Source organism: Melospiza melodia, chromosome 1 (assembly GCF_035770615.1).
Source record: "Melospiza melodia melodia isolate bMelMel2 chromosome 1, bMelMel2.pri, whole genome shotgun sequence".
NCBI lineage: Eukaryota > Metazoa > Chordata > Aves > Passeriformes > Passerellidae > Melospiza > Melospiza melodia.
In genome coordinates, this window is record NC_086194.1 from 44872617 (window position 1) to 45013678 (window position 141062).

At 44.4% G+C, this 141062-nt stretch overlaps 5 protein-coding genes, 1 long non-coding RNA gene and 2 other non-coding genes across 10 annotated transcripts; 4 read left to right on the plus strand and 4 right to left on the minus strand.

Annotated features, from left to right (window-relative positions):
• Positions 1-625: 625 nt before the first annotated feature.
• On the minus strand, positions 626-12595 carry LOC134418219 (CX3C chemokine receptor 1-like). 2 transcript variants are annotated; one of them, XM_063156231.1, is made up of 4 exons: positions 12330-12595; positions 11021-11092; positions 7168-7256; positions 626-2251 (listed from the first exon to the last, which is right to left on the minus strand). In XM_063156231.1, exon 4 carries the CDS (start codon positions 2235-2237, stop codon positions 1176-1178), a length of 1062 nt encoding a protein of 353 aa, XP_063012301.1. In that variant the 5' UTR covers positions 2238-2251; positions 7168-7256; positions 11021-11092; positions 12330-12595; the 3' UTR covers positions 626-1175. The 2 variants fall into 2 exon arrangements, with proteins under 2 accessions (XP_063012301.1, XP_063012291.1); XM_063156221.1 differs by lacking the exon at positions 7168-7256 and having other exon boundaries at positions 12330-12590.
• Positions 12596-20888: 8293 nt separating this feature from the next.
• On the minus strand, positions 20889-24302 carry LOC134418215 (C-C chemokine receptor type 8-like). The gene is made up of 3 exons (XM_063156205.1): positions 24223-24302; positions 24068-24136; positions 20889-23194 (listed from the first exon to the last, which is right to left on the minus strand). Exons 2-3 carry the CDS (start codon positions 24119-24121, stop codon positions 22115-22117), a joined length of 1134 nt encoding a protein of 377 aa, XP_063012275.1. The 5' UTR covers positions 24122-24136; positions 24223-24302; the 3' UTR covers positions 20889-22114.
• Positions 24303-27817: 3515 nt separating this feature from the next.
• SLC25A38 (solute carrier family 25 member 38) lies at positions 27818-37473 on the plus strand. Of its 2 annotated transcripts, none has more exons than XM_063156244.1 (7): positions 27818-27970; positions 29905-30026; positions 30624-30708; positions 31214-31393; positions 31830-31998; positions 32718-32884; positions 33753-37473. In XM_063156244.1, exons 1-7 carry the CDS (start codon positions 27896-27898, stop codon positions 33873-33875), a joined length of 921 nt encoding a protein of 306 aa, XP_063012314.1. In that variant the 5' UTR covers positions 27818-27895; the 3' UTR covers positions 33876-37473. The 2 variants fall into 2 exon arrangements, with proteins under 2 accessions (XP_063012314.1, XP_063012323.1); XM_063156253.1 differs by lacking the exon at positions 27818-27970 and adding an exon at positions 28827-28896.
• LOC134418235 (uncharacterized) lies at positions 30592-38320 on the minus strand. The gene is made up of 2 exons (XR_010027747.1): positions 38139-38320; positions 30592-30732 (listed from the first exon to the last, which is right to left on the minus strand). It is a non-coding gene; the product is annotated as an uncharacterized LOC134418235 (long non-coding RNA).
• Positions 38321-41661: 3341 nt separating this feature from the next.
• Positions 41662-46264, plus strand: RPSA (ribosomal protein SA). The gene is made up of 7 exons (XM_063156274.1): positions 41662-41731; positions 41982-42149; positions 43044-43162; positions 44397-44642; positions 45495-45623; positions 45863-46031; positions 46125-46264. Exons 1-7 carry the CDS (start codon positions 41662-41664, stop codon positions 46217-46219), a joined length of 996 nt encoding a protein of 331 aa, XP_063012344.1. The 3' UTR covers positions 46220-46264.
• On the plus strand, positions 43748-43905 carry LOC134431157 (small nucleolar RNA SNORA62/SNORA6 family). The gene has a single exon (XR_010030948.1). It is a non-coding gene; the product is annotated as a small nucleolar RNA SNORA62/SNORA6 family (small nucleolar RNA).
• On the plus strand, positions 44794-44952 carry LOC134431166 (small nucleolar RNA SNORA62/SNORA6 family). Its single transcript, XR_010030949.1, has one exon. It is a non-coding gene; the product is annotated as a small nucleolar RNA SNORA62/SNORA6 family (small nucleolar RNA).
• Positions 46265-59852: 13588 nt separating the features above from the next.
• On the minus strand, positions 59853-90859 carry TMC2 (transmembrane channel like 2). Its single transcript, XM_063176949.1, has 20 exons — positions 90814-90859; positions 90453-90500; positions 88149-88500; positions 87252-87404; positions 84934-85024; positions 83939-84020; positions 83544-83650; positions 81624-81722; positions 78225-78367; positions 76657-76804; positions 76034-76222; positions 74383-74562; positions 73423-73575; positions 71944-72072; positions 69688-69755; positions 68993-69232; positions 67294-67419; positions 62715-62793; positions 61467-61587; positions 59853-60360 (listed from the first exon to the last, which is right to left on the minus strand). Exons 1-20 carry the CDS (start codon positions 90857-90859, stop codon positions 60107-60109), a joined length of 2808 nt encoding a protein of 935 aa, XP_063033019.1. The 3' UTR covers positions 59853-60106.
• Positions 90860-141062: the final 50203 nt, after the last annotated feature.

Here is a 141062-nt window from a genome sequence, read left to right on the forward strand (position 1 = left end):
AGGGATGCCCAGGTAAAGGATTCCATTCTCTGATGGACATTTTGCATCCCCAGTGCATTGTTACTGCAGGATGTTTGGAGGCTGTGCAGTGCGCATGGGAAATGTGTCCTCTGGGATGCATTAAGTCTGGGTACAACTGCAGTTTTCCCTGGGGGAATCAGCTGTGGTGGGAGAGGCCCCAAATCCTGAGGAAGGTTATGGTAAGGAGAATGGGCAAGTGATTATTTTGTCCCCAGAGCCATTGTCTGTGATAGTGTAGACATGGCTGGTGTTTACAACATGTGGCAAGCAGGGCATGGGTGAGAGGCAGGGACTTTCTGTGCTCAGTTTGATTGTGCTGTATTTGGACCAAGCACAGGGATATCCAAACCCACACTTCTAGCTCCCATTGTTCCAGAGGCTGCTGATGTCCACTGGTCAGAGCCCCTGGGGATGTGCTCTGTGAAGGGCTCCACTGAGCGCTGGCGTTTGGCTGAGGCCAAGCCAAAATGGAAATCAGGAGATACACCCACTGGCACATCTCTAGTCCTAAAGGATGGATTAGAGATCCTTGCTCTGATTATTGCATGCTATAAACACAGAGTGAACAGGTGACACTGAACACATGTTCAGAAATAATGCCTCCTTTCTTTAAAACAGTGTGATTTTATTACAAACGAAAGCACAGTTAAAACATTTGTTGCAATCAATAACCACGAAATCACTTCCTTATGGATACATAGCATCAAAAATACACCCCTTTACTATCAAAAATATTCCCCTCTCCAAAAACTTAGTCACCTTTCATTAAAAAGACTTCTCTTCCCTTATAAAAAATGAGTTTAGGTCTATGTACATCAGTATCACATGCAGATACACTGACACATGCACAAGTTCCAGTGGTGGAACTGTTCAAAAGGTTCCCTACTCTCTTCCTTTTCTAGGCACAGAGAGCTCCTTTTGTTTCTACTTTCCCTCTTCCTTGCTTTTGATTCCATTCCATGTCCAACACTGACATATTGTATTGCTTTTGTTTTTAAAATCTTTGCTGTTTTAGTATATTTAATGGTTAACTAGAGGCATGTCAGTAATTCAGGGAAGCCTTTAAGGCTCTTCAGATGGGTAAATGGAACCCCTCAGTGGCTGCTATCCCTGCAGAAGACACGTATTGATACATTTCTCCTTCTGAGACCCTTTTAGACGAAGACAGAGCCGTCCTGGTCACTGGTGTTCTGGGTTATGTTGCTGTTCACCACACTTTCGGCATAACTAAGTGAATGAGAGACCTGGTAGTGACTGCAGGGCCCACAGAAACACATGAATGGACAGTACTTCAAGCAGACATGATAAAGGTATTTCCTGAATTTTTCCCCAGCAAATGCATAGATAAAAGGATTGAGACAACAGTGACTGAATGCAATGGTTTCAGCCAGGTGCATTGCATAGTCCAATGACTTAATTTGGTTGCAATCTGTGAATAACTCATAGTGATTTAAAGTATCTAGAAAAATCAGTACATTGTAGGGAGACCAAAACAGAAAAAAAACCACCACCACAATCAATATCAGTTTTATGGCTCGGGCTTTTTTCTGATTTTTGCAGGACAGAAGAGTTTTGATGATCCCACAGTAGCAATAGAATATGATACAGACTGGGATGAGAAAGCCAATGGTGTTCAGCTCCATATTGCAGAACACTGGCCAGATGTTTTCCAGCTTCTCTGGGTAGACAGCAATGCAGTAATTTTCTATGAGCTGGGAGAACACAAACTGTGGCACCGACACTAGCACTGCTATTGCCCACACTCCACAGCTTACCAGAAGGCCATGTCTTACTGTCCTGGATCTCAGAGAGTAAGTTGCCCTGACAATGGCCAAGTACCTGTCAATGCTGATAGCAGTGATAAAGAACATTCCCCCAAAGAAACCAATGTAATACAGTGAGGAAACAGCAGTACATGCAACGGTCCCAAGAGTCCATCCACGGACTGTGTTGGACGCCCAGAACGGGAGGGAGATCACAAAGAGAAGGTCAGAGATGGCCAAGTTCAGGAGATAGATGTCAGTGATGCTTTTTTTATTGCCTTTCACAATGGCAAAAACCACCATTAGATTCCCCGTGAGGCCAAGAGCAAACACGATGATGTAAAATAGTGGCAGAAATATTTTCCCAAACTCTTGGATGTCAGTTTTATTGCAGAAGAAAGCATCTTCATCGTAAATGTATTCAGTTGTGACTTGTGAGTAGGCTTCTGTCATGCTGAATTTGCTGGCTAGAGGCAAAATGGAAAGAGTAAAGAAAATAACATTAGAGTGATCTTATATGTGCTGTGGTAAATACTGAAAGACTGCACCAAGCATACTTTGGGATTTTGTCACTATTTATTTTAGTGAGGGTTGTATTACTGTGGAGCTGATGGTAGTTATGTTATGACAAAAGCCCAGACTCTGCTGTTACATGTACTTCACTGAAAATTAACTCTTTAGAATAATAAAAAAATTAATGAGATTTTCAAGGGCTGTCACATAAGCCCCTACTTATTGAAGTGCAGCAGGAGCTGAGCTGAGATCTGGCTGAGCTGTGCATATGATGCATGGCATCACCACGAGCAAGGCAGGTGCTGTTGGTCTGTGGGCAGTGCTTGGCAGGAAACGATAGTTCACAAGTAGATGTTGAGCAGATTCAGTGCCTATAAACACCCCAACAGACCCATCTTCCGCTCTCACCAACCCTGGGCTGGAAGGGTACAAGGCACCCTTTGGTTTGGCCAGGCCTGAGCTGATGCTTGCTGATAAGGGAGGAGCGAGTCTTTACTGAGACATTGCTGGCAGCAAGCCTGTCTTTGATGAGGCTTTTCTAAAAATCATCCTATGATCAAAATAAGAGAAAATATATTGACCCTTTTCCTCAAGTAACAAAGCATCTCATGACTGCTCCTGCTCTGGCTGTGAGGCTGCAGCCAGGAATTCACCTTGGCTGAATCCAAAGAGACTGTGGGGCGCAGGTGTGTGACCTCAGTGGTCTGCACACCCAAAAACAGAGCACCTGTCATTTCATCTGCTCTCCTTTAGAATGTGGTGTTCAAGTCCCTGCAAAGATTTCTGTTTGCAAGGAATCAAAAATCCTCTAGGAGTGCAGATGTTGCTGTATTTGGTCTGCTCTCTGGTTGGGTAAAGAGCTTGGAAGTATCCATTACTTGGTCTCACTGTAGGAGATGAAAGAAAGTGAGTGTGATACACTGTCCAGAAGCCCAGGGAGGTGATTACATGGCCAAACCAGCCTGTTAAAGCTGAGACTGAAAGAAAAGGTCAGTGATAACCAAACTGCAACTAACAACTACCCCTTGGCCACATCTTCTCACAGGAACCCCCCGCTGCCTGTACAGAAGGGACTCAGTTCAGTCACCACAGGCCGCCTATGTTTACATCTCCTGTTAGTGGGAGATGTAATCAGTACAGCCAACAAAGAGCAGTGCATATTCATCCAATGCAGGTCAGGCCAAATCTGCTTCAAGACAAGACAGACTGCTTTCCAGACCGCTGACCACACTGATGAAACTTCTTTTCCTGGATATAAGGTGAGCATGGACACACTGCTCAGTAGTGGGTGCTGATGGTGCATAGCTACTCTGACTCCTGACACTTACAGCTAAGTGATTGGAATCCACATTTCAGCAACAGCAATCGTTTTTATAACTTCTGTTTCAAATAAGCCATTCAAAATTGAACTTGAAATAAAGATGTCCTCAGGTGTGAGACAGTTTTCTATGACATGGTGGTAACTACAACAATCTTCCCCATGAGTAGCTACTGTGACCATACTAACATTTTCCCCTAATGCCTCATTGCCAGAGCATCGTTTGTGGTGTTGGCTGTGAAGTTCTGGCCTCTTATTTTGTAGCAATATCTTAAAGAGTGTATTTTTTTGTCTAATTCAGGCTCTCAATTTTAAAACATTTTTAACCTGAATGTTCAAACCTGAATGTCTGCCTAGAGACTCTAAAAACATCTTTGTGGTTCGCATACAGGAAAAATGGGCTAGAAAAGGCTGTCTCAGCACCGGGCATGGGTGCAGAATGGGGAGAGCTGTTTGCAGCAGGCAGGCACGCCCATGGGCACAGTGGCTCTTGCAGTGTGTATCCACTTGAACTGGCAGCTGAGTCTGCGTTCAGGGTCTGTCCGGTCCCTGCCTGTCAGCCCAGGGATAACAGTGGCTTCAATTCTCCAGCCTCTGGAGAGGGGTATCTGGCACCAGCACGGGTAAAGGAATACAGGGATTACAGTGGCTTCAATTCTCCAGCCTCTGGAGAGGAGGTATCTGGCACCAGCACAGGAAAAGGGATACAAGCTGGAAAAGCTTAGGTGCTGGGGCAGAAGCTGACAGCAATTGCAAAAAAGATATTTATTTTCTACTGGTGACATAAATAAAGAGTTGCCATCTCTTTATCTGCCCTGTTGAGTGATACACATATGAGCAGGAGATATCCCATATAATCTCAATAACCCATCATTTTCTGCTATCCCATCCTGATTTCTTTCTTTCTTAGATTAAATGTATGCAGAAAAAGCAGCAGGGTACCAAATCTCCTGTGCTGAATATGTGTCACTGTCAGCCCTCCCAGCTTCCTTGCCACTGAGCTGTTCCTGCACCCATCTGTGCACCCAGAGCCCACGCCTTTCTCTGTGGGCTCATGTGCTCCACAGCTGGTTCTGCACTCAAGCAGCGGTGGCTGAGGGCTGCACAAGGGACTGACTGGGGCAGGAGCACATGGCCCACAAGAAGGGTTTGGTCAGCCTCAACAAGAGATGTCTCAAGAGGGATTTAGGGAGAAGGTGTAAAGGTGAAGCAGAAACTTTCATGGGGGAATAAATAGCAATAGCCATGGGATATCATTACTTAATGTATTGAAAATAAATTTTTGCCATGATGGTGGTCAAACACCAGGAGGGGGCTCCAGAGAGGTTGTGAGATCTAATCCCTGGAAGTACTTGAAACTCAGCTGGCCCTGCTCTGTGCATGGGTTTGGACGAGAGACCTCCAGAAGTCCTGTCCTATCCCTGTGATTCTGCGGCAATGCCAGACAGAGATCGTGCTGTTTCTGCAAACTGCTCCAGCTTCTTCTCTGCCAAGTCAGCTCCTGTTTCAGACATGTCATTCCTGATATGACAACCAGAGGTCTCATCAGACAAAGAGGAAAAAACTGATCAACGCCTGCTTGTATCCCCTTAACACCTTTGCTAATTATGCTGTCATCCAGAGAGAGCTGTTTGGTGATGCTTGCCCTGACTGTCTGTGCAGTGTGAAATCCCTGCTCTGGAGAGAGGAAATGCACATTGCTTTACTCTCCTCTCTAAGAACCTTGAGCTATGCTAGTTTTTAACATGCTTGCTCCCTTAATTGAGAAAGGAAGCTTGTCTGAAGAGTTTCCATATGTGTCTGTAGAATTCATTGTGCTCTGTTGGACACAGGATATCACACAAAGAAGGAAATGCAGCTCCCACCAGGGGCTAGCCCTCAGGTCTGGCAGAATTCTGCACAGACTTCTAAACTGGACATTGCCTGGAGAGAGAATTGATTGTGGGAATGGCCACCTTCTTCACTGGAGAACATTTACACAGATGTACAGGAGAAACTCCGGGCCTCAGTGAAGTAAACAGAAACATTGCTTGTGCTGGGATATTTCCTGAAATACCTTTTCAGTCAAGTAATCTCCTCTAGCTTACTGATGAGGATCATTAATTTCTACAGTAACAAATTATTTCCTTTACCCTTGGTTGGGTGCTTGTGGGGTCTGTGGTACCTACAGCAATGGAAAGGTAAGACTGTGTATTGCATGTCCAGAGGCAAGCAAGGACTGCACTTACTAAAATGACATTGGTGTTTGAATCTGCTGGCAGTCTGTGGCTTATTCACTCTCTGTCTCCTGGACTTCACTTATCAGCAGTCACTCATATCCTTCCACCACCACTCATGCTGCACAGGCAATGCTACCAGCACTGTTTGAGTATTTAGCTCCTCTGATACCACTTTGCTCAGTTTCAACTGTTGATACTCAGTGAATGGGCTGCAAATTTCAAAGGGCTCCCAGAACCCAGCCCATGCCAGATAGGGATAATGTGTTGAAATTATATTGCACCTTAAAGAGAGAAACTTAGATCTGACCACCCTCCATCCTTTCCTGTCACATATTCTCTGTCAGCCTCCCAAAGTCCACTGCAGCACACGCTGCAGGTTTCTTACCATCAGCTTCAACACAATTTTCTCTTTTATGCTTACAATAAATGTTCACCTTCAGAGTGAACTGAAGAGTGTAGAGGACACAGGAGGACTGCAATGCCTTGAGGTTTCTCCATGAGATATTTTCCCTTGCTGACTACAGGAAATAGTAGATTCACTTCTGCTTCTCATGGAACTGCTCAACCACTTTTCTCTCTCTCCGGATTTCCCCATCAATTTTACACCCCACTCTTCACAAACACTTCTGCTCCTAATCATGTTTGTAGCTACCTCAAAGACCAAAGTCTGCAAGACCAGGACCCCTGGTTTCTCAACCCAACCACCATGTGCACCCCATGAAATACAGAGGGAAGTGAAATTGCGAGAGGTCTGCAAACTCCTCTACGGAACAGAAGTTGCATTTCAATCTTCAAGCTACACTGGCACCAGGCTGGGTGACATAAGAGCAAATCCTGTTTATATGTCTAGATATCAGATATATCAGATTCTTTCCAGGTATCACCCCTGGCACTTTAGCCAAGTACCATGTTACAGGATTTACTGCCAAAAAGAGGGAGATCAACAAGCAGTTTGCCTCCCTCTCATGCTGCTCCTACCAAAAATTAAAAGAAGTGAAAACAATGACCAAATCCAGACCTCTGCTAGAGGGTCACGCTTCAGGTTTGCACAATATACTAATAAAAGTATTTCAGCCTCAGAAAGATTTTGACACCTTAGTCAGCATTTCTGAGTGATGCTTACATGCTTTTCTTATGCTAGAAAAAATATGTTTTCAATGCACCCGGAATAACCTGATGAGTCAGCTGGCCCTGGAAAGCTGTAGGCTTTGTGAGAAACCCTGTGAAACCCTACAGGTGTGTGAGTATCCCTTTTTCACCCTTAGATCTGAGCTGCCATCACCCCACCCAAATATAAATGCTCTTGCTTTTTTGCATTTGCAACTACACCCACCTGCTTCTTACAAGCTAGTGATTCTCAGCAAGAACACAGGGATGACCTCAGGCACCTCCAAATGAAATGTTGAAGCTATGGTGGCACTTCTAACACACAAAAGAAAAGAGATTAAAGTAAATAACCAGAACTGGGTGAGAACTAGGAGGAGATAGCACTCTGGGTAAAACTTAAACACCCTGGCAAGCAGCTACCACAGAAATTAGACTGCCACAGACAGCCCTACCCATGGTTTAGATAATACACCACCCCAAACGTAGGTGTTAGGGTTAATACATTAACCAGAGATGGGGCATGGTTTCTAGTCCTACACCCTGCTAGTTCCTGTAATACACTTAGTTTATTTTTCAGGTCAGGGTGGTTCCATTCATAGGCAATGGCCTGTGGAGCTGGTTGGGATCATGTTAGATAGCCAGGGTCAAAAGCAAGCCCATCCCACCAAATGCAGTTACTTTAAATCTTAAGTTTCATTCAGTCCTGAAGTGGGGAGATGTTTCCCTATTCCACCTCTACATGCAGACCTTTGAAAGTGGGAAGCAAGGTCAGAGGGCTGATCTAACCTAACCCTTAACTCAGGCAAAATGAATTTAAACTGGTAAGGGGCAGAGTGCAGCTAAAGTCAATCTGTGTGGCTTTGTAGAAGAGGATTTTTAGTTTGGGCATTTGATGGGATTGCAAGGATGAAAAAGGGAGCTGTGTGGGCGAATTGGAGCTCTGACTTGCACTGCATGCTTATTTGGTAACACGTCTCCAGCCCAAAGAAAGACCAACAAAGCATTGCAATGGGATTTGGAGCAGTTAGATATCAGATCTCAAAAGACAGACATCCGTGGAAGAAGCCTTGCTGAACTGGGAATATTGCTTGCAAAACGTCTGTGGAAATGACAAGTTGAAAGCCAAAAACTCTTTGGTGTTTTCATCATTGTTCTGAAAGCACATTGGCAATGAGAGCTGGCAGGGGCACGTGATAGAAGGGTTACAGGACTAGAGAGTGATTCAGACAATCTGAATAATCTGGGGCTTCCTGGATGATTCACATTGGCCCTAATGGAGCCAAATGTAACCAAAGTAACATGCTTGGGAGTTAAACAACACGGGCCATGTCTCAACAGTGGGGGCATATCTCTGAAAGGAAACTAGACTGCAAGAAAAGCTGATGCAACCCTCAGGTGTTAAAAGGGTTTTCAGGTGGGAAAGAACAAAAGAGGGATGACTTTACCATAGCAGAGCTTGATACAGGGGATGCAGGCATAAATTGGTAACACCTGATATCACTTTTGTTTATGTTAATAATCTTGCTAATTATTTGAGTGAGATTAGATTAGCTATCATTTACAGTGATGCAGGGAAATTCAAATCAGAAAAATGCAAGACAGGAATAAGATGAACATTTTTAATAGTGAAAGGCTAATGACTGGAACAGACTTCAGGTGGGAAAAGGACATCTCTGCATGGCTGAGGGTCTTCACTTGGAGAGAAGGTATCGGTCTGGGAAATGGGTTTAGGCCAGACATAGTGGAGAAGCTGAGTAGGAGGGTGCTGGATTAAATCCTACAGCCCTTGGCAGGCAGGGAGGCAGATCAGGTTGGGGCACAATTCTCTGAACAGCCATGACTCTCTTCTGGTAATAAATGACTGGAAAAGCTAGACCCTTTGAGCTCTGCCCAGCACCAGCTAGGTCAAATATTAAATGGGACGTGAGCCCTGGAAGGAAGAGGGTCCTCTGAAAACCACGGAGCAGCTGCTGCTGTGGGGTTAGCAGTGAGGCTATCGTGATAGCTGTGGAAAGAAAGCAGCACAGTTTGGAGAGGTTATTATCAAATAACCACCCTGGTGAAACCTGTGTATTTTCCCACCTAACCAGTTATTTTTTCATTCCTCCCCAGCTTCTGAGTGAGTGTGGAGTAATGCCACATGCTTGCTGTCCCTCCAGTTCTTCCTTAATGACTTCAGGATGAGGAAATGTCTTTCTTTGGTTTCTTCTTTCTTCTATTATTTACTCTCAGATCAACTGGACTATTTCTGTGGCCCATCAGAATTCTGCAAACCTAATAATTGCTTTTCAATTTGGTAATTAATTTAATTTATGGGGGCTTCCCCCAGTAATTTGAGGATGAGTTTTTTAAAAGCAAGTAGTTCTCTGGGATGCTTTGTTATTGAATTTTCCAATTTAAGGTGAAGTTGAAGGTGCAGAAACATGATGCTGAGGCTTTCAAAGAATTAGGCCACTAAAGTGTCAAAAGTAAATGACTCAGAAATAGAAGGCAATAAAACCACTGCTGATAAGAACATGACTGAATATTGCAAAGATCTTGGATCCCCTTACAAAAGTATTTAGGTCAAAGATATTTTAAAAATGCCAGAATCCTGATCCAATTCTACAGTTTTTACACCAATACCACAAACTAAATTAGAAGCAGACACCATTAGCTGAAAAAGGGAGGCATGTAAACCTACAAACTTAAACCATAGGTTTTTGGTGGAAAAATGTACTTGGAAAGATCAGACTTTGATCATGGATGGCAGGAGGAGATAATGCAGAGTCCAAAATCTCTAGAGTCTCTCTCACTTTTGTAATGCCTATGGCATTACAGTTTTGGAAAGTGCTTTCTCAATGATGCTCCATGCATACCTGGAGGTAGCAGCAAGTAATCAGAGCACAAGATTTATATTAGCCCATCACATCAAAATTAGGTGTATTCAAGATGTATAAAGAAAACCCAAAACCACGGACTTTCTGCTGGATGTCTCTGCCAATGTCAAGGGCTACATCACCTGTCTTTCAGAGCAACAACAGAGGTATTATTTTGAACCTTGCCCTTGCTCCCTCAGTGCCCTGGCCAGGCTGGTGGCCTCACTCAGGTTGTTTGTGCTGCCCCCACAGCAAAGCAGGCACAGGGCACTGAACCCAGGTGTCCTGGGCACATCCTGCCCCCAGAAACATCCCCCCACTCGCTGTTTTTTTGCCCCACCAGGCAGACTGGCTGTGTGCCAGCTGGAAGGGACAGCTTCACCACAGCAGCGTGAGGTTTGCAGGGCCAAGTTAAGCCCTGATAAAGCCCTGCCAGCTCACCCCTGTGGTTGCTGGTGTATTTATAGAGGGAGCCGAAGCTTTCAGTGGTTTCATCTCGGCTCTGGGCGGACAAAGCCCCTCTGAGGCTGCCAGGGTGGATATGCAGGAGCCTTGGTGCCTGCACACTTAATGGAGCAGGCAATAGTTTCATGTTTCAGGGCATGAGAAAGTCTCTTGAGCACATGAAGCTGTTTCAGAAATGACTCCATGCATTTAGGAAAGATGATGTGACAGTGCGACTCAGACTCCCGTGTCTCCCCTGCATGTTAAAATTGAGGTTCAAAAATCACTGAAATGGTTCTGAAATTTGCATCCATGTCTCTCAGGGTGGTCTTGATCCTATGCCCAGAAGCAAGGGACCTCTGCAGAGCTTCTGCAGCCTGAGATGGTTTCCTGGCAGTGCCCTGCTGCCAGGGATCAGCCAGGGGATAGGAAATTCGGTAAATAGTGATATTGCTGTAGAGCAGTGCTTATTTTGGTCCTCACAGAGGCTGGGGAGCACTTTAGCTCAGCTGCTGGGGAAGCAGTGGCAGAGCTGAGGGAGCAGCTGCCCTCCCAAGAGCTGCCTCCAGGGAACTGCGTGGCTGGGGGTGTCATCTGACAGTGGTGACTGAATGGTGACTGCCAGGACCAGGATTTTCTTGGAAAACTTATTTCACAGTAATTTCATCTAACCTGTAAGTTCCCCTAATTGCCTTTTCTGCTTGCACAGTTGCTCAGGCACTCTGTATCTATTTTTTCAAATATATAGCTGAACTTTTTCCCAGTGTTTTCTCTTACCTGCTCTTCCTCAGTAATTCTTTTCCCCAGGCTTTCTCTTCTGAAGAAGCATTCAAATTTCTTTCGTATTTTCTGTTGAAGGGACAGCAAAAACAGGTGATTATTTGTAGCTATGCGCACTGTTTGTAATTGTTTATGGTTACTGTTGGTTCTGTCCTCTCGCTGCCTTTATTGTGGCATCTATTTGCTTCCGGCCCCCACCCCTTTTGTGCCAAATTTCAAATTGCCTCAGCATCCCTGAGAAAGCAGAGAAGGCTCTTCAGCAGTTGGAGATCTTTTAAATCACCTTCTCCAACATTTCTGAGAGCAGACCACATTAAACCTTCTTGATTATGTATGGCTGAGATTTATGTTCTGGAGTTGCCAGCTGCTTCCTGTGAATATCAAGTTTTCTATGAGACTTAGTCTCAATTTATTATGTGCTGTCTTTTGTCAAATTTTAGCCTTTTTTTCTCCCTTTTGGACTTTTTCTGTACTGCTGAAGCCCTTTTGATTCATTGCAGTTGCCTTCTTTTATCCTGTCATCCAGTTCCCTGCCTCTGGCTGCACACAGGGCTTGCCCCAGCAGACCAGATTTTGGAAACCACTGCTGTGGATCTGTGTTTATATCTCACAAGTACTCAGTGGGTTGCCACCACTGTGGCATTACTCAAATGTCTCACCCAAACCGGCAGACATCTTCATGTAACATCTTTCCTGTGGAAAGCTGAGTCACAGGAAAATCAAGTATGCCATACAGAAAGGTAGGGGTTTAAAATGTCTTTAATTTCCATTGCTCTCTTGCTGGTCTGTCTGTATCAGGTGCTTTCTATTGACTACCAGATTTTCTCCTTTGGGCTGTCCTTCAGTATCAGTGATGTTTTGGATGTTGGTTCACTGACTAAAACTAGAAGCAAGCAATGCTGGTGAGTTGTGCAATCTCTGCAGACATCAAAGAAAAAACTTCTAATGAAGTAGAAGGGCTGTATCTTCTCGCTCTGTCCTTCTAGGTTAATGTTGCACACTAGTCATATATCAGCATTTACTAACCTTGAGGATTTCTACCCAGGGTGAATATTCCTCGTACCACAAGATGCCACAAATAATTAGTGACTGAGTAAAATTTATCTGCCCTGGTTCACTTTGTTAACAGAAGTGCTTCCCTTTTTACTTCCACAGTTTGTAAACAGTACCCACACCATCTTTACCCAAATTAAATATCATTTCGGTTCCAAGCACTAAGCAGTGAAGAATTTCCTTAAGTTCATGAGACACCATTTTGTCTCGTTTTGCTCTGTCAAATTATAGGGGAAATATAATTGTCTCTTACCTTAATTCATGGCTGCATTGAAAACCAATGTTTTCTTCCAGATGAGCCTGTTTGGATTTAAATGTATGTTTCCTCTTCTCTAATGCTCATGCCTATATGAACGTGTTGGCTTCCTGGGCAGAGCTTCGGGGCTGAGCTGAGAAAGCACTGATGTGCTGTGGTCCTGCTGGCTTCTTGTGAAATCACCAAGTCGGATGCAGCCACTCAGAGGGACAGAAGTGCTTACAGGGGACAGGATTTGCACAGAGACAGAAGTGGCCTGAGGTGCCACGACAGCATGTGATAGCTGTCACTCCCTTAGTTTCCCCCATTCTGTGCAGAATGAGACATTTTTCACTCAGACACAGAACAGTGTGTAGAAATACAAGTTTGGTACAATAGCAGGGTCCTTGAGCTGTGGGGATGCAGGATGCAGCACAGAGGAGCACGGGTATGGCGTGGTAGAAGATGGGGCACAGGCTGCCACTGGCACTACACACCTCACAGATGGTCAGGTAAAAAAATGCAGATCTGGAGATGGTAAAATGGTGGGTTGTGTATAGACCAGTGAAGAGAGAAGAAGGTACAGAAGCATGTTAAAAAAACATAGAAAAATGATCCAAAAGAGATCCAGGAAAAAAAAAAAAAAAGGGAAATCAGGGTGAGCATTGCACTCATCCCAGGGAAGGACTGGAGGTGCTCACAGCTCTCTCTGACACCTCACTTCACCACAACCACCAGCCTTAGGACTCAAAGGAGCAGGGATAAGGGTGAGCATAATGCCAGGAAAATGGATAGAAACTATGTGTGTGCAAAAAATTGAAGCTGCAGTAATGTTCTTCTGCAACCAGCAAATTTAAACTGATAGCAATTGGAGCCTTGAGAATGCCATTGCACTCACAATAAATTCTTGGCTCTACCTATGATACATTGTGCCCCTCCTTTGCCTGTAAACAAGGTTTTAAGCTTATTCTGTCTCTGCAGCCCAGTGGAGTCAGAAGGTTTAAAATACTGGGATGTTCAAAATTCAAGGACCCTTCTTGGCCCCTGACCTGAGCACCCTGCTCAGGGTTGCACCATGAGTGCAGCACAATTTGGGTGCTGTGAAGCACATTGTCAGGCACCCCTGGACACAAAAGCAGCTCCTCTGGGGTGGAGCAGGGCAGGAGGATGTGCAGTGGGTGTGTTATGGGAAACAGACACTGCATGCAGCTGGCTGCTGCACCAATACCAAGGCCCTCCAGGACACAAGGAATGCAGTCCTGGAAACACCCCCAGGTACTGCCCCTGCCTCAAAAGTCAAGGGAGATTAAAATGCCTTCTCCCAAAAGGCAGAGTTGTGCTGTCTTCAGGCAGGCTGACCTTGGTGGGATTTTGTGGGTGGAGAGTATCTTCCAGGTTGCCTGAGCTGTTGCTTGTGGATTGATTAGCAAGTTACCAGGCAAACATCTTCATGTAAGTTCAGTTCTGGTATTTCTGCCACATTTTGTGCTTTTTACTGTATTATGCTTTATCTAGCAAATATTACATCCCCAACATAGCAATGTAGTTAAGGTCAAACCTTGATGGGCCTCCAATATCAGCCAAAATATGCAAGTGATATCAGCCAGGTGAGCCAGAACAAGCACCTGTGGAAATAATCAGGGAACTAACTCCTGGACAGGTCTTAGCCAGGGACAGCAAAGATACACTGTTGGAAAGAATGTTTAAAGGGTAGGGAATTATAAAGGGCCAGAGCAGTGAATTTTCAAAACTCACATTTTTCTCTGACAAGTGCCAGCAGACCACTTTAAAAACAGAGGTAAAGCACTCAAAGCACTCTGCACTGTTTTCAGGACAACATCAAAAGGCTGGTTTCTCCCCACATCCTGAAAGCAGGATCTATGACTACCCAAGTTTAACTTTCGGAAAGATCATTTCTGGTAGATGGTACTAAGAAAATGTTCTCATTGTGTGAGAATCATGAGATTCAGAAAGTTGAATGAAGCTTTCCTCAATGCCAGTGATAGTCTAATACTATCAGAGCAGCACTGCTGTGTCTGTAGAAGTGCTGTTGTTTAGAGGACACCCAAATCTAAATTTGTCTCACATGTCCTCATGGGATGAAGAAGGGCTGTGTCCCTCCATGCCCCACCTCCCTCAGCCTTGTAAAGAAGGCACAGATAGACCAGCAGGAGCTTCCCCAGTGGGGACCTGCACATGCCAAGCTGGTTTGCTGCTGAGCTGTAAAACATGGGCAGAACCCAGAGAGACACAGCCACCCTCACCTTGGTGGGCGCCTGTTGGGTTGGGTCCCCAGGACGAGGTGAGAGATGAGGAATTGACTTCATGATCTCAGAAGGCTGATTCATTATTCTATTCTATTCTATTCTATTCTATTCTATTCTATTCTATTCTATTCTATTCTATTCTATTCTTCTAAAACTATACTAAATAAAGAGAAAGGATACATCAGAAGGCTAGACAAGAATGAATAATAAAGGCCCGTGACTGACCAGAGAGTCTGACACAGCTGGACTGGGATTGGTAATTAAGTAAAAAAAAACAATTCCCATGAGGGGTAAACAATTCTTCAAATCACATTCCAGAGCAGCAAAACATGGAGAAGCTGCGGCTCCTCATCTTCCCAGGAGAAGTAATCCTGGTGAAGGGATTTTTCAGGAACTGTCATGGTGACAGGCACCCACTCCTAGGTCACCAATACTCAGCACAGTACCTCTGGTGTAGCTTTTTGCAGGCAAAACCCAAAAAGAAGGGGGGTCAGGACTTCCCATATGTAACAGCAGGAGAGGCTGACCCCAGGCATTGCTTACTTCCAGGTAGAAAGAACCTCCTAGCAACAGGGTTCTCTTGAAGGTGGTCATCAACCTCTTCCTCCTGTGTGCCCAGAATTTAACTGGAACCAAGCACAGAGCAGGCTATTATCCTCAAAAGGAAATGAAGTTTGCCAAATTTTACCCACACAGGTTTTATCTGGAGACTTCAATTAAAGAGAAACCAAGTCAAGCTGACTCACAGAGATCCTCAGCAGGCATCCCTGGGAGACACAAAAGGCATTCTGCTGTATTCTGCTATGAGTGATAAACCTAGATAAGAGTGCTACTCATTATTATGGTGTGCACTTGTAGTGCAGCATAGAGAGATGTGAAACCAATACCACCTGAAAGGCAACTGCCACATCAACCATATATCTGCTCTCCATATTCAGCCTCTGTTCACTCATATTGAGGACAGCTCAGGAATAAAAAATTCTGAGGAAGCTGCTGAAAAGATTTTCATTCAGATACATACACTATAGATGAAAACATCTTTTGTTTCTCCAAGCTAAAACAAAAAAGACATTTTTTGTCTTACATACATACAAGGCATCCCTTGTAACCAGAGAGACTTTTCCTGGGAAGGGCCAGGTGCAGTGTGCTGCTTTCCCAGCTGGGAGGCACACAATGATTTTACAGGAAGAAATCAAAAGTAAAGGAGGTATGTGCAGGGACCCTGTGGATAAAGAGGGGCAAACACACTGTTCTTTTTATTCCACATCCCTCTGAGTGGCCTTCCAAATTTGAAAACTCATTTCTTGAATATCTGGGGAGACCAGAGGTACTTCAACACCACTGGCATCTCCTCCTGCTCTGTGCCAGGCTGCCAGGTCAGCTTGGGGAGGCAGGGTTTTGCACAGTATCACTGGCAAGTTCAAGCTTTGTGGACTAAAGCACTCGGTAAAGAATTGTCTAGTTTGAAGGATCAAAATGCTGCTCTCCCCATCACACTCTGCTTTTGCTGCCATGGAGGAAAGCCTGATGGTGGTGATTTTCTACGAAAAGAGGCTCTCTTGGTTCTCAAGAGTTCCACTGGAGTCCCCTTTGCGGGCCAATGGAGAACAGTAGTGGCCTGGGGGTGCCTGCACCATCCTCCCAGGACGGAGCCCCTGAGTCCCACAGGAGCTCTGGGGTGCAGAGCTGCCCTGCATGGCACAGCAGCATGACACACACCATAGCCGTGACTGCACTGACCCCTGCTGGGCATCTTTTCTCTTATCATTTCTCCGAAACTCTCATCTTTTCTGTCAGCTGGGTACAGGCACTTGTGGAACTGCGCCCCTGCCACATCGGCGTCCTGTTCCTCCCATGCTGTCCGGCAGCTGTTGGTGCAGATGTGAGCACCAGCCGCTCACACACAGACACACCCAAAAATCACAGAAACCATTTCTGTGCCTCACTTTTGAGACGAAACCCAGCAGATAGAGCCTCATCCCTTCATGGCATTGTTCTGCAGACATGCAAGAAGACAACTGAGCTCTGGTGGGAGCAACTGGTGGGAGCTGCATTTATTCTACATTAAAAAGGTGGAGATGCAGAAATTATCCAGACTGAGGAAGAGAGAAGTCATGTCTAGAGATGAAAAGGTTTCATCCTGAGGGCTGCTGAAGGGAAGAGTGACAGAAAGCTGAATGTTTGCACAGTTTCCACAAGCAGAAGGAGTGTGGCTCAAACAGATATCAAAAATTAAGAGAAACATTTGTTCCCAAGTTAGAAATGTCACAGAAGGGATAGGGACAACGAAACAGTTTAGTGCTTAGGCTCACTCATGCCTTGGTGACCCCATTGTGCTCCTGAGCTCCAGCTGTCACACAGATAAGGTGCTGTCCTGCCCTGGAGAGGTGGCAGAGGCTCAGAAAGGTCTCCTGCAGGTGTCCTCCTCCCCTGGGATATGTGATGTGCCTGTGAGTTGCTCGGACCCCCCTCTTTCAGGGTGTATCTGAGTTACACTGATCACTCACAGTGCATTGTGAGGCTGCCCTGCTCGTGAGGTCAGCTCCAACAAAGATGGCCCAAGAAAGATGGGAAGAAGCCTTTGGCTGGGCAACCACATCCCTTCCCTCCCAGGCTCATCCAGGCAGGAGGAATGGCTGCAGAGCCACACTCCAACAGCAAGCTGCTGTTCAAGATGCTGAATAAAGAACTGCCTTTCCTCCCTCCTTCCCTCACCCCCTCCCCTCTCTCTCCCTTGTGCTGCTTATGAGAGGTGAAGCTGTTGGGTACATTTGCACCAGCACCACCCCTGTCTCTGCAGCTGAGCACACTTCAGGGAAGGGTGGTGCTGGGGACACCGAGATGTGCAGAGATGGTGGTGCAAGATGTGCATGGGTACAGAGACAGATGCAGACACAGGGAGAGAGGAGATTGGAAATGCTGCCTGCCTTGCAGTGAGCATGGACAAAGAGCCAAGGAAACCACCCAGCATTGCTCTTTGCTCTCAGCCCAGCTGAATACCTGAGCATTAGGGAACAAGACTTGTTTCCTCTACTCCTTGTTGTATAGGAAAGGCAGCAGGTTTGCAAACATTTCTTGCTACACCGATCTCTTTACCTTGCTGCGGGCTGCAGTCAAGGTTGGTGCTGACTCAAACACCAAGGGCAATCAATATTTTTGCAATGTCCTGGCAGGCTGTGTTAGGCCAGGGCTCTGTCCTTCCTTCCTTCCTTCTGTCCATCCTCACATTCTGCACGCACATTCCCACCTTCTCTGAACTCAGGCATGCGGAGGATCACAGAGACTGCATATCCTCCAAGGGTGCCAGGTGAAGAAAGGGATGAATGTCTTGGCAATGCAGACCTGCATGCACATTCATTAATGTTAGTGGGAAATCTGCCTGGATATCAGAGCATGGGGAGGGAGAGCTGTTTGCTGGGGTGACAGAGCTGGCACTGCTTTGCCTGGTGGTACTTTTCTCTTTCATAGAGCTCATCCAACGTGGTAAGCCTGACCCAGCTGCTGACGCCAGCATTGCACTGGCTACTGGAAAGCACAGCAGAGCCGCAGGGACACCCGGAGGCCCGGAGAGCTATGAGGGGTCAGAATGAGGCCCCAGCAGACACACACGTCAGCAGAGGCTGGAGGAACCCAAATCAGTGCTACTCTGAGGTGGGGATTTCTGTGACCTGTTTCCGTGCATTTTGGCATTTCAGCCAAGTCAGCAGAAACACAGATTTACCTAGAGCAGAAGCGCACTGCTCACAAGTCGTGCGTCAAAACTGACGCACTACAGGAGCAGCTTTGCTTTGTCCAGTATTACTTGCTGCCTTTTAAGGGACATTAAGGTATGTTAACCAAATATAAATATCAGCCCACACATTACAGTTAAACCTGATATTTTCAGACTGAAGTTATAATTACCTTTCAACTCCCCAAACTATTTTTATATCTGGACAGAATAGCTAAAGTCATGGGGTTTTTTCTTCTGTCATGAGGCACCTTTCTGGACCAGCAATTTCCATGCTGCTTCATAATTGGTACACATATAGTTGTATATATAAAAAGCTTTTCAAGAGGCTGAAAATAAAACAGGATTCTCCTGGATATGACACAATTAACTTTGGGAGTCAGGCTTGGGCATTTTCATGTATGCTAATGTAGAGGCCCATCCCTGCACAGGAGCATCCTTCAGCCAAGAGAAGAGTGGGACACAAATACCCTTCAGTAACCTTTCTTTTTCTCCTCCCTAAAGTTTTGCCTGGTTCTGACCTCCAGCTGTAGCTGCATGTTACCACAACAGAAAGAGGCAGAGTTGGGCTGCTGGCTGGCAGGGCAGCACCAAGTCAGTCCCATCCTCATCCCCAAACTGCATGCACTGGCCTGAACAAGTGGCCTGAAGGCCAGAGATTCTGGCAAGGATTTAATAAGTTTGTCTCCATGTTGCCTTGGGAAGGGGGCTTCAGCATAATGCCAGAAAAGGCCAGATATGGACTAGTTTCTTATTTCAGGATATTTTACTGTTTTGGGACAACAGACTATGATTATCTGTGCTAAAGTGGCAGTCCTGCAGCTCAGAGCTGAGATGAGGAACAATCAGCTAGGTCCCACTTGACACTATTTTCTGAGGGATCTAGCAACATCATAAGCTGGCATGTCCTCCCTCATACATCCCACTTTTGCTGCTGTGGTTGAACAGCATGGTCCTTAAACATGCCCATACAACTGCTGCACATGCTTGCAGTGTGGGAAGTGATGAGCACCCCGGTGCCACTGCAGTGTTCCAGCCTGTCAAGGCCTTTCCATCTAGAGCATCATGAGTGGCATCAGACAAAGTCTCCATCTTTCTAAGAGACCCTCTGTAGGAGGGACCCTCTGGTGCAAGTAACACTAGTAAATCAAAAGAAAACAAGTATGCACTTTAGGTTGAAGCTTGAATGTGGGTAACAGTTACTCTGGTCTCTGTTTTAAGATGATGTGCAGAAGCCAAAACATGATTACATCTGACTGTTTCACGTGCCAACATCATTCCAAATCCTCTTTAACCTGCATTATCTCAACAGAAAGAAAAAACAAGATCAGAATGTGAAGGTAAGCAGCAGATATGAGCAGGAGCCATACAACAGCTGTGGTGGAACAGCTGTGCTGGGTTCCTTTTATGCAAGTAGGTGAGCAGGCACTGGGGCTGTGCTGGATGCTTTAGCTTCAGCTTCCTGTGATCCCTGCTCTTGGGAAAACCCTAAAATTTGGAATTTTCCTCTAGCTGTCAGCTTGCACAGATACAGGAAGATGTCTTCTGCTCTCAATGCTCCCACAGGCACTGGAAGGGCAGCAGACTGCTCCAGGCTCATCCCTTCAGAAAGCAGAGGAGCTCTGTGACCCACAGGAGTGCTTCTGGCCACCCAGAGCAACACAGGGCAGCTCCTGCCAGCAAAGCACTCCCCAGATGTGGGTATCACCTTCTCCCTTTGCACAGGAAGGCAGCAGTACCAGCTTAAAGCAGTTGGGCAGTGAGGAGAAGTTGAGGTCAGGTCCAACTCAGAGCTCCTGCTATTGCTGATAAAACAGATAAAACAGAAGCCAGTTGCCTCTGGCAGAAAAACCCTTTAAGCTGCAGAAAGCATCTCTTGCTTCCTTGCTAGAAGGTGTTGTGGCAACAACAGGGCAGGATTTCCTCTAGTGAGAGCTCAAAAAGTGAAAGACTGCAAAGAAGGCTCTGCATTTTTAGGCTACCCTCATGCCACTGGGTTACAGTCCTTGTGGGGAAGCCCTGGATCACAGCCTCCCTCCAACAGCTACATAACAGCAATCAATGAAACCTCTGAGCAGAGGAAGATGTCCCCCAGCAGACATGCTCAGCAACCAGAGAAAGGCCATCATCATCTTGCCAGCTTGGGCAAATGGGTCCCAGCACCTGTCCCAAAGCACTCGCACAAGGGGTGCAGGGTGAGGCTGCTGAGGCTGCAGAAATCATTCCCATCTCTTGTGCTTCTGTGCTCTTGTGCTCCAGAGGGCTCACACTGTGAACCTGCAGGGGAGAGAGTCGGTGACACCCTCCTGCCCACCACCCTTTGGCTTTGCCCTGAGTTTTTGTGAAACCCTTTTTAGAAAACCTGAGGGTTTGCATATCCAAAAAGGCCTGGCTGGCAATAAGGCACCTGAAAGGTAGAGACTGTACTGCTGTGCCAGGCAGCAGCTGAACTGAAGAGGGGGCAGAGAAGAGGCAGCTGGAAGGACTGTCAGTTGTGTAGATCTGTCCAGGACAGAATGAAATGCAGATGGTGACACAAATAACGATGAAACAGATTCCTCAGATGTAAAGATAGTGCAATTATACTGCACACAGTGTCTTTATTATGAAACTTAAAATATGGTGCTATCTTGTAGGGACAAAGAGAAGAGAACAAAAAGCTTTAGAAAACCATTGCATTTATCTAACAGTATTTGCACATATACAAGTATATATATGGGTGTATGGGTGTGTATTTGTGTATATATACACACATGGGCAAGTACAGATATGCATGCATATGTATATAGCTCTATATATACAGATACATATAGATATATCTATATCTATACGAATGGGTAGCCATTCACATATATAAAATCAGTCATTCCAAGTAGCTGGAATGTCAACCCCAGATGCTTGCTCAAGAGCAGCGACCACACTGGCACACCAGTTACCAGTTCAAAAAGTTCAAAACTGTTCAGAAAGTCCCCTGACAGCGACATGTGACAGCTCACACCCACTATTTTTTCCACTCTTCAGCCTTTTTCCTGGTAACAATTTCTCCATCCACTCCTACAGCACTCATTCATTCCCATAGGGGCTGTTGCTTGACATTCACAGCATCATTTCTGAGCTACAGCTTCAAACCCTTCCAGCCAAGAAGCTGCAGGCCCTGGTAGAAGAGGGAATCAGGATGATCAGGATCATACCTAGATATTAATTGATATTGATTTTACGAAAACATGGACAGCATTTATTTCTTGGTTGCTTATCCAATTACTCGCTCACTAAGCTCTTCTGGGGCTGGAAGCACTGTTCAGATCTGTCAACTGGGAGCCAGGCCCTGGCATGACACCTTAAGCTTGGGCCTCATTTTCCTCCAAAGGGCAGGCTCCCACTTCTGCAGTGAGTCCCATCCCTGCTCACAAAGCCATCACACTCTGCTGAGACGAGAGAAGGAACGGCCAAGTGTCCAGGGTTTGGAAACATAAACAGTTCTTTTCAGTAATGAGTCTGAAGGGGGGATGGTATGTTTCTGAGGTACCTCTCCATGTTGCTCTGGCTGTGTGGGAGTCTGCTGGTAATTTCATGAAGCAAGCAAGGCAGGAGGTGCCTGGGGAAAGGGAGGATGATTAAAAAAAAAAAACAACAAAACCTCTAAAAAGTGAGAACACCAAAAGCAACCACAATAAAAGCAAAACCAAGCAGCTGCTTCTACTTTTCGTGTCCTAAAAGGTTGCTCAAACAGTCGATGGCTGTGGATGCACAGTTGAGGATTTCTCAATTTTAGGTCACCTGTCCAGGATGATAGTTTTGTACTTGTTCTACAAGACAGTGCCAACATAAGACAACTGTGAGGACTTTGTGTGCAGAGAGGAGTGCTTGTCCAGGCTGCGCCCACTGAAAGCCCCGCAGCCTTTGCAGTTCGACAGAAAACATGCAGATTTTTTGAAAATGTCACAGAGATGCTTTTTGAACTTCTCACCCACAAAAGCATAGATGACTGGGTTGAGGCAGCAGTGGACAAAGGAGAATGCCTCAGTCAGCTCCACGGCTAGGTCTAGCCTTTGGCTTGTCTGGCAGTCGTCGATGATGGACATGTTCCTCAGAGAGTCCAAAAACAGCACAATGTTGACAGGGGTCCAGGAGAGAAAGAACACAATGACAACAATAAAAACCAGTTTAATTGCTTTGTACTTGTTCTTGGTATGGCACTTCTGAAGGTTTTTCAAGATGCTGTGATAGGAGAAAACGAGGACAACAACAGGGATTAGCCACCCCAGGATGTTGACTAAAAAATTACTGAAAGTCTTCCAGCCATTGTGGCCATCAGGATAGTGAGGGAGGCACTTAATCTGGTTATTGTCATTCACTTCCTGGAAAAAAAGTAAGTCTGGCATTGATGCTAAAATGGCAACTGCCCAAACGACCAGACTGGTGATAAAGCCAATGGCAGTTGTCCGAATCCCTTGGACATGGAGGGAGTGGACTATGGCCAAGTACCTGTCGACGCTCATGATGGTTATGAAGAAGACATTGCTGTAGAAACCAATGAAGTAAACTGAGCTGACAATTTTACACAGTGCATTTCCAAAAGTCCACTGGCTCACAATGGAGTACTGAACCAAGAAGGGCAGGGAGAATATCAAGAGGAGGTCAGAGACAGTCAGATTCAGCAGGTACACGTCAGTCATGGTCTTGATTTTCATGGAGACTGCCAGAATCCAAACAACCAAAGCATTTCCCACGAGGCCTGCCACAAACAGTATGGAGTACAGCACTGGAAAGAAGGTAGATGCAAATGCTGGAACACCTTCAGGATTGCAGATGATGTGTAGCTCTGAGTAGTACAAGGCATATTCATAGGCTGCAGAGGAGTTAGGTGCTGGTGAGATGTAACTCATCTGTTCAAGGACAATGAAATTCATATGAGCCAAATCCCACATTAGCAGATATACCTGGCACGAGTCTGCTCACACCAAGCTACATGAGGACAAAACAGATGTGCCACAGCTGTGGTATAAGATGCAAATGAGGAATGAACACGAGTGACTGGCCATCCCCCTGTAAGACCCAGGATGAATCCTGGAGCATCACAGGGGCAGAGGAGATCAAGGAAAACACAGCTGTGGTGGTAGAGGTTACCAGCATCCTCCTGCTGGCTCCATGTGGGGCCATGGCCCATGCCTGAGTCCAGGTAGGGTACTGAGGCCAGAGACAGGGACCATCCTCAAACCAGCAACAACATGGGCATGGCCAGGAAGCTGAGAGCCCCTGATATGGCTTTTGGGGTCCTATTTCATGTTTCCTTCTGAAAGGAGAAAGAGAGCGTGGCCCAGGGAGAAACTGACATATTAACACTCATCTCCCAAAAGCTTTGTTTCCAGTTAGCTGAGTGCCAGAAATGGGATGCACCAGCAGCAGTGGCATGTCCCCTTCCTGTTCACCAGCTCCTCGCGGCTCGCCCACCCCCCAGGGCAGTACTTGTGACAGCAAACAACTAAAGAAGATGGAGAGCAGCGTCCCTGACAGGATGTCCTCCATAGGACACTCCTAGCACTACCTCTGCCCTCAAGGACAGTCTTCTTCCACAAGCACAGCGTCATCAGCTAAAGACATTTTCACCCTGTGTTTTGTTTCTTTCCAGAGAACAACAATCACAGTGATTTCTTCTGAATGCCCACTATCTCCACTGTATCCCCACAGGAAAAACTGAACCTCTAAAATGTGCTACTGGCCCCGGCTTGCAGGAGAGAGCCCGGCAGGGAGTGACTCACCAATATGTCCTCAGAGCCAATGCTGCCCAGCAGGTCTGTCAAATTCTGCTCCATAATCCAACTCTGTGTCTGAAAGAGTGCAAAAACCCTGTCTTTATATCGCGTATTTTTAAGAAGCAGGCATACCTTTGAGTATATAGGCTGGCAATATTTACCTTAGCTTATGCTGCAATGCCAAGTCGCTGGTAAGGTCCTTACTGTGGCAGTGCACAGTCCTAAAGTCGCTTTCCCTGTGTGACCACTGCTACATTAAAGATGTATAAAACCCCAAGCCAGCCTTAAGTTCAGCCTCTGTACTTAACACCCACAGAACGGAAATGTCAGCTTTATCTTCTGTATGATCACAAAGTTTTCATTTTGAGCATTTACATTCTTCAGTGGAAGAAATCTGCAATTTCCTCCACATCTTTGAAGTGCTCCTGTCTCCCACCTGCATGTCCTGCACCTGCTGTCCCTGCTCTGAAGTTCTGGTGTCTAGGAGAGAGTAAGTAGTGCTGTCTCTGCCCTGCTCCTAGGGCTTTTGGTGAAGATGGCTAAGGGGGATGGCCCAATGCTGCCAATAGCCAGCAATGGCAAAGGGCCCTATGTTTGCTTCAACATTTCATTTTTCCTTGGAAGGCACCTTCCCCCCGCACCCACCTGAGCACAGACAGGAATACCTAAGGGAAATGATCATAGAATCATAGCTATTTAGGTTGGAAAAGGCACTTAAGATCACTGAGTCCAACTGTAATCCTAACACCGCCAAGTACATTTGAACCTTTCTTCCCAGAACACGCATGCTGTAGGATGCTCTCACAGACTAACACTGAAATAAAGCCCTGAGCAGCCCTGAATTCCCACCAACCCTACCACGTACCCACTGCAACCACATCCAGACCCAACACAGCTTCCATCCCACAGCTGTCCCCAGTCTTCCCCACAACACAGGATACAGGGGAAGGAGCAGCCCTACTGAGCAACAGGGAGCATTTGAAGTGTGTGTTATCTCCTTAAATACTGCTGCTCCTCACTAGAGCTTGGTGCATTACTGAAATTCAGGCAAGTTGTGTTGCATTAACAAACAGATGGGACTCAGTTTCCTCAAGCAGAAAAAGCCAATTCTTTATTAATATAATTCATTTTACACACTTTTCACAGACCTTGTGCTCAACTCCAATTGGCTACTAGTTTTCTTGCTCAATTAATTGGTTAATAATTGGCATTTTACCTTTCCATCAAATCTCTCTATTCTTGGATTGTTGACATATTTTCTTCATTGATTCTTGTGGGACAGATCTATTGTTTATGCAGGTGCAAACTTATTTTTCTTACTAGAATAGGTTGTTGTGCTGTCTTCATTATTACGACTTTTCCTTATGGGAACTTAGAAGCTACTGCTAGCTTAACTAGAGTAGCAGGGCCTAAACCATATTTTAAAATACCTTTCTTTTATAATATTTCTACCTGTCTGCAACAAATCATATCATCATTTTGTTTGTTTTTGAACAAAGAGTACCTCACTGGGCATCAGTCCATAGCATTTCTCAACAGACCATTCCAAATGGAAATTCAAACCCTTTCTCAAACCCTTTGGATGTTCACCTTCACTCACCATCGCTCCAAAGGCAGAGGGATAAATTTCTGTGAACCAAGAAAATCTGCAACTATTGCATGTGTAGCAGTGGATGGCTTTCCTCGGCCGTGGTGGGCAGTGTGACATTAGGTCAAAGTTTTACATGTGAGCCAAGCCATGACAGCCAAGCTCTGCTGGGTATTAACTCTTACAAAATCTGAAACTAGGAATTAAAACCAGAAACACAATCTTCTGTTACAGGCAGTGTTACAGGCAGTTGCTGGCAGTGTTGAAGCTTGATCTCCACTGCCCTAATGCAGGATTAAAACGGCACTCACAACTCTCTTCGTGCTAAAGTGGAAAAGAAAACAACCAGGAATTATTCAATGTGGAAAAAGATGTGTCCACCAAACGGGATTTGGCAGTTCCGTGCCTCTCATCTTTCATCTCCTAAACAGAGATGACAGGCTATCAGAGCACAAGGACAGCGACATGAAGGGACGCGGCTCCCTCTGCTGGGCATCCCTGCAGAATTGAGGCACATCCCTGCAGAGATGTGAGAGATCAGCAGCGCTGTTTCACCTCTTCGTTCATCATGAGGCTTATTTTAAGGAAGAAAAGGCTTGCACAGCAAGGTAATAACCTGGAGACTGCTGTTGCTGCCAGGGTTTCATGCTGGATGAACTCTTTCTTGGGATGCAAGCCACTTGGCCAATATTGTTGCAGCCCATCTTGCTTCAGAAAACTACAAAAATGTCAATTGTTGCTCCACTCAAAGATATGAAGGAAGAGAATCTAGCCACACCATCCCCAGTTCCATATAGAAACATTTCAAATGCATCACTTGAGTTTGTCAGCCTTACTACAGTTAAGCTTAGTCCTCTAGACAATCTACTTACCCAATCCCGTCCAGAACAGCCAGAAACACGCCAAAAGAAATAGCCAAAGGGGCTTTTTCAAAATGACACATACATCCCAGACAGCTTCCTTATACAATCAATTGTATAACAGATTGGGTTTAAAAGGAAAAGTTTTGGTAGCAAGAGGGATGCAGGGCTGCCTGATGTGAGAAGATGCCAGAATCTGCCCCCGTGGTGGTAGTACCCTGTGGAGGATCAGTAATGGGACATCACACCATGATCAAAATGATCAAGTGAAGCTGATTTATTGCAAAAAGCAAGCTGTATTTATACTGTTCTCTATTGTTCATGCCTCAAGCTAATAAATGATTGGTTAAATCCTTCTACGCAAGCATTTTAATACTTCAGTTAATTTTAGAATTTTAGTTAGTTTTTCTTCTTCATGTGTCTCGCTGTGGTTTTCTTGCCTGCCTTTGCATCCTGAACCATCTGCTTCTGAGTGTGTTCTTCTTCTTTCGTGTCCTTCAAGGGCATTGTGACCTTACTCAGTTTCTATGAAGGCTGGATTGTGCATATGTTGCATATGCCCGTTGTCCTGCAAAAAACTCTCAACAGTAGCCAGTTCCAGCTGACACCATGACGGCCCTGCCACTGGTCAAAGCTAAGCCCATTGGTGATATTGGTAGTGCCTCTGTGATTCAGAAACACTGTGCAGCAGCAGCAGCTGTGACAGAGTGAGAATATGTGAAAGAAATGCCCTGCAGAGCCCACAGCTGGTGAAGATGGAGAGGAAGGAAGAGCTCCAGGCAGTGGAGCAGATATTCCCATGCAGCCTGTGATGATGCATGTTGTATCTGTGTTAGTGCACAGTGGAGCAAGATGTAAGGTGGGGAAAGAAGCACTAGGAGGGAAGGGGACAAGCTGATTTTTCCCATGAGTCAGCAGACAAAGTTAGTAGATGAAATGAAAGGCATTCACTCAACCAAGGAGGGAACTGCTTAACAAGAAAGGAGCTTGCCAAAGGGAAGAGGGAGTTCGTAAGGAAGTTCGTAAGCCTGTGTGCAACATTTTCTCAGAGAAGTATGTTCTCTCTTTCTCCAGGGGCTGCCACAAGGCAAAGTGAGCACAGGAGAGGAAGTAGTTTGTGCATAATGGCTACTGTTGCACACAGGGTTTTCTTTCTCAGAACACCTGGAGCATGACGTTCTGGACATGTCCTTCCTTACTTGGCCAAGGCCCAGCAAACAGGCAATTCTTAGAAAAGCACCTTCCAAAGCCGTAACTTGCTCCTCCCAGTTCCTCCAGTTTTGTTGCTGATAAGCAGTGTCTGGCTCTGCAGGCACTGTGAAGCCACAGTCTCAGGGCTGGCACAGGTCTAATACTGAAACTCTTCATTTTGGTGCTCATTCCTCAATGCTCTGGAAAGCCAGCCTTCCTCTGCTCAGGGCCCAGGATGTGGATGAGCAAGTGGAAACACTAGCAACAGGGGTAAGGATGCATCAGTGTGCATCTCAGGTTTTTGAACAACACCATGGGTATCCACAGGAAGCTGGTTTTGTGGGGATGTGGGAGGTGTGAACTGAGGGAAGACATGAAAGCTGTCATTATGAACTGACCCTTCCCACTGCCCATGTCTGACAGAGCGCGCTGGGGCTCAGTTGCTGGATACAGCACTGGAATATAGAGTACAGCTGCTGGAACTGAGTAAATTCTGGCAACCCCAGCTTCAGGCCGTTAAACTGTTGGAGGTGAGACCACAAAGTTGGAGCACCTGTTCTATGAAGACAGGCTGAGAACATTGGGGCTGATCAGATTAGAGAAGAAGAGGTTCTGTGGGGATCTCATAGCAGCCTTCCAGTATCTGGAGGGGGCCTACAGGGAAGCCAGAGAGGGACTCTTCATCGGGACTGCAATTACAGGACAGGGAGTAGCAGGTATTAATTGAAAGAGAGGAAATTTATGTTAGCTATTAGGAAGAATTTTTTGGGGTTTTCTTTGTGCGGGTGGCGAGACACTGGAACAGGTTGTCCAGAGAAGCTGTCGATGCCCCAAACACGGCAGTGTTCAAAGCCACACTGGATGGAGCAGTGTGGGCTAGCGGGAGGCGTCCCCTCCCGTAGCACAGGGGCTGGGCCGAGATGAACTTCGGAGACCATTTCAGCCCCTTTCCGGTTACGATTCTAAGTAGAACGTCCAAAGGCCGTGACAAACACGCGATGCGGGGCAAAAGCGCCGGGAAGGGAGCCGGCTCCAGGTCGCGGCAGAGGGAGGCCGCGGCGACCGAAGGGTTACGGGAGGCGCATGCGCCGGGTGGGCGGTGCTCCGGGAGGGGCTAGCTCGGGGCTGGGCCTCGCCGCTGCCCGCCGCGCTCGGGGGCTGCGGGCGGCGCTGGGATGCCGGGCCGGGAGGCGGAGGTACGGCTGCGCCGGGCCGGGCTGGGCTCGGCCGGGTCGCGTCGCTGCGCCGGGCCCTCCTCGCTCGCTCTGCCGAGGAGAGGCAGGGGGCAGCGCCCCCGTGGGAGGCGAGGGGGGCTCGCTGCACCCCCTGCGCTGCTGCGCCGTGTTCCGCGGCCTCGGGGGCACGAGGGGACGGGTCCGTGACGGTGGGTCTGGGCGGACCTCGGGGCTGCCACTGCTGGCTCGGAGCGTGCCCCACGCTGCTCCTGATCTGTCCGTGCTTTCTAGACTGTCGTGATTCGCGCAGAAACGCGTTCTTCATTAGCAAACACCGTTATATGTTTATAGTAATATAAACCCTCTCTAAAATCTTCACCCTGCAGTGGGCTCTGTGCCTCCTGGGGTATTATTTCCCGAGGAGTGCCGCTGTGGGCAGCAAAGGCAGCCTCAGCTGAGCAGGCCGTGCGGGGCTTTTGAGTACTTCTGGGTCTGGGCAGGGTTAGGGTTCGGGTTTGGGTCTGGGCAGGGTTTGGGTTTGGGTTTGGGTCTGGGCAGGGTTTGTGTCTGGCTCTGGGCAGGGTTCCCCGCCAGTGCCTCTGGCAGCGGGGGGACCGCGGTGTGGGCGTGGGAGGGAAGGGTTGCAGCTGCTGCCAGCCGAGGTGGATGGGAGTGCGGCAAAGGTACAGGTGGGTGGTGGGAAGGGGACACCTATTTCCTTTGCCGTGGCAAAGGGTAACCTAATGGCTGCTAGTAGATATGGTGTTCAGAAGACTCTTACCAACCACCGAATATCAGGGAGATTCTGGAACAATCTCTCAGAAAAAGCAGAGAACCCAAAAACCATAAATAAAACTTGATCAGTCTCAGAAAAGGTCTGGAAAAGCTTCCTGTGCCTTAAGCAGCTACCTTAGCATCTGGCATCAGCACACCTTCGTTCCTATAGCATGCGATGTATTTGCTGAAATATTTCCTCTTGTGCCATTCTTAATGAAATGGCCATTTAAAGTTCTATTCTTCCTCTTCCAGATGCATCCAGTCCTAAAGGCCTTTGTGTGTGGCTCCATCAGTGGCACTTGTTCCACACTCCTCTTCCAACCACTTGACCTGCTGAAAACGCGCCTGCAAGCTCTGCAGCCTGCTGTGGATGGGTGAGAGGAGGGGGATGTGTCTGCCTGGAGGTGCTCTGCCACAGGCTTCTGCCTTATTTGCTGGCTGGGGCTTGGAGTTCAGAGTTGTAATCTGGGAAATCAGGCTTTGTAAAAGAGGAGGTATATTTTTATATTATGGAGAAGGATTGTTATTTTGCTCCAGAAGAGCAAAAATGTCTGTGAGTGGTTATGAATGCCACTGGAATAACCTCAACATTTGTTCTCATCTGAGAGACTGGTGTTTGCTGGAGTAGCTACCATGCAGTTTCATGGGGTATCCTCTGCCTGAAAAAAAACCTGTGTGGTTGTCAGGTAATTTTTCATGCATGCAGCTTGGTGTAGTCAACCTACAATCTGCTGCTGCTAACAAAGGGAATGCGCAACTAAAACCACTAATGGTTGTTAAAAGTTGTGAGATACAGAAGGTGATGGAGAAGCCCTGGAAAGATTGACCAAGAAAAGCAGACTGAGATGAGGAAGAGCACCTTGGAGGTGCTGAGTTAATGCACAGATGAGTGAAGGAGGTGGCTGTGGAATACATCTGCCAAGGAGCAGAAGCAGGTAATTTCTTCAGTTCCTGTCTTGTCTTTATTTCAGGTCTGGTCGTGCTGGGATGGTGACGCTGCTCTTTAGGGTTGTTCGTACTGAGAGTATTCTGGGGCTCTGGAAAGGTGTCTCTCCAGTAAGTGGCTGGTTTAACTCTGACCTGTAAAAACAAGTAAATAGATAAGCTTACTGTTTATGGATAATTATGTCTGCCTGAATTTAATAGCCAACTCTTCTACAATTATGAGGGAAATGACATAATTTAGATTACATTCTATTTTAAGGAATTAATGTTGTGAGTTTCTTTGATTTGGTTATGACAGTCCTGAGCAGCTGAACATCTGAATACTTTTGCAAATGTGGTGTGGCAACTGCAAGAACTTCATTTTGGTTTGGAATATCTTGTTCCTAGAAAACTGCCATTGAGGAATGCAATAAATCCTGGCATCATTTGAATAATTTGTCTGTCAGTGGCATAAATGATTTCTACCTTATTTTCTCTCCTCAGCATGTTAGCTTTAGTGATATGTTTGTCTTCTACAAAGCTTCCTGTCAAGTTGAACAGTCTCACAAATGTTCTGTAGTATATTTTGTCTTATGTAAGCTTTTCCTTTCTTCATCTGCTTCCATTTCTCCTGAAGTCCTTTGCAAGATGTATTCCTGGGGTTGGGATTTACTTCAGCACTTTGTACGTGATGAAGCAAAGGTTTCTTGTGGACCGTTCACCCACAGCCCTGGAGTCTGTCTTCCTGGGTGCTGCTGCTCGTGCAGTTTCTGGGATTTGCATGTTGCCAGTGACTGTGGTGAAGACCCGATATGAGGTATGACTTTACAATTAGTCCCCTGTTAATGGAGTCACACACCTTCCTTGTGATGCAAAATAATTCCTTCTGCCTGGAGAAGGTTGCTGCCACTTGGGTACAGCCAGGAATGTAGTTGTGATTTCACCTCAGTTCACACATTGTGCAGGAAATGAAATTTGGGCCAGAAGATGAAATAGAATTCGCCCTAAGATTTATAAGTTTCAGTTGTATGCAATGTTTGTGTAGCATCTTCCATGTCTTACCTCTCTGAAGGATTCTTTTAAAGACTGAGTCAGGTGAGACCCGGTTTTTGCCTTGGGTTGTCGTCTGTGTTGCCATCTTGGGCATCACATTAAATTCACAATTTGTTTGGATGTTATATCCTCAGGGTGTGTGTAGGGCTCCTCAACCTGTGCCTGGCACATGGATGACTGACCTTTGTCTGCTCTTGCAGAGTGGAAGATTTGGCTATGGGAGTGTGTATGGAGCCCTGAAGAGTATCTATCAGACCGAGGGGCCTCGTGGCATGTTCAGTGGGCTCACGGCAACGCTGCTGCGGGATGCGCCCTTCTCTGGCATCTACCTGATGTTCTACACACAGACCAAAAACCTCACACCTCAGGGTGAGGCTGAGTGTTGGATGCTGGAGTGGAAAATGTTCCTCTTCTCAGATCCTGCCCTGCAGCTGACAGCCTGCATGCTCTGCTTGTTGCCCTCCACCTCGGAAGTTTAATTAGTCTCCTTTAGGGCTTTGGGTCACTCACTCACTCACTCACTCACCCACTCACCCACTCACCCACTCACTCACTCACTCACTCACTCACTCACTCACTCACTCACTCACCCACTCACCCACTCACTCACCCACTCACTCGTGCCTGTGGAGAACTGTAGACCTATAGCTGAGGTCAGTGCAGAAATGGAGGCTGGCCCTAAATTGATTGATTGTCTTCATGAAGGCTGATGCATAACTGGGTTAGTGAACAGTTGAAAGACAGGGTGCCTTAAGCACTGCTTGCTGCTTCTGCTTGTCTGCTTACCACTCAGTTTCCACTAAACTGAGCCTTCTCTGATATTGGAACTCTCTGGGGCAACTTTTGTACAATTTTTTCTTTTCTGATTTCTGTCAAATTCAGTTCCCCAGCAAGTGGGGCTTCTTAATAGTTCTAACTTTTGACTAGTAGCCACCTATCCCCTTGAAAGGTTTCTCTAGCTGCATGTATTTTAACTTCTCTTAGGTTCTGCTGTTGATCTAACCATTCAATGGCTTTCACTTTGTCACACAGCATGACTGTTCATGGCCTGAGTGGTGTCTGAGTGCCTTCCCTTTGCTCTGTTGCAGACCAGCTGGATTCAGTGTTCATGCCCTTGCTGAATTTTGGCTGTGGGATCTTGGCGGGGATTTTGGCCTCTTTGGCAACGCAGCCTGCTGATGTCATCAAAACACACATGCAGCTGTCACCCCAAAAGTACCACAGGACAAGCCAGGCCATTGCCTTTATCTACAAGGTGAGGTGAATCCCTTCTGACATGCACAACCACATCCTCAGTTTTGATCCCCTTGCTCAAAGCACAGCTTTGCTGGAGAAGTCATTGCCTTTTAAAGGAGGTGAACAAGTGTCAGTGCTTCATCTGCTCTTGCAGTTGGACAATTCAGTGTCGGCATTTTCAAGATGGTGAAGGGGATCATGCTGTGGTAGACCAAGACTACAGTGTGCAGTGTGAAATGCTGGTTTCAGATACAAACCAGCTGCAAAATAATTCTTTGCTCTTTAGGCATCAGAAGAGAAATAAATGCCCAGGTCTATATTGCAGGAATGGGGTGGAGAAGTAGTCAAAGCCCACCTTTCCCTTCCTGCTGTTAGAAGGGCAGATCTTGGCAGATTTACTCTGTTTCCATATTGAACTATATTCCTAAGCAGTAATCTCTTTATTTGTGTATGCATTTTTGTGTACCTTTTTTTCCCTCAAATCATAATGTTTCTTGCTTCAATACTTAGAAATCTCAGAATAGCTGAGAGATTTCTGTAAATACAAAGGTCTAAAACAAAGACTAGTTATTTTACTGTAGTGTCTCAAAATGATTACACTCTTGCCTTCTCTTTGTTGGACTTGACTGTGGCTTTCTCCAGATGTTGTCTCCATCTTGGTCTTTCTTTTTCCCACTCACTGCTCTTCCTGCTTTGCTGGGTAGCCCTGCAGTAGTGCAGTGCTACAGGTTCTTCCTAAACACTAAAAGCTGTTTAAACCTGGGTCTTTCAGAGACAGATCTGGGTCAGAGCTGAAATACATCCTGTGATCTTCCATGTAATAAATGATGAGAAATTTAAACTCTCTAGGCAGATTGGGATGAATTGCTGTTTATCTCCTGTTGCAGGACTTTGGGCTGGTTGGCTTTTTCCGAGGCGGTGTGCCCCGAGTTCTCAGGCGCACTCTGATGGCAGCAATGGCATGGACGGTGTATGAACAGATGATGGAAAAAATGGGCTTGAAATCCTGACTGAGCTGCACGAGAAAGGACCAGCTTCACTCCTTCTCCCGCTTGTTGTGATCAACTGGCACTGAGGAGTTCCCACTTCCACAGAGGAATAAGCCTTCCTCAGCCAGGAAGGAAGCCCTTCTGAGACAGGGGATTTGGCCTTTTGGCAAGTAGAGGAAAGGAAGGATTGGATCTTTGCATTGTTTGATCAGTGCATTCCAGAAGGACTGCATTTACAGACTGCCGTGGGAAATGGCAGGGTTTTCACAGCCTGGTAACTATGCTGAGAAGCCCCTTTTAAAAATAACTCTGTGCTCACCACCTTTATGCAATGAGACAGTATCAGAGCAAAAGTGTTTGAGGAGAAAACGGTGGCAGAACCTGCCAGCCCGTTCCTTGTGGGCGTGGCCAGAAAGGCCACAGTGATCACCACCTGATATAGATCCTCCTTCCTCATATGCTTTATTCTCACAGGGGAGCACTAGGCCCTGGTGGGAAACTGGATGTGTGTTGTGATGCTTGCATTGTGGGCATGGGTGGAAGAGAAATGAAGTGCAGAGAAAAAGCTACAAACATGGTCTCTGCCATCACTTTTGTACTGTGGTTGATCACAGAGACAGTAACTGGACCCACCTTCCTGTGTTCTGTGTTATGTTATTGAGCACCTTAACATTCTTGAAATGTCCTTCTGCCTCTACAGCAGAGTTTGCACAGTAATTAAGGAGCATAAGGCACTTTAGAATTGATTGCTACCAAAGTTCTACTTGTTCTCTGAAAAACAAAAAAAAAGCTGCTGGTCTAACTGCAGCAGAAACATTTGAGGGGTTTTGTTGGATTTTTTAATGCAGTTGTCATAGAGACTTGTTTGCTTCTTATTCTTTATTTGTTAATCCCTGATCAACACCCTCAGCATGAACTGGTCCTTAGATGTAGCTTTTAGGGCCATGGCTCATAATGCATAAATGTACAGTGGAAACAGATGTAGATACTAGCACTTCAGATTTCCCTTAAAACATTGCTGATTGCATGTGGAGTATGCTTTGGTTTGGAAAGAAAAGGTTGCTATTTCTGTAAGCTTTCTCCAAGGTTTGAGTCCTGTGGGTGCTTGGTAGTGACCTTTAATTCCCTTAGGGCTCCACACAGACCCTTCCCATTTTCCTGGCTGATCCTTTTATCAGGTAGTCCACGTTTGAGTATGCCTGAGTTTAAATACACTTTTCATCCTCTGTGCCTTCTTACTCTTTCCTGCTGTGTTACTCAGACCTCACAGTGTGTGCCAGGTGCATCCTGATCCCCCCTCCACTTGTGCCTCTGTGATGGGTTGGGTCCCTTGCAGCTCTGTTAGCATAGCCATGAAGCTGGTGTGGAAGTGTGCGTCCTGTTCTGTAGTGCCTTGCAGAAGACTTAGCTTTGGCTTTTATTTTCTTAAAGATCTAGGGATAATGCAATTCACTTTAGAACCAGAGCACCTGTCTCTAAACATGAGGATACAACACTGTAGCTGTATGAACAACCAGTGCTACCTACCTGTTGTTCATAAATTTTAAAGTGTATTTTGGACAGTCACTGCCTGCCCAGGCAACTTCCCGAGTGCAAGAACAGAGGGGATGTGGGTTGTTAAAGGTGTTCTTTACCAGATTTCAACTCCAAGAATGCTTGATGACTGATGTAAAAGTTGAGGGAAGTGTAAGAGGACAGAATGGAGGCTTGGAAAGTGCTGCCTGTTTTCAGACTCAGCCCATCTGTGAGGGGAGGCTGGTGCTCTGCAGTGCAGGAGTCTCCAAGAATGGTGGTGGAGAGTTCTGTGTGCACATCTATGGGTTAGCAACAGAGCACTGCATCAAATCAGGCATGTGGCACGTTATTTGCTAAATCCTAAATGTGAACACCTGTTCCTTTCTTTTGCTGTTCCTTCTGCCCTTAGTGACCAGAACTTGTGAGAGTGCATGAAACCCTGGTAACTGCACATCCTGCTTGTTTGCTATCCTGAGCACTACTGACTCACAGCTGGGGAACCAAGTCTGGGATTGCTGACCTGGCAGAATAAGGTGGCAATCAGATGAGTTACCTCGTTTGTCCTTTATTCCCCTGTGTATGGGATCAAGCCAGAATTGTGCTGGAGCCTGAATTTATTTATTTGGTGCTTTATAAATCTGGCATGTGAGTTGGATCTGTTGAACATCCTGGGCTGTGGCAGCCAAGGGCAGTGTGTGGGGTCACCTGCAAAGTGCTTCACACATATTTTGTTCCTGGTTTAGCAGTGCCAAAGCAATGTGCAACCTGTGCAGACAGAAACTTAAGCTCTTAAAAAATGAGGCAGGCAAGCAAAGAATGCAAGGTAATCCGGAATTAAATAAAGTCCTCACCAGAAACCTGAATTTCAGGAACACTTTGGTGGCTTTTATGTCTCTGTACTTCTGCCTGGTGAAATAACAAAAGTAGAGTTTATTTCCATGTGCTGATGTTTTAAGGTCTACTGTGGGTTTGTTTGTTTGTTTGTTTGTTTGTTTGTTTGTTTGTAATCTGGAATTGGGCCTAAAGCAGTGTTAGCTTTTACTTTGGGAAGGTTTTTCCATTCTGCTCTGGTGCTTTGTTATTGGAGTAGAGTGAAAAACTGTATGGTTTTTGGCTTGTGGATTAACCTGGGCTCCTCTGGGTTTAAGAAATAGAGAATCTAAACTGCACTGTGTTTCATCTACTATGAGTGCTGCAAATCCTAAAGCTTATCTACTTGTGAGTTGGGGAGAATGAATTCTGTGATGCAAGCTTGTTTGTTTCTCTTTGTTATTTCTTTTGTCAGGTTTCATATATGGGAGAAGGGAAAGCCTGAAGTTCTGCTTCACTCTGTTCTGAAAGATTTATCACATGGTCAGGCATAAGACTATTTTGCAGCTCTGATCCTTACTGTCCTTCACCCTTTCCCCTCTTCAAAAACATTCTGTTTCTGAAGTGATTTATTGAAGTTTCTTCTTGATAGCTAGAGCAAGTCAAGACAATCAAGTGCATGGACTTGAAGTTTAGATGCATTTCCCTTGAGGTTTAATGCTTATTCTTAACAGCAAATTGTCACTGTACAGCCTAAAGGTAAAGAAAATCAAATAAAAGATCTGGACAGAGGTATTTAATCACCTACCTCCATCATGCCAGCAGTTCAGCACTAACGGTCTTGTCAGATAATCATTTCCAAAGCCATCTTGGCTTGGATTCCAGAGACAGGGGTGTGCTCCCTCTGTGCACTTCAGGATGGCAGTGGGATCCCTCTTGGAATGACCTCTGTTGCTGGCAGTGCACTGTTCTGCATGCATTGTCTCTGCTTGCCCCTGCAGCTGTGGCTAAGAACACAGCTGGCTGGCATGTTGAGGCAGGCAGTGTTTAAGTGAGTTGTAAGGACACAAGAGAAATAGTCTGATTATTCATGCTTTAGAAACTTTATATTTCCACTTCTCCTGTGTGATGATTTGTTTGTTTTTTTTTTCTCTCAGTCTCTTAAACAGAACTGGAGCTTTGAAACATTGCACAGCTTTGAGTATTGTGAGTCTATATAGTATGTATCTATATAGAATATTTATGTGAAAAGATGTAATATATGTTTTTATTAAAAACTGGTTGCTAAAATTAAGGATATAATCTCTTCAGTGTTTCTTTTAAAGAACCCAAACAGACAAGCCCCAAACTGATTAAATGCACAAGGGATTGGAGGGATTAAGAAGGCAAAAGGAGTTTCCCAAGAGGACAGGACTGTTGCATGTGTTCAGAGCCCATAAAAGGCAAGGAATATTCTCTTTTTCTGTGGTGTATAATACGCACAGGTTGTGCTAGTACAACCTAAATCAACTTTGCTTAAATGGAAAAACCACACAGCACTGGGGAATGTTGTGTTTTACACAGCTTCCTCCGCCTGCCTGCTGTTGAATCCCTGTACTAGCTGGTGAAATACCTGCCTTCAGGACAGTGGGGTTTTAAGCTCTCCAGGGAGAAACTGGTTTTAGTCTCCTGCTGAACACGTTTCTGCTACTCATGCAGTCTGATCTCAGCAGGGGACCAGAAATTGTGCCTGGGACACAATTGTCTCCTGCAAGGGAATGCTGGATTGCTGGGATCTCCTCCTGCTGTCACAGTATGGTCCTGGGATTCAGTAGCATGCAGGTTGTGCTAAGCAAAACATTGTTGATACTGAGCTGTGCATCTTCCAGATGTGAAGATCCCAAGCTTCTTTACTTGCTTAGATAATACAGTAGATAATACATTCTCACATGGACGGTTATCTGTGTGTGACAGACCTACCAGACAGTGCTGAGATGCAGCCTTGTGCCAGCTGAGCCTAAATTCTTGTGCAGGTTCCTGGTAGCAAGTTAGGCCTGGGATAGTGCCTGCTCCTGCACACAGGGCTCCCCAGAGCTCTCCTGCTGCCTTGAAGAACCACCTCCTGTGTAGTGGATGTTGGCATCCATGCTGCTGACAGCTGCCCCAGCTGTGAGAAGAGATAGCAGATAAGATACCCAACCCTTCTGGGTGATAGAAGGTGGGGAAGACTGAAAGTTTAAAGGCACTGTGGTTGTAACAAAACATTGAGTTACAGATCTCCCTTCCTCATTAAAAATGGGCAAACATTTTGCTTGCTTTTTTAATTTCAATGAGTTTGGTGCCGCACATAACCACTGATGCCAGAATTGCACAGAAAAGATTCCTCATCCCACACAGGCATATATATATTTGTACTTTTGTAAACTCCATGTGGGTTTCTTGAATATGCTTATCTCTTCTGGCTTTGGTGCTTATTTCAAAACAGCAAGATGATTTTCCACATTGCAGTTGCTTAATTTGTAATTTTAGCATTGTAAAATGCTTTAGGAGTCTTTATCATAATGCATTAAGGAGTTTTAGTAAAAATGACAAAATTCCAATGAGAGGTTAAAATGCGACCTCTGCAAGTTTTTGTAACAGGCATTAGGCAATTCTAACTTTGTAGAACTAGAAATAAATGTGCCAAAATATGTTTTCACAAAATGTGTAAGAAGTAATAACAAAGCTTTGAAACACAAGCCAAAATGGAATTTAAAGGGAGGCACAATAACATTATGCAGTTCCACTGAAAGTGGGTTGATCTTCACAGCTCTTCTTTGCCTTCTCCAGGGGTGCTACACAATCTCTTGGGTGACACCCACTGTCACGTCTGGTGGGGAAGATACTGCCTGAAAGGCTTTGTGCCTGAGCCTCCTCCCCAGACACACAACCCCCCCCCTTCATTGCAAGGCCTGTCCTGGCAGCACAGAACGCCTCCTGTACAGCCCTGTGAGGAGCCCTCTCTCCCAGCACTGGGGCCTGGCACAGCCCCCTGCTCAGAGGCTTCTGGCCAGAGCTGCTGCTCTGCTGCAGCCTGGGCTGGCTGGGAGATGCCCTTTGTGGGGCTTTGTGACCACCCCAGGCACCTACTTGAGGTCCTCAGTGTAGCCCCCAAAGGCTGATGGTAGCTCAGTGACACTTCTCTCTGCACCTGTGGGCCCCAAGTCTCCCTGGCTCTTCAGGAGGGCCGGTGCCTCAAATCCACCTTTCCTGGCTTTGCTTGCTTTAGAGCAAGGGTGTTCCCAGGAGCTGCCAGCAGCTCTGCATGTAATTGTGTAACAGAGTTCAGTGTGAACTTTGGACAGGGGAAACCTTGGCTAAAACATGTGATAAGATAGATACACTTTCACTTGAGGGACATGTCCATTAGTAACAGATTATTTTAAACTGTCTCAGCATGCAGATAAAAAAATAAAGGCAAGCTTTCAGGTTATTTAAGAAAATAATTAGAAATACTTTACTGTCCAGCTTCATCACCACTTTTCCAAGCCATCTCATGGGCTGTGGACCTCATGGTCTACCAGAAAGGGCCCATAAGCGTAACAATAAAAAATAAATTAAGTATTAGTGATGCCAAAGGAGTCTATAACACTGACCAGTGGCACTCTTGATAACATCATACTTTCTGCAATATTCAATACTAAATTTACAATCATTATGTTCAATACATTTTTAATACAGATGGGTTTCAAGAGTGCAGAAGAGCTCTCCAGGCAAAATCCATTATCCACACCATGGCGACATCACCACCACCTCTCCTCTTCCTTCCTAAGCTAATATTCACCCTGCTCCTGTCTCCTCAGGAGAGACACAGCTTGTACACAGCCCCATCAGGTCAGCTCTCACCATCCACAGTGCACTTATGCACCCGGTGCCACAGATGTCTGTAATCTCTCAGGCAGTAACAGATCACAGTCTGGCTGAGGGCACACTAACCTGTTGCTGAGTTTCATTTTACCTACTTTGTCACCACCATGTGGCAAATGTTTGAAATACTCTCTTACAGCATATTCTACAGCTGATTTTGTGATCTCTCTAATTAACACCACCTAATAAGTACAAAGAAAAGAAGGATAGAGAGCCATTTTCCAGGAGAAAAAGAACATACATGAGATGACGTTGTAACCTGCTACTTGAGCAATTCTCCCCCAGGTTAAAATAGAAGGGGGAAAACTAAAGGAACGCTGTTGTTGGAAAGATGTGAAGATCACTATCACTTGCAGAAGGTACTGGCAATAGTATTTGCACACTCCAGAAATCTGTCCAGAAATGTATCTAGGTCCTGATGATAGCAAACATAGTAAAGTATCACTTTCTTTTTTCCCAAGAAATTTCTTTCTCAGGTCTGAAAATAGGACAAGAAAGATTAAAAAAGATGGTGAAGATTCTTAAATCTCATAATTTTCTGTGGTTTCTTAAAAGCAAACAACAAAAAAATCCCAAACCCAACAACACACACAAAAAAAGGGGCAAGTACCACAAAAATGTCTACTGCAGAACAAGGATGTGTAAGTTCAGTGTCAATTTCACCTGTTTTTACTGTCATTTCTGCAAAGGACAAGAACAGCCTTGGCTGCTCAAGCTCTCCTGCGTGGTGCCAGAGCAGTGCCCCTGCAGGGAGGGGACATTGGGTGCAGGGAAGATGCTGCAGCTCCTTAGAAGCTTCCCCCCCACAGCAGGCAATTTAGAGCCTAGATATAATCCATCAAATATTCACCAGCCCTAAGAACATATATTTCACTTTCAGCAGGAACACGGAATTGTAAAATGTTTAAAATAAATCTTTGCTTTCTGTTCCCTTCAGGACCTCAAAAACAGCCTTTATGTTGCTTGGAGCACAAGCCTCAGGATGCTGTGAAGCAGCTCCAGACTGACAGAACCACGGAATCAGTTCAGTTGGAAAGGGCCTCTGAGATCACGGAGTCCGAGCCATGAGCAAACACCAGCTTGTCAACCAGACCCTGGCACTGAGTGCTTCGTCCAGTCTTCCCTTCCACACCTCCCAGGACGGGACGGTGACTCCACCACCTCCCCGGGCGGCCCATAGCAAAGTCACTCCATCGGTGAAGAAATTCCTCCTAATGTCCAACCTAAACCTTCTGTGGTGAAACTAGAGTCCCCTCGTCCCGTCGCTGGCTGACAGGGACAAGATGCCGGTCCCACCTGGCTACACCCTCCTTCCAGGCAGCCGTAGAGAGCGGTAAGGGGTCACCCCTGAGCCTCCTTTTCTCTGGGCTAAACACCCCCAGCTCCCCCAGCCGCTCTTCACAGAACTCACACTGCAGACCCTTCACCAGCTTTTTTCCCCTTCTCTGGATCCGCAATCCCACAAATCCCACGAGCTTCGTTCAGAGCCGGTGTCGGGAAGGGGCCGGAGCGGCGGGCGCGGCCCGGGGATGCCGGGGAGGTGCCGCCGCCGCGGAGCCCCGCCCCCGAGGTGCCCCATTGGCTGCCGAGCCTATATATGGCCGTCAGTGGGGGGCGGGCTCTCTTTCGGCTTCGCGCCGCCCGGGCCTCCACACGGCGTTGTCAGCGTGAGTCGGGGCGGCCGGGCGGGAGGCGCGGGGCTAGCGGGGACGCGTTCCCCGCCCTGCGATAACACCGGGGGGGGCACTGTGCATCCCGCCGCACCGCCGGCGGCCGGGCTGAGCCGGGCCGGGCCGGGCCGCGGGGAAGGCCGAGGCCTGCCGCTTGTAGCGCGGGAGGCGGCCCAAGATGGCGGCCGGGGCGGCCGGACCTCGTGGCGCGTCCCCGCCGGGCTGAGCCGCGTCCCTGTGCCCGCAGGTTCCCTGTCGTTGCTTCCCAAGGGAAACCCCACAATGTCCGGAGGCCTCGATGTCCTGCAGATGAAGGAGGAGGATGTCCTCAAATTCCTCGCTGCCGGGACCCACCTGGGAGGTACCAACCTGGACTTCCAGATGGAGCAGTACATCTACAAAAGGAAGAGCGATGGTAAATAGGGGGCTGGGAGGCCCGGTTGGGCAGCTGGGATATTGTGGGCACAACTGGGAGGAGCAGAAAAGTCCTAGCGCTTCATCTCTTTAGCATGGTTTCTGCATGGCCTTCGCATACCAGTGTTAACTCAAAGTAGAATAAAATACTGATTTTGGAACAATTTTACTAGTTCTTGACTGTCTTGATCTTTAATCTGGTAAATCAATCACACCTGGTTTCAGTAATTTTGTTAGTTCTTCACAATATTAATAAAATGGTTTTAGTGTCTCAGTAACGATTTCTCCTGGTTTGTATTGGTCTTCAATATAAGCTGCCCTGTTTACAAGATTTAAATTCATATGAGGTCTGGGTTTTTGATAATAAATGCTGGAAGCATGTGACATTAGAACCATAAGGGGAGAATTTTCTTCAGGATAGTTTTCCATTAGCTAGAATGAGACTAGAGTGTCATTATTTCATAAAGGACATTAAGGTGATGGAGCATGTACAGAGAAGGGCAGGAAAGCTTCAGAAAATGTCATGAGGAATGAGTGAAGGAGCTATGTTTGTTTAGTCTTGAGAAGAAGCAGCTTAGGGGGGATCTCACTGCTCTCCACAACTGCCTGAAAGAAAGTGTCACCCTTTCCTGCCTGCCAGGAGTCAAAAGACTTGAGGAAATGGGCTTAAGATAAGGGAGATTCAGATTAGATAATATTAAAAAAAAATTCACCACTTGGATCGTCAGACAGTGGAATAGGTTGCCCAGTTGTGTTTGAGGGACCTGAATACGATGCTGATTCTTTAAATTTTGGAGTAACCACAGCCATATGACAGGTTTAATGGCAGAGGAGTGCTATCCTGTTTTAGGATCTTGTATTTGCTGATTCCTCTAAAGCCTTTTGTTGCTGGCAGGTATTTACATCATCAATCTGAAGAGGACCTGGGAAAAGCTGCTCCTGGCAGCTCGTGCCATTGTTGCCATTGAGAACCCAGCTGATGTGAGCGTCATTTCTTCCAGGAACACTGGACAGGTATGGACATCAGGAAGCCTGCAGTCTTGGGAGCAGGACTCCCTTGCCTTGCATGCATCACTGCCTGCCAGTGACAGCTTGGTGATAATGGGCAATAACACCAGTTTTAACTGTAGGAATGCTTTCTGTAAACATGGTTTTTGTGTTGCACTTGGCAGCTTTAAACAGATTCGTTGAAACCAACTCCCCATTTCCAGGCATTTGATAACTTGTTTTTCTTCCATGTCCTTCTTCCTGTTGGATTTCTGTCATATTAGTGGTCAGTCCCCTGGTGACCCCTTCCTCCCAGAGCTACTGTGTTTAATTGGTAGTGATTTTCTGGGGACAGTAAGCCCCTGAGATGAAAGTTGCCAAAGAAGAAATTTTCTATCATTGAGCAAGGTATAGTAGCCAGTATATTTGTAATTTTGACTCTTAAATTAGCAAAAATGTTCTGTTGTGGAAGGTGATAACGAACGTTTAAGTAGTCACTGGAATTTGAGATGAGGTTGAGTGAGGTTAGGTTGTTTGGGTACCTGCAGGTGGAGCCACAGATGTTTAGGGAGATTCAGGGCTGGATTTCTGAAGGGAAAAAGGTGGGCTTGATGTGCACACTATTAAAGCTTGATGCTGAGGTCAGTTTCTGGCCAGTGAGCTCTCAAGTGTCGGAAGTGTGCGACAGCAAAGGATGGCAGGGTTTTCGCTAACGCCAGGAGAGGGGCTCCCTCTAGGACTGGAGTTTGATAGTAGGCCCTGCCACATGCCTGACAGGTTGGAAGCTGTTGAAATTGAATGAGCACTGCCAAGTGCTGTTTCAAGGGGCAAAGCTACAATTTGTGTGTATTTATTACTGAGTTTTTGTGTGCTTCCTTGAAGTTCCTGGATAACAAAAAGATACAGAAATAATGGAAGAACACCTGCTTTGCTTTTTTTGTAAGCTTTTTGTTTAATTCACCCTTCCCTGATTTGATTATGAGAATTTGGAGTAGAGCTTGCCAATAACTTGGGGGGAAGAGAAGGCTTTTTAAAATTTTCTGACTTACTGTTTTTAAATTCAGGGTGTAGCTCTTTCCAATAATATTTTTGTCTCTTTCTGAGGTGGTGAGCCCTGATTTCACAGGAATGGAAGCAAATAGTTCTGTTACGTTTTGTGCACATTCACTGGCAGTGCCTAGGTGACTTGGCTGAAATGCCCTTTTCTGGTTTGGTTGAAATGCAGTTTTCCTGCTTCACCTTTGCTGTGTCCCTTTTGCAGCGCGCAGTCCTGAAGTTCGCTGCTGCCACTGGGGCCACTCCCATTGCCGGGCGCTTCACCCCTGGCACCTTCACAAACCAGATCCAAGCAGCTTTCCGTGAGCCGCGCCTCCTGGTGGTGACGGACCCGCGGGCGGATCACCAGCCCCTGACCGAGGCGTCCTACGTCAACATCCCCACCATCGCCCTGTGCAACACGGACTCCCCGCTGCGCTACGTGGATATCGCCATTCCCTGCAATAACAAGGTAACGCCTCCCTGCGGTGCTCCTGTCAGCTTCCTCCGTGCGCTTCCAAGATGGATGCTTTCTGCAAGGGAGGGTTGGCTCGTGTCTCACGTGTACCTTGGGGGGTGAGCTAATGAATGTCTACTGCAGGTGGGTGGGGAGGAGAAAATGAACTGCACACAGTTGGAGCTTGGAGCTGAGGCTGGTTTCTGGCCAAGGAACTCTCAAGTGTAGGACGTGTGCTATAGTAACCTGGCAGGATTTTTCGCTGACGCCATGAGGGTCTTTGTGACCCAATGAGTGGAGTTTGGTAGTCATTCTTGCCACAGATCATGAATATGAATTAAAGATAATATGAACTCATGGAGAAACTGCTCTGAGACATTACCTTGGCAGAAATCACCTGAAAGGTAAAGTCTGGGAAGATGAGAATCTATCTTAGATCTCTATTGAAGTGTCAGTCAACAAAACTAATGTAAGCCACACGTGAGTAAGCTTTGTTTACACACGTGCTTACACACGTGTGTAAGCTTTATTTTGTCAAGTTTTCAATTTTTTCATTCTTGAGTATGTGGTGAGCATTATCCCTGTCTTTTGGATGAGACTCACATGAGGGTGATGAGCAACATGAAACTCCATAACAGGAGACTTACTTGAGGCTGTGATGTAATGGCATCCTGATTTCTGCAGAGACCTGAAAATGTCGCTGGAAACTTAAAAAGCTACCTTTTTTTTAATGTTCAAGTACTTAAGTCTGGCATTGGCAAATAATGTCTTTCACCAAGCACAAGCTTGGGGTACAAATAGGTCTTCTGCTCTTTCTGGAAAGGTTTAGCTTCACAGCCAACTCATGCCTACTTTGTTGTGTTCCAGGGAGCCCACTCGGTGGGCCTGATGTGGTGGATGCTGGCTCGGGAGGTGCTGCGCATGCGTGGCACCATCTCCCGTGAGCACCCGTGGGAAGTCATGCCTGACTTGTACTTCTACAGGGATCCCGAGGAGGTAGGAATCCTCATGGCAGGGAGTGTGTCTCTCTGGGATGTTCTGCTTGTGCTCATGTCCCATTGGTCCCGTGTGTCTGCTGTGGAGGACAGGTTTTGCTAATGTAATGATGGCACTTCACACTCTGCTGTGGTGGTTGGTTAATTGTATTCCCAGTTGGTGCCTGTTTGATGCTTGATAGTAAGTGTTGTGTTGTGGGATGTGTTCCTGGGAGACTCAGGCTGGGCTCTTCGTTGCAGATTGAAAAGGAGGAGCAGGCAGCTGCTGAGAAAGCAGTCACGAAGGAGGAATTCCAGACTGAATGGACAGCCCCGGCACCTGAATTCACTGCTCCTCCTCAGCCTGAGGTTGCAGATTGGTCTGAGGGAGTGCAGGTCCCATCTGTGCCCATCCAGCAGTTCCCCACAGGTCAGTTTGGGGAGTGTCTGTGGGGAGGAGTGGGGGGTGTTGTGGGTGGAAGGAGCTGGGGAGCACTAAGTGTTGTTGTGCTTGTGATTGCAGAGGACTGGAGTGCCCAGCCTGCCACCGAGGACTGGTCAGCAGCTCCCACTGCCCAGGCTACTGAGTGGGTTGGCACTGCCACGGAATGGTCTTAACTTCAGCCCTGCTGTACTGTGAGAGAAATAAAGGCTGGTTTAGTACACAGTGTGCTGGTGCTGCGTTTGTAAAGTTGGCTGGTGACACGTGGGTAGCATGGGGCATGCCTGTTACACCCTGTTGAATGGAGCTGGGGCTTTGTCCCTGCATGCAGCAGCTCACTGGGTTGTCCCTCCTGTCTTTCTCAGTTTGTGAAGCTGGTCTCACATTCCTGCCTTCCCTGGCTCCACCCAGGTGAGGAGGCAGCCAGTGTGTGTGGTCAGGGGAGAGGACATGGTGAGGCTGGGTGAAGCAGTTTGCTTTAAGTTTTTCTTTTTTTTATAGCAGCCCGTCTGGGTCCACCCAGATGATTTTGTTACTCTACCTGGGGTTTCACAAGTTGCCAGGGTGAGGATGGTGGTTCTGGTGGGTGCTGGCCTGACTGAACAGTGTGGTGAACAGCCCTTGAGTTGGGAGCTGCTCCCCTGATGGAATCCCAGCTTTAGCATCAGTATTACCAGTTCCTTCCTCAAAAATACTGCAGTAATGTTCAGGAAAAAAACATATTAATTCATCTGCTTTAGTTCTTAAGGATTATATTGCTGTGATTATTAGCAATAATGGGAGGTAGACCAAGAAAATGGGGTTTTGCTTGTTGGAGGTGAATATTGTTCAGATTGGATCAATTTTCCTATATTGGTGTGGTTGCAGATGCTCCTTTTTGTACCTTCAGCACTGCCAATTAACCTGTAAAGAACGTTTTCTCTTGGTGCATGTGCTCATTTAATTTTATTGTAATAGTGCATATTAGCAGTAAAAAACCTAAAGCAAGTTACGCATATTACTGCACAGCATGTGTCCAAAGGAGACTGATCTTTCTTCCTCTTGTCTTTACCTACTACATGCAAGGTGACTAAAAGTTTTGTTAATAATGAACAGGTGAGCTCTTCACCATTTGTTCCTGAAAGAGAAAGAGAAGCTCTGTTTGTTCCCTGCATTCCTCAGAAGTGTGCTTGTGGCACATCCTTTGCTACTGTGCAGAATCCAGCAGGGGGAGGCTCCTTCCTGCCACCTGAGGTTTGTCACTTGTGCGTCAGGGTGTGTTGAGAGCCTGGTCATTTGGGGACTATGTACCTGCTGATTGACTCCCCAGATCTGAGATTGTCCCAAAAGATCTGTTGGCCATGAGATTTTTTTTCACTGCCCCATTAAAAATTTCCAAACTTGGAGCACAGTCTTACCCCTTGATACATTCAATCTCTGCTGTTACTGTTGCTGTTTCACCGTTGCCCCTTTTATCCGTTGTGTAACTTCTTTCCTGCGAATGTGTTCCTGTTAAGGAATATGTAGAAGTCATCAGACAGCTCCTGTGTGGGTGATGGTGCTGTTTTAAATCAATTGGTTCTGAGTAATTGCTGCTGAAATATTCCTGGCATGTTACTGCAATGTGGTTGTCTTCATTGAATTATTTCCTAAAGTATCACTTTGACTTTCGTGATTCTCATTCTTGCAACCAAGGGCTGGCAGTGGCAGGTGGATCTGCACAGCCCAGTCAGGAGACAGATCTCTGCATGTGGGTTCAGAATCACCTTGTTGGGGCAGTGGGTAGAGTAGGAGGGCTCGTTTGCCTGCAGCACTGCAGAGGGGGTCAATAGCAGCCTTTTTAGGAAAGGAGGCAGCCTTGGCTGTGACAGCAGAGCGCTCATGGCAGGAAGGCTGTGATCCTCAGCATGCCAGAAGAACAGGAGTGGAGACAACAGCAGAGATGTAGCAAAAGATCCTGTGTCTGCCAGAGCTTCCCTTGTGAATACCTGGCAGATGTAATCTACAGAGACAGTGTAGAGGAATGAGGAGGTAGGAGCAAATCCTTGAGACACTGGCTTGTTCGTTATTGCTTTTTTTTTTTTTTTTTTTGGGTAGGTGCAGTGCTGATGTTGAATAAGAACACTGAAAAAATTGTAACTGTTGATCTGGACTGATCTGATGATCTGATATGACCCAAAATGGCTTAGGCAGAGGTCTCTATATAGTGGCAATTTCTATTGAGGGTCATGGTAGTGTTTCCTTTGTATGTGACCTTATCTTTGTATTTGATTTGGGTTGATGGAACTAGGTAGAATGGGGCTGGGTGAACTCCTTAGGATAGCCTTCTTCCAGAGTTGGTCTCAGCAGGAGCTGCCTGTGGTTTGGTTTCTGAGCATGCTGTGGTTTCTGAGCATGGTAGAACCCCTCTGGACAAATGAGCTGTGCAGTCCTTGCCAATATGGTACTGTGTGATCCATGAATGTCTCATACATGCAGCCTTTCCAGTTCCCTCCCTAATTTATATGCCACCATTCACAGATGTTCCTTTTCCTCTCCAGTCACTTCTTTGCCTAAATAATCACCATCTTTTTAGTATCCATGTATTGTCAGATTACACCGAGGTTTTTCTGTTGCAGGAAGCAAAGGGTTTTATGCACAGCTGAAGAGATTCATCTCTGCTTAAATCCAGGCTGCAAAAATGTTCCACTCTTTGCATCTGTAGTCTGTTTTACTTTGTGAAACTGTGAAAATGGCTATAGGGTGTTTGATGCTGACTTTTAGGAGTATAATATATTGTCAGCCTGTTTATTCAAACCTGTGCACTGTATAAGTATATAAAGGAAACTGTGAGATGTGTGTGATGAATTCACCTCACTGCTCCTCTTAGGAGGCTTCTTCCCCAGCCAGGACTGTGAGCATGCTGCGTGCAGTTGGAGTGGATCTTGGAACAATTTTTTTTCCTTGGATTACTAGCATCTTGATGAAGATAGACTCTACATGGAGTAAAGCACATGGTAAATCTGCAAAATAAATGCAGCACTCTCCAAAGCTGTGTATCTTGTACCTTCTTAGGACAGATGAAGCCTGGCATCTTGAATATATTTTCTCCCTGGCAGAGGGAGAAAAAAAAAGGCATTCCAGATTTACATCGTTATTGCTGTAGGACCAAGGTGTTGCTGGAGCTTGTTCCCACTGCACCCTGCAGCTTCCAAAGAGACATCAACCAGCATTTCAGGCAGTTTTTTCTCTCTAGCTAGTGCTTGGCACTACCAGCTCCCAGCCCTTGCAGCCTAAAGCTTGTGAAAACCACAAGGCCTCAGAGTCAGTGAAAACCTGATCTGCATTGAGTGTATGATGGGTAAAGGTAGGACAGTGTTACAGTTGTGTGTAGCACTGGGAATGAAGAACATCACTCATCATCAGCTCTGCACAGAGGCAGACTGTGATAAACACCTTGGGCATGATGGGTACAATCTTATTATGTCACAACACTGATTTTCTCAATTTCTTGCTTTATGGGGCACTGGTTTCTGAACCTGTTTTTATTTAGTTTTTTAATACTTACGATTTTAAGAATACTCACTGCCATTTTTGTGCTGTCCAACTTTGGAAGCATGTCATTTTCATTTTTACATTGTTCATTTATACACTCGGTAGTCACTGTTGAAAAGAACTACATAATAAAGATACATTTTTGACGTCTCTATAGCTGAAAGAACATGTCCTTTCTGGGCTGCTGCTTAAACCCTCAGTTCATCAAGTGTTAATAAAGACTTTAGTTTGCCTGGTATGTCTTCTCATGTGATGGAGTCCTAAATATTTCTGTCAGTGTTTGTTTCACTGGCTACAAGATTGCTTTTATTAGTTCTGTTGAAGCATGAATAAAATAAATTCTAAAGGGATGCAGGATGCATACTTAGAAATTATGCTTTGAAACCATGCTTTGAAGGCCAGAGAAACCTGCTTTGGTAGAAAATCTCTCTCTTCATGCTAAATGCCATTGCACCACATGCAGCAGGGTTTCTGGGGTTGAGTCACAAGCTCACTCTTTGTTTTGGTACTGTCTTGCTGGTGACATTTGGGCAGGACAAGGGGTGCCACAGTGTGGAGGGATAGAATGTAAGAAAATAAAGATAGTGCAGAAGGTAGTCTCACACCTGAGGAGCTGCAGCTGCACTAATCACCAAAGATTAGGAACAGGCCTGCCCTTAATAGGCCACAGCTGTGTCCAATAAGGATGAGAGCTACAGAAGTGGGTTAGCTGCTTGAGGAGAGAGCTGGAGTTTGTTGGCTGTGCTGTGAGAGACAAGGAGCCAGTGCTGCAAGGAGATGCCCATGAGAAATCACCGAGAAGGTATGGAACTTTTGCAATAAGGTGACAACAGCACAGTGCACAGAGACAGCCTGTGCCCACTACCCTTGGTATGGGGCTTGGGTGTTAGCAGCTCAGAAGGAGAGAACAGGGTCTATTGCGTGGGCCAGAGCTGGATGCTGAGGACTGACACAACATTTTGACTGCTCAGTGGGACTGTGCACCCTCCCACCAGGTGTGTGGGTCAGTCAGGTTGAGGGTTTTGCAGAGCAGGGAGCTCAGCGTGGCAGGTGTGGCGCAGTTCAAAACTCAGAGCTGCTCTGCCACGGGGCACAGTTGTGCCAAAGACTGCGGCAAGCTTTTGCCATACGAGGGCGTGCTGGCACTGCTCCTGCCTGCGCTGCAGCTGGGAATGTTGGGATGCAGCCACACAGACGGGAAAGCTGCTGGGAAGCTCGGGTTCTCACCTGGAGTGCTGAATCAGTTAGCATTGCCCAAGGAACTGGTTCCAAAATGTTTGCCACCTTACCTGAGAGCCCAGGGGCTGCTCAGAATGAAGGAGGTGGTCTCAATGTTTGCTTTTTGGGTCTGAACCAGGTCAGGACGACGCTGCCAGTATTTTCCATCAGACACCGGCATGGTGATGGAAGCGGCTTTCCGGGAGCAGGCCAGCACCCCAACATCGCTCCCCCCGGGCAGGTGACAGGAGGATGGCGGTGGTGCCTGCACAATTGCCAAGTACGAGTGCGGGAATCCTTCCCAGTGCCCGGTAGATGGGGCTGTGTGTGCTTCCCGCGTTCCCCGCGTGGCAGGAGGGCTGGGCAGGGCGGACACCCGGGAAGGGAAGGTACAAAGCTGTCCCTCACCTGGCTTTTTGACTTCCCTGTACCAGAATGGTGCCGTCTCACCAGGACAATAGGATACATAAAAAAACCTCAAACGACCGAAACCCTACTATTTTTCTCCAAGTGTCTGAGTGTTAAACTTTTTGCCTCCATACTGAGGCAAACCTTGATCTTGACTGTAATTTCCCTAAGGGAGCAAGTGTGGGATGCCACTGGCTGTGAGTGCTCCAAGTTGAAGAAACTCCGTGTTGGAAAGCCATGTTTCTAACTCATCTTTCCTGTTTGGCTTATTGCTTCCAGCATTTTCTAGAATGGCTCATCTTCTACCTAGTACTCCCAAAGCTCCCAGGTATACAATTCACTGCACCTGTCGGCCTTGTTTATATACGAAAAAATTAAGCAGCACATGCAGAGAGGGAATCAGGTGTGAACCGTTTTCTCTCACTTGTTGTTTTGCTGTTAAAGGCTCTAATTTGAGAGGAAAGATTAAAAAAAAAAAGACACCACCACTTCCCTCTCTGCAGCACCTTTTCAGAAGGCTCCTTTAAGCCTCATTCCTGCTCCCAGCTGGGTAAGGTTTTACAAGCCCCAGGTGCCACGGGCTGAAGTGTCTCCTACCATTTTCTCACAAGGGCTGGTGTGGGGAAGGAGTGAATGTGCTGTTTGCTGGCTTTTCTTCTTGGCTTGTGAGGCAAACCCACTTTGTCTGTGTGCTGTAAGCAGGTAGGGGTTCTTCATCAGCTTTTTCAGTAGGGCTGAGAAGTCTAGCAACTTGTTTTTCTGACTTCAAGGGCTCAAGTCCTTTGAAAAGTTTTGAGACAAATTTTAAGTCATAATTCTTTTCCCTAATCCTTTCTTGGAATTCTGCTTGATTCCTATGCTGCCTGTGCTCATTTTATATTTTATTTTTGTTCTGTGAAAGCTACGTGTTTGTGTTTATTGTTTCAAAATGAGAACTGGGATTTCTCAAACCATACCTTGAATATAGAAAAAGGAACTTTATTAAAATGTCAAATCTGCAACTTGTGATTTAAAATGAGCCAAGTTATCAACTCTGCATGGTCCCCAGGTGGGATGAGTGCTCTGTGAAGCCATTCTTTTGTGGCCTGTGTTGTCTACGCTGGGATCTCAAGGACGGAGCTTGCTCTCTTAAGGTAAGTGTCAAGCTTTCTTTGAATTTTATCTTAAATCTTCTATCATTACAAGAATAGTGGATTGACCTTCCCTTCTAGCCATTCGGTAGGTACTGTTTTTCTGCTGTTAAGATAATTGCAACACAAAATACAGAGGTGAGCAGTGGGTGCCTCCCATGGGGCAGTGTGAGCCAGAGGGGAGCAGGGTGGGCACCAGGCACAGAGCAGCTGCCTCCTTGCTCTCCGAGGCTGGGTGAGCTCAGCAGCTGTGGTAGCTGCTCAGGCAGTAGTTGCTGGTACCACAGGGACCCCTGTGGCAAAAGTGTGCTTGGCACATCTTCCTGGTTAGATGAGGTTTAAGGGATGCTGTCTAGGATGCATCTGTGTGTTGTGGAGCCCCCAAAACTGCCAGAGGCTCCCTGCTCACCTGGAAGGCCAGGTGGAACAGCAGTTTCACAAATAGTTTAAATAGATGTTACTTTCAGAGGCTCTGCTTTGCCTTCTATAGTCTTTCCTCTGAAATCAAGGTCTGGTGGTGGCAGGAAAGAGGAAACCCTTTATTTTAGGTGGAGATTTGTTTTTCCTTCTGGGCATTGGGTTGGAGGAGTGCTGTGAGCAATGTGTGTCTGATCCATCCCCAACAATGGGATGGTTTTGGCTGTTTGGTGGATAACCTGTTCAAGTACAGTACTTGGCTTCAGTGGCACTGTGGTAGTGTGGCACACCCAGGTGGTGACTTGTCCTGTTCCAGCAGGACTAGTTCAGCTCCTCAGAGCCAGCTAAAGATCTTTAAAAGCTACTTACCCTGCATGTTACTGGCATAGGTGCTGAGGAGGACATAAAGTGCTGAAAGAGCATGTTCGTGACACTGGGCCTTCCCTGGAGATGGATTACAAGAGATTTCCACCACTTCTGCACAAAGGAACTGCTTTTGTCCATGGGTCAATGCTCAGGGTGGTGCTAAGGCAGATGCTTCCCCACTGTTGGTCTCTGTGGCTGTGGCACAACCCCATCCTGTGTGGGGAAAGTTGAGCAGAAACTGTGGAGAGTTCCACAGGCAGAGCTGCAGCTGCTTGTGAAGAAAACCTTGCCAGTGGCTCATTTGTTATGTTTGCAAATGTGATATCAAAATGCTTCTGCAGCCTTTTCCTCCAAAATCTGCAGGGCTTCTTGGGGAGCAGAAGCTGAGTTTGCCAGGGCCCCGTGCAAAAGCCCTGCAGCCCTGGCCACTGCAGCAGCTGCAGGTGGAGCTGGGGGACCTGCAAGCTGCAGTGGTGCTGCTGTGGTGGCAGCGAAGCTCTGCTGGTGTTCAGGCAGTGTTTGTGCTGCTTTGTCCAAGCTGCTGTAGCAAAGTGCTCTGGCTAATGAAAAGGACATGGGTTTTATTATAGTGGTTTTTTTTTTTTTTTTTCCTGTCTTCCTGGCCTTGAGCCCTCCAGGCACCTTATTAAAATAAATCTGATAATAGCCTTCATATTTGGAAGATGCTACGTATCTGCCAAGGCACTGAATTATTTACTGCTGCTGCTATCCAAAAAAACCCAGAAGTCCCATATGTGTGAAATGTTTCTTAATTAGAAGAAGGTTTGGATCTGCAGGCTTTTGTAGGAGGTAAGCCTTGGCTCCCCCAAACAACTTTGCTTTGAGGGAGAGAGAATGGAGGAAGGGGGAGAACTCAGCTGCTTGGGATGTTTCTGCTGCTGCTCTTCCCTGGAAAAATGAGTTAGTAATGCTGTTAAAATAATGTTCCACCTCCTACTAACCTGATCTGTGCCCTTGATCACTGTGGTGTTTTGTCTATCCTCAAGCAGTCCAGGTAACAGTGCTGTGCTGCTGTGGTTGTTTTCATTTTATTTTCAACTGAGCTGAAGTTATTTTTTCTCCCTCCCACATTGCCAGGAGAGGGATGACACTGGCAGCTTCTGCAAGCATTGCTGGGTTCCTAATGGAGAAGCTCTGCTGCTTTTATATCCTGCAGCTGTTTCCTTGCACAGCTTTTTCACTGCCTTGTGAAGCAGTGGCGAGTGCAGTGTGCCCTTACCCCCACGCTGGCCCTAAGGCAGGTGCAGGGCTGTTGAATTTCCTACCCTTCTGATTTCCCAGCTCTGTGAGCTGGGTTAAAGGATGGTTAAAGGTTAAATCCCACTCTTGTTGCTCGGGCATGAGCCTCCAGGGAGCACAGCTGAGATCAGCACTGGAGATTCTTGTGTCCCACTGTTGCTCTCCTGCCTGGGTCTGGTCCCCAGGAGGTGAGGAAGACTCTCATTGATTGTCCCTCTCCTCCCCTTGGCTTCTCTGCCACCTTCAAGTGACTTTTGTCTGTTGGGTCTTTCCGTGGAGTTTGATGCTGATGCACATAAAGCTTTGCTGGGAAATGGCATCTGTCTATCCACCATCCCTGGGTGCCTGTCAGCTCTCCTCCCTCCACCTGCGTGCTCGGAGCATCAGCTGCAGAGAGAAATCTCTGTGCTTCAGTGCTTTCCAGTTCTGCTGTCAATCATGGAGGAGTGGTGCAGAAAATAATATAAATTCTCAAACATTTAAAAAATCCACTCATCTTGATCTCGGGGCCTGTGTGGATACATGCACACACAGACTGTCTCCTGATACATGGGAGGTTGGTGGCCTTTGTTTGCTGAGGTCATGGAGAGCCTGGGTATTCTCTGAGTAGCACCGTGTGGTACCAATTGAAGATTTAGAGACAATGCTCACAGCTGGGTTTGGATGTTTATAGGTGCTGGAATGGGAAGGGACCCCAGGGAGTTGTGCCCTGTGACTGCAGCAGAGCCAAGCCTCCCTGCATTAGCTCAGCACAGCCCAGCATTGTGTTGGTACAGTGCATTTAAAACACAAGGCTGGGCTCTGATTCAGCACTGATGACTATGTTCTGTGAGAAATGGGCCAGGACCTAAAATCCTGGGGTGTCAGAGTCACTTTTTTCCCCAGGGGAACACTGAATCTGAGCATTTGGGAGTGATAAAGCCTTGGCTGCAGATGAAGCCAGGCTGCCACCTGCCAAAGGACAAGCTGCTGCCTCAGGGCTCAGGCAAAACCATGACAGAGAGCAGAAAAATCCCCACAGCTGTCAGGCTGGAGAGCTGATAACATTGCGTGCAACATGGATCAAAAATGGGGGGAATCACTAATTTAAAGTCTTTTGGCAAGCACTCAGTTTTGTTTTTTTTTTTTTTTTTTTTTTTTTTTTTCTTTATCCAGGACATTTTTACTTTGAAGGGATGTGATTTAGAGAGGTGGTGGGGTGAGGCTCAAAGGTCCCTGTCTGACCTGCTTCAGTGCCAGCAAAAGCACTGATTCGTGGTTGCAGGGAGTGCAGGGAGGGGTCTGAACATGCTGGGTGGGAGACCTGCTATACCCATGGCCTGCTGGGGTCAAGGCAAGGGCCCACAGGATATTCCATTAATTCTTAGTGCATCTTCACCAACACAGGAGCTGCTCTGGTGCTCCTGACACTGGCAGTGGCCCTGCCTCACTGGGCTTCTGCCGGTGCCAGTCTGTGAATGTCCTCCTTTGAGTGGGGCAGCTATTTCTAGAAATAACCTCTTGGCTTTTCTGTATTTGAAAGCAGAACTCAACCACCTGAATTTTGGAGAAATTCTGAAGTTTCTTTATTATCTGTCTCTTGCTTGTATTTCCTGAGGGTTTTGTTTGTTTTTTTTTTTTAAGGTACTGGTGCCTTTTATAAGCCAAAGATGTAAAGAAAAGAGCTAGGTCTCTACAAATGAGCACAATGCAGTATTTAAGCTCTTAATTCCTGTGAGGACACAGATACTTAAGTGTTTTTGTGGGGTTAGACCTTTAAAGCAGAATCCTTTTAGAATTTATCTCGTGTCTGACCTAACCAGAATCCTTTGCTCAGTTCCCTGAAGATGAACATTCCCAGACTGGCACTGGCAGAGCTGTGGCCCAGCCAGACAGGAGCTTGTGGGGCAGGATAAACTGATAAAATCCCAGTCTCCATCGTCAGGAATTTTCTCTGGGAAGTAGCTTTTGGCTGTCTTTCTTACCTGGATTTGTCAGAGGAAGTTTTTTAGGGTAGATCTGAGAAATTGGTGTTGGTGCCAGTGCAGTTTGTGTTCTTTGGACCTACAATGGCTCTTGTGGTGTCTAGAGCCTGTTTGTAGGTGAGAGGTTTCTTTAGCCTGGATGTGCAGCTGAAAACCCTCCTCAGCACCCTGAAAGAAACTAAAAATCCATCCCCAGAGCTCTGGTTTGTTAGCTGGTGTGAGAAAACCCTCTCCCCTGTCCATGAGCAGAGAAAGATTCCAAAGAAGAGCAGAGGTGGATGACACACAAGACCTCTGCAGCTCACATTTTCAAGCAAGGTGACAATTCTATTTCTGGAGAGGTTCAGAATGTGTGATAAATGGCTTTGTCATAGTGCAGGGTTAGCTATGGGAGACAAGGATAAAAGCTCAAGATGATCTTGACTGCTTGTTTAGGATATGTGAGGTTATCAGGAAAAGGAGTGCTGTCAGTAAAGGTGGCACCCAGAGCTTGTTTCCCTTTCTCTCCTTGGAAAGCTTCATAAAGGCCACATGAAAATACAAGTTCAAGTGTTTCAAGGTTCCCTTTTGAAAAGAGCTTACTGTCCTTCTGCAGCAAAAAGCTGATTTTTCTGTTTTGGAGAATCTGAGGTGCCTTGGTACCAAATACAAAATCAGTGTATTCTTTGCATTTTTTTCTGGCTTCGTGAGCAAACCTGCTTAATGGTGTCTACTGTTCTCTGCTCATTGAGAGTACAGAAAGCACCTTATCTTGTATACAGCTGGGCTCTTTATAATAGAAATGTCTGAATTATGTTTTCGACCCTAAAAGAGAGGGATGCACATTGTTATCCCCTTCACACCTCATGCTTAGCTATGTGTTTTGCAAAATTGCCCTTTAAATTTTTTTATTTTGCTGAGGTTCCTGTTTATTAGTAACACTGAGCAGATGCTCTGCCTGGCCATGCAAACTAAAAACTCCTGCCCATGAGATCTGCCTGTTTAAAAACAAATCTCTGATGAGAAAAATAATAAAATGATTACGCTTAGATATTTCCTTGTGTTTTTTTTTACTAAAACCTCTTGGCTGCAGCATTTGAGCTAGCGGCAGTACAAGATGTGAAAAATTTGCAATGCAGAGGGCTCTTCCAGTGATCTATGAATGCAAACTGAGAGCTGTGAGAGATGTTATTAGGAGGTTCCCAGTACTCACCACTGAGCTTTTCTCCTTTTTTTTTTTTGTTTTTGTCTTTCCCCTTGAAGTTAGACTGAGCCCTGGAGGAAGATTGGGATGGATAGTCTTTCAACAAATGTTAGGGGGTTGGAAGTCAATGCTCAGACAAGGGCTTTTTGCTGTTTCTAGCAATAGAAAAATAGGAATGAAACCAAATGCTACTGAATATTCCAGTGATTTGTGGAGTTTAACCTTCAGTTGCATGTGAATAACTGGTAAATGGACTCAAAGCTCCAAGAGATAAGTAATCATTTCAGTTAATATGAGGACTGAGGGTTGGCATTTTTACACTTTTCATGACTCCAGTGCCCTGACAGAGGATCCCACAGTGGACTGGATTGGGGCAGAGAGTTGCCACTGGCCTGCAGGAATTGTCTGACTGATGTTATCACCCTTGTATCCTGGAGCCTCTGAGCCTGCAACAGACACTGATCAATGGGTGAACCTAATGTATTATAATTAGAGATAAACAAGCCTAGAAGGAGTAATTAGCTAATGGGCAGTTGTGTGCTCCAGAGATGACACAGTGCTTCGGAATGCTCTATATTATTGCTGGCCTGATTCAGAGAGTATCCAAATCTTGTAATGGTGACTAATCTGGTCTAAGTCTGCTTCTCTGGTTTTCAAAACCTGTCTGGAGTTCTTTATGTCTTCTTGATAATGCTTCTTGTTGCCTTTATATGTGTGCAGGCATGTATGCACACATGTGCTTCCAGCCTCTTTGAGTTGGCTAGCAGGTGTGAGTGAGATCTGAAGCCACGTCCTCTCCTTTCCAAATTGTGTTTCAGTGTGAGGTGAGGAGTGGAGGAGAGTGCTCTTCCTTGATATGCGACCAGTCCCTAAGATATGCAATCAGTCTGCAGGGCAGACAGGCTGTGCCAAAATCAGGGCACTGTGTTGTTTCTGTGATGTCCTTCTGGGTTGGCAGGCTGGGAACACCTTCCCCCAGCACCTGCTGACCAGTATGGACACCTCCAAGGCCAAGGAAGGATGTCTCCTGGAAAAGGCCTTCTCTTGTTGGACTTTTCTCAAGTTCAGTGAATGGGTATCCCTGCAGAGAGCTCACCACACCTATGTTGCATCAGCAACTCTAACAGTAAAGAGGCAAGGCAAGACATTTTCTGTGGGACCCAGATCAGAGAAATGTCCTTCCAAGCCCAGGAAATAAATCCAATGATCAGCTTCTCACATGGAGGCTCCATGGGAGAATGACCAACCCTGACCACAGCGGTGTCCTGGGAACAGCCAAACTGACTTTGATGTTGGAGACTTTTGTTCAGACATGGCTTATAGAAAAAGGCCATGATCATATACAGCTGGTTAAACAGTAAAAAGCAGCTGTAAGTAGTCAGTTCTCAGCCTTTTTCCTTACCAGATAAGCAATAACACTCTGTCCTTGGTTAAGTGATGAGAAAAACATGGTGAAAAACATGGAGTCCTTGAATGTAGTCACCAGGGTATAAAAAACAAGTATTAATCTCAACAAGAAAGCCACAGGTATTAGCAACAAAGGAGGGGTTGGCATGTAATCTGTAACCAATGATGAGCTCGGTTTTTGCAATATGTATGAGCTTAATTAACACTACTATAAAAGTATGTAAGCTGGATCAATAAATCGGAGACTGATGATCATTGATCAGATGTGTAAGTCTCCCTTCACTTTCCTCACTTTGAGCTGTGCACCAGGAACAGCTGCTTCTAGAAGCAACCCATTGACTTTGCTGTATTTGAAAGAAAAATGCAATGATTTAATTTTGGGAGAAATTCTGAAGGCTCCTTTTATTTATGTCTTGCTTGCATCTCCTGGAAGTACTTATCTACTGTTATTAAATGGCAACAGGAATTTCTAAATGGTTGTAATCAGAAACTAGGCCAAGGCACTGTTGGTCTCTCAGTTGTGCTAGGTGATGTTGCTAGACTAGGAATCATATCTAGGGATTGAAATAATGGTGCAAGCTGCTGTCAACAGACTGTGAAAAGAGGAGTGGAGTGGGAACCTAGAGAAAGGGGAGGTGAGATTTGAAAGATGGAAGGTTGGAGGAGGTAGGCTATAGGAAAGCTATGACAAGGGACAAAATGCAGCTGAAAAACATTCTGTCTGGTAGGAATCCTCTACTGCTAGTAGCAGCTGCCTTGTGGCTGAGCAGGGACACTCAATTTTTTATAAGAACACTAAATTCTTCAGGCAGAGGAACAAAGAAAAAACCCACCACAAACCTCAGTTTAAATGACAGGTAAAGTCACACCACTTTTATTAATTAAAGAAGCCTTTGAAAGTACTGGCAAGCACTTGCTCCACAGAGCAAGTTGGTGGCCACAGGGTGCATCCTGTGTGAAGCATTTCAGCAATGTCACAGCTTAACTTTGTTCTGACCCCCTCCCATTTCCCTTGGGATCAAAATCAGCACAGCCCTTGGGGGTTACAACTCAGAATCACTACTAAGTGTCTAAACAAATCTGCGTTAGAGAGCGTTGGGCAGATAGAGAGCACCACGAGGGGATGTCCAGCATGCGGGAATCATTTCCTACCAAAGCTACAGCAGTTCATGCAGCGCAGGAGAAACTCTGCTGAGGTTATCGAGCAGCCCGTGGGTAGCATGGCTGCCCTCTCCCTCTGCCAGGGACCGGGCCCAGGGGGTGTCCCCACGGCCTGGGCTGGCCAGGGTAGGGTGCCCGAGCGCCCAGCGTCCGTGGCTGTGTCACAAGCACCGGCGATGGTGCGGTGAATGCTGCTCCCCTCCTGCCGGCCATGGGGCTGGCAGCCAGGCCTTCTCCTCTGCCTGGCTGCCTGGCAGGGCTGGGTCCTTTTGGAGACTCTGTTTTCTTGTCTAGAGCAAAGATTATGAATGTTATTTTCTTTGTAGCAAGCACTGCCTTTTGTCCTCTCCCCAGTGGCTGCTGTTTCTTCTCTGTGCAATAACCAGAGTGTCTGGGGGTTTGTGTTTGAGCATCTGAGTGAAGGAACCAGGAACAAGAATGTTCTCACCCACAACTCAACAGCCAGTTCATGTCTCTGCTGCCCAACCCTTCTTTTCAGCTTCTTACAGAAACACTGACAAGACACAATGATCCTACCAGCCATGCTGGCACACACCCAGGCATGGAGTGTGGTAGGTAATTCCTGATTTTAGTCTTTATTTTCAGTGCACTCAAAACACTGCCAGCACTATATCCATTTAAATGAATGCCTTGATGTGCTTTGGAGGGGATCTGACCTGGGTTGCTCAGAGCCTTCCAGTTTGTCTCAGCCCTTCAAATTCATGGGAGCTATGGTGGCACTAGTCTGCTTTTCTCACATGTACCAGGATAAAATCAAAATTTTTCAGGTGATTTTCACAAGTGAGAGCTGGAGGCTCTGACAGTCAGGAAGTGGCTGGTTGAGATTGAGCCTGGAGTATCCATTTTCTTTGAAAATGACCCAGTCCTGGTGCTAATGCCTCCTCCTGGTTTTTTCTGCCCATGCACCTCCACCACAGATCTTAGAGCACTCATTTATTTGCTCTAAGACTTAACCCAATCCTGTGAAAAGTTTCTGCCTCATTCATGATGAATTTTCCAATGAAAAGCTCAACTCAGGAAGAAAAAGTCTGACTCAGCTCACTAGCCCTGAAACAAAACTGAGTTTAAACACTATTCCCAGAATAAATTGCTGGTTTCATGAACACCATGGTTAATAGTTGGGATGTGAATCATAATTTTAGATTACAATTCCCACTGTGACGAGCCTGTGTGAGATATAATCCACTCTAAAAATGTGCCCTTCCTGAGTGTCCATTGGCAGGTGGACTTCTGCAACAGGACAAAATCTGTGCCAGTGATACTCATCCAATCCCTTGCTAAGGTGTATCCCTCCAGTTTCTCAATCCTACCGGTCACTTTGGTGGAAAAATGAGCCCTTTTGGAAGTGTTATGGGGAGATTGTTTTAATTTTTACCTTCTGCTTGTTTGGGGGGACTTTCAGTCTTAGTACTTGGTGTAAGTAAATCCTCGAGATCTTGCAGCATAGGGTTTGTACTGGCTTTGTTGTTTCTCTTGTTTTTCTCCTCTTCTCGTTGCTGCATCAATAAAAAACATTGGGTTTAGTTAAAAACTGCAGGTGTAATCCGGGAAATGGTGGCCTGGTGTCGTGTTTGTTTGGCTAAGTGTTTGTGGGTATGAATGAATCTCTTTGCCACGTTCAAGGTGCTGAATCCTGGTCTGGTGATCAGGTGTTTCCAGGAAAGAAAGTACATCCCAGGCAGGACTGGAAAACAGTGGCTCTGCTCCTGTTAGAGCAAAGCACTTGCAGATAACATGGTTTAGATCCATCAGGCTGTCTGTGTGTTTTTACAGCTACCAATCTGCCCTCTCCGGTGTATTGGTTAGTTTTAAATGTGAGCCTCTTGTGAGAGAGGGTGTCAGGGATAAATGCCAGAGGAAGAGGGTATGGCAGCACAGGGATGGGCTGTAGGGCTGGCTTTGGCATTACTTGCATACATTGTGGGCTGCAAAATATTCCCTTCTGGATAGTAGAGGGAATCTTTACTTTTGGATGGGGCTGAGTCCTGCATTGTGATCCCTTTAGCCCTGATTCCAGCCAGGTTGTGCAGTGTGAAATAGAATGCCCTAAAATGTGAGCATGCTGTAGCACAGGTTCACCTGCTGCAGTACCTGAGGGTGCCCTTTGCACCAGGACACTTCCTTTAAGCCAAGTGATTGATTCTGAGTTTGAGCATTTGAATGTAATTCGTGGAGTCCCATTTCTCACTGCTCACATCCTCACTTTTAATGCTGCACCAATCTCTGCTTTATGTGATGTTTTGCTCTATGTAGCACTGCTTCCTTGGCTTGGATTCTGTCCTGTGCCCGTGAAATGGGTTTGGTTTCCACGGGCTTGTTATTGTTCCTGGGAAATCTCAGACACCAAAGCATTGTCTGAACCTTGAGGTAGCTTACTTTTGTAGATGAAAACCACAGTTTATGGCACAGCCAATTGTAGTTCTGATGTATGAAACAGCAGACTATAGTGGGATGTGACCACTCTGCACAGCTAGACATAAAATACCATCAGAGGGGACTGAGCAAGCATAAAATATGTCATCTTCTTGTGTCACCAAAGTGAAGAGTGATTTAAAGCATATGCTGTGCTTCAGGATTTAAGTGCATGGTATTTCAAAGGTGGTTTTGCCAGATCAGTACCTACCATTTGCATTTTCTTCTTCAGCTCTGCGTTGGCGCGCTGATATGCTTTAGACACAGCATTCAGGTAATAGATGGTGAGGCTAGAAAAGAAAACATGGTGCTGTAGTGATAGGATCAGGGGAAAGAAAAAGTTTCACAAGCAAGGAACATGTAATTGTTTGCCTATGCTCTAATTCCTAATTTTCCCACCAGCTGTCTCCAAACTTCTTTTAGAAGCTCAAGGTTTAGGAAAAATTTGGGCTGCCTGTGGCAGGGTTAGCCAAGACAGGCTGAGCCCATCCAAAGCTCAGTTCTACTCAAACAGAAGAAAAATGACCAGCCTGCCCTTGTGCCTCCACCTTGGCTGGCCATGGGCTCTCTCTGCTTCCTTTGCACCAACCTTGGGGAAACCAGGCACCAGCCTTGAGATGGAACTGTGACCACATAACACAGGGACCTCAGGAAAAACTGGAAAACCAGGGAAATAGTGGTAGAATAGGGCCTTGACACCTCTCCTGAAAAGCAGTGCTCAAGGAACAGTCCCCCTTTTCCAGGACCAGCTGCATCCTCTGTCCTTGGAAGGGAGCAAGGTTGAAGCCAGGTTGGAGCAGAGCCATGGGCTTTTGTTTTGATCCTCTCTTCTCCAAAAAGGGCACACCAAAGCCAGGGGAAAACTGAGCCAAGCTGGAGGGAACTGAGAGGCCAGTGGGGATGGGAGAGGGCATGCTGGCTGCCAGCCTCTGGCACACAGGGAGGCTGTGCTTTAGAACATGCCCAGGTGTCTGGGCCTGTCTTGCCACCTCTGACACTCACCAGCCAGTAATATCTTGGTGGTAGAAAAAAGTCCTCTCCTGCTTTTGTGGAGTTATAATCATCATCTGCTCAGGGACACCAAGCCATTTCCAGGAAAAGTACCAGCCATTCAGTTCATTGCTATAGTTGGTTTGTTTTTTTTTTTTTTTTTTTGGGTTTTTTTTTTTTTTTGGGTTTTTTTTTTTTTTTTTTTTTTTTTTTTTTTTTGTTTTTTGGTTTTTTTGGGGGGGGTTTTGTTTTTTTTTTGTTTTTTGTGGGGTTTTTTTTTGGTTTTTTTTTGGTTTTTTTTTTTTTTGTTTTTTTAATAAAGCAGAAAATTCTCTTATAGAATGAAAACAAAGGTAGGGAAAGAAAAATGGTTTCCTGACAATTCATAACCTGTGTGTGATGCTCCAGCCCAGGTGCATCAAACTCAAACCAGACTCAAGGATTTCATCAGTTGATGCCCTAAGCCCAGCAAGGCACCTTGTACTGGCATGTGGGTTTCTAGGTGGAAGATCAGGAAGTGGTGCTTAGTATTGCCTTTCTTGAGGCTTTTTAGGAGGTCTGTTTAGAGGAAACACATTTGCTTCCTTTTGACTAACATTAACCCAAAACTCAGTCTTGGTGATCTAGACTCTCTGTCCTGCAAATCCTCTTGGAAATTGTTTTTCTTTTTGTTCTTCTGTAAAGGCATGATAGTTTTAGTTCTTCTATGTTATCAAGCTCATTGTCTAGAAAATACTACTTTGTAATCAGGGCTGTGAATGATGTTGATAACACACTGATATTTTCATTTTGCTAATTCTTGTTTATCGTAAGTTGACCTTTGTTTTTGTCTCAAGCTCTGCCAGTGAGGAGTTACACAAAAGAAACTGGGAGGGAGCATGGGGGGACAGGTGACCTGAACTGACCAAAGGGATACTCCACATCATAGAATGTCATGCCTGGTGTATAAATAGGGGGGAGTTACCTTTAACAGGGGCCAGTCTGGTTTTGGGAAGGGGGTCTGTCATCAGTCAGTGGTGGTGAGGAACTGTATTGTGTGTCACTTATTTTTCCCTTATTATTATCATTTACCATTATTACTATATTTTACTTTAATTTTGATTATTGAATTGTTCTTATCTCAATCTGCAAGTTTTTCTTGATTCTCCTCCTCATTCAACCAGGATTGGAGAGAGAGAGAAGAGGTTGAGCAAGTAGCTGGGTAGTGCCTAATTTCCAAGTGGGTTTAAACCATGACACCCTGGTGCCCCTTTTCTCTGATGTATTGCTTCCCCAGTTCTGGAGAGAGTGTGGGTCACTGTCCTTTTCTAGCCTGCAGAGGAATTTTAATTTTCCCCCCTTCTTGATACAGTAAAATCCTTCTGTCTTCTGCCAGGAAGCTCTGCAGGCCACAGCTTGAAATCCTACTGTCAGCCTGAGTGGGATTAGGTGATGTGCCCATGGACACAATATCTCTCATTCTTCTTTCTCTGTATTTCCATTTCCCTTGTCCTTGGGCAGTTAAAAGCAGGACAGTGAGCTTGACATCCATGTCACTCACTGGACCCCATCATTGTTTGGAACCAGGAGCTAAGAACCAAAATAAGTAGAAGATACATTTTGGATTGCACCTGGATAAAAGAGAAGTGGTTGTCATGACTAGAAAAAATTACTTAATTCAGTCCATAATAAGTGGAAAACACATTTTTTGAGAGACTGCAATCAAAATCAACAGATTGTCCATTTATGATCCACCTGTTGCTCTTTGTAGGGGCTATTTTTAGTTAGGCTGGATTGCAGGTTGCCTTGCCTGCTGCTTTGAGAGCTTCTGGCTCCATGCTCATCAGGACTAAATGAAGCTTTTGCATTTCCCTGCTTTCAGTCTCTTGGAAAACTGGATGGGGTTCATCACACAGACTAGTTCCAGCTTAACACTCTCTGCCTGTCTGCACCACAGCAGAAGTTGAAGATTTTCAGAGACAAGGCAGGAAATTGGGCACTTGACTGAAAAGGAAGAGAGAAAAGGGCCAAAGCCTTAAGAAACAACCTTGTTTGTTCACTGTGATTTTGTCTGGGATTATCACAGGCCAGGTGAGCACGTAGATAACAATCAGTGCCTCTGCAAGGCACCCAGTGCTCTCCCAATGCACCAATGCATGTGAGAGCTGCTGCCAAGGGGCCGTAGGTCTGACTGGTCCAGGCACCACGGGGGGAAGCCACTTCTTTAGGGCTGTGACTCTCCTGGGAGCTGAACAGCTGGGAATCACAAGTGTGTAATACATATAGGCCATACAGGCAGCGTATCTGGCTGGAAAATGAGGATGTTTTGGGTAAAATGGGCATAAGGCATCTCTCAGTTCTCAGAGGGGAGTCAGGGCAGAGACAAAACTGTGTCTTGAGGAGAGTTGGACTGATGGCAAAGCTGTGCTATGGGAATAGCCAGCACTGGGAAGGTGTGATAAAAAGTGTTTCTTCAACAAATAAACTGAATTTGTGCTGTTACTTTTCCCACCTGACAGTGGAGGAAAGGGCAGGAGATTGTGACTGGAAAAAAAACCACATTATTTTCAAAGGTAGTGCTCTCTCCCATCAGCTTTTTTGAGGGCTGCATCAAAGCCTCAGAAACCTGGCCTGCAGCCCTTTTGTTAAGGTGGCCCATTTGGGGTGTTCTGCAGTCCCCATTTTGTGTTTGCAGTAACACCTGCCAGTGCTGTTGTGAAGCCCCCAGGACCAGAGTTTCTAATTCAATATATGCTTGGCCGTGCTGGGGTGTGCTGTGAGACTTCGTGTCTCCTGCACAGACCTGCTCTGGTCTGTACAGGTGTAGGATCCGCCTGCAGAATGTACAGTACCTGATCATCCTTTTGGGATTAAAAAGAGCAAGTAGTTTGAGGTAGGTAGAGGGATGACATGTCACTTTCAGTTTATTTAGGATTTTTCTCAGGTTGGTTGTATAAGAAACTTTGTATGGAACTAGTATTTGATAGAATTGAATGGCATTACCTTCAGTGTAGCTATGCAGGATGAAGCATCACAGTGCCCAAGGATCAGCCCAGAGGCTCATCTCCAAAGTGTGGATACCCCAGAAAGAGTCAGAACAGGAATCTCTGTATGTATCAGGCTCCCCAGCTCTGTCCCCATCTCCCATTGATTAGCCTGAAGTGCTCAGAACTGCCTACAGAATTTGGCCACAGCCCTCCTACTCACTTTGATAGCTCTGTAAAGCCTCAAGAACAGTGCCAAAAATAGATTTTCAAATAAAAGGAGAGCTAATCCTAATACTGCTGAAGGTGCTGGGGATTTAAGTTTGATTTCAAAGCTGAAATGATCAAACGGCACTAAAACAAATACCAGATGTATTACTTGGAAAATGAAGAAGTAAAACCCCCCAAACCCAAACAAAGCTCACAACTCTGCATATTTTTGGAACATGTAATTTTTGAATGCCCTGTCTTGGCTGTGCTCTAAATACCACCAGCTGTGACAGAAATTGCTTCTCCAAAAGGCACCAGGCTGAGACTGACCATTTATTTCCTGCTGGCTACAGAAAATGTTTCATATGGAAGCTGTGACAGCTTAGATATCTACAAGGCCTCTGTCAGCAATGCATTTCAACCACAAAGTTGTGTTTAATTGCGTCAGGTAATTAAATTTTGGGAAATTGGGTTAGGCAAAGGTAAGGGGGGTAGGGAGCATGTGTCTGCTCTAATCCATGCTGTTATCTCAGCAGAACCTGTATTTAGACCTGACTAATATACCAGAATTTTTTTTCCAACCTTCTTCCCCCAAGCAAGGCATGTAATATTGCAATGAAAACTTACATCATGAGCAGAATTGCAGGTATGATCAGTCCTGGATTTGCCAAATAGCTGAAGATCTTGGCAACAAAAAGTGGAAAATCGAGCTCGATGGTCTCTTGAATGACATCATACATCCTTTTCTTTCCACTGGGAAGACAAACAGCCAGTTAAGGAGTGTAGGTATCCTCTGGAGGGACAAAATGCCCCAGTCTCATGGTGCTAAGCAGCATGTTTCACCTCTCTGTCAATGAACATCAGCTTGCTGAAGGCCACAAAGGAGTTTAAAAGGCCTTTATTTGAAATTATCTATTGGTTCATTCATTCCCTCACTCTCTCTCCTCGTTGACTCTACAATTAATCTTTGCTAGGCCAACTTGCTCCTGGAGTCAATACATTTATTTCCATGCTTGACTCCTTTATGAGTCCTGACTATTTACCCCTCTGAAATAGATAAAACCCTACAGACTGCAGTAACCACATATTTCTGAGGAATATCTTGTTAAGTTTGGCCTTTTTCATGGTAGAGATGACTTTCCATATGCAAATTCCAGCTTTCTGAAATAATGAGCCAACTTGAAGAGCTGCTAAGTAATGACAAAAATAGCAAGCTGTGATTATTGCTTAATAGGAGACTCAGTGAAAGAGTAATTTCAAATGGGATTGATAAAGCAGATGAGAGTATTCTGTATGAAAGAAGAACAAATCTGTAAAGGGCTGGATTATGTAATTGACCTTCTTCTCTCCCCAGCATCTCTGGGTCTGGGAATTCAACACCGTCAGGGTTATGCCTCCCATTTAGGCTTAGTGCTTCCTGGGAGCTTGCAGAATTCCCATCAGGAAGGTGTTGGACTCTCTATCTCAATGTTGAGAGCCAATAAAGAAAACTTGGATAAACAGCATCCCAACCTCATCAACTGCCAGGAGCTCAGGAGAGCTGAGCTTTCAGTCGAGCTGCCAAGGGTCTGAATCAGGCTGAGTGGCTTTTGAAGGGTTGATTGGGAATTGAAATAGCTCTTTCACATTGCACATTAGTCATCTCCCAATGATAGTGTGCGTGCAACAAGTTACTTGTCAGATCTTCTGACATGACTCGTTGACACCTGTCCTTGTTAGGGAACTGAGGGTATTTTGGTCTCTTGCCTTTCCCCCGAGCCTTTGAGCTTTCTGATGTCATTCTCCGTCAGCAAGCAGATAACCCAAAACATCTACAAGAACAATTTGTTCCAAGCTGGCTCCTTGCTGAGTCAGATTCAGCAAGCCCAGGAAATGGCGTTATTCAATCAAATTAGACTTTATTGGCACGTTAATCCAGTCCACTGAATGCTTTGTGCAGTGCTGATTCTGTCCTAATTAAAAGAAAAAAAAGGCCCCACAACATTTAAAAAAAAACCCAAACACCAAAGAAGAAAGGAAAAAAAGGCAGTAATTTTACAGGCTCACCCCTATCCATTTCCTGGTATTTGCCAACTAAAATCAACATGTAAAATACATCCTTTGGACTGATTTTGTTTCCTCAATGATCCAAAGAGCCTTTAGGATACTCCAGTTGGCGTTTTTGGGGTTTTTATTCTGGGACTGAGACTCCATCCCTGCTGGAATCCAGTCCTTCTAACTTCATGAAAATATGAGCATTTTGCTTTCAAAACATGAAAGCGAAAATGAAAATTTTCTTCCCGCGTACCACAGAACAAAAAAATTCTTTTTGGTGTTTTGGTAGTACCTGAAAGGTCCACAGTCAAAGGAGGGAGGCAGGGACATGATGGTGTAAGCCACAGGCAGGAGGCTGAGGAAGAGGATCAGCAGCAGCAATCCCATGTAAAAATTGTTAGACTTGGATGCTTTGAAGACTCTTGCATGAGGGACATTGCTGCTCATGACAGCCCAGCACTGAAAATACATGGAGGTTAATAAGCGCAGCACGTTTATACCCACGAGCCCTGGGGCGTAAAAGGATCCCATCCTGAAAAGGAAAAGAGAAGGACAGGAGCTGTTTTTTGACAGACTGGAAGGTTTAACCTTTTCAAGAACAGAAAAGGAGGTGTTTGTGTGCTGACAAGTTTGTTCACAAACAAAGGCTGAGCGGGCTGATAGGTGCTACCCACGTGTGCCCACAGCAGAAAAAGTCACCTGCACCCATGGGTTATGGTATGGTCCCCCTCACTGAGGGCAGCAAGGCCTCAGACTGCTCAGGGCTTGCAAAGTTTTTCAGTTTGTGACAAAAATTTCTTGGAGATGGCTTGGAAAATGTTAGGTGAATGTAACCAGAGGAGAGAGACACGCTTTTATAGTTAAGCACAGAAAGCAAATCAGAAAAAACAGAACCCAGAGGTTTATCTTGTTGGCTTGGAAGCTCTCTAACTCCACTAACAGGTCTTCTCAATAATATGAAAAATAAAATAAAAGGAAATATCTTACCAAATCATTCCCTGGTTGAAAACCAGACCCAAAACGTTGCCGCTAATGTCAAACTCTGCATAGGACGGCTGTGTGGGGAAAGAAAGGAGAGCGTGCTGTTGCTGGAGGTACCTGCTGGGTTTCTGCTGGGTGCATGATGCTTATTCAAATCTGGCAAGCAGGGCTTCCTGGGAGGGCTCCTGCTGCGTGCACACTGCCTGAATGAGCAGCACAGGGAGGGGAGAGCAGAACTGGAGCTGCTGCTGCTCCTCTCTTGGCTTCCTGAAAGCTGCCAAGATCGATGGAGGTGCTTAGAGTGCTCTGTGTTCCTCTCTCCCTGCTAATATGACACCAGCTGTGAGCATGGCACGGGACCATGTTTAAACTCCAGCTGGTGCCTGGCTATGGACTTACAGTTCCACCCTGGTAAAATATTGAATCTTGAAGCAGTGATAATTATGAGCTGGAAGGCAAATGCTATGCTGGATTATGCTCGTGTCCCTAGGTCCAAGCTGCTGAAGAGCAGAAACACAGGGAAAAGGGAGAGAAATACAAGGGAATATATGACCTGATGAGTATTGAGTGACATTTTACTCTGTGCTAGCTGATCTATTGCTCCATATAAAGCAGTATTTTAGCTATTTTAGCTATCTGATGTGGGTGCTAATGGTGGCAGGTCCAGAACAGGCTGGTCTGATCTACTGGCAGTATTTGTTGCTTTATAAATTATTATTTTGTTAGATTTGCCTATGATGAAGCTACTTCTTTATATATCTACTTTGGTGTGCACAAAACTTAGGTGATTTTTGTCAGATGAAACTTTGTGTAAAGATTTTCATGTTATGTTTTCTTGAAAAAAGCTCTTTTTTTTTAAACTGCAATGCAGGAAACAGAATTCGAAGAAATGGTAAGTGATGCTCTTATATCTTTGGAATCCTATGTAGTATGTCTGGTTTTTATGCCATTTGCATTTATTAATAGCGTCAGCAATTCATAAAGTTGAAGAGGTTTGTGCTTTATGATGAAAACTCAAGTGGAGTCTAGTCAGAGTCTTGCTTTGCTGACTGCTCATAGCTTTGGGAAGGGATGGCTGTAAACACTGGGGGTTATTTTTGTTCTTTTGATTCTGGTCCATTTCTACTTTAAATCTTCAGCTAGAAGTTAATATTGGCTTCTTTTTTGCATGAAAATAAAGACAACTTTCAGCATCTGCTGTCCTCTGCCTTGAGTATTCCTAGGTGAGAAGGCTGGGTTAAACAAGAAGCTTATTCATTATCTGCATTAGAAAAACACATAGAAAATTGTGCTGGTGTCCCTGGCTGGGTTGGGTTAGTTGGCCATCAGCAAACCATCTTTGCAGAAGCAATGGAAGTAGTTTCATGCTGCTTGGCTGCTGGGGGGACCCTCCTAGGCCACCCTGGGGAATGCCCTCTGCCTCCCTCAGAAGAAACACAGAGCTGCACAAGCAGCAAAATGCCTGTTGTGCCCTGCCTGCTCCTCCTTGACCAAAGCCCTCCGTTTTGCTCTTCTCCAAACCACTCCTGGGAGCCCTGTCACTATGACAGCTAGGCAGTGGGTACGCTGATCTGCTTGTAATCTTGCAAGGTATTTTCATCTCTGAATCCATCTGCTTTTGTTTCCTCTCCTGCGAAGCAATGGACTTCCCTCCATTATTTTGTTTGGTGTTTTGTGCAGCCCCAGTACTGACTGTTTGGTAATGCAGCCTTTATGAATAATGGAGTCCAGTGCTGTTGTGTGTTACACGCACATGAGAGGGGAAGGAAATGCTCCTTGTTCCACTGCAGCAGAAGAAACACCATGAGCAATCTGGAGCTTCTAGAGCTTCTGGAGCAGAAGCTTCCAGGAGCAATCAGGAGACACTGCTGTGAGAAAAGCAGGTTCCTGCCTGCAGGGTGGCCAATGAACAGGAAGGTCTGGGGTTTTGAAAGGGGATATAGAAGGGCCCAAGGTTTTGGGGTAATAGCAACTGAATGAACACCAGATGATTTCTTTCTTAAGTCAGCTTCATGTCTTAAAGTTCTGAGATGGGGAGGAGAACTGCATTTTTGTAGAGTTCTTACTGGGATGGAGCTGATTGATCCAGAAAAGTGATGCAGACTATGGATACCACAGTGATATGGATACTAATTATCCAGCAAAACCAGATGGCCACTGGAAGGATTCAAAACAAAGTCATTTGTAGTGTTTGACCAAATGGCCCTGAATTACTTTTGTCTTCTTGGCTATAAGATACTGACTGGGCTATAAGGTACTTACGAATCCAGCCTCTAGGTCCCAGCACCAACAGTAATTCACAAATCTGACAAAGCAAGCTCGGATGAAATCTCCCACCAGAATGGTTATGTAGGTCACCAGGATATCAGACACAGTGAGCCTCACGAACTCCTGCAATTTAAAAGAAGGAAAAAACCTATTTAACTCCTATAATTTCAGTAGCACATTCAGGACTGTATTTTTTATTAGGCTATTTGTCTTTATATGACAGTAATCTTCAGGAAAGCATGCCATGAGCAAACTCCATGCCTGTTTTCAAACTATGCAGTGCCTAAGCTTTACCTCTGTGCTTGGGAGCTACGAGCTCTGTTACAGCTTTTAGATCTGATAGCTGCTGCTGGCATTATTGACTGCTCTGCATGCTGTGGCAGCACAGAAAGTGGGAGCAGAATGCTAATGCTGCAGGAGTGCTGCTGTCAAATATACTTATGCCCTCAGTTGGTTTGATTGTGCATTGCTCTGGTATGGCTCAGCCTCCTAACTTTCATGTGGACTTCTAAGAAAATTGTTCAGTTGTAAACAAGAGCTGTGTGCAAGTGTAGAAAAAGGAGATGTGCAAGAGAAAGAAGATAAAATTGCAGGCAGAAGGAACACTCATAGGGTGTAGATAGCTAGTGGCCCAAGGATTCAAAAGGAAATATAAGAAAGGCTTTTAAAGTATGAGGGGGGAAAAACAAAGATCTGCTGAATGACAGCTCAGCTGCACCAAGGATCAGCTCCTTCTGATGAATGACAGTGGCTGGTCTTCTCCCACATGGCTGAGAACCACCTGGCTTTTGAAGATGCCTTGTGTGTGCACAGGAATCCATAGCCTTGTAGTTTGGCAAGCCCTAACTATCAGCCAGCAAACAACTCCTTTTACTGTTTAAGTTGTGCATAGTTGGCTGCAGATCTTCTTGGTGCGAGGTAAATAATGCAGGGTGGATTTGTCTGGTGAAACTCTGAGGACTTGAAGGCTGCCCTGTCTGCCTTTCAAGGGGGTTACTTTTGCCTAATTCTGCTTTCATCCCATGGCCCCCTGCTGCGTTACTGACTGGGACATGTCAGGAGCTCTCCTGAGGCATGTCCTCTGGCTGGGTTTTACACCTGCACCAAGCCCTCTCTGGAACAAGTGCCACAATAAATGGAGAAGAGAGGTTTGCTTCAAAGGCACAGTCATGATCTGAACAAGACCATGGTGCAGGTGTGGCTGCAGACTGCCTGGCCTTTTGTGCTCTTCACAGCCTGTGCCTCAGAGCTGTGCATGCCCTGGCTGCTTCCAGCTGAGGATTTCACCACCATGGCTTTAGAACCATGGCCAAAGGCTGGTATTGCCTGGGTGATGCTGTGTGAGAGTGGGGGAAAGAGCTGCTGTTTGTGAGGAACACTTCAAGCCTGGAAATGTTAAAGGCATCAGTGGGAAAAATGTAAATGGACCATCCCAAACCAACACAGAGGCTTGCTACAAAATGGATTTCTTACAATGCCGACAGTTGTCTCCCAGCAGGGTCCCCTGGGCACGTCTGCAGGGTCAAGGGGAGCTGGGGTGACAGCGCTGTCATTCCCTGCAGACGAGTTGTGGTGACCAAGCAGTGTCCAGTGAGTGATGTTTTTTACCACATCCTCTTCTGCCAGCTGCAATGAAGACACACCCACACCCCCCCAGACAAAACCATCAGAAAATAGAAAACGTGGAGGTGCTTGAAGAAATCTGAGGCATTGAGTTCCTCCCTACTCCTTAGCAGTTACCACCCTGCGTCTGTTCACAGTGGAGTGCCAGTGCTGGCAATAGCACAGAAACTCCTCTTTTGCCTGGAGCAGGGGAACAGCTGAGAGTGGGTCAAGACTCCCATGAGTTTTTGGGGAACAAGCAGCATGCTCCCTGCACGTGGAGGAGTCAGATCTCCTTCAAGACTCCTGTATGCAGATGTAGCCTTCACCCAGTCCTCCTCCTTCACATTATTCATAATTTTTCAGGGCAGAGCAAACCGCCCTGGTGATTCTAATTCTTCCCCGTTTAAAACAGAGTAATTTTTTCTGTGGATAAGTTAGACGTTTATCCTTTCCTGCAGTTATCTGCCCACAACATGCTACCAGGATAATGTTAAAGAGGGGAGGCAGGGGAAGAGGATTATAAACTGTATCCTCAGGGTCTGCAGTAATAGAAATTGCAAACAATGTCAGATGGAGAAAAAAAAATAGAATTGCCCTAACATGCTGTGATTATGGGAAGACAACAACTATGCTCTTTTCAGGTCTGTAAAGCGAAGCCAGGGACTCTGCTTGGTGAGTCTGCCTGGGGCACTGCCCAAGAGGACTGGGGACAGAGCAAGCACCCTCTGCAAAAGGAGTGATTGTCCCTGCTGGCTGTGAGGACAGAGTATGTTCACCCTCAGCTCTGGGAAATGCTATTTGACCATGGCTTTTTGGCTCAGCTCTTACTTTTTCGTTGACATCATCCATCAAGGCCAACAAAAACGTGTAGAGGTTTCCCAGGAAGAGCGCGAAGATCCGCCCCAGCTGCCACTTCAGCCCGATGCGGGGATGGTAATTTTCTAGGGCAGCGATGGTCTCAAACAGCGGAGGGCAAAACATGCCCAGCAGGGACATCACAATTTCAACCTGCCACGTGAGGAAAATGAGATAGCTGCTCGTAGTAACAACAGTGACTATCTTACTTTGGGCAGAGCAGGAGTTGCTGGCAACTGGTTGGATATTTCTGAAGGATTTATAAAGGGGAGGGAGTCAAAGCAAACTCAGCTTCTGGCTTCGCTCGGCGTGCAGGCAGCACAGTGTCAGACTTCAGGGCCGGGCTGCACGACTTGCTCTTGCAGGAGCATTTTTGCTCTTATCTCAAAGGGATGAGCTGCAAAGAATTTGCTCCCTGTCAGTCCAGACTCATGAATATTTAGGTTCCTCAAGTACCTTGCAGTATTGCTTGCATCAGCTCCAAGGTTCTTATTTTAGTTTCAGAGGAAGCGCAAGACTTGGCTTGTGTGCATAAAGATAATTAGTCAATGCTAATGTTTATTTTCCACTTTCAGCACCTTTGCTTTTGCAGAAGGCATTTACAGGCTTGAACAGAAGCACGTCAAGATCTCAGTTTTGCAGCTCAAGAAAATGTGTCCCAGTGGTATCTTTGTGCCTCTTTATCATGCCAGATACTAAGTTGTACTGTAGTCAACGAGGTCATTGGCCAGTTAAGGTTAGCTCAGGCATGACTTAAAGGCTTTAAATTTTTTTATAGCCCTTTGGGCCCATGGCCTGCATCTGTACAGGTGCAGGTGGTCTCTGACTCCTCTTTGTGCTTTTCTTTCCAGAAGAAGTAACAGTACCCAGCACTATATTTGTTCAGATCTCACATTATCACCAGGAAAACTAAGACATTAAAATTTTTTTAATAAGATTTTTTTTCTTTGGTAAAAATCTATAGTGATAAAGCATTTGGTAAGCAAGTGCTGTCTTTCTAAAGTTTTCTGAATGAATTTTAAAAATGCATGGCTTTGGATTTAATTTGGCTTTGATATATAAATACATGTTAATGTAGTAGACATTGAAATTAAACCTTTGCATAGGTTGAAATATTTTTTGCTGTATGTGAAGAGCTTAAAGATTTGAACTTCTCATTCCAGACAAGGGAAACTTTGACAGTTGACATTTTTTTGCAGGTTCTAATGTTTTATTCCCATTATTCAAGGTGAATGACAAAGATTTGATTTTAGAGTTAAGTCTGATTACAAACATTTCTAACACCCAGAGAGCTTTCTAGTACAACAGAGTTTGTGAGTGTTATGATGCAACTTGATTCTTAAGATGGTGATTGGTATTGGAAGCGCTGAAAAGCCATTGACTTTTCTAGTGATTTATTATAAGAGTATTTTCCCTTCTCTGCAGGAGTTGTTAATTTGCCCTAGGAACTTTCAGGGAGATCGATGTGCATTGCAGCTACAACAAGTACAAAGGTACTGAAGGGCACTCCTGGGCCCTGGTAGGGAATCCCCCTGCCTTGGATGCTGTCCTCAACCTGTGACAATTAATTTGCTGATGTCCAGAGGAAATTATCCCAGCAGAAAACTGGAAGCAGTTTCCTTACCTCATTTCTTTCATACCATCCAACGTTTTGCATTTTGGAAAATGTCTGGGAGCGTTTCACCACAAAATAAATGAGGTAGCCACTCCCACACAAGCAGCAAATGATGAGGACATTGGCCAAAACACGCAGGAACCTCCTCAGATGGATATTCTCATCCTTGTTGCTTTCTTGCTCATCTACAATGGACTCCTGAAAAAAACAGGAGGGGTGCATAAGAAATTGGGATGGATATCTTGCACCACCATGCATGAGGTGACATCACAAGGTTTTTCACCCCATGAAATTCAATCTTCTTCTATTCTGGCTAGATCCAACTTGGCAGTTTTGGTTAAATTCAAACTAACCTCCATAGAGGCATCCTGGTTTGACTGAATGATATCAAATGGCAAAGAGCCTGAGATATCCCAGGGGAACTACACTCATAATTAATACAAATTCTTTTAAAGGCCAAAAAAAGGGAGTTAGGGGAAGCGGGTCACAGAAGCTGGATCTGCCATGGATCAGCACCATGCCCCGTTCCTTTGGAGAGATGCTGAGTGGGTATCCAGATTTCCCCTTAAATCTCTGCCATTTTTAGGTGCTGGCAGTGTCTCCAGGAGCAGGCAGAGGACAGTTAGGTTTACCTTGAAGCTGGTGGTGATGGATGCAAACTTGTTGTCTGCTGTCTCTGGGTTGCCAATGAGGTAGTCCCAGCTGGTGAACATTTTCCAGCTGAAAATGAAGTTGTTATCATCCCCATCTGCCGTGCTCTCGTTGGCATTGCGAGCCATCCTGCGTGAGGGTGTGAGCAGGGACAAGGTCAGACAGTGCTCCACAGAGCCACCACACACCCTTCAGCTTTGCACAGCTTGGGTAAGATGGAGTGGGGCAACCATTCCTGGGGCCTGGGAGTGACTAAAATGTGCCACTGGACTTTAGGTCTAAGGAGGACTGAACTGGCAGGGCCTTCTATTAAAAATAGTGATACAGAGAAAAACTAGCATAGGTGATTGAGGAAGTTAAGGATTGCTTTGTTCAGCTGGTGCCTGAAGAAAGTCTGTTTATGGTGCTTCTGGGTCCTAGGCTGCAGTATATGGCTATGCTACCTTTAGTTAGTTCAATTTAGTCAAGACCTCCATGTCCCATCCACTACACTGCGGCACAAAGGTTTAGTGAGACTTCACTTGCTGCGCAATGCTGGAGCCAAAGAGCTTGCAGGAAGTCATGCAGGGAGGGAGAAAGGATTATTCTTGTTAATCAGCATAGGAGCAGATATGGCTTCTGCTGTTTCCTCTCTATTATTTGACCACTGAAATCCTTTTGTAAATGCCCCTAGAGTTCCTAGCACTAGTCCCTCAAGGAAGGCAAGACAACAGATGCTGCAATTTCATGGCAAATGTACAGAAATCCCCATGTCCCCCTCCAGCCAAAGGCTCAAGTAGCTCTTTCTGCTGCACAGCAATATGGCCTGTTTCAGGAAGCTGTACAAATCTGTGGGCTTATCCTTTCTTCCAAAGAAAGGAAGAACTTTTCACGGCATGTCCTTCAGGCAGATATAGAGGGGCTTATTTTTTTATTTTTAACTTTGCAGAGACCATTACAGCACTGACAAGTGCTTTGGTTGTGGGAGCCTCACTGAGGCTGGGAACAGTGCACAAGAGACACAGAAATTGTGGCCACTTTTAGACTCCACTGATTAATTTAATTTAAGGACTCAACAAACACAGTCTGGTAGCACTTGGCTCTTTTCTGCAACCCTTGCACTGTCTGTGGGACCCATGTTGTCTTTCAGGAGTGTTTATTTTGCAATGAAAGCATGCAAAAGGAACATTTGAAATTTACTGCAAGTAAAATCCTCCTTCATTTACAAAATTACCTGTTTGATGGCGCTGTTGTAATGTTGGAGGAAGGGTTAAAGAGATCTGGAGGGGAGGAGAGCAGAGAGGATGGCTGGAGTAGGAATGGCTCAGAATAGTGCACATGGGCACACGCAAGAGGCAGGGGAGTGCCCAGTGCCCTCTGCCCACCAGGGCCAGGGTGGTGGATGGGGAGGCCGAGTGCAGGAAAGCAGCAGGCACACACCCCCCTTTGCCCACATTCCCCCAGCCATCCAGCCAAGGCTGGAGCAAGTCTGGGTGCCCAGGGAGGGGAACCCAGCTGTGGGACACATCTGGGTGGATTTTGCAGAGGGGTCAGTGTCGAGTGCACTTACGATCTTATAACAACCATCAGGCTGTAGCCAAATACGCTGATCCCAACCATGAAATATGCCATTGGCAGCCTGTATTTCAACCAGCCAATTGTCCTCTGGTTGTTGTAGTAGCCATAAAAGAGCGCTGAGTATTTGATGTAGCCCTGGAGGGAAAGCAAAAGAAATCCTGTGTAAGCTGTGCAGCTTCTTCTCTGCAGGAAAGGGATTTCTAGAGAAAACTGAAGATTTAAAACAAGGAAAATCAACGTGGAAAAGTTTTTAGGGTCTCATTCTTGTCTGTTTGCTGCTCTGGCACCTTTGAAAGCCATATTCTTAAGAGTTTATCTTCCTAAGAGAGGTAAGATGAGGGAGACCATGTCAGAGGATAGTGGCTTAAAACTAAAATGTGGTTTTGATTCATCACTGTTTCATCCCTCCCAGAAAAACATTCTTATTGCTCTTTGTGGCTGCAGCCCACCTGCTTCTCTAAGCCAATAATCAAACACTCAGATCTTGTATAAAAGCAGTAGCAAAGGGCCTTCCTGCCATGATATGAAACTTTTCCTTTCAGGTAGGAGGCAGCTGATGCTCAGTGCCTTGCAGATTTAGTTCCTTTTACTGGCTGCCACCTGCAGAGCAAATATAACTAAAGAGTGAAATCAAAGCATTACTTTCCTGTGGAAAGCAGAGCTCAGGCACAATATCACCCATGTTGTCTCAAGTAATCTTTTTTTTGCTGTGCAATCTGTTGAGCATTCAACAAGCGTGCAGATCACCTAATCTGCATTAGCAATCTCTCCCTGGTTTTCTGTCATATCTCATCCAAGTTGATGTGTATCACTGCACATTGTATGTCTCTATTTTTTGCCCCTTGTCTTTCAGCTCCTAAGTTAAGTGTACTTAATCAGTCTGGCCATGATAGTTGAGCAAGCTCCCCTCTGATCAAGCCTTTGGAAAGACTTGACTTGAGGCTCTTATCAGAGCCTGAGTAATAGATCTTGTCTGGAGACATTGAAGGGTTCACATGGAAAGGGGCTTCTGGGGCTGTTTAGCCAAGCCCTCTGCTCCAGGCAGAGCCAACTGGAAAAGGAAGTGTTGTGGCTCAGGGCTATGTCCAGCTGAGCTTTAAAAATCTGCAAGGACAGAGCTCCCACAACCTTTCTGGGCCTTTCTTCCACTGATCAATCAAACTAAACTCCTCCAAAATCTCTTGACTTTTTATCCCTAGACTAATTAAAAGCTTTGGTACCCTCAGGTGCCACAGAAGCTGCATTTTTGCTCTGCACAAAGCGCTGTGCCACAGGTCCAGGACCATTCTGTGTGCTTCTACCAGGGCAGCAAGCCTGTGGCTGGCACAGCCCAGCACGGCTGCTTGGGGCTCGTAGCCTGTTACACACAGTGTCTGCTGGGGAGGAGTGGTGGAAGAGAGCCTGGTGAGCTATAATGTCCCTGGAAGGCGCTAGTGAAGTTTGCTTCTCAAGCTGTAATTCCAAACCTTTGTCTTCCTGATTCATCAGATGCCAGGGACTGAAAAATGAGTTTCTCTGCTCACATCATCCAGTATGCTCTTTAAACTCCATTTGTGAGACATGGTGTCTGGTGTGCAAGTGAGATTTATTCCTTTCCGCTCCTCCAGAAATCTGTGATGTGACCTCCTTCCTGCCAAAGCATGCATTTCCCCGGCTCCTCTCTCCTGAAAGGTATTTTTCAGGGTAACAGCATTGACTCTTCATTTATGCCTACTCTGATTTATATTTCCCCCCTGCACCTCTCCTGTGGAGCATGCTGGAATAAGCCTCTATTCATTTTCAAAGGGCAAACCTCTGCACAGGGCTTCATTTGACTTCTCCTGGCTGCAGAGGGTGTTGGTGTACTGGGCTGCCCCATGGTTGGAGGTGTTTCTTGAGCTTTAATAGCATTCCCTGATGTCAGACAGGAAGGGAATGGGTGCTGGAGGGGGACCTGTACAGCAGAGGGGTTCAGAGCACCAACTCCTCAGTGACAGCAGGGGAATGTAGATGTGTGTACCAAGCCAGAGGCAGGACACCAGCAGGTCATGGGAGTAAGCATTTCCTGGAAGCATACAGCCTCATCCAAAGACAAGTTTTCTTACTGATGGGTCTATTACTTATGGTCTCCCAGAGAAAATCAGCAGCTGCATTTAATCAGCACTCCTTCAGATTTTTTGTTTGTTTGTTTGTTTGGGGGTTTTATTTTGCTTTTTATTTTTCTGGATTAATGAGTTTAAATGCTACCTCTTGTATTTTTACAGTGCACTACTCAAATGAGTTTTTCATTCCTTACACTTCTATTAAAAATCTCCCTAATTCACCTCTGAATTCCATATTCTGACAGTGAGAGAAAGTGCAGGGAGAGGAAGAGTTGAAAGGATTCTCAGCAGATTATGGGGGTAAATGAAGGCCTGGCCCTAGCAGGTTCCTGGACACCAGTATTTGAAGCCTTATTAGTTTAAATAATCTGGTTTACAAGAAAGTAGCTTTTCTTTTTGTTTGGTTGCTTTTTGTTTGGTTGGTTTGTTTTTTTTTTCTTTTTCTTTTTCTTTTTTTTTTTTTTTTTTTTTTTTTTTTTTTTTTTTAGCTAAAGAAATTGCAAAGGGGTTTATTCCAGAAAGACTAGCATGTCGTCCCATGCTTGTAGCATGTGGGCCAGTGCTGATAAAATTTAAAAAAACATTTCCAGAAGTAACTACTTTGAAAGTCAGATCCCAAGGCACCAGTTACATCCGACAGTCTTCACCCCCTGCACATACCTTTTCTTGGGCTGTTACCTAAAAAGACTTAATCCCTTTGGCTTAAATCTTCAAAGTAACTGAGATGGGAGGTGGATTGGTATTGCAGGCAATCACCCAAAGATGGCTGGAAACTTGATATTTCCTTTGGGTACAAGTCCTAAACATTTGTTTGCACTTCAGGCTCATGTAAATATTTCAGGGGAACAGGGAGGGCAGGCCCATGGGGAGCACCCCCCTTTCCAAGCACTTTCAGCGGTCTGGCAAGGTGATCCCTGCTTGTGAAGGGGGTCTGCAGCTGAAGTCTCTGTCTCGCTGCTGGGTTTGGAGCAGCTCCAGCCTCTCACCTGTGTGCTTGCTGCTTTTCTAGTTGGCAGCAAAATGGCTTTTGTGTCTGCACACACATGATGCATGCCAGGCAGCACATTTGTATATGGAAGTGGTTCAAATCCATATGCAGGTGTCTGCTCATGGACATGCTGCTTGGGGCAGAAATCTCAGCATCTGCAAAGATTTTGTTGCAACTAAAGGCATTCCAGACTTCTTCTGCAAGAAATAGGTGCTCCACTCGTTTAGCCTTGGAACAAAATCGTCCTTGTAGCATTCGCTAACTTCAGAGGGGTTTAGGAGGAATTCAAATGATCTTTTGTGATTAACACTTAAATGCTTACCTCAAAATCCCAAAGTACTGAAAAATCCATAGCTGTTGCTTGTTCAGCCCGGGGTACAGTTTTCCTTGGCAAACTCCCATAAGGCATTCCCATCAGGACCTGGAGAACATTCATAACCATGATGCATGTATACTATAAAACACCATAGAGTTTTTAACAGTTTTTTTTTTCTTAATGAGTCTGTCTTGTTTTGGTTTTGGTTGGTTTTCCTTTCCTGTTGATTTTGATATACATTTTATTTCTTAATGCTAGAGCAGCAGTTTTTAAAAAACTGCTTGGCATTAATTTAATTTATAATTATTTAGTATCAATTATATCTATTACTATTTAGTACTATGTATATTTAATAATGTACAGTATTACATTTATTGTTTATACTTAGTATTAATTTCACACAAATAACCAGAGGACTTCCCTTTCCCTGGACATATCCATTGCACAGGAAATATTTTTTGGAGAAACTGTACCCTCAAGGAACATCTGCAGTTGAAATGTCCTTAGTTTGGCAAGGAGTTCTTTGCTTGAACTTCATGGGTCTAATGCAGTAAAGGGATTAGCTCCATCTATTTATGCAGAGCTACTCCTCTGAGAGAAGTCAAGAGCACTGGGTCAAGCTTGCAATATAATTTGTATTTTTCAGTCCTGAATTGAAAGATGTTCTCAAGGTGAGGTAAAGGGCAATTAGGTTTGGGGGGGGAAAAAGTATGACAAAAAGATGCAAACAATAGTTTTCATGGCCCAGGCTGTCCTGATGGCACCATGCAAAGCAGGTCTTGCAGCTGGAGCAGCAGTAGAAGTCCAGACAGAGAATGCTAAGGGCTATGGAAAATTATTACAAAAAATTATTTACAAGCTGACTGGTGCCAATACCAAAATATCTCATTAGCATTCATAGCCTAGAAAGGCATATCATCTATCACTTATTTTTTAGGGCTATCTAATTGCACTCAAAATAATTTATGATTAAATGTTTATTGCCCAGCTACTCTCCCGTATCGTAACAGCTCAGTAGGCAGTGAGTAACAGTGTGCACACTTCAGAGAGGAGAGCTCCTGCCATATGCAGAGTTCCTAACCAAACACATTTGTATTGTTCCGTGCTAATGGTTATGTCTCCTCATCCTGGGGGGAAACTGAGCTTTCCCTTTCCATAGTGTGAGTGAGCACATTAAGGGGAACAAAAGCATGGTCCTATGGGAGACATTCTGCAGTGCATATTTGCTCCATAAAATTCTGCATTGAACAGAACAGATGCCAGTGTCTGTGGATTGCACAGCCTTTAAATACTGCACTGAGTAATTTAGCCAGAGCTGTAATGGCTACATTAAAAAATTCTTCAATAAACGATCATATAAAGTTGGCTATGAGATCTTTTTCATTCTCCAAGAAGAGTGAGAAATAGAAAAACTAAAAATAAAACAATTGCTTGTGAATCATAGGAATTGGAAGTACAGAAAAGGGTTATTTCCCAAGCAAGCGTTAGTTGGCAGAGTGCTGGGAAGTCGTCTGTTCCTTGAGGGGCTGTGCCATGGCTGCTGCCCCATGGCCATGCCCAAAACTGAGGGCACTTAATTATTTTCAGAGCACATTCCATTTCCTGTGGCTCGTGCAGACCAGATCTTGTGCCTAGGATTGGAATGTCATGTTCTTCACTTTATTCAAAATGTAAAACTAGCCTTGAATTAGATTGATTGTTGAGCCCCTGTTTCAGCTGCTGGATGTGCAGCATCTCTGATAGCATTTGATGTCTCCTGACATCAATCCAACTTCTGCTCCTGTGTCAGTAACTCTTTGTAAATAATTGTCCTCAGGCATTTCATTTATCTAAAGTGATGCCTGTTATAAGGCATTTGTCCTGTCAATGCCATGTTTGTGTCAAGCAAAGGGCAAGATTTTCCTGAAAGGAGAATTAAGCACTTACCTCTGGAATGATAACCAGTCCAAATATTAACCCAAAAAGGACAAGATTTACTCCATACATCCAGCGCAGAAATATGAAGTAGGAAGCAACAGAGGAGCCAAAGTGACCTTAAAGCAGAAGACATTTCATGGTTAGGAGTTTAGGAGGATTAAAGTGTCCTCAGCAGCCCTTTACCCTCAGGTCCCCCATGAGAGATTCCCCATGAGCCTCCCAGGAGTCCCCACAGCTGCTGGAGAGAGCAGCACCTGGAGCTGCCAGAGGTGCGTGCTCCTTGTCTGGCACTGATGCCCAGGGCGAGTGGAGACTGTGGACCAGGAAGCTTGAACACTGTTTGCAGGAAGACAAGGCAATCTTAGAAAATGTCCCACTGCCACCACACAGCAGCTTCAACTTACTCTCCACTTCCTTTATCTTCATCTCCCAGGGTATGCACTGAGTTTTAAAATTTTCAAAGTCTCTCTTAAATTTCACCCATTTCTGAAACAAGACAACGTTGCAGTGAGCAGAGAGGTGTGAAGAGGGGGCCTGCTCTTAAGCAGGGCTCTCTAATATCAGAGTTTGGTAGCATGATTAGCTGTGGGTGTAAAGTTCAAAGCAGGAGCTCTGGTCTGGGTCTTATCTTTTGGACTATTTCAGAAACTCCCTTCAACCAAAAATCCCCCCCTCCCACTCCCAAGTGTTCACATTTATGATTTGAGTTTTAAGATTTTTAACCTTTTCAGGCTTTTGGAAAGCTGCAATTGTGCTATGGCTTGATCAGATTATATAGGGGTGGGAAATTCAGACCTCTGGATTGAAAGAATTGGTTCAGAACAAACACTACTTAAACCAACATTTAGTTTGATAAAACACTGATCTTGAATCTTTCCTCACAAGGCCAGCAGCTAAACTCCCATTGATTTCATAATCTCAGGTCTGGCTCTGTTTTGCACTTCTCAATATAATCTCCATGACAACATGCAACTTGGCTACCAACTTCAAAGCACAGCCATCATTCTCCCTGTTATCTCCTCATCGCTGGAGAAGATGAAATTTTACGGGATGAGGGGCAGGGCAAGAGTTTGGCAGGGCCTCTTTTCCCTTTAGGGGTATCTTCTCTTACATATCCAGGTTTTGGAGATTGCAACCAGAAAGCCATGGTTTTCCCTGCTCCTGTAAACCCTCCCTTGCTTCAGGAAAGGTCACAATCAGGTTCAGGTAGGTGTGAATTTCCCCCTGTTCTTTCTGCATTAGTTGTAGATTTGAAGAAGTATTTTTTTGAATGTGGGCAGGAAGTTTTATTCTGACTTCCTTGTGCCTCTTTCACCAAACAGAGGTCAATAAACCCAGAAATGTGCTGAATACACAACTGAGTACCCAAGCCTTTCTCTGACATCACCGTAGCACTTACCTTCGCCATCATCATCTTATATGCATACAACTTTTTGCCCTTTCCTTTTCCCAGTGCTCCTTCAAACTTCTCTACAAAATCTTGTGCCTCCCTAATTGGAATAAAAACAAACAGGGTATTAAAACAGCAGAGGGGTCTTTAGCTTTTCTCCCCTGCCTGCACCAGTGGGAAAAGCAACCGTGCTCATAGCAAGGTGCGGACTTGTTCTCTCTCCCCACCTGCTCTCTGCTGATCAGTTGCTGTGCCATGTAGAGCTCAGACACCCACACAGGACTGTCAGGTCCCCAAAACACTCACATTCATATAGAAATGTTTTATATTAGCTTTAAGTATTGTTAGTGCCCCAAATCTTGCTCCACACTTCTCCCTGGGTGCAAACTAAAAGCCTGCCCATTTCTCTCACTGCAGAGCTCTCTCAGCCTGTGTGCCTGTTATAATTTTTCTCTCCTGATGCATTGGTCAAGGAGAAAATAACATTGCCTATTGAAATAAACTCCAAGAGGATGCAGAGCTTCCTTTTATGAACACCTCCCAGGATAAATATGAGAGATGTGCAAACAGCCCAAGGGGATAATCTCAGTGCCAGAGGAATGAGTATATGCTAGTCAGGAGTAAAATCAAGCTGCAAAATGAAACTAGTTTTACACTAGGATATCTAAGGGAAATACAGAGTAAAATAGTCTAGGTAGATGCTGTTATGCTGAGTATGCTGAGCTTGTGAATAAAATTATATTGTATATTGGCATTGCCAATGAAAAGAGATTAAATTTCAGGAGCTGGGAGGTTTTATGCCATCCTAAGCCTGTGGGAAGATGGACTTCCACTTGGTATAAATAGTTGTCTAGGTCAGCCTGTAACCTTGGGAAAATCACCTGTGACTTCATTTGCAAATCTGAAGTGAGATTTCTAAATCTTGAACACATTGTTTTGTTCTCTTTGTGTTTTACACCCCTCATCTCTGCAATGTGGCTCATAATTTCTTCTCTCAGGGTTGAGTCCATGCAACCAAAAATATCTAATGATTGTACAGTGTGCTGAGAGCCTTTCTGGAGACCCCTGCACAAGCAGTGCAACAGTTTTGTTGAGGTTCATTAGTAGGTAGTGATGATTGCTGTAGCTCAGAAATAAGATGAAAGTATGGAAGGACATTGTCAAACATGATCCTAAGCAGAATTTTAGTCAGTATCCTACACCACAGGGGAAAAAATGCATCAGAAATAACTCTGCTTTGCTCCTTTTTTTTTTTTTTTTCTTACAGAAATTTGTAATTTTAGGGCCATAAGAATTTATTTGTTATGAGCTCAGGCTCATAGCACAGCTGTGAGGTGGAAAAGCTACTTTAACACAGCTTCCCTGTTATAGATCTTTGCCCAGATTTTCAGAAGTAATTGGCAGTGTTCATGATTCCTGATTTTATTGGAAGATGGAACAGGTCTTGGCCTTCAGAGCATAAAGGAGAGAAGCAAAGACACATGGTGACTGTCAGCTTTGATAGAACAGTCCCTGCAGCTCTGAGCAACCTCTCAGCAAACACAGAGCTGGGGCATCACCACTCCCTCTGGGGCCGTGTCATGGTTTAGCATAGCTTGGTTTTTAGTTACAAAGAAAATGTATGTGTGCTTTGCAATGCTCTTTTGAAATCTCTCCTTGTGGAAAGGGGTTTCAGAAGTTCCTTAAGCAGTAGAGCTGGGAGCTGAATCATTGCCTTGACAGGGGAATGGTTTGTTATGAGCCATGCCCTATCAACCCATGGGTTTTCATTTCTCTGGTCTGCTCTGCCCCACTGTTCCCCTTGCCCAGCACTGAGGGGTTTCTGCTGCTGCCTGAGTTGTTCCCACCTTCATCAGGGTCTGTGTGGCAGATTTCTCTTTGCTCCATAAACCTCTGAAAATAATACAGCATTTTTTCCAAGCAGCCCCATCTCAGGACTGTGCACTAACAGGGCACTGGGCTGCTCTGATTTCTGTCTGACAAATAACATGAATAAGCAAGCCAGGGTACGGAGTTTGCTTTAACAAGCAGCCTGACTGTAGTGAGTCATTTGGTTTTACATACGAGGCTAGAATGTCCTGACCGTGGGTATCAGTTGAACAGATTTGCACTTTGTCTGTTCTTTGGTTACTGAGGCTGAAAATCAGATTGCATATTTTAACTCTGGTCATTTTTAGCCAGACAGGCTGGCCAGGTTCTGCCAGTCACTTTTTCTGATACTACGGTGTTACAGCAGCAGCAAATATGTAATTTCAAGGAAAGACACAGTGCACCTCGTAACAGTCAGCAGAGAGCCCAGGAAGGGGGGTTCCCATTTTGATGGGTACCTGAGCACCGAGAGCTTCTTCACCATCCTCCAGGGCTTGTTCCTCATGGTGGAAATCAGTTTTTTCTTTTGCTCCACCTGCTCCTTCAGCATCGCAAGCTCTTCCTCTGACAGTGACTCCTCATCAGAGGAGTTGGAGGAAGCTGAAGAAGTACTGGAAGACACACAAAATAAAGGACACAGAAAACCTCACAGGGGTTAGAGGGAAGGCCTTGATTGGGGTAGGCAGACTGCTGCTGCTGGCCCTGGGGATTCCACTCTGATGTGGGCACAGTGCCTCAACATCCCCTGGCTCAGTGTGATGCCAGTGCCCATCACACTCAGAGCAGGGCTGTTTCCAGCCAGGATAGTGAGCAGCCAGTTGTGTCCCACTACAATTTACTCAATATTGTGTTTTGGGACACATATCAGCTAAAGAACATTGCCTACAGCTTCCAGGGCTACAGCTGGCTCCGGAAAAATGGTTTTCATGCCTTCATAACAAAATGGGAGAGATATGGATAGAAGACAAAGGTTGGGACAAGCAAGATTTGGAAGAGGAAGAGAATTGAAAACACAAGGGATACATTTTATCTGGAACATTTCCATAGACCAACCAAAAAGAGGTCTCCATGCCCAAATTTCTCAAGGTACCTTCTTTAGGGGTGCTTTTCTACCCCTGGCTGTAGGTACTAAGACTCCACTACATGCATAGACCTGATCCTGGCTGAGAAATTATAATAACTTGCAAACAGTTTGTTTTTGTAGCATTTTACACTGTTTTCCACTGTGTCTCTTTAAGGAGAGCTGGAACTTTTTTGCAGTCTATTGGTTTTGCCATTCTGATCCATATGCCGCTGGCATGTCAATATCGCTGCCAGTCTGAACAAGGCACCGTAGTCAGGGATTGTTTAATTACCTGTTTTTCCTGCCCTTCTTCTGTTTATTCTCCCCCTCCTTCCCTCTCTTGGTTGTTCTCTTTTCTTTGTTTTCTGATTCCTTTTGATCTTTGTTAGGAGCCGTTTTGCCCCTGTCTTTCTTCTGGCTTCCTTCCTCTCTTGCCTTTTTTGCATTTCTGTTTTTCCTTTGGTAATTTTTTCTCCTAGAAACTCTGTTTTGTTGGCTGCCATTGTCTTCCTCTTTGCTCTCATCTTCTTCTTTTTCTTCTTTTTCTTCTTTGTCTTTCTCTTGCTTTTTGCTTTGAAGTGTGCTTGCTCTGCCAGTTTCCCTAAGGCGTCGTTTGTTAGTTTTCTTGTCCTTTGCTTCATCTTCTGCAAGTGATAAAAAACAGTTACATTGGGAAATCCATGCTGGCAGAATAAAGATTCATCAGAAGAGCATGAGCAGGCAGGACACCTGATGCAAACCCTGGTAAATTCAAAGAGCAGGTGCCTGTTGATCTCAATGGGCTTTGTTTTATGCCCTGTCCAAGAACCATGTGGAATTCTGCTTGTGCAACTCCCATTTAGGACACCATGATTTAGCACATCAGTGACTTATATGTGACCATAAGAAGATTGGAAATTAGTTACAAATGCAAAAGCTGATCCATCAGGCAGCACAGACAGATATCTCCCTGACCTGTAAACACACCAGAACAAAGGAAACAGAAATTGCAGTCTGTTACACAATGTGTAGTTTGCTTGTTGATGCGATGTCCTTGAAAGATGTTTACTTTTCAAGGCTGGGAATGGAGTTCTTCTATTTATAGAGAGAAAAGGCACAGCACAGGCACTATCTGGTTTTCTTTCTCTCTCTCAGTTTTCTTTTATATTGGATGGTCTCTATTCAGAGAAGAAAAAGACCAGACAGTCTCTGAGGCACATTTCATTCTTACTGGCATTGCAAGCTAAAAACCTCCTCTTTCCAGAAGTCAGAAATGCTTCCAGCTTAAAGTATTGAAGTAGAGCATGATTTAGTTGCAGAATTTTATGGCAAGGGGGAAAAATTTTTCAAAAGTCCCCAAGTGTCTCCATCTCTTTCACTACCAAGCCTATTAAAATTAATAGTAAGTTTTCCAGAGTATTCTGGCTTCTTATTTCCCAAAATTTCTGTCTGATGAAAGTAAAGAGTTGGAGATATTGTAATAGAAGAAGGAAATTGGGATGGAATGGGATCCAGAGTGTAAAATGAGGACCCTAAAAGGTGAGAAAAATTGAAGCAAAAAAAATTTTGAGTATTTGCATTTTTGGTTTGGTGAAAAGCTAGAAATTAATGACAAGCAAATAATTTCTGGTTTTTAGTGGTAAAAAATTAGTAGGCAGTGGTTGTCACATTTGACACTGGTAATGAGAAGGAGCTTCCAATTAATTTCTTAGGAGGCATTATGCAGGTTTCAGTTACTATGTAATGGTCCATCTAAACTGAATTTTGATCAATCATATAGATCAAAGGACCACCTCTTTTTGGGAAAATGTCCATTTTGGACAGCTGATGATATAGGGGGTTTTTTATTTGCAACCTCTCAAGTATTAGGCTAATTATAAAGCATTAATTTGTAACCTTTATCTTACTGCCTCTTTTGCCTTTATGGAAAAGACAGCTATAATTTTTTTAATAAAATAACTTCCAATAGTTTGCTGTAGTATGAGAAAGTAAACTACTTTCTCATATTCTGTGAGTAATACAGACACAGTTGTGAACTGTTTTTGCAGAAACAGCTACATTTGTATCACCTATTCACTGCTGTTACGGTCTTACCTCTTTGCTCTCTCACTTGAGATATACTGTACCTGCAGAGTTAAAGGTGTTTTTAGTCCTGTCACGGGCTTTTCCTGATTTCTCTCAAAGCCACAAGTCTCCCTTCAATCCATTTTCATCATTATCTTCTTGCAGCCATGACTGATGAAGATCCCAGTGTGTTATGGTCTCAGCAAGCATTACAGGGAGGGCAAGCGGGACCTCAGTGTAGTGCAAAGCAGCCCCAGCCCTGCACAGGGTGGTGCTTTACTGCAGTGCCTGATTTACTAGGGGCTGACTCCCAGGGGATGTGGGCTCTGACAGCCTCCGACTCTGGGAACATGGATAAAACAGGACTGACTGCTTAAGAATGGTGATTTACATATCACTGTTATAAGTCAAACCTCAAGGGAAAAATCTGCTTGCTTGCAAGAAACTCATGAAAGAGTTTGTGTCGTAGAGTAAGTCATAAGTCAGAGAGAAAAAGAAAAGGTATCACCTCTTGTATTTCAAACAGGACCACATTTGTTAATCTCTACATTACCTTCACTGTCTGTGTCAGTTTCCACTTCTCCATCAAACTCTATTCCGGCTGCAAAACAAAGAACGAGGAGTAATTGCATTTGTTGCTGGAATTTACACGTGTGATGCTTGACACAGCTGACCCTTAAGTTCCAGCTGAGCTTGGCAGAATATCTCTCACTGATTATACATTATATTCCTTCCCTACAGAGATGCTCTTAATATTTACTTTAGTCTGGCAGACTGATGAAAGTCCCCTGCCTGAGCAACCTGAAATTGTATGGTCTTCGAGAGATGCAAAATGGTGTGCTCAGGAAGCCCCAAGAGGTTTAGTCAAGTATTTGGCAGCATGCAAACTGAAATGATCTCACAGTGATACCAACCATCTTCCAGGATGACCTGCAGAGTGCTTTTCTTTTTCTTCCCCATGGCAGGCTCCCGTCTATTGCCCAGACACGGTGTCTGCTGCGCTGCGCACACACCCCAGTCATACACAGCTCACTCCCTCTTCCAGTGCCCACGTGCTTGTCTCCTTGGCATTGCAGGCAGATGGGCACGTCCAGCCGTCAGTGACCTCTTGCTCATGAGCCATGAGGAGGACAGGGAGGGGTGGGAGAGGCAGGGAGAACCGGGGCTCTGCCTCAGCCTACCCAAACACTTTCCCTTCTTCTCCCTTCTCCCTGTGAAAAAAGCACCTGTTGGCATTGCATTGCATTTCATTATTTATACATGAAGGAAAGCCCTTTGGTGGGCACTTGGTGGTGTCGTATGAAACACAGACACAAGTCACGTCTGGTTCTGACATAAGCATGTGGCTGGAGGCTTTCAAAGGATCAATTTTCTTAATGCCATATTCTTTACTGACCTGCGACAATCTGTGTAACCCCGTTAGTCATTCTCCTGCGTCTTATTAAATCTCTCAGCCAGTGCCCATTGGGACACAACTGTGGGTCACCTTTTGTCCTCCATGCGTGTCCCTTGGGGGGGACTCATGAGCTAATAGATGCAGCAAAGAGTCAGGAGTCAGGATACCAGGATCTCTCTTTCCTTTGCTCCTCTATTCTGTGTGACCTTTGCATACTCATTCCACTTGCTGGTAAAATAGGATAGATTTTCCTTCTAGGTGCTCTGAGGCTTAATTAATTAATGTGAGACCCTCATTTGGAAGGTCCTTTAGAACCACAAAGTATTGTATTGCATTCTGCAGCTTGCACTTTTTCAGTGGGCCAGGAATAGTTTTGTCTGAGTGACACCTGGAGTAAAACCTGCCCCGTCTGCCTGAGCTGTGGCTTCTGCAGAGAGTGCCCAAGGGTGCATTCCCAGTGTGGGGTTTCTCTTGGTCTCCCAAAAGGAGAGCTTACCCTCACACCATCTATGAAACACACTGCAGACCCCTGGCTTGCACAGGTGTCTCTCGGGGACCTGGCACAATGGTTTTTTTTCCAAGGATTATCAGTGAGAGCGTTAATTCCTTCCTTTCCCTCCCAAAAGAAAGGACTGTTTCAGAGATCAGCTTGAGGCTGTTGCCACCACTGGCATGTGCTGAAGACTCCTTCTTTGCATCAGGGGTAGTGACTGAGGGGATGCCAGTCTGAACCTTTCAATTGCTGCTTTTTCTCATTGCATTTGGGTCCAGGGGCACCTTTCAAGTACTTTAAATCCAATCCCATGGATTGTCTGATCTATGTTTGACTTTAGCTCAGCTCTCCTGAGCTTAATACATAATGTATGGTATAGGCCCATACATTATTAACAGCTCTAACCTTACAAGTTCATTGCACAGGGCATTTTCACTGTGTGTTCCCCACACCAGTGGGTTTAACTGGGTCTGAAGACAGTGACAGTGCCTTTTGAAGGTCTTCCCAGTGAATGAGTTTCACCTGTAACTCTATATGTTGATGTGGTTTGTTTCCAATGTGATTGCTAGGTCATTGAATTAATACTGCTCCAGGAAAAAAAGGAGAAATTCCCAACTGCTGGAGGCTGCTGGAACAGATCTTCTGCAAGATGCTTCAGTTGCCTCAGTGCCAAGCATCTCTACCCCAAACAGAGGATGTAGGGGCCTTCTAGTTAAATGAAGACCGAGTTTCTGAAGAATCGTGTGGCAGGATGCAAAAGGGCTGTGGATGCTCATCATACACCCTCCACCCCCGGTACTGTACTCAGTGACAGCGCTGCTTCTGCTTCATGGAATCACAGAATGGTTTGGGCAAGAACTGACCTTTAAAGGCCATCTATTCCAACTCCTCTGCAGTGAGCAGGGACATCTTCATGTAGACCAGGTTGCTCATAGCCACATCCAAACTGACCTTGAATGTTTCCAGGGATAAGATATCCACCACCTCTCTTGGCAACCTGTGACACTGTTTTACCACCCTCATTGTCAAAAATTTCTTTGTAACTAACCTAAATTGACCCTCTTTTAGTTTAAAACTATTATCCCTTGTCCTTTTATGGACCCTACCCCTTCTTTCCCACCAAGGCATGCTCAGATGCTTTTTGCATGCTCAAGGCCTGTTCATGTGGGCATCTCATTGGCAGAGTTGAGCGTCCTGGTTTCCACTCCACCACAGAGTCAGTGATTCACCCATGGTCTGCACTGGAGCTGGGACAGCTGCAGGCTCCAAAGTGGCCTGTGCCACTCAGCATGCCCATAGGTATCAAGTATGTGATTTTGAAAAGTGATGGAGACTGTAAGTTCATTTACTACCAAAATATGTGGCCAGGTAATAGCCCTGTCTGCTGTCCTGAGATGAAACACCTGCTCTTTGATTTTACTGTCTGCTCACAGCAGTGGGGGCAAGGTGTGGTGTTTCTCCAGCAGTCACAGAGGCCCTGGGCACCTCTGGCCACATGGGGGGACAAGAGTGCCCTCACAGAGGGGGTGACAGCTGAGGGGTGCCAGCATATGGGACAGAGCAGGAACGGGGGCTGTTTCACATTGTTGTCACGAAGTAACAGGTCAGTATGGAGGAGCATATTTGCAATAAGCTCTGCTTGGCTGTTGCTTTGCTGCCCTGTACCTGCACTGCCAGAGGTCATAGGACTGGCCATGATAAAACTGTGCTGTTACAGGCCGGGTGGCAGCATTTCACTCTTGCGTAGGTAGGGACCTTTATCTTTCTCACTTCTGACTCTGTTGGACTCCCTCCCATGGAGAGGAGGGAGTTGCATAGTGCCTGGCAATTATTTCCTAATGAAGAGTGTTATTAAAGTGTCTGCCCAAGAACTTACCCCTGAGGAGAAATCCCTACATTACCTTTCCAACTCAGCCTGTGGTGCAACAGACCCTTTGCATATGACAGGCTGCTCCCTTTGCCTGAGAGCCTCCAGAGAAATAAATAACCTCCTCCATCTGACGCTCTCTGACTCCTCTGGAAGTGATGGTCCCCCTGAGGCTGATGTGCAGCCACACAAGCATGATGAGAAACCTTGGAATCTTGATTCCTTGTGGTACGTGTCCTTGGGGGAACATGTGGCAGGCTTGCAGAACAACCATCACTTTTGGAGTAGGCCAGGCAATGCTAGAGGCTGTAACGCAGAAGAAGGCTGGGCGGCACAGCCTGGGGAGGAGAGGAGTGGGATTCAGTGCAGCAAAGTGTTGTCATCTAAGATGAGACCAAGAAAAAGTGCAAAATGCTTAGGTTGTCTTGCCAGCCTTGTTCGCCTTGTTTTTTGGTAAGTGCAGAGAGATCTGTAATTTCCCCCCAGATTTAGGCTGGTGGAGATCTTGTTGTGCCTCTGGGCTGGGTTTGCCTGTGTGATAGTCTGCTTGTAGTTTGTGGACACAGTAGCATTGGTGAAAAAACAAAAAGAAAGTTTAAACAAAAAAAGATATTGCGACATGGAATTATTCATGGAGAAAATCCTTATGGTGGGATATTCTACAAAATGCTGTGTGTGAAGTAAGAAAAGTGCACCTCACATCCGTTTGACACCCATCTTTGATGGCAAAAGATGCTCCATTAAAGGAAAAATGTACACAAAAATTTTACAATGAGACCCCAGCATGGCAGGCCTGGGAGGGCAGCAAAACACCTCATGGGCTGTGAGGGAGGTGGCACACGAGGACTTTCCATGTCTGTGTGTGTCCATCAGACAGGGGACAGACCCATGCAGGGCCCACAGGACTTGCATAGCCATACAATGAATGGGGAGCTCATCAGCAGTGCTTCAGCACCAAGCACAGCACCATCCTCAGCACAGGAGCCTGATTTTCCTAAGAGGATCAAGTGTCTTGCAGGGCTTAGGATTTCTTAGGATTATAGACTGGGGGGAGGAGATTAATGGATGAGTCTTTACCTCCTGAGTTATTCTACACAAGGTGTGAATAAGGAATGCACAGCCACAAATTCAGCTATTACTTATGTAAATATCATGTGTATGCAATTTATGGAGTTGTGGCACAAATATTATTTACTGTGTTATTTAGTCTTTTTCTTCTCACACTGGTGATGACTAACACTATATAATTTGGCAGTTTTGAGTTTTAGCCTAGGAGGACATTGGGTGTCTCACACACATCCAAGTGTTAAATAAAAAACAGTTGTGTTATGGAGAGAGGGTAACTGAATCCTGGAAGCACATACAACATACTTGTAAATGCTTAATGAGCTAGTGTTTCTCCCTTTCTTGCTTTCTGATTAACATAGGGCTTTAGCTAATTAATCCATGGATTACATTTATTCAATATTCATCTCATCTATAAGTAATCTTTAATTGAAAGGGTTTTTGAGCAATAATAATAATAATAATAACAGTAATAATAATACCTGACCTGTGTGTGCGTATTTTGATGAGGACCTAAAACTTGTGAATTGCTGCAGCCAACTTTAACAACGTATCTGAGAGAGACATTTAAAAGCGAGAGACCAATTCCAAACACTTTCTTGCTTCTGTTGAACTGTTAAAGAAAACCAAATTATTTTATTTTTAAAAACCCAACCCAACCCATGTTTTCCAGGGTCTCTCAGGCGTGCTTCATAAAACTGGATTCAGCTCCAACCTGACTTTTGACCATGTCTTGAGTTCAACTTTGCAAAAACAAAGCCATGAAAATCCACCAGGGGCTACATGCTAACCTGAGCATCTGTCTATGCAGAGCTCATCCTTGCCCTCACGTAATCTCTGCAATGCTGCAGTTTTATTCTGTATTTTGGTACCAGGATCTGGAGTGCACTCTGACAGAGCAGCATGGAAATGTTCAGAAAGGAAGGACCCACCTGCAGCATTGATTGCAAACTTGTGGAAAGAGAGTCTCATTATCTTAAAATAATCTGGGAAAGAAATTTCTCAGCTCTTTGCAGACTTTGAAACTAACCCTCTGGCTCCCATAGAGAATGGTAGGTCTGGACCATGGCTGAAGGCAGTAAAATGATGCCAAATACATGTCCTGTGCTCTCTGTTCAGGGTGGGCATTGGTTACTTGTAAAGATGACAAAGTCCCACTGGAAGAAGTTGTGCAACATTAATCTTGTGGTGTTGGGGATGCTCAAGTCAGTGCCTTGTTATCTTGGCCCATGAAAATGAGCTTTATCTGTGTAATCCCAACCCAGAGTGGGGAGCACAAGGTCCTCAGAGACATGACTATTGCTTTTTTATTACTTTCCTGTTATTTCATAACCTCAAGGCACAGCCAGGAGTGTGCTGTGAAGGAACACAACAAGATCTGCTAGCCATTAGCCTCTCTTAGCTGAAGAATTGCCACAGAACAGTGGGATTCAGGAGCCAGGTTCTTCAGTTTAGGAAGAACTAAACCAAAACAGGAGGAGGATGTGCACTGGCAGGTCCTGGAGGTGGCCCAGCTCAGAGAGATATCTTGGAATGTCAGATCAATCATAGGAAAGAGCCCCTCAGTCTTCCACAGTCTTCCACTGATTCTTGTCATGTAGGAACCAGTAAAGATTTTTTTCCCCCAAATGCACTCATATCACCCAGCTGTATAAGATTAGAGTCCCTCATTTGCAGCAGCCTTGTGGGAAACACTGCAGTTATTAAGACCCCAGATTAATGCAAAACACAAACCAGTATCTGCAAGCTCACTGCCATCTTCACCTACTCCATGTCTCAGGTTCACCACGTGCTTGGAGTCACCCTGGATCTGGGTGAGCTTGTCAGAGTTCTCAAAACAAAACATGAAGGTGTTTAGCATTGTCTGGTGCTGGTCAGACAATGTGTGTTGCTGCTGTATCATCCCTCCTCACTGCTGACATTTTTGGGGACAGGCTTTGAGGAGAACGGGCTCTTGTTCTTCCAAAAAATGGAATGTATCGCAATCCTTTGAACCTGGCCCTGCACGAGTAAGTAAGGGACATTGGAAAAACTGTGCTGATTTCTAACCAGATATAGACACCCCCTACCCATGCCCCACACTCCTTTTAGGGAACGGAGGCAACACAACATATTTGCCAACGCATTACTCCATTTATGCAGAGTAAATGAAGTCCAAAAATGAAGTTCTTGTGAAGTTTCCAAGGACAAGAAAAGTATTAAAACAACAATCTTCTGGACTAATCTAAAGCATGAAATGAGTCAACACTCGCATGCAGGATTTAAATGGAGAATGATTTTGTCATATAGGATTTATATGAGAAGACTTGTGGTTTGGAGAACATGTGTGCAAAACCAGAAGATGGCATGGTTTTTTGTACAGATTCTGAGGTAGGAGGTATTTTTTGGAGGAACATTTTTGCTGGGCTCCTTTTCCACCTTTTACTCCTGTTCTTCTGGAGGAAAATTTCAGCAAGGTCTCCTCAGCTTTGTAGGAGCTCCCTGAAAGGGCATAAATGCAGGTCACAGAGTGAGAAGATCAGAACACCTTTCACAGGAGTTGAGCCTTTTGTGTTGACTCCTGTCCAGCCCCTCCAGACACAGAGGAGCTGCTGCTGGATTTCCCCTCCTTTTCTTCTGGGTCTGAGAGGATTTCTAGAGGGGGGGGGGAAACCCACATTTTTTCTAGAATCTTTTTGCCTGAAAAACAACTAATTTCTTTTCCTTTTATTTAGAAATTAGAGAGAAAGCTGCCTGACAATCCAGTCATGACAGGAGGATCTTGCATGCTTAAATCTCTTTCTAAAAGCTCCCAGAGAAGCTCTGCTTTCATTTGCATCAATGACCCTCTGCTGCTACAAACTCTTAAAGCTTTAGTGGCTTCCATGGGGATTGGCCAAGTCACACAAGCTGTGGGTTTGTGTCAAATAGCCCTAGGGCTTCTGCTGGATCACAGCTCAGAGATGCACAGGATTTTGAGGGGTGTCCACATAATGCTGTTTCTGAGTTGGAGAGTCCCTGTGAATGTTACTGCTTGTGTCAGAGAAGAAGAGGTGACAGGGTGACTGGAAGTCAGAATTAGTATTTCTGTTTAAATTATATCAAGGCCCTGTACCTGGTTGATTTATACTGGATGAAAAAGTCCAAACCCACAGGCTTTTGTGCCACTGTTAGAAAGATAAAGACATATTAATGAAACATGTTGGATTACTTTTTTTATTAGGTTTTCCAGATAAGGTTTAAAAAAATAAATCACAGCATCATGGTGGAGGACAGAAGTCACATAACATGAGAGGTAGGTGAGACAAAAGAGGATGAATTTGTTTGAGGAAGAGGACTGCAATGATTTGGCATCTAAAGGGATTCATTTAGTACATTTATATCATGCTATATACCTGCTTCCTCCTTTTCCTCGGTGTCAGTGTGGTGAACAGTTGTGATGAGCAGATGTGCCCACAAGGACTGAATCCCTCTCTGCCCCTGTGAGAGCAGGATTGCCTGTGCCATGCTCCCAGTGTATTCCCAGCTAGCTCAGCAGTGACATTTCGGGACTCTAGCTGGTCAGAGTGACCTTGAGAGAAGTTAGAAAGTCTCTTTTCCCAGCCTGGTGCTCAAAGAAGGAGTCAGAGCTCTTCATTTCTCGGTCTCAAGGTTGTTTATTGTATCTTATCTATAAAATTCTTTCTCCTATCCAGCGAAGGTCCGCTCAGCAAGACAGTCAGAGGCACTCCATCCACCTCAGAGGTGGTGTTATCTTTTTACACTAAAAACCACGTGTACAATAATCACAATTACTTTTCAATACCTATCACCTATGTTAGACAGTCAGCTTCTACTCTAAACCAATCTAAAAGTGCCACCATCACAGCAGAAGATGGAGGCCAAGAAAAAGAAGGAGAAAGGCTGGGCATGCCCAGATTCCTCCATCTTGCCCCCTGAACCCCTATTCTAAAAGCCCCCAAAAACCTATTTTTCACCCTGTGATAAATTCACTATCATTCTACTTAAACTTTCGTGGTTTGTAATCCTTCATATAAGGTTGGTAATTGTTTTTTCCAAGGGCTAAATCAAAGGCACAGGGGTCTTGGGCTCTGTGCCAAGGTCTCTGAGCCCCCTGGGCAGGGGATCCAGTCCTCCATGGCAGTCAGAGGAATTTCCTGGGTTCTGACAGTGATGTGCCACCAAAATGATTTTCAGGCCACGGATGGTTTCCGCACAAGGCAGGGAGAGGTGAGATGTGGTCCCAAGGGAAGGGAGCACACTTCGGGGGGGATGGAGTCCGCCTTGTGCGGATGGCTGGATGTGGGGATGGGCTGGAGAGCAGCGGGAGGAGCAGGAGCGGCGGCCCCGGGCTCTGGCTGGGGATGCTCATTGCAGCACAGGTGAGTGAGCCCCGGGCTGTGGCTGGGGATGCTCATTGCAGCACAGGTGAGCGGGCCCCGGGCTCTGCTGGGGGATGCTCATTGCAGCACAGGTGAGCGAGCCCCGGGCTCTGGCTGGGGATGCTCATTGCAGCACAGGTGAGTGAGCCCCGGGCTGTGGCTGGGGATGCTCATTGCAGCACAGGTGAGCGGGCCCCGGGCTCTGGCTGGGGATGCTCATTGCAGCACAGGTGAGTGAGCCCCGGGCTCTGGCTGGGGATGCTCATTGCAGCACAGGTGAGTGAGCCCCGGGCTGTGGCTGGGGATGCTCATTCAGCACAGGTGAGCGGGCCCCGGGCTCTGGCTGGGGATGCTCATTGCAGCACAGGTGAGTGAGCCCCGGAGTCTGGCTGGGGATGCTCATTGCAGCACAGGTGAGCGGGCCCCGGGCTCTGGCTGGGGATGCTCATTCAGCACAGGTGAGCGGGCCCCGGGCTCTGGCTGGGGATGCTCATTGCAGCACAGGTGAGCGGGCCCCGGGCTCTGGCTGGGGATGCTCATTGCAGCACAGGTGAGCGGGCCCACCGGGTGCAATGGCACCTCCCTCTCGTGGCAGCCCCTTGGCACAGCAAATCCTCCCTCTCGGCTGCTTCACCGCCTCCTCCGGCAGAGGCAGCGCGCTGGATGAACGAATGGGGCTCGCCCTGTGAGAAACAGGTATTTATTTTTTTTCCTAGCACGCTAACTAGCCCAAAGACTTCTTATATCAGCCTCATCTGTATTAACATCTGAAATTACCACCTTCTGCTCTCTTGGGCAGAATTGGAGTAAGCAGAAAAGAAGTAAAGAAAATGAGAGGGATTTGAGGGCTTAAACTTCCACTTATCCCAAATGGCTGACATGCCAGGCCATTTACAATATTAATTTCATATCGTGTAAGTCATTAATAGAAGAATTTTTATATTCTATCTATTCTACTTTTTTTCTTTGTTTTTATTTTTTTCCTTTGAAGTACTACTATTAAATGAAATGAAATTAATTTTTTCACCAAAAGAATAATAAAGTACTGGAATGCTCTTCCCAGGGAGGTGGTAGAATCACCATCTCTGGATGTGTTTAAAGAAAGACTGGACATGGCACTTGGTGCTATAGTCTAGTTGAGGTGTTAGGGCATAGGTTGGACTTGATGATCTTAGAGGTCTCTTCCAACCTCATTATTCTGTGATTCTGTGAAATACCTTGCTATTGAAGGATCTGTTTTCTTTCTTTTTTTCCTTTTTTTAATAAATTCATGTCCTTAACAAAGCAGATATGGGGTTGGAATTCCCTCTTTGTTAACAAAAGCAGATGAGAAAAATCTCTTCGGACTATTAACCTGAAGAGCTTTCAAAATTTTCATTTATCACAAATATCTTTAGGAAGAGCCCCCAACTAGTGGGGGAGGGGCTGGAAGAAAACAAACTTGTTATTTCCCAGCAGGGTGGTTTGATGAGGCATCCATCACAGCCGAGCTCAGCAAGTCAGCCAGTCTGCACAGGAGGGCTGAGCCTGGGATCTGAGGTCAGTAATTCAGCACAGTAAGAGAAAATTATTTAGATATGAGGCTAGATAAGGCTGTGCAAATGTGTGAGAAGTTAACTTACCTGACAGCAGCCCTGCCATGGAAATACTTTGTGCTAGGCATGGTGTCAGCAGCTTGGTTGGTCTGATGGCACACAAGGCCGGAAATTAAACCCTTTTGATTTTAGGTATAAGTCTAGTGATGCTGGAAAGATCCATTTCAGAAGTACCTAAAGCCCTTGTTGAAGAAAAATTCCAGGCTGTCTCTCTAAATTATCCCAATTTGCTTTTATGATGTTTCATTTTTAAGTGTATTACTGATACACTTAGGTATCAAATTTTAAGGCAACAGGCCACAATGTCTTCAGAAACATCTTGATTCTCATTCATGGAGAAATATTCCTTAAATTCAGTGGAAACATTTGTTGTTTGGTCTCATGAACAAATTAAATTTCCAATAAGTAGCAAAGGAAGAAAATCAGCAACAAGTTACATGTTTTTTAAATGTTCATTATTTCCATGCTTATTATTAAAAATGATTGTGTATTATTAAACAATAACTAAGAAAAATATAGTTATAAAAGTCTGTCCTTTCCTAGCCTGGAGTATGTGGCAGATATAATTGGCTTATGAGGAGCTATTGTTTTTACCTGGGGTTTATTTAAAGTCACTGAGTATCTGCTGGTGCATTTATTCCCTTTTGATGGTTTGTGATGAAGCTCCCTTTGTTTAGAGAAGTAAGAAGAGGGTGATTTGTTCCTATTATTAATAACAGGTGTGTGTGCCTATATGTTTGTGATCATGTGTTTTTGTGATCATGTGTTTTTGTGTGTGTTTATGTGCTGAAACTTCATGGCTATCATTAATAGAGTGTATATAGTAATGAATATAATGTGTAATGTAAAACATATCTGCATGCCTCTCCTGCTGTGTGGCCATGGCTTCATGTTCATTTTCTTTTGAGCTTACAAATATATATATTGCCTTCACCTTCTGGAGGATTCAGGTTTTGAGTTGGGTAAATCAAGTGTTAAAACTAAAAGTGAGCTGGTATAGATGAGGTTTCCAGTTTTATAATGAAACCGGATTTTTTGCAAAGCTTTAAATTAAATATTGTATGCAGGTGTGTGCAAACAACCTTTTCCATCATCTTGTCTGTGTTACCATTTGGGGCAATTCATGATCTTCTGGAAGCTGAAACAGGCTGGAAAAACAGTTTCTTAGGCAAACTCCTAAGAAATGTTTTGTTGTTCACTGGGCAGATCAGCCTGAGTGTTATTGCTGAGCCACTGCTGGTAAACTTGGCTCGTGTGGTAGTGAAACAAGGGGAAATTTAGCCTGATGCTTTAAATTTTATAAAGCTCATAGTCACTGGCTCAGTTTTTTGGGTGCTTCTCTGATCAGAGACTTTTATTACAGAATTTGTTAAATCACCCTGGAGTGAGATTAAGATGAGGTGAACTACACTGCCATGAAGACCCAAGTGAGAGGGTTTGAAAGATAGGTTAGTTAAACAAGACAAAACCCTGTTGATTAAACTATTAATCTTGTGTGTGGAGTGCAGAATGGATTTTGGTTTTTGGTTTTGCTTTAACTGCATTGGCCTGGCTCCTGAGGCAATTTGTTAGCAAGCGCTCATTTCCAGTGTCACTACACAGTCATGCTTTTTCCTCAGTAACCTGCCTCTGGTTTGTAGCTGCTTGCTGTGACTGCAGGACTCTTGCCAGAATCAGTATTAACTTGCTCTAGCCATTGAAGAGAGAGCTCAAACTGTGTCTATCAAGACCAAATGGACAAAGTCCTAAGAAACCCAGTCTGAACTTCCCTTGGACCCTGTTTTGAGCAAGGGGTTGAACTTGAGACATCCTGAGGTGTCCTTTCAGCCTGAACTATCTTACTTTAAAATATCATGCACTTGTGAGCTAATGGGAGCTGTTCTGTAGGGCATGAAGGAAGGGCTGCTAATCTAAACTATATAATCTAAACCTTTACTTTGGGCTAGAGTTCTTAATCCCTCCTTTTCTTTGCAAAAAGGATGCTAGGGCTCTGTCTGTGTGACAGAGAGAAATGCTGTCACACACCTGCTGCTTCCAGCCTGAAAGCTATTCCTGTTTCCCCAGAGCACCAGACTGTTTGTTTTCTTTTGCTCTATAGGAAGTTGAAGAGTTTTCCCTAACCCTCATGCTTTTATGAATATGAAAAAGATGTGACAGGCCTTCATTTTGACCTGCAAAACTCGGAATCCTTCTGGGGTTTGCCTAAGAGTCAAATTTTTATCCTGCTAAGTTATGCTAAAAGAATTTTCAGTCTGTGACAATTTAAGATACCAAAGTACTGCTGCTCATATATGTTGCATTTCTATAGAGAAATATCAGCAAAATTTTCCCCAGGAGAAATCCAGCTTTGTTCTTGTTTTGCCACAGGGAAAGTGAGCCTGCAGGGTGTTAAACTAGGAGCTCCAGAAGGTTAATGAATTCTTCAGCTTTGCTCTTCTAATTCCCAGATTTGTCTTTTACCCACATTTACTTGCAGGTTTTGCACCTCACCTTTGGTTTCATGAGCATGTGTTTCTCCTGCTAGAGATTTCTGAGTAGGACCAAATTCCCATTTTATTGAATTGCAATTCCTAAAACCATTATTAAGACATTGCCCTGCTGAATAGGCCGGGGTGAGAATGCAAACTAGGTAGAGCAAAAATTTAATTTGGAAGCACCTATATTATCAGTATCTGACCATGGCCAGAGAGGTATCTGGAGAAGTGAATGTGGAAGCACCATCTCAAGGCCAGGATCTCCACTGACTCCCAGCACCTTTGGAGGGGCAGCATCTTCTGTGAGAACAGTGCTGACCAAAAGGAGATGTTATGGTAGAGTGAACTAAAAATGCAAATGCCTCAGGCATGTTGTCACTCCTGGCTGTATCCTGGGTGGCTTGAGTGCAGGGGCAGATAAATAACAGCCAACAGATCCCTTGTGGTCCTTGGGTACATGAGGTATTTGATGATTTCCACAGCTCAAACAGTGCCCCAGTAGCCCTAAGAGGGCAAGCTACTGCCTTTTCAACCAAGACAGACCTAGATGAAACAAAAACTAATTCTATGTGCTTATTTGAGCCAATTTATTCTGCTATAAATAAGATGATATTGACAATGATGTATGGATCTGAGCAATACTCATCATTGATGGCAGTGTACCACTTCAGGGGGGTTTCAGTTTTGACCCTTCCTCCCCCAGATGCTGCAAACTGGTGTTGTCTCAAGTGGGTTTTGTTACATTGGGAGGTAGAGGAACGATTCTTGCTGCTTTCTCAGAGAAAGAGTGCTGAGTTGTGTTACTGCACTCACTGAAAACAACTTGGTAATTTACTGGCAATGAAATGTTGCTATTATAATAAAATATATAAATTATAAAAATTAGATTGCTCTGTCAAGAAACTCAGAGATTCAAGTGCCTATTTGAATATATATATATGCAAATCTAATGGATGCAAGGCTATAAATGCAGAGGAGAGAGAATGATTGCAGCAGTAGATTTGTGTAGTGATCAATCCATAAAAGTCAAACAGCCAAGGCATTTTTAAAGGAAAATTAGGATATCATTAACAGACGAGTAAGTTTTCAGACAAGATAAAAGGAAGATAAACTGTGATATTTGCCAGATAAAACGAAGATATTTGTTTTCAATTCTTCAGGCCCCTCCAAAGTTGCTTGAATAGATTTGCACCTTAGAAAGCATCTCAGTCTGTCTGTCAGAAGAGCCCTCCTGGGTCCCTACAGATAAAATCCAACCTTTTCTTCACATAGCAAACTTCCTTGCTGTGTTTATCACCAGCAGCAGCTGTCAGGATGGAATTCAGGCTGTTCTTCTTCACTCCCTGGAGTTTCTTACAAGCTTGACTGGCTGGATCCTTTTTTTTTTTCTATACTTCTGTCAGTTTTGAGGCACACAAGCGTTGTTTGTGCATTGTTTTAGCAGAGTGATTCCACAAACAAAAATTGCAAGCGTGCAAATTGGTAGCAGAGGTTGAAAGCACAATAGAGATCCTGTGTGAAATCAGAACAAGCTCTTGTGGATGATTTGAACAAGCTCTTGTGGATGATTTCAAAAGGAAATTTTGAAAAGAATCTGTTTCTAAATGTCAGTTTTTTGAAAGATGCAGGGCAGGATGAAGAGAAGATTGCTTTGAGGAAATAGGATACTTGACTTTAGGAATCTGCAAGCCCGCACGTTTTGATAGAAGGCAAATGGCAAATGTGTATATTCTTATATTGACTAACACAAGCCAGAATTGTAATGTATATGAGACTGAAGCAGAAAAAGGCCAGTATATGCTAGGTCAAAGAAGATGAATTGAAGAACCACCCCCTGGCAGTCAATGGCACTTTTTGATCACAAGCAAATACATCAATAACCAATTACAATTTACAATCCCCATGCTACAAAAGCCCATGCATCATATCACTGTACTGGACTACAGGCAGGAATGATGCTGGGGCACCTACTGGCTTCTCAGTACTACTTGGAGGAAAGAAGGATATTATGGAGTATTGTTTTGTTAATTTGCTCTCAATTAAAATTTTATGCTAGAGTGAAAGCAGTCACAGGAGAGTAAACCATCACAAGGAGTGCTGTAGTGAACTGTGAGCACAAAGCACTCAGAAATCTGCATTGTGAAGCGTGAACTCTGACAGGAGTGATCCCTACACTAGCAGGGATGGAAGGATGTCCTGTGGGGTGGCCAGAAACATTCTGGGCGGTTTAAATTTTGGGTTTCATAGTGATGGGACACATTGTCCTTTTATCTGAATTTATTTCTTCCTGAGCTTCTTATCACGAGTTCTGTACATGTTCAGCCAACTTGCTGTGACATGAAATGCTTTGCAAATTCTTCTCAAGAATCACAGAAATGCAAAACAGAAAGGTTATTCTTCTGAGTTCTTGCAGATTCCTTGCTCTGTGAATATATACATACATATGTGTGTCTGTGTGTGTATATATATCTCTATTTCATTCATGTGGAAATAAGGTTGTGATTCATATATAAGGATGAAGACCTCAATGATGCCTTGAGGTTCAGAAAGTATAAATCATCTTTTTGTACTGAAGAGCATTACTATTCCTATTCAATGTTGGAAACCTGGCCAGATCTGTATCCAAAGACACCCACGCTGCCTCCTTTTGTTAGCTGTGCATTTCCCCAGACAAGTCTCGTTTAGAAATGCTGGCCAAAGCAGAGTTAGTGTTGGTTTGAGTGCAGTCAGTGTTTTTAGGAGATGTCATTAATAAATCACTGTCAAATGTTCAAGTCCATAGTTCAGCAAGGCCATTTTGTAGCATTAGGGAAAGCGATGGTCAAGCTTCCCAGATGGAATTTAAATATGGGATAACACAAAAAGAATCAGTTTTGGATACAGTCTGGAAAAGTGGAGGTGTTAGCTCTCTTGTTAAGCACTGTAATACTACTGCAGTATTTGTACACTTTCAAATATACATAAATTATCTCCCCAGCACCGTATGAAGCAGAGAAGTCCCTTCATTCCCCAGAAGAGAGGAAAGCTGATGATGTGTTTCTTTGCTGCCTTTTCTGCCCTGTGGTACAGGACAGGTGCAGGCTGGCTGGGCCATGGCAGTGAGGACATGGGATTCTGCAAGCTGGCTGGGCAGAACTCACTCTGGGTCACTGCTGTCACCTCTGATGTGGCCTGTGTCTGACTTCTGTCTTCTTTCAAGACAGCTAGCAGAAATGCACACAGGCTTTTCTCTCTGGCTGCACTTTTTCTGGCTGATGTGTTGAATTTTAAACAAGTTCTCTGGCTCTTCCGTCAGTTTGCTGTGGAGGGAGTGTTTGCTGCTTGACTATTGATGTGTTATTCTTAAAATGGAATAGAAATAATTACAGTATCCAGCATTTCAAAATACATGGCTGTCTAGCATGGCCTGTGAGGCACTTCCTTATTCTCAGCAGAGAAAAAGCAAACCTCTGATTGTAGTTCAGTGCGTTTCATGTAGGCATGTCTCTTTCTCTATGTGGAACTTGAGGGTTAGAGCAAGAAAAGAGGAAATTATTGGAAAGACTCCTGCTGCATCCTGGTTTTCTTTCTTTCCCTCCCCCAGTGTTTGAAAAATTACTGTCACTGTTAATGGCCAGGCCCTCTGATCTCTAATTAGAGAGAATGGCTAAAGTGAGAGGCAAGATTTCTGGAAAACAAAACTAACCTAAGTCAACTAACCTAACTTCTTTCAGTCTTTGTCTGGATGCTGAGCTCAGGGCTAAGATAGGGGCTGCTTGTGTTGAAACATCCAAGGTCATGCACAGCAGAGCAAGCAGATTTTGAAATGCAGCATTGGCCATGCAGAGGAACAAAGTTTCCAAGGAGAACAACAGTGTGAATTCAGTGTTAGCTCCTGATGTTGGAGCGATTGTCTGCAGGGAGCTCGTCCAGCTCAGGGGGCTGGGCACGTGGTGCTGCTGGCACAGCACTGGGTCATTTTCCCAGAGGGAAAGAGGCAGCACAGAAGTCCCTCTGAGTTTTTTATCCTCCCAAACTTAGGTGGTGACAGACCCACCTCCTCTGGTGCCACCTGCATTTAAGCAGATGAGATCCATAATTATTCTCTTGGTTATTGCATAAATACTCCTGGAGTGGCAACATCCCTCATGTGTGGAGCAATATTGGCTGTGCCCTCCACTGGTCAGCTGGGTGGAAAATTTAAAAAGTCAGCATCAGGTGGAAATGGATGGAAACTGGGAATTAGGGGTAAAAAGAACCTCTGAAAGCCTGGAAAAGCATTTGAGAAGTGCTGGTGTGCTTGGCATTACACAGCACTGCCAACATCAGTGCCTGTGTGCGGTGCTTGCTCGTGATGGCTCTTTCTTCTTGGAGTTTTTCATAGTCCCATGAAGGATATAAGCTTCTTGTTAGCTAACAAAACAAGCTGTGTAGTTTAATTAGCTCCCTGGAAAGGGAAAATCCCTGTGGATTTAAAATATGGCAAGACTCGTGGATTTAAAGAAGCTCTGCAAGCACAAACCACATTTTTGACTGGTCTCCTGACTTCCAGTCACAGAGGATTTTTTTTTTGTCCCTCTTACTGGCCCTCTGTGCTGTCTCCCTGTGTTTTGCAATGTAAAGGAAGCAATGCTTTTACTTAGTGTGGGTTTTTAAATTTTTTTAATCATCATTCTTGATTGAAGTTAGCAGAAGCCTCCGCCTTTCTGCCCCACCACCTTCAATTTGTGTATCCCAGGAGGAGGCTGCTACCCTGCTGACTGGCACATCACTCACAAAGCTGTGTGCTGATCCTCCTCCATGGGAACCCCTTCCTGAGAATCCCACTCAATTCTTAAACATCTGGCAACAGATTATGGTTAACTGCGTTTTCAGCAGTTAAATCCGAAGTTGCCTGCCCCAAGGGACTCAGAAAAAGGAGAGAGCATCTGTTAATTTGTCTTGGGCTGTATTCCTGCACCACCTTTGTGGCAATCTGTTTCTTTGTTCTGAAGTGCAGCATCAAGCATCCCCATAACCCAGCACAAGAACCAAAGAGCCCAGAGAGGTGGGTCCATCCCCATCATCCTCTTGTTTTTGCAGTTCCTGTCAGAAACCACTCTTCAGTCTTGGAATTTCTGTGCTGCTCCTTGTAGTCTGACCTCTGCCTAAGGGAAAGTATCAGAAGGTGTCTTATTTTCGGATCAGTGGTTACAAGTTCATATCTTGGGGCATTCACTAGTACAGACAACTGGTTTCATTTTCACATTGCTTGTCTTTGAAACAGTCAATATCTATTAATCAGTTAGTATCTGATTTCTTACACCAAAAAGAAGACTTATGTATGGACTGAAAAAAAAATTAGTATTTCTATACAAACCTGCATAAGCCTAGCATAGGATGACTTTTAGAAATAGTCTCTGTGGGAATGGTAGAAATCCTGGCTTTGGGTAGTTCCCAGATCATTAAGGGAGAACAGGTTTTCACAACTCTGATGCTGTAAATCAATATATGTGAATGGGGAGGTGCTAAAAAAATCAAAAATCCTATTGTAGACCTATTCAGAGGGTTTCCCACTGCATCTAGAGCCTGAGGACCTCCCTCCCTGAAGAATTTCTTCTGGAAGATGTCCTAATCCTTACCGCCAGCAAGACAGGTGTCAGTCCAGTTAAATGCTGGGCAAATAATTATGAATCTTGAATCTGGCTTTCCCTGTGGCATGGGTCAAGTAATTGCATTTTATTCATTAGTGAATGCCTAAATTTTTGGCTGGGTTCAAGTATCTCTTTCCTGGAAAGCTAAAGACTTTGCACAGCTAAGATCCAGCACGTTTCAAGCCACCTTATTCCATCAATCATTGCAGAAAAATACTTTCTCCTTCTTTTTAGTCTTTACTTGGGATGAATCTTATTGTCATGAATATATTCTTTTCAATTTTACCTGATAGTTCGGGTTCATCTGTAAATGTATGTGTGATTTTCTTTGTAAGTCCTAGAGGATTCTTACCAAACTAGGTACAGATAAAGTTCTGGATACAGTTTCTAGATTGAATTGCATTCATTGAAAAATTTAAGATACAAATTGCTAGATCAAAAATCATTATTTTCTGAGCTTTTGCCAATTAATAAAAAAACTTTCAAATGTCTGCAGAAGCAGTATCCCGTTGTATATATCCAGAAGCATCCTTTTTTACAGCCTCCTTCATTCGTACGCATAGAAATGTTCACAGCTTATTTCAGCTTGGGGTGCTCCTTTTCTCCTGTCCCAGACATGTCCTTGCTGTCTTCATAAGTGCATTATTTCCCACCTTCTTCACCGCTTTGCTGTCCCCTGCATGTTGGGTGCTTTGTGATGGCAAGGAGCCTGGGAGCCCTCTCCTGTAGGAAATGCAGGGCAGGGAAGGTTCTGTGGCAGAGGCAGCCTGGGCTGGGCTTTGGGGCAGTGAAACAGCCTGGGGAAGGTGCAACGTGAGGGCACTTCATGGCTGCACACTGCCCTGGTCCTTGCAAGCTCCTGTGCACTTTGTTAAGTGGTAAATTGAAGCAGAGGACCTTTGAACATAAACGCTGTGGTGGTTTTGCTAATGATGGACTGGATTAAGTGGGTGCCTCTAGGTGCCCAAACTGCCCACCATGTGAACTGCAACATCCCCACAGGACACTGATGCTTGGGGCTGCTGTTCAACAATGGATTAAACTCAGGGCAACTTTGGAGAAGATCAAAACTTGCAAATTTTAACCTCTGCCATGTTCACATCCTCTCTGATCTTTCTTTCTCTCTCATTCTCTGACAATACAGGAGACATTTGTGCTCTTTTTGAGCTTGTCCTATGGAAAAAGCAGTCAAGTTTTCTGATCCCATGACACACAGAAGAAGCACGCTGCTCTCACAGGAGGAAAGACAAACCCTGCTGTCACATCCTCCATGCCACCTCCCCAAGGCAAATTGTCCTTTAATCTAGGACTAAGTGGTAAATTGAAGCAGAGGACCATGAAGCAAGCTCACAAATTAGTCTGCTTAGAAGGCTGTGCTTTACATATTTGAACATAATTGAACCATCATGACTAATTCATGGAATAATTCTGTGTTGACAGAAAAAGAGCCATCCATTCTCCTAAGATTAAATATGAGGAACTACTTTTTAATCCCTTTCTTTCTATCCTAATGGATGTGATCATGAAACAGATGTATTTACTCCTTTTTATACGTAAAGGAGTCTTTCTCAATTCTGCACTATAAAGGCATGACTAATGCAATGGACATCAAGAAGAGGCTTATTGTTGTTTATGTGTCTTTGTAAGAGATGTCAAGGTCATTTTTCCTATTGTATCCCAGGCTTGTTCAGCAATGAAGTAAAAAAAAAAAAACCCTAATGCCACAGCTTTTTCTGCTTGAATAGTGCAGCAATCATATTTGCAGGGAGAAGCCTTCTGTTATTCCTACATTGGCTGCACTAAATTGACAGCAATTCTCTTGTAGATGGATATCTGTCTTGCACAGCTCCCTTCCCATTACAGTAGGCAACAGCTGGCTGTGCTGCAATGGGGCTCTGTATGGAATACCTTGATGCCCACTGTTATTCCCAGAGAATTTCTTTCAGATTCCTCATTAGCCATTCTGTGCAGGTGCAAAAACGAACACTGAAAAAGATTTGATAATTCCCATCAAAGCATCCTGCTGCATAAAAAGGAATAATTCTCTCATCCCTCTTTAATGCCTCTCTATAGGCTGATCCTTAGATGTGATACAGTGCCTTCAACACCTTGAAAATCAGTGGAAAATGGAAAGAGGAAAGGAGGCAAAATAGCAAGAACCTCAAGCTTCTGTGCCTTGAGGGTAAACAAGCAGTTTTGCTGTAATCAGTGGCATTAGATAAGCAGTGTGTGATACAAGACATCAGTGACTTTCTTTCCTGTCTTATTTTTAATTATTCTATCATGTCTTAGGACTATATGTTCAGCTATAGTAACTGACTAAAATGCAAATTAGTAGTGGAAATACAGTTTTGTCTTTGCTGAATTATTGGGCTGATAAAGTACAAGTCCTACCCTCTATCACCCCTTGATTTACTTCACGCTTGCTAATGCTCTCAAACCAGTAGTATCTGTGAAACAGAGGTTCACTTGTATTGAGTGGAATTTTACAGATCTGGACACAAGCATAGGAAAACAAAAAAGATTCCTCACATCATCTTTTCTCATATCCAGCATCTCTTGGAGACTCTTTTTAAAACATTTTTTTGAAATCCATTAATGTCTCATCAATCTTTGTTGCATCTCTAGAGGCTCTGCACTGTAATATGTCTGATGATCTTGTATCTTTTCACTTCCAGCTATTCCAATTGATCTGTTTCCTTCAGCTGTTGCCTTTAGTATTTATTCTTCTCCTCAGTCTAGCCACTGTTTCTTCAGCTCTAACACCTTTGCTTCTTCCAAGCCAAGGCTAGTCTGATCTCCCTCACTGTAATTCTCTCCACAATTCCCTCTATCATCTTCCAGAACAGGCATTTTCAGCTCCTTGCTCCATGCCTGGTTTGAGGTTCTCCTGTCCAGGTTCCTGGCACCTCTGGCACTGCCACCCCACTGTCTGTAGCTCAGATGAGTGGCTGGGCTTGTGCACACCATGTTGGGTTTTTTTGATCTGCAAAGCCACCAAGGCATCTTGCTGCAAATCCCTTAGGTACCACAACCTGGAAATGCATCTGGGGCCGGAATCCTGCTCACATAGGCACTGGTAGCCCCAGCCAGGGTGCACAAGGTTATGGTTAAGGGGCCTGGAGCTGTGTGAGAAAAGAGTTTGGGAATAGCTTATGTTTCATAAAATTTTGCCAGGAGACTGAACTTCACCTGAAAGTCACTTGTGAGCAGGGTCTAATTTCTGGGTCTGTACATGTGTTTTCCTCCCATGCATAATCAGAAGCAAAGTGAGCTGCCCTTTCATCCCAGCCACAGGTTTTCCCTGCTCTGTCACACCAATCCCCACTTCCTCTCTTTCACTGGCTAATTTTAAGAGAGCAGATCTTGCATCTGGACTAGACTTTGCTTTTAACTTTCCAGGTGAGCCAGTGCCACTGCTGCTTCTCACATTTCTAGTTTGAGCCCAAATGCCTTCCCTGGTGGCTGCAGGGGACTGCTGCCCAGCCATGTGCTGCTCACAGGTGCATGTGGGACCTTTTCCTCCCCTTTCCCAGCATGGGGAGGGCCACATGATGAACATAAAGCCCTGCTGTGAGCCAGGGGTTGTGGTGTGACCTGATTTCCCCAAGTGCTGCCCTGCCAACCACCCCAAGAAGACCTGCTGTCTCCCCTCTTTCTGAGCAGTGTTTCTCTTTCTGTGATGAGCAGCCTGCTCATCAGCCTGTGCAACCTGACTGCCATTAAAACTGCAGGTAGCTGTGCTGATTTGCACCTCCCAAGGAGCCAGCCTGTCCTGCTGGTCCATTATTTTAAGTGGTGAAAGCACCAAAAGTGCTTGACTTTTCCTAATCAGAACTGCCATAATTTTCTGTGGTGAAGTGATATCACTTTTAATTAATTAATTAACTTATTTACTTGTTCTATTTTGTTTAAGAAATACTGTGAAGGTAAATTTTCATCCCACCAATACCAGATTGACTGTGACACAACCAATAAAAATTGGGGGGTCACCCCTGTCCTTGTGTAGTGCTGATGCAAAAGGAGCAGGGTTTCACTGAGCCCCCAAAGAGCAGCACAAGGGGGTGTTCCCTTGGAAGCTCACCTGGAAGTGCTTTGGAGCAGCATCAGCCCCTGCACTGCTGGGGGGTCACCCCTTGGGGCAGGCAGGTGGCCACCCCCAGGCTGCCGCCATTGCCCTTCCTGTGGAAACTGTGGAATGTGGGAAAAGGTTGCAGTGTGGTTTCAAGCAGCCAGACACAGAGTGGTTCATTGCTTATGCCAGGGGGAAATGAAAGGAAATCAGTCTCCAAGGGGCAGCTCTGGGAACATACATATTTCTTTAAATAAAGATTTTGTGTTGTGAGAGCAAGTGATGCCATAGGTAGGGAGTGATGGGCTCGTTGCCACGGGAACCGCTCTTTCTACTTGAATAACAAAATCAATAATTGCTGAAAATCTCCAGTGTGTGTTTGGAGTTTGGTCCCCTTTTTTCATGTAGGTTTTATGAGAGGGGACATGATGGATTCTGCAAGAAAACAAAATCTCCGTGAGTGCTCTGTGCTGCTCCCTTGGCCCATCTTGGTCCCTGTGTGGAGATAAATCAATGCCATACCTTAATTTAAACAGATGGAGGCTTTATCCTGCCATGCTGAAGGCCTGATTCTCTAACCCTTGCCTTTATTTGAGGGGAGCAAAGCCTGTGCTGCTGGGAATGATAACCAAAATACCAGCAAGGTTACAGTACTGGTCTACAGTACTGGCAGCAGTAAAGACTGTGCAGACAGCCTACAGCATAAGGATTGTCGGGGTTGCTGAGTTTGAGCCAGGTGCTCACAGTAGTTACCTATAGCTCTGAATCCCTCCCTATGGAGAAAGGAAATTCTGTTTGGGAAGAGGTGAACCAGGCTCTTCCCTGGCACAACTCCCCAGAGCTGTGGACATGGCTCCCTAATGTTCCAGAGACCCCCTGGGAGCTGGCACTCCTCCATCAGCGTGGTGCCAAAATACGGCATTGCTCCAAGTGCGTCACACAGGTTTCTCTTTCGCTCCCACTTTGGGCAGCAGTGAAACAACTCCCGGTGTTTCTGCGTTGGAGGCTCCTTGTTGGGAACGCTGCTAATGCCCCCCTGAGATGAGCACAGGTGATTCATGCTGTCTGAACTGCTGGGTTTGCTTGTTTACAAACTCAAGCTGCTGCTGTGACAGCTCAGTAACATCCCGGGTTATCACTTAGATTTTTCTCATAGTGAACTTCCTTTCTGATTATTTTTTGGGGGGAAAAACCCTTGGAGGGACCTGTTACATTTCTGTATATGTTTTGTGTGTTTGTGCTAGCAATGTCAATAGATAGAGGAATTGATTTATATGTAAATATTTCTGTTTAGCATTTTGATGTATTCAGCAAAATGATTTAATGATGACGGGATACAGTTCATGAACATTCCCTCCCTCAGCTACTTTCAGTAGTGCTGATCTTTCACACCTGGGAACCCCAGGGATCTATTTAATCTCTGCAGTTTACAAAATATATCAACAACCTGAGAAAAAACACCAAAATACTCAGAAAAAAAAAGTGATTTTATTCCCTTCTTATCATAATCAACTTGTTTGTACTGGTAGGTTATTTTAATTTGTCATATTGGAATAACACACACTTGGGGCATTTACACTCTCAACATATATATTTTTTATTTCAAAGAGAAACTAGATGTTATTGTTTCTATATTATTTTATCCACAATGAGTTTGAGGAAGGAAGCTGTCAAGGCCTGGAGTCCCACTAGGGCCAGCAGACAGGATCTGATCATTGCACAAATGTAGATGTAGGTGCTAAGATAAGGAGACCACTGGAAATGGCAGCATATCACACATTTTCCAACTGGTTGTTTTCCCAAGCCTTTGCCTGGGCATGCATACACACCTGATACGAGCTGTTTCTCAGTGTCTTAGTCCCAGTTTTACTCTACAAATTTATTGCAGATTGGTCTGACTCTTTATGTGTTGTCTACAATTGTAGGATGCTGGCAGTGAATCTATCAGGAGTTCGTTTCCAATTTGTGAAATTTGTTAAGCTCAGTCAGCTTTGTAAATTTGACAAACTGTTTGTTTGTTACCTTCAAAACATTAAGTCCATAAAAATGGTCTTGGACTGTGCAGGTAATGGAAATATTGAGTATAGCATCACATATACTGCTCTTCATTTATTTTACAGGGTTGGGGAAAATCACTAGGTTGACAAACTGGCAAAGCCTGCAAATTAGAGTTCAAGTTGGCTCTTTTAGTCATAGTTTTAAGTAATTCATGTGACTCAGACCGTTGGGTCCTCATCTGCTTCACAGCCTGCTGAGGGCTGATGGAACTCTGTGGGATAAGCATACCATGACATGGCATGAGCCAGCAACACTTGAGCTGGTGCAAACCTGTGTCAGGAGAATCTTTAGAAGCCTTATAAATTCAGCAATGGCTTTAAATTTTATGCCTTATTTTGGGCTGGCAAAACAATTCTAGAAATCTGTTTTTTTCCAGATGAGTGACTAGAAGCAGAAGTCCTTTTATGGGGGATCATATTTTTGGGTTGTTTTAGCTTACTGTGTTTATTAGTGGAATTATTTCATAAGGAATATGAATATTCCCATTGATTCATCCTTCCAGTCTCACTGAAGGGAAATGTTGTATTCTGCCTCCATTTTCTTTCTGGTAGGGGCAGAATTCTGGTGCCCCCCCCAACATCTGGTTTCGTAGTCAGGTATTCACATTCATTATTTACTTTTGTCTAGCAGGGTATCTAGCTCTTAGTGATTTAGGCTGTTTTTCAACAACTTCTTAAATTTCCAGAAAGAGACTGTTGAGGAGTTTCAAACATGTGGGAGACTAATTGGTTTTCTAAATTTTTTGTTTTGTTTTGTTTTTTGAGAATAAAATGGTAAGTTTCCATCTAAGATGTAATTCAGTGTAATGAGCATATAAAATGAACAGGCATCTGTAATTAGGACGCACCAGCCCTGAAAATCATGAGTCACAATAATTGTTGTTATTTTAGAAAAGACACCACCACCAGTCTGGAAGAAGATGGAGCTCCTAAAGTGCAGATCTCCATCTTCTTCCAGTTCCCTATGTCTACCTGGACTGAGTATCTCCTGGAGATCTTGGGGCTCTCTTTCTGAGGAACAGGAAAGGATAAATCTGACACTGAAGAGATTATGGAAGACTCAGTCTGATCCCATCTCACAAGTGTATGTGTACCAAGCCGTGGGGTCACTGTGTTCCAAGCTGTTTTCTTGTACTTATTCCCCTCCAGAGTACAGGGATCCCTCAACACCACGGGCAGAGATGTCTCCCTGTGTGCCAAAACAAGAAGGGACAAGACAGAGAGATTTAAAAATTCCTCTCTCCCCTGATTTTGAGAGCAGATCTAGGAATATTCCTTTTGAGATTTATTTATCCATAGCTTCCTCTGAGCCTCCCCAGGTCTTCCTGATGTGCTGACCTCAGCTCAGGCCACAGAAGAGCCTCGCTGACATGTCCCCCCATCCAAACCTTTTGGAGAGCATCTTTTTTGCTGTTACAGAGCTGTCAAGTTTGCCAGGAAAACAAACCCTCTGACACAGAAGGCATAAAGCTGACGTGAAGCCAGCATTGGTCTATATTTAAACCATACCCTCTCCCGGATAAGTGGGAGTAATTGAGGCTTTGATGGATGAACTCTGTTTCTCCAGTCATTCACTGATGAACCTTTGCACCTACTTGAAATACATAGAAATTCCTGTTATTGAGCCTGTTTACTGTGTACATGATGAATATGGGCCTGGCTTCCTCCAATACATTTTTGCAGTTTCCCTTATACTTAATTTTACCGAAGATCTCCCCTCTCCTTTGTTTTGATGGCTGGCAAAGCGCCAGTTGCTGGAGCAGCCATCATTCCTGGGGGCTATCAGCTTTGATTTTTCTCTTACACGCTGCAATCCTGCTGCCTGCACACTGGAAAGCTGTGTTATAAATCTAAAATCTGTGTCTAAATCAATATGATTTCTATCCCTGCTACTGACAGGAGCTGCTACCGAGCTTGCCAGTACCTTGCTGTGAATTAGAGAAATTGCCATCTAAATTTCTTCAGGGAATGGAGCAAAGAAAACAAGAGAACCAGGCAGGACAGTCAAAGAAATTGGGGGTGTGTTGGCCTGGGAAGCCAGCAGTTCAAATAATCCCCTTTATTACAGAACAGCACCAACACACTTGGTAGAATAATGGCATTGGATATATGCTTCAGATTTGCATAGTGCAGCATTTATCGTTATGGAAATGGAATTATGTGTTTTCAGAATGGTCTGCAGTAGTTTGCTCCACTGCAGTCTTACAGAGGGAAAAATAAGTATGCTCAGGGTGCTGAGGGCTCATTACTTCAGATCTGCATGGGATCTTAATGCAGAACTACGTGAATTTGTTTCTGTGATGGGTTTGCTCTGGCTGGATGCCAGGTGCACATCAAATCTGCTCTGTTGCTCCCCTCCTCAACTGGACAGGGAAGAGAAAACAGAACAAAAGTCTTGTGGGTTGAGATAAGGGCAGTGGCATGGCCATCTTCCAGACAGACATCTGGCACTGGGTTTATTGGACATGGAGAAACTTCCAGTGGCTTCTCACAGAAGTGACTCAAAAGCCTCCCACTACCAAAGTCTTGCTATTCAAACCCAGTACAATTACATATTTTAGGACTGTCTGAAATCTAAAATACCTTTCCATTTTTAACAAAATCAGGGGTCAGGCAAAGCTAATAGTATACTATCAAGGAGGTAAACAGTTTTTTACTTATTCATATTTTTCTTACAGAAATAATATAGAGAAATTCAAGTGACTATATACCATGTAGTAGCACAGTTTTAGGGTAGGAGTTTCCCTAATTTCTACTAACAGCATCTGTGAGAAAAAGCCTTGGGGACAGCAGAAATAAATTATGTGGGAAGTCATTCTGCAGCATCCTGTGACTATAAGTCACAAACGTATTTGCTCTTTTCTAACACACAGACTATGCTCAATGGCATTTTTTCAGCTTAGTGGATAGACAAGGCAGTGACTTCAGTGAGGGCAGGATATTATTGCCTTCTATAAAGTGATAATCTTTCATGTCTTATCACCTTTATAGTCTGCCTCAGTCCCTGCTTCCCAGGAGAGTGTGCAATGAAGCACTTCCATGCACTTTCCCTATTTCTGCACTCTGCTTTGGGCACTTGTTACAGCAAAAACCCTCTGGGAGGAGCTGGGTCACCTCTGATCCCACCCTGTACAGCCATTCCTATGTCTTTAATTTCCTCACCTAAAGATGTGGGGACAGCCACTCCCAGGCTGAGTTAGCATGTAAAACAGGTCCCTACAGCCACAGGCCTGAGGCTTTACTGCTGCAAGCTACCACATTGAATAATTCCCACTACCAATGAATCCAGATCCCCTTTAGAGGAGCAGTGTTTTTCAGGCAGTTTGGATTACATGTGCAAAAATACAATAGTTCCAGAGGAAAACTCCAACTCAGAGGGGAAATCAGAGGATTGCAGATGACTACAGTGTTCTTTTCCAGTGAGCTGTGCATGACTGCAGCCCCCACAGTTGCTGATTTATACAATATTTATAGATCATATAAAGGCTGTTATCTTGAAAATATGGTAGTCCAAATAATTTGGCTTATTTATTAATTTTGGATGTTGCTTTAACACCAGAGTGCTCTAGACATTTATTCCTGGCCAGTTTATTCTCATGTGTTGTTCCACTAGGCCCTGTGCTTCCAACCCCTCTTTACAGAGGGCAGCTGTGTGTCCACGAATGGAACAAACCAAACCTTGGATGGCAATTGTAAACCAGCTCACTCTTCCCCACTCTCCTTGGCATCCAACAGAGAAGTATCTGATTCACTACGGCATTTAAGTGCACAATCTACTACTTTTTATAATTAAATTTCCACTGTTTCCTCCCTCCAGGGTTCTCTAGTTTTTCTTAGACAATCTTCAAATTGTCATCTTTACTAGCTGTGAGTTCTCACTTTGAAATCTTGGTAAGAAATGTGCTGATTGCACAATGTAAGCAACGAAAACACTAATGAATATGAATAGAAAAAAATTTTGAAAAGATTGATCAGTAATGAATTCTGCTTATAATCTTCCTCTGGCCTGATGAAACCTTTCTTCAGCCCAGCTGGTTGCAGTCACTTTAATCACTTGAAATTTCCTGTATTAATTCTCAGTTCATGTCATAATACTCCACAGTGGTTTAACAAAGTTCCAATGAATGCAATTTACCACATTTTCCTTCATCTAGATAATAAGTTTTTTTTATCAAAGAAAGACAAGAATCTAGTCCAACATAACTGGAATTGCTAAATATATGCTAAATGTTATCCCCTTTTTTATCTTTAATGACTCTTTTCTTCTCTGCTTTCTTCTGAACACTTGCTGGTGAGACCAGACTGTTACATCTCAAGGATGCTCTCAAAGTCCTGTTCATCTCTTTCTAAAAAAAACCAAACAGTATTTGCTCTTCTTCCACATTCTGCTGCATAAATCCCAGTGTTGGAAGTCACTGTGCTGCCTTTGCCTCTTTAACGTGATTGTCTGGAAAGGGCAAAACCAACTCAACTTAGATTTGGGATGGATTCTAGATATCCCTTAGTGTTTTCAGCCTCTAAATCCAAACCATCCTATCCCATCCTTGGTTTTAGCAGGCCAAATGATCTGTCCTCCTTCCCTCTGGGAACGCTTTCTCACAGGCTTCTTCTCTGGCTTCGTGTGGAAACTTCAAAAAACACTTTTCCCCTCAGATATATGGAAATATCAAGCCTCTGGCATTCCAAAGGCTCCAAGCTTTTCAGTCCAGCAGACTTACATTTCCAGAAGATCTCCTTATTTTTCCACATGTGCCTTTGTAAGAGGCCCATCTCTCTCTTTGATTCTTTAAAGGTAAACAGCTCAGGATTTCTCCATCCCAGACTACTTCCTTCAAGTGGCTCTTTCAGAATCCCTTCATTAGGTGCCAAACCCAACTTTAAAAGAGCATCATCTCTTGCTGGCTCAGTTGCCTGCATCTTCTGCTGTCTGTCAGCTCTCACATTCAGACACCCACCTCCTCCGAGGGGAATGGTGCACAAAGCTGAGCCCAACAGCAGGGCTTGATCTTCACACTCACTCCAGTTCCTAGGCAGGAGGTGTCACTCTCACTACCTGGCAATTATGTCAGCCAAAATTACCGTGAAGCACTGGATGTAGCTGGTGGTTTTCCAGGCCAGGTGTCAGAGGGTACAGTACATAATGAAACATCTCATGTTGAGGACAGGAAATGAGACCAATTCTGTGATGACATCAATTGCATCAATAGTGATGAGCAAACAAAAGGTCATATTGGCAAGGCTCCTGGAGCTCAGGAACAGCAGTGGTTAAATTAACTTGAGGCTTCTGGAGCTGTGAAATATCATCATGCTCATTTTGGAGAGGCAATAGCATTAACTGAAGCCTAGATGACTTGTTGAATTTGTCAGATTAAGGCAATTTGCTGATATGATTCTATTTTCATTCACTGTAGTTTTGTCTTGGAACATTTAACTTCATGTATTTATTTAATCCTGTATTGCAATTGAATCTCTTATCTTGCATATACCTAGCCTAGATTCCCAGGCCTTTAGAGAAAAGATGCTGTTATTTTCACATCTGATTTGAAAATTTTGATATGTTGGCTGCATTTTCAAAGTGTTTCCATGATCAGGGATAAAAAGACTCACAGGACATTTTTTGGGGTGGGGGATTGCTGAGAGCTCACAAAAAAATCCTCTGTGCTCCCTTCAGTGATATTAACACTTGTCAAAGCCTGGCCCTCTGGTCATGGGAACGTGCCCATGTGTGAACTGCTAAAGTCAAATTAAACTGCCCCTGAGCTCCTGAATTGACTGACAAGCTGCCAGTTTGACTCTGGTCATCCAGGGCTGTTGAGCCCAGATCACTTGGGATTTTGATGGGATGTGTTGACCATGTCTAGAGACTGGATTCTCATTTTTCTCATTCTCATTTTGGTTCAGGCAGAGCCATTTTTGGGTTATTCTTGACAGCAACTTTGGTACCCCATGTGTTTGAAACGCCTTATGATGCTGTCAGAGATGGATCTGCTTCAGGGAAAGCATCCTTATTGAAGAGCATTTCTCACTGCCTCTCAGGAAACAGATTCCCTCTTGATCTCAGAGCTTTGGCCTCTGGAGGAAGGGAGGGATAGCCCAGAGTATTTACTGTCATCACAGACATCACAGTGTGCAGAGAGCTGGGCATGCAGCACGAGTGAGAGCCAATCCCTTGTCATCAATGATGCTGTGTCAAAGTGAAATTCAGTGCATAAAGGAGGCTGGAAAATGTGAAATTGAAGGCTTAAAAGCCTTTTTTCCCTCATTTTTTCCCCTCTGGAGTCTCCTGAAAACAAAGCCGATGCCCCTTGGCTTGAAAGGGTGTATGACTGCATGATGCTATAAAGCAAAAGCATTGTGTTCCCTTGAAATAAAATTCTGCACAAAGGCAGCTTGAATTACATCCCTGCTTGAATGCTTTTTAGAGCTACTCTAGATCAGCAACCTCTTGTAATTGCTTTAGGTCTGCTATTCCACTACTGCAGGTCCAATCTTTGTTTTCACAGTAGTGACAGTGGTTGCTTAGAGCTGCATGCAGCCTTCAGACAAAATCTTTATCATTTTGGCACCTGTTGGTCCCTAAAATCTGTGGGTTTGGCTCAGGTACCCTCAGTTCCACTTCTGTAAATAGAGTTTGTGATCAGTTCAGTCCCAGAAAAGTCATCCGCATGTCTGTGGGAGCCTGCATGATGTAACCAGGGTTACAGCCCTGGATTGAGTCCTTTTGTCTGCAGGACAGAGTTTTTGTGACATCAGTGCAACTGAATATCCAGAAGTGTGAAAAAAAATTTAACTTTTGCTCTAGGGTTTGCTTTGACTGATGCTGCAGTTTCAGAGACTTGCTAACTGAGGCTATTCTTCACAGACATTAGAAACAAGAATTTAAATAATTTTTGAATAATTTTTTTGATTCTTACTTTCAAAATTTGTGAGGAAATCTGATTTCTAGAAAAGGCACAGTAAAAACTGTTTCTTAAAATCATTCCTTTTACCTTTTAGGGTATTTCAGACTTTGGTACCTGAAAATTGGAGGCATGCAACACCATTAATTACTCCTGGTATTCTATTCTGTGTCCTATTTGCCTTTCTTCATAGGATAACATCTGCTGCACAGAACTCATGTAGGAAAAAAATAAATTGAATAATTTTATGATGAACACAAAATCTGAGCTCACTTCAACGCTGAGCAATTCAGATCAAAATTGGTGCCTCTGGGTTGCAATTTCTCTTAGGAGTATTTTTATACTCACACAAAAGCAAAAGTTTCTACTGGAAAAGACGATCAAATAACCTTAAATCCTAGCTTCAGAGCATTTCAGCTCCGTGTTTGATATTTGTGCCCCACTGTAGCACCCACAATGATTTTGCTGCAGAGCCCTGGGAAAGGAGAGCCTGGTGCCTGCACGTGTGTCCTTCCCACCCCTGCCTCCTCCCCATCAAGGTGTGTGTGTGCTCCCTGCCAAGCCGTGTCCCAGCAACCAGTAAATCCTGACTGAAATGCCATCTCCCCTTGCACTCCTGCCTGCTGTGCTACAAGTTCAGCAAAGTGCTGTCAATTTATGCAGCTGCTGTTCTGCCTCCTGGAGAGCAGCTCCTGTCTGCAGCGCTGTGAGGCAGCAGTGATGGGAATCCAGCACTGAGAGAGTGGGCACAGACTCCTCTGGGGTGAAACTGTGTGAGCACTCGTGTAGGGTGGCAACAGGCAGCTTCATCTCCTCCACTGTTCTGATGTTCCCCCAGTGCCTTTCCCCAGGAATGGGAGAAGATGGCTGTATTTTACTTGAGACCATCCACTCCTCTCTTCTGGCAGAGCTGTTCCCAGCAGTATTTGCTCTCAACTTACTGCAGTGCCCCCATTTCATATGTGACTATTGGAGAAGTAAAAACTGTTTCAAATCACTCTTCCCCAGCAGCTTCCCTCTTATGTCTGTGCCCCTGCGTGGGGCACAGACTCCTTGTCCATGCTCTCTTAGCAGGGATTGCTTGTACAAAAAGATGCTTTCCCATGTCTTTCCAGGCTTTTCTGTCCTCTGAAGGGTTCATGGCAAGCTATTGTCTGCATTCAAATTTTATTGCTTTTTCTCTCCTTCCAGTAGAGTCACTAAGAGGCAGCAAAACATTGGATGTTTGTGTTGTCTGTCTTACAATGTCATTTACCAAGGGAGGAAGTGTTTCAGTCTCTCCTGAACACAAGTGCAGACATATATTACCTTCCATTATCTGGATCAATGGGCTGAGGCAAATTGCATGAGGCTCATGAAGAGCAAGTGCCAGGTCCTGCCCTTGGCTCACAACAACCCAGGCAGCGCTATGGGCTGGGAAAAGAGTGGCTGGAAAGCTGAAAGGTGGAGAAGGACCAGCTGGATGACAGCTGCTGAACAGGAGCCAGGGTGTGCCCAGGTGGCCAAGAAGGCCAATGGCATCCTGGCCTGTGCCAGCAAAGTGTGGCCAGCAGGAGCAGGGCAGGGATTGTCCCCCTGGACTGGTGAGGCCACACCTCAAGTGCTGTGTCCAGTTCTGGGCCCCTCACAGCAAAAATAAAGACATCAAGGCACTGGAGTATGTCCAGAGAGGGCAACGGAGCTGGTGAAAGGTCTGGAGAATAAATCATATAAGGAGCAGCTGAGGGAGCTGGGGTTGCTTTGTCTGGAGAAAAGGAGGCTCAGGGGTGACCTTATCACTCTCTACAACTCCCTAAAAGGAGATTGTAGCCAGATGGAGGTCAGCCTCTTCTCCCAGGCAACCAGATACAGGACAAGGGGACTTAGCCTCAAGCTGTGCTGGGGGAAGTTTGGGTTGGATTGTAATGAGGAATTTCTTCATTGGAAGACTGGTCAGGCATTGGACAGATTGTCCAAGGATGTGATGGTGGAACACCACTACTGTCCCTGAAGGTGTTCAAGAAACAGCTGGGTATGGCACTTGAAGCTGTGGTCCAGTTGACAGGATGGTGATCTAAGGTTGGACTCAGTGATCTTGAATGTCTTTTCCAGCCTTAATAATTCTGTGATTCTGTGATGAAGGAAACCTCTTACCAGCTTTCAGCTGTGCTTTGCTTTCGGTTGTGCTTGCTTTGCATTTCTTTCTTTTCCTCAAAGATTGCCAAATATTTCCTCCCAGTTCCTGGAGTATTTTTCCAAGTTTACAGATTTAATTTTGGTTTATTTGTTTCTCCTGATATCATGCCTTTTGAGACCATAGAAGCATTTTGGAAGTTGTTCAAACATTATTTTTTGACGTATCTCCAAGCCAGTCTTGGAGAGCCAGTCTTTATCTGCTTTGCATTTTCTGATCAGGCTATTCATCATGAAGTTATTAGTTTTAAATTATCTTCCCTCCTGCTTTCCAGGTCCTCTCACTGTTATGAACAGAGTTCTCCACTTCTTATTTTTGCCTGCAGATACAATGCTTTATTGAATCTCTGAGTCCTGAGTTCTCAGTTTTATTCCCACTTGTCATATTTATGCTCTGAAATTCCAGCTACTGACACCACTTTATTTGGCAGAATCTAGCACTACTTCTTGAAGGCTTCTGTATCTGTGGGGGATTTTTAGCTATTTAACCTTAACTGAGGAACACCTTAGAAAAAGTAACTGCATTCTTAATGACAAACTTTACTAGTTGATGGTGCATACATTTTTAGTATGACACCAAAGTATTAGGTATTTTATGTACTAGTCAAAAATAATCTCTGCATATCAGGAATTAGTTAACCCACCCCTCCAATGACTGAGTCATGAGCAGGTGACTCAGTTTACCTCAGCGTGTGACAGGTACTGTAAGGTGGTTGCAGGACATTATGGACAGAGTTTGTATCCTCTGAGTTCATCTACCTACAGCTCTGATATGTCTGGCTTTGTTTCCTTTTCTGGGCATTGATAGAGCCATGGCAGTAAAAGAAGATTCTTTAGAGGGCAACTCAGTGTATTACAGACAGCCTCTAGCCCTTTTCATGCAGCAGTAGAGTTCAAATACAGTTACACTTTTTAAAGAAAAGTATTTATCAGTCTTCGTGATGAACGTACAGACCACATTGGTCTTACCTTGACATTAGAGATCCAAACTGAGGTCACAGCAAAATAGCAAAATACAATAAGGACAACACAGAGCCAACAGACTGAGTCAGAGATTTCCTAGAAGCATGAACAACTGAATGGGCCTGATCACAAATAACCAAACAGATGTCCTTGCTTTATATGTGATAGAGTAGCTTTATTTTAGTAGGTGTCAGGGCTAAACCCCAGCCAGCAGCCAGGCACCACACAGCCCCTTGCTCACTGCCCCGCCAGCAGGACTGGGGGAAGAATCAGAAGAGCAAAACCCAGAAAACTCATGGGCTGAGATCAAGGCAGTTTAATAGAGAAAGCCAAAGCTGCCCATGCCAAGCAAACCAAGGGATTAATTCCCTGTTTTCCATGGGCAGGCAGGTGTTCAGCCATCTCCAGGAGAACAGGGCCCCATCACACACAAGACTGACTTGGGAAGACAAGCACCATCACTCCAAACATCCCCTCTTCCTCCTTTTCCCCCCACTTTGTCATACACTGAACATGATGTCACATGGTCTGGAATGTCCCTTTGGTCACTTTGGGTCTCCTGTCCTGGCTGTGTCTCCTCCCAGCCTTCCCAGCCAGTGTGGCAGTATGGAAGGCAGGAAAAGCCTTGGCTGTGTGCAAGGCCTGCTCAGCAATAAGAAACAGATCTCTACATTATCAACCCTGTGTTCAGCACAAATCCAAAACACAGCCTCATTCCAGCCACTGTGAAGATAATTAAGCCTACCCCAGGCAAAACCAGCACAGGAGCACAGATAATAAAGAACAGCCCCACTACTGGGTGAAGCTTTCATATTTGTTTCATTGATGCACATGCAGGTTCTCTCCTGTGCACAACACCAGCTCTCCACAGAGAGCTAAGTGAAGTTTCTGAGTTCATTGCATTTAATTTCTTATTCAGCATATAATTTGATATCATTTGTCTTCACTCAGTGTGCATTACATATATTGCATTTATTGTTTCTTGAGCCCTTATGAAGAGTAGTTTAGGCTTTTCATAAAGTATACAGGTTGTTTTCCTTTTCTTCTTTTAAAGATTGTGAAAGGTGGTTTTCTCCTCATGGGAGGGGCATTCTTTGAAAATTTCTTGAAATTGTAAAGGAAGGTTAAGAGAAGGAACTGACCCCATTTTGGAAAGGAGCTTCTCCTCCTTCACTGACTGGGGCAGAGAGACAGCCACAAAGGCAGCTCCTCCTTGAATTAATAAAGGTTATTATTAACCTTGCCAATTTTTGTGGATATCCCCAGGCAGATGGGATAACTCCTCATGTGTTTGCTCACAATTTAGCCTAACACAAGAGCAGCTAGGCAGCAGATTTGTCTGCTCATTGTGTGTGTCAGGCTTGGCAGCTTGGGTAGGGGGGACAGTCCCGAGGGAGGCAGCGCTCCTTTCTGTCAGCAGTGATTATTCCCTCTGTCCTGGTAGGTGTCAGCTGTGGCACAGAGGAGCTGATACTGGTACCTGTTGTTGAACTGGGATGCTGGATGTACTCTGCTCATTCCCTGTGGCATGGGCTGGCAGCTCTTCAGTGCCTAGGGTTCTGCAGGCTTTACATTCCTGTTCACAGGGTGGGACATCTTTCCTCTACCAATCATGGTCCTCACATGTCTGCCAATACTGTCCCAAGCCAAGGTGCAGCTCAGAGGAGAGAGTTTTTAAAAAAATTATGTTATTATTTAAATGCCAGAATAAGATTTATCTAGTGTGGCATTTTAAGATTATTTAAATACCACATTGTCTTTATCTAGTTAGTATTAATGACTAGAATTTACTAATGATTTCACAACACATGGCAAGAAAACATGCTTCAGTGGCATATTTTCTTTTCCACATGACAGAATAACAAGTCCCTTCAGGAACATATCAATGGCTTTATCTTGGCTCATCAGTGCAAGTCTTCCATCTGTCCTGTTACAACCACATAAAAGAAACAAGTAAATTAAAATAGCTTATATACGCTGATTATTCTTTCGTGCCTCAGGCCTGAAAAGACTACATATTATTTCACTAAAATAATGGTTTTGGCAATATCCAGAATTGAAATAGCTGATTTCATTGTTTGCTTGAAAGTACACCCAACAAGCTCCAAGTTCTTCACCACTTAGTTCCACAGACATGACGCATATGCTCCAGACCTTCAGTAACAATCATGTTTATTGCAAGCAAGTCAAATGTTCACCAAAACACGTAAATAGGAGCAGTAGCAGCAGATGTCCAAACAAAACCAGTACTGTGCTATCCAAGTTTCAGCTTGGCACCCATCTTGAACAAGCTCTTCACAGGGAAAGGTTATCCTATCTACGAAAACTGTTAAAACAGTGAAATAAACATGTCTAGTTCAGCTTTTGTCATCTTAGAAGCCACTGCTCTAACTTTATACTAATTCTTCCAAAATTTTCATCCTTAAATGTAGGTTTCGGCACGTTAACTCATCTTGCACAGTGTTTTACATTATATTCCTCATAGTCTAATTGATTTTGTTGCTCAGCTGTTTCCACATGATCCTGTCAGTTCCAGAGTCCCACAGCATGTCTTACTGAAGTTGACTCCAGCTGGAGGCTTCCCCTTCAGGTTTCCAAAGAATAGCGAGCAAAGAAAATTTAGAAAAAGCTTCAAGACAAGAGGCATAATGAAAAAAAAAAATTACAACCTCCTTGGAGAAAGTGATTGACATGCAAGTAAAATATATGACTGGACCATCTTGTCAGAATCTGACTTGGGCACCTGTCTTTGCACTAGATACCTCATAGTGACAGCACAGGGCAAGTATTCACTCATGTCTTCTGGTCTTCACATTTCTGCGTGATGTAGTCATAGGATATGATTTATGATCACCTCCTCTAGGCAGGTGGGGTGACCCAAGACACTCTTCACTAAAACAGGTTTGAAGCAAGGAGGCAGGGAGGACTGCCAGGAGAAAGTGCAGAGGGATTTAGAAAAGAGAAAAATCCTTAAGGCAAATGTTTGAGAGCCAAGTTGAGAGAATCTTCAGCTGAAATTTCACTAGGGCTTAAGATTGATTTATTAATAAAATCAAGGTTGACACTTAGCTGTTCTTGAAGTAGTACAAGGAGGCTTGGCTGTAGAGCTTTCAGTGTTTTTAGACTGTTTTAACTGGAGAATAAGGCTCTATTTCAAAGGCTCAGTATTGTATTGAGGGCTGTATAGTAGCTATTTATGTATAGTGTATTTCTTGGTGTAGTGCATACAAGGAGCAGCTGCTCAGATGGCTCGTTGGTTTTCTTTCCCAGATATTTTACCAAATATTGTTCACAGCTCCTCTTAAAGACACAAGTGGATTTTGATATCCCTTTTCTAGTGTTACTCTTATGGTATTCCTCTGAAATGCTTGGCAAAGCTTTCTGCCCACTGTAGGTTTTTTTTGTTTGTTTTTAAATAGGAGTTCACTGAATGTGTGACATAAGACACTGAACCTGATTCCATCTGTGGTTTTATAGCATGGGTTTAACTCTCCTGACAGTAGCTATATTTTTGATTTTGACACATGTCACTGGAGTAAGGTAAAAAGATGACATAGGTTTAAAATCAGATCCTAAATCTTAGTTCTTCTGTTGCATATCCTTACAGACTTTTCTGCAATCATGTTCTTATACACGCTCATAAAGGTTGATCATCTATTTGGTTGATTTTTATTCAGCCTTAAAACTTTCTTCAGAAAAAATAGTGTGAAATGTAATTTTACCTTTTTGAACACAACCAAACATCTTCTTCAGGCTATAACTATTTGACAAGAGACACTCTGCGTGAGGGTTGGTGAAAACAGTCCAGTTGTTGCTTTAGCTCACTGGCAGAGGTATCTAGAAATGATGCAGAGAGGGAACACAGTCTTGTACCTGTTTGATGTATTGTTCTTGGTTCCAGAAACATTGCTCCCCCTCGTTGCTGCAGTGCTGGCAAAGGCATGCCTTGTGGAAAATGCAGACCCTGGACTTAGCAGGAAATAAACCCTAGGTCCAACTCAGACCAGTCTGCAGCCCAGAGAGAAAAGTGTTATCTTCCTTGCTGCATTTAATCTAATAATCTCTCCAGTGTAAGAAAAAGGCCTGTCTGTAAATCCCTGTTTGCTGTGAAGAAATCAGCACTGATGGGCATTCACTGTTTCAGGGTAGTGCTCTATTACCCTGTCTCCCCCACTAGTTTGCTCCTAAAACAGATGAAAAAACACAGATACATGCTGTGCAGAATACAGAAGGCAGCAATAAGCTCTTTCTTGCAAAGTACCTTGATAAAGTTTCCCCTGCAATAATTTTCTATGCATGTACTGCATGTATTCACTCACCTCCTTCCTCTGCCTTTGGCTGTTTTCTTTTTTTTTAATGATTGCAGCTTCTGGTTCCGTTGTCTCAGATTTTATTGTTTAAAGCTAGAACAGATGGTGTTATGTCTATTAAATACTAAACTGTGTCATGTAGGAATCATTATCTCAGCTGAATTGGCTCCTTTTAAGAGTGGTTTTATCGTTTAGAATAGATTAAAGAAATTCACTGCACTGCTGGATGCAAGTGGCGGACTAAATGGATGACACCACTCTTGGCCAAAACCACAGTGTGGGTGGACAATCAGAATTCTCTCCTACAGGATCAGATTTACCACAGGTTTCTGCATTCTCGGGTGCAGTGCAGAGTTGCAGCACTGAGAGGGCAATTGAGCTGGAAAAGTTCCCCTGGGGCATGGGTTAAAAGCCCTGCCAGATACTGAGCTGCTTCCTTGCTTGTTTTGCATGGACCAATTGATCTGCGTTGCATGACAATTCTGCTGCAGGAGCCATACTTTCTTCTTTTTAACACAATTTCCCAGGAGTCCCTCTGCATAGGTTTGCAGAGCTTTGAGATATTTGGGTCAAGAATTATTTCTTCTTTAAAATTTGAAATATACAGTGGCTGGGTCAGTGTGCCCCAGTTTATTATCTCTTGATCTCTCATCACTGCAATGCAAATAATTAATGAAAGGACTGGTTGTAAAATGCCACAGGAACTGCAGTCCTCTGAGTGATAAATGACGAAACAGGATTCATTTGGTCTGGGTTTCACTCCCTGAAGAATAATAATCTTGCAATTCACTGTCTCTGATGCGATGGATCAAAATATTCTTTACAATAAAATAAAGACATTTCCAAAGTACAGGACTGTACTTTAATAAATGTTGCCAGAAGAAATCTCATTTAAACAGCAAGACTCTACATCCTTTATTTCTTTCCTTTCTTCAGTAAAATCCAGTTTGCTCTTGAGATATTTCAAATGTATTTTCTCTGCTTATCAAGTGACACCATACAGTGCAATAACTACAGATGGAGAGCTTCACATCAACAACACACTGCGTGGAAATGTTTTTCTGGAGTCTCTGTCTCTGAATGGGTCAAGATGACATGTCAGACAAAGGCTGTTCTTGTATCACAATCCAGGGCCTCCCAATTCAAATAATTCCAAAATACTTTTTCAAACATGGCCTTCACTGAGGCCTCATTTCAATTCTCTTATTCTTGTGATCATCTGTGCTGCAGCACCAGCCAAGTTGTGCTACATGCCTTGTGTGTACTTGGAAGCATTTCTGTTTGGCCTGGAGCAGAGCTGTTTGGGTGCATGACTGTTTCAGGAACTCTCCAGCGCAATGGGGCAGTAGCTGTTCCATCTCCTTCCCCTCCACCACTGAGCATTTTTCACAAATACTTTTTGAAAGCTCTGTTGAATTTTTCTGAGTTTGAAAATCCTTATACTGGGCCAAGACTGCATATTCTGTAGCCACCACAAATGGAATTACATTTCATTAGATCACTGACTCGGCTGCCTCCCAAAACAATCCTGCACTCTATCAAACACTTCTGTTAGTGTTTGCACTTGTAAAACAGTGGAAAGGGAATGAAAAAGCTCTCAAGGCCCAGCCTCACAAATCATGTGCGTGTTTATTTTACAAAAATTTATATTTCATAGAAAAGAAAGTGGCAGTAGTTAGCCTACAAAGCTATCATAGCAGTAAGAGTTTTTTTGCTCATTATTTTAGTTTCCTTAATACTTTGCACATTAAAATCATACCAGATCAACTTCCAGTCATGGACTTGAGTAACAAAGTAGAACTCAGCATGGCATGCCAGATCCAAGTACTTGGCAATCTAAGTATACCCAGGGGGAAGTAACATTGGCCAGCACTTTGGGATTTCTATTTCTCAACTTTGTGTGTGGCTTCACCAGTTCAGCATTCCTATCCTAATTTCTGTAGGAGTCAGAAAAAAGTGTTCTTCTTAGTCTGAAAAATCTGTGATTTGAGGTACTTTGGATTGACTCCTTGTAAAATTCAGCTGTGCTGTTGAGACCTTAGATTTTGATGCTGAGATGTAAATGTGGAGTGCTTGACTGTTGGCTTGGCTTTCTTGTGGATTTGATAAAATCTAGCAAGCAATATAAAATCCTTGTCTTTCTCACTCCTTTATTGCACAGTAAATTATATTTCCCTCCAAAATGAGAGCTCTCATTTAGTTTTTTCCTTTGTATTTCTCTTTGCTGTCCCTCATATGGATGGGCAGAGTGGCTCCCACACGGTCACTTCTGTTGGCTGCTCTAGAGAGAGCACATGTACAAGTAAAAGGCCAAGAAATTTTTTCCTGAGGTGCATACAGAAGATAAAATCCTCATAGATATTTATTGATACAACTCTTTGGGGATAAAAAAATGTTAGAAATGAGAAGCAAATTCTCTTTGTGACCATTCCACTCTTCTAGGTCTATCATGACTATTTCACTGTTTTATTGGTAGTGTTTAACAAAGGTTTCTCAAATCAGAAATATAAGACAAACTCTTCTTGTTCTAAAGACTTCTACTAAGCAGGCAAACTTTAAACTCAATTAGATCCTGCCAGTACAGATCTTGTTATCAACGTTTTTGAGACACTGGCAAATGTCTGAGGAATAAATTGCATTATCTATTGATGAATGACATCTCCACAGATAGTTCAAACTACACAGACCATTTCATTCATCTTTTTTGCAACCATAAGTCCTTCTCTGCAGTGAAATGAACTTTTTTTCCCACCTTGAGATTTTCTTATTAAATTTTAGTTCAGTATTGAGGGCTAAAAACTCATTTGCTCAGCAGAGAAATTCTTGAGATATTCACCATTCTTTGAGGTGTATCTGTGTTCCTTGCCTTATTGAAGAAATGAGATGATAGGGAAGGCTTCCAAAAATAAGTGCCTGCAGCTGCAGCAAGAACAGAGGCTGTGTTCAAGCAAGATGCTCACAGAGGACCAGCACTGGGGTGTCTGGAGGCTGCACCCCAGTTTTGAAGCAGAAATCACTCTTTATCCCTTTTGTTCCCTCTGGTGGGCAGGCTGCCTGGACCCCTGCTCAAATGCAAGTGTTTAACATGGCTGTGTTTTGTGTTTTGGGCATACTTAAAATCTCTCTTTAAGACACAATACTTAAATCTCTCTTTAAGACACATACTTAAATCTCTCTTTAAGATTGGCCCTATCAGTGCATGCAATCATATCACTCTCCACTTTTTCACAGTACCCCCTCACCATGCCAGTCTCCTCACTTGCTGCTTTAAATGGAAAAATTATTAGCTCAAGGCACCAGTTCTCAAATTCATTCTTTAAAGTGTCTCATTGGAATAACATGCTATAAAATATACCCTGAGTATAAAAGTGACAGGATTCTGGATCATCACAGGGAGGCAGAACACAACCAAACACTCTGTTGGACAGGATGTAAGTAAGATTAAATCCTGACAGATTGCTTTGCTCCCAACGTGGCCTGTAGCTTCCAAAGATGCTTTTGTTGTTTGCATTTAAGGAGTTTAAATAGAGCATTAACCTAAAGGCTTTCCTTTGGTCTGCAGCAAGCAACATTTTCCCAAGTCTCTTGTGCCAGATAACCAATTCACTTGCTCATATTTAAAAGGGAGAGAGGCCACAAGATTGAAGGAATATGGTTTTGGTTTGGTTTATTTTAGTTTACTTTACATAATGCAGCATGGAGCAGGTCATGGAAATCTAGGTTTTTCCTAAACACAGGAGAGAGTGCAACTATTCATATTCCTGAATGACTTTGTCCCCAGGAGTTCTGTGTCCTTGCTGGCAGAGTGCACACACCTCAGTCACTAAGTGCCATTTCTGCAGAGTTAATTCAGATGGGAGTAGTTGCTTCTGTGCTTGGCAATTAAGTACTACTTAGTTATTTCCCTCAGCATTTGGAAGTTGATTTTTTTAAATGGAAAATCTAAGTACTTGAAAAGCCCAAATAGATCGACAATCTGGCAAATGGGCACCAGGAAACATTAATTAAAACACACTGGTGCCCAATTTCTTATCTGTCTTCTGACAAGCAAAGATAGGAAATGCCTCAAGCAATTATACTCTACTTAATTTATCTATTTGCAAAGGTCTTTTAAATTTTTTTGTTCTGTTACAGCAAAGTACACTCTAGGACAATTTTATTTCCTGGTGAGGCTTTGCAAGAGAAATTTGTAAACTAGCAGCTGCTATTTTTGAGCACTTCAGTGCCAGCATTTCTGAGTAAAATTTAGTTCATAAACATTGTGATGTAACCTACATCAATACAGATAATTGTGTGTACAGACCGTGCATGAAAACTCACTTGTATCATCATCCATGAGAACTCAGTCAAAAACTTTATAAAGCCAGGACTTGAGCCTGGAGTTTATGGGTTTTACTCTTTAGGAGTCTTGGATCTGGAAATCCTTTTCAATGCATGCAATTGGTGAAAATATATGCAAAACTACTAAACTGATAACAGAGTTTCTGTGAAAGTTCCTATTGATAAAATGAGTCAATTACCTGTTGTAATAAGGCCTATTGCCCAGACTGGTTTGACATGAGATAGGCTTTAAAATTCAGCTGATGGTGCTTGATCTCAAGGCCTGTATTCAACCATTAAAGTCTGGTCAGCGCAGTCATTAACCTCTGGAAAGATACAGTGATGGACAAGAGATTTTGGATTATCTCTTTGACAAACATTGCTGTGGCTAGGAGTGTCTGAGGAAACTTTGAGAGTGGTAGGCTTCATCAGGGACACACCCTCATTTCCAGACTGCAGTCATCAACCTCAACCCTCTGTAAAGCTCTTCTGTAAAGGAGGTGGCTTGCCCAGGAAAAGGCACTTAAGATGCCTAGAAATGTTTGTACCTTTTCTTTTCTCTCCTTGAGATATGGAGGAAAGGCATCTCCTGCTGTATTGATACAAATTCCAGCCTCTAACTTTAAAATAGTCCTTTATGCTAGCATCAGTGTTGATTCTTTTCAGGATGGCACTGAGGTCTCCGTGGGGAAGGGAAACTGCTGACACTTAAAAAAAAAATTAAAAATTGAAGTTTAATAGATACTAGCAAAAAAATATAATAGCCTGAATAAAAAGCAGGTGTTCTCCATACTCAGGGCTTATGCTGACTCCCTGATTAGTCAAGGTCTCCAGGGAAGGCTGAACAATTTGCTTTTGGTTTCTAAGGCAAAGGCCCCTCTGTCCTCCCACAGCCTCCTCTTTGCCCTCCTTCCCTAAAAGCAAAGGTAAAATATCTCACATTCACAGGCAAACATAAAGCATAAGGAAGCAAACCACTCACAAATACACATTTTCTCTTTTCAGTGACCTTTAATCTGTTTGCTTGTGTTGTGGGAAGCAATTCATAAAAATATGAAAACAGTGTCAGATTTGTCACAATATTTTTTCGATTCCAGATGTCTTGCTCTTTAGGCCTATTTGTCAAATACATGACATTTAAATGTATGAATTCACATGTCTTCATGCAAAGGGAAGAGATGATTATTCTAACAATTAAAATCACGGATGAGGTGTTTATTTTCACATTGTACACATCTTGCATTTGAGCTGGTATTTAAGACGTGTGAAGGGAGGAAGAAAGGCATCTGCTAGGCAGCTGAACATTTCTCTTATTTCTTGTCTGAAAATGGCAAATCCTGGCCAGGTCAAAGGTCACTTGAATTGGTCTTTTAAGTCAAACATCTTTGCACACTCAGGGTCCCATTCCCAGTTATGTGAGTGAGATGGGAAAGATTCACAGCCTCCTGGCTGTATCAAAGCAGAGAAGGGAACAGCACATAGAGCAGTCAAGGGATCTGGCTGCAGAGTGGCCTGTGCAATCCAAATTCAGAGAGGTTTTACTTTTGATCTGTGTTTTTCCATTTGGAAAAAGAAGCTTTTTAAACCCGATCAAAAGTTTGCTGATACCAACAGAAGTCTGCAAAATACTGATAACTATATGGTGACATCAATTTTTTCTCCTTAGCATACTCAATCCCATTCCTCTGATCTCTGGGGACAGTTTTTTTCCCCTACCCCTCCACGGCCCCATTTGGCTTGGCAGCTTCCACAGAAGCACTGCTGAGACTGACAGGGCACAGGATTATTTTCCAAGACTTGCCTCTGAAAAATGCCACACAAGCACCAAATATTGCTGATGTGGATTCCCAAAAGCACGAACAGCCCAGCGAGGAGAGCAGGGAAGTGGTTTGCAAGAAGAAGAGTGCAGAGGTAGCAGAAACCCAGGGAGCCTGAAGTGCAGGGGAGACTGAGCTGAATGTAACTTGAAGGCTGTGTGCAGGAAGTTGTTCCCACCACAACCTGGCTTCCTGTGCCTCTCTCCCACTGGGGGAAATGCTGGGCATCCCATAGTGGCATGTCTGAACACATATCTATGCTGGAGCAACACAGCCTATACTTGCCCTCAGTAGCATTTGGGAGAAGCCAGTCTGAGTTTTTTGAGGTTTGGATTGGGGATCTTTCTCCTCCTGCACCTTACATGCTTTTCCTTCAGGTTCTCCACTTTCCAAGGCACTGTGAATGCCACCATTTGCTTTAGCTGCTTTCTCTACTTGTCTTTTCCACTTTCCTTCCCAGTGCTGTCAGATGAAAAATAATTCTGGGCAAGAAGTATACCTGTCTGATGTGTTGGAGGAGCAGTCCTAATTGCATGTGGCATTGCAGCACAATGTAAGATAATTGCTAGAGGCAGATCTTCTGTATTTTAGATACATTCATGATCCCAAATCTGCAAGTGTCTGTAATGATGAAGGAAGCAAACTTCAATGAGAACTGATATTTTTCTTTTCTGGTCAGGAAGGCGATTGACTTGCATGTCAATCATGTCTGAAACCTCTATTTCTTAGCAATCTGTTCCCATATCTCAAAGAGTTTTGGGATCCCTATGACTGCTATCTGTGTAGTTAGTTTAAAATGTGTGATTACTTCTAAAGGTCCCCAGGATGGACTGCACTAAACTGCCAGTCAAAATCATGCTCTACATTCAAAGAGAATTATGAAGGTGTGTGTGTACAGGATCAGATTATCAATTTAAAATCATTTCAATTTCCACTTGCATCAAATTAATTGTCTTACACGTAAACCAGGTCTCGGGCACCAGACCTGCTGCATGCCTTGTGTTGTTGGCTGAACTAAAACAGAAATAGTTTTGATTCAACTGGACTCTGCCCACACCCAGCTCACAGACATGTCCTGAAGGTCCCAAGTGGCCCCACAGCCTCACAGGAGGAGTTAGAGCTGTGCTGCAGGCACCAGCCTCAGGGCCTATCTTACCCTCATGGAAAAATGAAAGTCCATGTATTAAACTCCTCAGAATGTCTGGAAACATTCACAGGTGCATTATAGCCGCTTGGCTGGCAGGCAGTGATTTTATAGGATGGGCCCATGTGAATGAGCTTGGCAGAAGAACCAAAGATAATTGTTATGCCAGCATTTATGCTAGGGAAGGAGAAGGGAAGACTGAAGAGACTGGGATGTAGATAGTGTCCTCTTCTCTCAGGCCAGGGTCAGCTCGTGTAGAATTCACAACCACTGCCTCTCTATCAGATTATCCACGGCCATGCTGTCATTTACCATTGCTGAGCTCAAACTAGATGCAGGAACCTATGTCAGATCAGACCCAGGAAAAATGGTCTGTGCCTAAAAGCATAGGGAAAGCAGTCTGAGATTATCTTTTTAGGTGTTGTCCCTCAAACATCTCTTTTTCAGTTAAAACTGTGCTGGAGTTAAGACCAGGGCTGTCTCTGGTTAGCATTCTGTAAGAGTTTCCTGTAGGTGAAACATTACATGATTCCAGTGTGGGACTGGGACAGGTCTGCAAGTATGTTTGTTACTTCAAACTTGATTTGGAGAGGCTGAGGTTGGGACGAGCCAAACCCACCTCCTTTATGCTCCATAAAATCCCATCTAGTTTGAAAAGAGCAGCTGAACTCAACTTGCCTGGAACAGCCTCTGCTAATAAAGCTTAGGCCATGTGAAAGCTGATTTAGAGGCAATTTAATGTAAATAAGTTAGAGTGGATAGAAACCATGGCCTCTACTCCACGCTGAAGGCTCAGTACACACTCAATGTACACACAATGTGTACACTGTTGGTGATCTCCAACATTATGATACAAAAAGCTGTGTCATGCAGGTAACAAGAGATCCAGAACAATGCTTTCATGTCAAGAAAATAAAATTAAAGCTCACCAGTTTTCATATTTCCCTTTTGTGGATCCTTGGCCCCATTCTTGCTGGAACCCATGTGTTCAGCTCATAGGACATAAGTGTACTATGTGATAGATCCTCAAATTCAGCTTCTAAATATTTCCAGCTTGGAAAACATTTGTTTCCTTTGTAAGTATTTTGGGAATTGAAGGGAATTTTTGACCTCTTCCCATGTCCCCACACTTGGGTAGCACCCTCCATAAGGAAAATGGAAAATGCTCGGAAGTGATTAGATTTTAAGCATCACAGATACAATGTGCTACAGCTCTCAGCATGATGCTGCTTCATTTTTAAAAGTTTGAATTCTCTGGTTAAAATTTTAATTCAGCTCTTGACCACTTTCATCACTCTTTCTCTCGGTTGTTCATTTACCATTTGAGAACAGAATATAGGAAAACTTCCTTTTGATGACATTCAAATATTAAAAACAGGATTTAATATCTTCTTGTCTTTAATTCTGATATTTTTTCTGACATTAAACTCCTATCATGTTTCTTACCTGTTCCTATCAGTGATGGATGGAGCACTTCATTTTAATGTACTATATCTCAGCCACAGGTTGTAAATTCTGTGCAATCCTTTTGGGGCAAAAAGCACTAGGTAATGATAGGTATGAATCATTTTATGTAATACCTATCTGCAGTTATTACTGTTTTAGGTATTCATCTCACATGAGTGCACAGATGTTTAGAAGACAGGCCTAAATAAAGCAAAATTAAAAAGGACTCTGCCTGTTTTAGGAGTTTGCATCTCTTAATGCTTTTTGCACTAGTGTAAGTAGAGCTGGGCTATTTTTACTTCTGTATTAAATCCTATTTCCACCACAGCTAATAAGTTTGGGTTTCATGCTGCTCATTGTAATTCTATTGCTTAATAAAACTGGAAAATAATTAGGCCCCTTCTCCCTCGCAATGGATTGAAAAATGTATTTAGATTCTTATCCAGAAGCTATGGGAAGAGGTATTTAAAAGTTGCCAAAAATAGGGTGTCCAAGGAATATTGTGAAATGCTTACAGTCGATGAATTTCCTCTGTGAAGCATCGGTTCAGTCTGAGTCTTCCTGGGCAGAAAAAAGCTGCCACACCAGAAACAAATGGTCACTTCAGGTTTGCTGTTTGGAGCTGCTGGCATGTCAGCTTGTGCACGTGCATATTTTGGTGTCCACTCCCAGTGCCAGTGAAGCCACACGATCTTCCAAGCATTTATGCACCTCCTCAAGCCACTATTAATTTCTGTTTAAACCTTGTTAAGAACAAGAGAAGGAATAACACTGCTTTCTGAGGAAGAACTGCACGGACAATATTAAAGCATGGTCAGGGACAGAGGAAAAGGAGCTTCTCTGCAGCTCCCATCATGTGGTCCAAAGACTGGCACAAAGGGGAGAGGCAAGCATTGGAGGAAAACTGAGGGAAGCCCATAAATGAGCAATGCATCTCCCAGCAAGCTGGGACTTTCTACTGTGCTCCCAGCATCCTCTGGAAAACCCAGTGCTGTTCCTGGGGGCAAGGGGTTATGTTCATCAAAGATGCATTTAATACTTCTTTTTTAATTCCCCAAGCTTCCATATAAAGCCCAAGAGTGGTCGTTCTTGGTGCTGTTTATCTTGAAAACATCCCTGTGATGCCATGAGAGGTCTCTCCAGGTTTAAGAACACAAATTGCAGTCTAGAGTGACAAGAGTAGCAGAGGTGTGGAAATGGAGGGTTCAACAGAAGGAGAGTCTGTGCAAACCATAAATGAATTATATGAAATCTCAGGGGAAGCTGAGGAAGCAGAAAAGGTTTGAACCCATATCTGTTGAAGGGTAATGACTACAGAATTGTGTTCATCTTCAGGTGTCTTCCATTGACACGATGCTCTCGGCTCAAATCCATTTTAGGAGGGTCTGTCTTGACTCCACATGTATTAGAACTAAATAAGTAACAGTATTACTGACATATGGGTTTTTTTATTTGAATGAAGTCCTTACTTTGAGGCTCAGACAACATTTCAGTTTTCATTTCTAGTTTGTCATCATCAGGCAAACCAGGATGGTAGAAATTGAGACCAAGTTCAAGGACTGATTTGAATCCTGGGTGTCCTTCACTGACAGTCAATTTCTCTTCTATAAAACTTCAAATAAGGCTACCAGGAGAGAAGGCCAGCTCCCTTGGGAGTGTTGTACAGCATGGTGTTTAGAGCACATTCCCAGAACACGGGGAGCTCTGGCTGTCCTATCTTACCCCTTCAAGGGTGACAGGAAACTGAGCCAGCTCTTCTCGTCCACTTTAGGCCTTTAGCCTTAAATATACAGCAAGCTGCTAGTGACCCTTTCCCCTCCATTTTTTGGCTGTAGTTCACCTAACAATTCCTATTTCAAACCCACTGCTGAATTTGACGCAAACAATGGATAATTTTTAATTCTTGATTTTATTATTTTTCCTTAGGCCAACACATTACTTGCAGAATTTTATTTCACTTTTTTTGGGCAAAATCTTGAAGTTGATTTAATCTCGCAGTTCAGGTGTAACTAGAGAAACTGATATCTTTGATTCCAGGTGGAAAGCAGGAGGAGGAAGAATTCCACAGCCCAGAATTGTGTTAGCAGGGGAGAGGAGGGGAGTCTTGACTTGTGGGCTTGGCTCCACCTGTACCCTGGCTTGGGACCCCACACACCATTGCTGGTTTTACACACACTATCAATCCTGCTTGGGAGCTTCCTTCTCCAAGATAGGAGCTGAGGAGAGCTGGAAGAAATGTCCATCCCAGCTGTCCCAATGAGTGCCAGAGCCAGTGGGCAGCAGGGGGAGGTTCAGTGCAGGGTGGGTGTCCCACAGCCTTCCTGCAGAGATGTGTGAGCCTGTCTTCAGCTCATCCAGGGGCACATGGGGAAAGAGTACCAAAGAAATGACTACTGCTACCCTGAAGTGCTGTGAGAAAGGGAGCATCTTCCTGCTAAAACACAACAGATTTCCACATCCAAATATGATTGACAAATCCAGTCTTGGTAACTCTTTAAGGCAAATCAATTAATTTAATGCTCCTAACTTGCACTATGTCTCAGCATTCTGTAAATTGGATTTTGATGGGATTTTCATTAGAGCTCCAAAGGGACAAAGCTGCATTTATTTAATAGTTCAAAGGAAGACAGGGAACTTTTTGAAATCCATTTAGATTGTCACCGTTTAACTTATTTATATAAAACAGGTTTGTCTTTTATTAGGAAACTGGGAATAATTTTATTTATACATGTTTCTACCTTCAATTTTGCCATAAGATGCATGAAGCCATTTTATCACTTAAAGTCAGCCCACTGCAGTGGCATTTCAAGATCGTAAAATCTATTTGTTTCACTCTTACCTAACACAGTTTAGGAAATGTTGCTATTCCCTTTCTTCAGCCTGAAAACACTTATTGGGCTACTATTATTTTTTATTACTTTTTTAATGCTAGAGATTAGAATCTAAAATATCTGCCTGCTTTCTCTTTAGATCTAGAGGTAACAAAGGGATGAAATCAAGCAGGACTGCCTTTCAGAGGCAGTGGTTTCTCACACCAGAGCTGTGTTGTATGCTTATTTTCCCCAGCCCCCAGACTTTGTGCATCTGGCAAGTCAGCCAT

Excerpts from the sequence above, each read along its gene's own strand:
- LOC134418219 (XM_063156231.1), bottom strand. The coding sequence starts at position 2,237 with ATGACAGAAGCCTACTCACAAGTCACAACTGAATACATTTACGATGAA.
- LOC134418215 (XM_063156205.1), bottom strand. The coding sequence starts at position 24,121 with ATGGAGCAGAATTTGACAGACCTGCTGGGCAGCATTGGCTCTGAGGAC. Across the intron at positions 23,195-24,067 it reads TTGGCTCTGAGGACATATTG|ATGAGTTACATCTCACCAGC; the intron begins GTGAGTCACTCC and ends GTCCTTGAACAG.
- SLC25A38 (XM_063156244.1), top strand. The coding sequence starts at position 27,896 with ATGCTCTGGAAAGCCAGCCTTCCTCTGCTCAGGGCCCAGGATGTGGAT. Across the intron at positions 30,027-30,623 it reads CTGCAGCCTGCTGTGGATGG|GTCTGGTCGTGCTGGGATGG; the intron begins GTGAGAGGAGGG and ends TCTTTATTTCAG. Across the intron at positions 30,709-31,213 it reads TCTGGAAAGGTGTCTCTCCA|TCCTTTGCAAGATGTATTCC; the intron begins GTAAGTGGCTGG and ends TTTCTCCTGAAG.
- RPSA (XM_063156274.1), top strand. The coding sequence starts at position 41,662 with ATGGCCGTCAGTGGGGGGCGGGCTCTCTTTCGGCTTCGCGCCGCCCGG. Across the intron at positions 44,643-45,494 it reads CCATTCCCTGCAATAACAAG|GGAGCCCACTCGGTGGGCCT; the intron begins GTAACGCCTCCC and ends GTTGTGTTCCAG. Across the intron at positions 45,624-45,862 it reads TCTACAGGGATCCCGAGGAG|ATTGAAAAGGAGGAGCAGGC; the intron begins GTAGGAATCCTC and ends TCTTCGTTGCAG.
- TMC2 (XM_063176949.1), bottom strand. The coding sequence starts at position 90,859 with ATGGGGAAGAAAAAGAAAAGCACTCTGCAGGTCATCCTGGAAGATG. Across the intron at positions 85,025-87,251 it reads AAGAAGCTCTCGGTGCTCAG|GGAGGCACAAGATTTTGTAG; the intron begins GTACCCATCAAA and ends TATTCCAATTAG. Across the intron at positions 69,233-69,687 it reads TTCAACCAGGGAATGATTTG|GATGGGATCCTTTTACGCCC; the intron begins GTAAGATATTTC and ends TTTCCTTTTCAG.